At 43.8% G+C, this 144,179-nt stretch overlaps 2 protein-coding genes, 1 long non-coding RNA gene and 1 pseudogene across 5 annotated transcripts; 2 read left to right on the forward strand and 2 right to left on the reverse strand.

Moving 5' to 3' along the window:
- The first annotated feature begins 1,266 nt into the window (after positions 1-1,266).
- LOC106577666 (nephrin-like) lies at positions 1,267-57,214 on the forward strand (annotated as a pseudogene).
- Positions 57,215-63,196: 5,982 nt separating this feature from the next.
- fxyd5a (FXYD domain containing ion transport regulator 5a) lies at positions 63,197-87,150 on the forward strand. The gene is made up of 12 exons (NM_001123723.1): positions 63,197-63,247; positions 65,109-65,154; positions 69,068-69,154; positions 80,160-80,432; positions 80,519-80,845; positions 81,534-81,608; positions 84,630-84,680; positions 85,189-85,245; positions 85,694-85,723; positions 85,853-85,927; positions 86,068-86,113; positions 86,783-87,150. The coding sequence occupies exons 1-12, from the start codon at positions 63,236-63,238 to the stop codon at positions 86,805-86,807; spliced, it is 1,104 nt and encodes a 367-aa protein (NP_001117195.1). The 5' UTR covers positions 63,197-63,235; the 3' UTR covers positions 86,808-87,150.
- Positions 87,151-88,117: 967 nt separating this feature from the next.
- LOC106577773 (uncharacterized) lies at positions 88,118-103,696 on the reverse strand. 3 transcript variants are annotated; one of them, XR_006760461.1, is made up of 8 exons: positions 103,501-103,696; positions 95,382-95,442; positions 94,732-94,773; positions 94,432-94,464; positions 93,654-93,749; positions 93,293-93,361; positions 92,906-92,988; positions 88,118-91,168 (listed from the first exon to the last, which is right to left on the reverse strand). XR_006760461.1 is itself a non-coding variant. In XM_014156111.2 (8 exons), the coding sequence occupies exons 2-8, from the start codon at positions 95,431-95,433 to the stop codon at positions 91,123-91,125; spliced, it is 381 nt and encodes a 126-aa protein (XP_014011586.2). In that variant the 5' UTR covers positions 95,434-95,442; positions 103,501-103,696; the 3' UTR covers positions 88,118-91,122. The 3 variants fall into 3 exon arrangements, 2 of the variants coding, with proteins under 2 accessions (XP_014011586.2, XP_014011592.2); XM_014156111.2 differs by having other exon boundaries at positions 92,906-92,948; XM_014156117.2 differs by lacking the exon at positions 103,501-103,696 and adding an exon at positions 101,298-101,521 and having other exon boundaries at positions 92,906-92,948.
- A 28,086-nt stretch (positions 103,697-131,782) lies between these two features.
- On the reverse strand, positions 131,783-133,882 carry LOC123728725 (uncharacterized). The gene is made up of 3 exons (XR_006760462.1): positions 132,771-133,882; positions 132,196-132,502; positions 131,783-132,023 (listed from the first exon to the last, which is right to left on the reverse strand). It is a non-coding gene; the product is annotated as an uncharacterized lncRNA (long non-coding RNA).
- Positions 133,883-144,179: the final 10,297 nt, after the last annotated feature.

Here is a 144,179-nt window from a genome sequence, read left to right on the forward strand (position 1 = left end):
CTCTATAGCATAATCCCAAGCCATTATCTAGTTCAAATAGACGCCAAACCCTTGGATGAGGAAAAGAAATCAATGGCCTGTGGTGTTTGCCTGTCTTACCACTTCCATCCCCAATGCACCTCTCTAGGTAGTGGCAGTAGAAGAAGAGAAGAATCCATTTTGTTCCTGTTTGTCTTTCAACTTCCTTTTACTGCTCATTGGTACACGAAATTGTTGTGTATTCATTTATGTAAACTGATATGCAAATGTGATTTGTGGCTGGTTGTTTGTATGCGACGTCTATAATGGCCAATCTTGCCCTTTACGTTTGATGTGAGGTGACTGATGTCCCCTTGATCTGAGAGTTCTCCCTCTCACTCACGTTGCCGAGGCGCAGCCGAGCATGCAGTTCGCAAACAACTTTGTGATTGGCTCAAAGAGGGTCAAGATTCAAACAACCTTCCAGAATTAGGCGCTGAAAATAGCTGCTCTCCTCTCCACTGCATAGTTTAAAAATAACATGCATGCTTAAATATTAGGGCCACTAATTAGCATAGGACTTTGCATGCAGAGCTACAATCGCATTACCTTGTGATCCTGGTCTCATTGTTCTAGCCTCCACCTCACTCACTCACTCCCAGGCTGGCTGAGTGGCTGTAAGGTTACCTTCCAGCCACCAGTGCAGTGTACCGGAGCGTTTCACTTTATACAGGGAGTGAGGGATTGCCCACCCCCACCTCCTGACACCCCCACACCACATACAGTATGACAAACGAGGGCATTAAACCAAATATCATTACTCCCATCTGTAGGAATTAGCCGAAGGGACATCGACAGTGAAGAAAAAGCAATGGGTGAACGAGGGCTCGGTCCCACCCACCCCCCTCGCCCTCTCTTCCTTTCCATTCCTTATCTCCTGGACCGAGGAGGGGTTTAATTCATAGTAATTACATTATTGACTCATTTGTAGGGCCGAACTGCTCCAATTTCCCATCAATAAAACATACAATGTGATGAATAAGGTGGCCCGACTACCGTGTTTATTTGAGCCCTCATGCCCTGCCTTCCTAACTTTCCCTTCTTCCTCTCCATCTTTTCACCCTCCTCCTCTCCCTCCATCCATTTTCCAATCCCCCTAACCCATCCCTCCCTCATTTCCCTCTTTCCTCTCCATCCTCTCACCATCTTCCCTCCTTTCCATCCCTCTCTTCTTAAGGTGTGGTGGAGGTGGGGGCCCAGCAGGCGTTCAGGACCCAGCCCAAGAACATGACGGTGCGTGCGGGGACTATGGTGATGCTGAGGTGTGAGGTGCTGAGGCCCTCAGGGTTTGTCCAGTGGGTGAAGGATGGCCTGCTTCTGGGTCCACAACAGAGCCTGCCGGGGTTCCCTCGCTACAGCCTGTTGGGGGACCCTAAGAGAGGTGAGAGCCCAGGGAGGGTTGGGGTTAGAGTTAGAGTTAGGGTTTTGGTTGATGGTTACGGCTGAACCAGGATGTGGACTTAACCTCTATGGGCTAGCTACCTACGTAACAGCCACTGGCAGCCTGTGGCGCGATTTTCAAAACGTTAAAAATCCTATTACTTCAATTTCTCAAACATATGACTATTTTACAGCTATTTAAAGACAAGACTCTCGTTAATCTAACCACACTGTCCGATTTCAAAAAGGCTTTACAACGAAAGCAAAACATTAGATTATGTCAGCAGAGTACCAAGCCAGAAATAATCAGACACCCATTTTTCAAGCCAGCATATAATGTCACCAAAACCCAGAAGACAGCTAAATGCAGCACTCACCTTTGATGATCTTCATCAGATGACAACCCTAGGACATTATGTTATACAATACATGCATGTTTTGTTCAATCAAGTTCATATTTATATCAAAAACCAGCTTTTTACATTAGCATGTGACGTTCAGAACTAGCATACCCCCCGCAAACTTCCGGGGAATTCGATAACATTTTACTAAATTACTCACGATAAACGTTCACAAAAAGCATAACAATTATTTTAAGAATTATAGATACAGACCTCCTCTATGCACTCGATATGTCCGATTTTAAAATAGCTTTTTGGTGAAAGCACATTTTGCAGTATTCTAAGTACATAGCCCAGGCATCACGGGCTCGCTATTTAGACACCCGGCAAGTTTAGCACTCACCATAATCATATTTACTATTATAAAAGTTTGATTACCTTTTGTTGTCTTCGTCAGAATGCACACCCAGGACTGCTACTTCAATAACAAATGTTGGTTTGGTCCAAAATAATCCATCGTTATATCCGAATAGCGGCGTTTTGTTCGTATGCGTTCCAGACACTATCCGAAATAGTAAAGAAGTGTCGCGCATGGCGCAATTCGTGACAATAAAATTCTAAATATTCCATTACCGTACTTCGAAGCATGTCAACCGCTGTTTAAAATCAATTTTTACGACATTTTTCTCGTAGAAAAGCGATAATATTCCGACAGGGAATCTCCTTTTCGGCAAACAGAGGAAAAAATCCCAAAGGCGGGGCGGTCGGGTCACGCGCATAAGCCCAGTGTCCCTTGATCGGCCACTTGAGAAAGGCGATAATGTGTTTCAGCCTGGGGCTGGAATGACGACATTCTGTTTTTTCCCGGGCTCTGAGCGCCTATGGACGACGTGGGAAGTGTCACGTTAGAGCAGAGATCCTTAGTAAATGATAGAGATGGAAAAGAAGTTCAAGAAATGGTCAGACAGGCCACTTCCTGTAAAGGAATCTCTCAGGTTTTGACCTGCCATTTGAGTTCTGTTATACTCACAGACACCATTCAAACAGTTTTAGAAAATTTAGGGTGTTTTCTATCCATATGTAATAAGTATATGCATATTCTAGTTACTGGGTAGGAGTGGTAACCAGATTAAATCGGGTATGTTTTTTATCCAGCCGTGTCAATACTGCCCCCTAGCCCTAACAGGTTAACGTCTATGGGCTACGTGCCACCTGCGGGACACAGCCAGTGAAATATCAGGGTGGCAAATTCAAAAACAACAAAATGTCATAATTCAACTTTCTCAAACATACAACTATTTTATACCATTTTAAAGATACACTTCTCCTTGATGTAACCACATTGTCCGATTTCAAAAAGGCTTTACAGTGAAAGCAAAACATTAGATTATGTTAGGAGAGTACATAGACAAAAATAATCACACAGCCATTTTCCAAGCAAGGACTTGTGTCAATAAAACCCAAAACACAGCTAAATGAAGCACTAACCTTTGACGATCTTCATCAGATGACACTCCTAGGACATTATGTTACACAATATATGTATGTTTTGTTCGATAAAGTTCATATTTTTATCCAAAAACAGCATTTTACATTGGTGCGTGATGTTCAGAAAATGTATTCCCACCAAAACATCCGGTGAATGTGCACATTAATTTACAAAAATACTCATCATAAACGTTGACAAAATATATAACAATTATTTAAAGAATTATAGATACACTACTCTTGGATGCAACCGCTGTGTCAGATTTAAAATAGCTTTACGGAGAAAGCACATTTTTCAATATTCTGAGTACATAGCTCAGCCATCACGGCGAGCTATACAGACACCCGCCAAGTTCGGGGCAACCTCAACTCAGAATTGGTATTAGAAATATTCTCTTACCTTTGCTGATCTTCGTCAGAATGCACTCCCAGGACTGCTACTTCCACAAGAAATGTTGTTTTTGTTCCAAATAATCCATATTTATGTCCAAATACCTCCGTTTTGTTCGTGCGTACAGATCACTTATCCAAAGGCATAATGCGCGAGCGCAGAACCAGAGACGAAAAGTCAAAATGTTCCATTACCGTACTTAAAAGCATGTCAAACGCTGTTTAAAATCAATCTTTATGGTATTTTTAACGTAAAATTGCGATAATATTCAAACCGGACAATAGCATATTCATTCAAGGAGAAAAAGAAGGAACGGCGCGCTCGCGTGACTGCGCATATCCAATCCCTTTGTTGCCAGGCAGTCCACTCAGAAACTGAGCTCCTATTATCTGCCCAGTGACAGGAGAATGCTCAAACCACTTTCGGAAGGCTTTAGACAGCCAATGGAAGCCTTAGGAAGTGCAACGTAACCCCAGGGATACTGTAGTTTCGAAAGGGACTAGAAAGAAGAACTACAATTCTCAGATCCTCCACTTCCTGGTTGACTTTTTCTCAGGTTTTTGCCTGCCATATGAGTTATGTTATACTCACAGACACCATTCAAACAGTTTAAAAAACTTCAGAGTGTTTTCTATCCAAATCTACTAATAGTATGCATATTCTAGTTTCTGGGCCAGAGTAGTAACCTTTTTAAATTGGGTACGTTTTTCATCCGGCCGTGAAAATACTGCCCCCTAGCACAGACACGTTAAAGCTAGGGTTAGAGTTATAGCCAGGGTTGAGCTGAGCTGTGGACATGAAGCTAGGGTTAGAGTTAGGGTTGTGGTTGATGGCTAGAGCTGAACCGGGATGTGGACTTGAAGCTAGGGTTAGAGTTATAGCCAGGGTTGAGCTGGGCTGTGGACATGAAGCTAGGGTTAGAGTTAGGGTTGTGGTTGATGGTTAGAGATGAACCAGGATGTGGACATGTAGCTAGGTTTAGGGTTGACGTTTGCGTTATGGTTGAATACAAAGTAGGGAAATATTAACAGTAGGGGGAAACAGGTGGGAAAAAGCAATATATCAAAATTGGGTAATAAATAATGACAGGGAAGCAGAAAATGATAACACACATGAGTAGTAGCCCAAGACAAAATGTGCGTTTACAGCTTGAGCAGACGCAGTATACAAGCTACAAAATTAAAACATTGAGAGGTAGACAACCCATAGGACAAGATGAACATGAGGAATATGTCTGCATTATGAGCACAGAGATGCAGTCGCAGAATGAAGGCCTACACAAGCCACACAAACATGTCAAAAGGGCCAAGAGTTCAAACATTGTTTTGTTGCTCTAAGAAGTGTGTGAATTTGATGGTTTTCTTTACTGTGACATATTTCAAATGACAGGTTGTTCGCTGTGTGAGGGTGAACGGTGCATCTGTCAGCTTTAATTGCATTGGCTGTAAGACAGACATAGTAGCAGTAAGCCTACACTGTATAGCCTTGATATGCATAGAGGACACAGTGATAGGCCTAAATGAAGTTACCATGGGGACCTGATGGTAGTGGCTTAACAGAGGACGTCTAAACAGAGGCCATCTGTGACTACAGAGACTATGTGAATGTGAAATAGCCTCGCGTGTACCACCATTGTCCCCCTCAGAAGTGAATTAAGGGAAAATGAAAGCGGCAAGAGAGAGTGAGAGTGATGAGATAGAGAGAGATGTCAGCAACACATTTAGACCCAACCAAATCATGAAAAAACTAAAAGATAATTACTTGACACATTGGAAAGAATTTACAAAAAACCCCAGATCAAACTAGAATGCTATTTGGCCCTAAACAGAGAGCACACAGTGGCAGAATACCTGACCACTGTGACTGACCCAAAATTAACCTCTATGGGCTAGGTGGGACGCTTTTTGAGGTATTTGAATAACGCGCCACGGGATTACACTGGCTGTTACGTAGGTGGGACGAGAGAAGTTAACCTCTATGTGCTGTGTCCCACCTACTCAACAGCCAGTGTAATCCCGTGGCGCGATATTCAAATACCTAAAAAATGCAAAAACTTCAATTTTTCAAACATATGACTATTTTACACCATTTTAAGGAAATCTTTGACTATGTACAGACTCAGTGAGTATAGCTTTGCTATTGAGAAAGGCCCCTGAAGGCACACCTGGCTCTCAGGAGAAGACAGGCTATGTGCACACTGCCCACAAAATGAGGTGGAAACTGAGCTGCACTTCCTAACCTCCTGCCAAATGTATGACCATATTGGAGACATATATTTCCCTCAGATTACACAGATCCACAAAGAATTCGAAAACAAATCCAATTTTGATAAACTCACAAATCTATTGGGTGAAATACCACAGTGTGCAATCACAGCAGCAAGATTTGTGACCTGTTGCTACAAGAAAAGGGCAACCAGTGAAGGAACAAACACCACTGCAAATACAACCTACATTTGTTAATTTATTTTCACTTTTGTGCTATAAATATTTGCACATCCCTACAAAACTGTATATAGACATAATATGACATTTGAAATGTCTTTATTCTTTTGGAACATTTGGAAGGAGAGTAATGTTTACTGTTCATTTTTATTGTCTATTTCACTGTTGTTTATTATTATTTCACTCGCTTAGGCAATGTTAACATACAGTACCAGTCAAAAGTTTGGACACACCTACTCATTCAAGGGTTTTTCTTTATTTGTATTATTTTCTACATTGTGGAATAACAGTGAAGACATCAAAAATATGACATTAACCCATATGGAATCATGAAGTAACCAAAAAAGTGTTAAACAAAATCAAAATTTACTTTGTATTTGAGATTCTTCAAAGTAGATACCCTTTGCCTTGATGACAGCTTCACACAATCTTGGCAATCTTGGCATTCTCTCAACCAGCTTCACCTGGAATGCTTTTCCAACAGTCTTGAAGGAGTTCCCACATATGCTCAGCAATTGTTGGCTGCTTTTCCTTCACTCTGCGGTCCAACTCATCCCAAACCATCTTAATTGGGTTGAGGTTGGGTGATTGTGGGGCCAGGTCATCTGTTGCAGCACTCCATCACTCTTCTTCTTTGTCAAATAGCCCTTACACAGCCTGGAGGTGTGTTGGGTCATTGTCCTGTTGAAAAACAAATGATTGTCCCACTAAGCGCAAACCAGATGGGATGGCATATTGTTGCAGAATGCTGTGGTAGCCGTGCTGCTTAAGTGTGCCTTGTATTCTAAATAAATGACTGACAGTGTCACCAGCAAATCATCCCCACACCATCACACCTCCTCTTCCATGGTTCCCGGTGGGAACTACACATGCGGAGATCATCTGTTTACCTTCTCTGCGTCTCACAAAGACACGGCGGTTGGAACCAAAAATCTCAAATTTGGACTCATCAGACCAAACAACAGATTTCCACCGGTCTATTGTCCATTGCTCGTGTTTCTTGGCCCAAGCAAGTCTCTTCTTATTGGTGAGTGGTTAGTGCTTTCTTTGCAGCAATTCAACCTTGAAGGCCTGATTCACGCAGTCTCCTCTGAACAGTTGAAATGTTTCTGTTACTTGATCTCTGTGAATAATTTATTTGGGCTGCAATTTTTGAGGCTGGAAACTCTAATTAACTTATTGTCAGCAGCAGTAACTCTGGGTCTTCCTTTCCTGTGTTGGTTCTCATGAGAGACAGTTTCATCATAGCGCTTGATGGTTTTTGTAACTGCACTTGAAGAAACTTTCAAAGTTCTTGACATTTTCCGGATTGACAGACCTTCGTGTATTCAAGTAATGATGGACTGTTGTTTCTCTTTGCTTATTTGAGCTGTTCTTGCCATAATATGGACTTGGTATTTTACCAAATAGGGCTATCTTCTGTATACCACCCCTACCTAGTCACAACACAACCGATTGGCTGAAATGCATTAAGAAGGAAAGAAATTCCACAAATGAACTTTTAACAAGTCACACCTGTTAATTGAAATGCATTCCAGGTGACTACCTAATGAAGCTGGTTGAGAGAATGCCAAGAGTGTGCAAAGCTGTCATCAAGGCAAAGGGTGGCTACTTTGAAGAATCTGAAATATAAAATATATTTTGATTTGTTTAGCCCTTTTTTGATTACTACATGATTCCACATGTGTTATTTCATAGTTTTGATGTCTTCACTATCATTCTACAATGTAGAAATTATTCTACAAAATAAAAAATAAAGAAAAACCCTTGAATGAGTAGGTGTGTCCAAACTGTATGTTTCCCATGCCAATAAAGCCCCTTGAATTGAAATGGAATTGAGAGAGAGAGAGAGAGAGAGAGAGAGAGAGAGAGAGAGAGAGAGAGAGAGAGAGAGAGAGAGAGAGAGAGAGAGAGAGAGAGAGAGAGAGAGAGAGAATAAAAGGATGTAGCAGGATCCACACATGGAGTCTATAAAAAGTAATCGCCAATTAGATGGCAATCCTAAATAAGAGCATAGCATCTGCTCATGATCAACCAGCACCGAGCCGCATGGTGCTATTCCACGGTGCCATGGCTGTCATGAGACACACAACACTAGCAGACTGGCACACGTGAGCTGACAGACATTCAGAGACACACTATACTCTAGAAATTGCACACATATTCACAGACACTGATAGGCAGACTGGCATGCACTGCACACACACACACACACACACACACACACACACACACACACACACACACACACACACACACACACACACACACACACACACACACACACACACATGCTCTGCTCTGCTCTCCACTGAAACTGGGTCAAAGGATAAAAGAACAACAACCACACACACACACACTGATGAACACACAGACACCTACATTGGCACTCACACACTTATGCATACACACACACATATTCACACAAACAAAGAGACAGATATAAATGCTTGTGGCAAACACATACTTAAATACTATATAAGCAAAAACACAAGCGTCAACACTTGACACCACTCGATAATACTTGTCTGTGATTGTCACCATCAGTGATGTCTGTTGGCGCTGAAAGAGCTCTCACACTCTCACATACGCTCACACGCACACACACACGGCAAGATGATTGCGGCATTTGTGGTGAGTAATTTCAGGAAAGAGGAAAATGAAGTCTTCCCTCTCCGCTGTATGATAGCATAGATGTGAAAATTGCTGCTGGTTGGTATTAATTATCTTGCCAACTTTGTTGATGAGTCCTTTTTTAGGACTGGGAGGTTGTCACACCAAGAGGCTATTTTATACATGTTAGTACGCTGTGAGTCAGAGAGCGACACAGAGCAGGAAAAAGCCTCCCAGACACCAACATCCTATAATACACACGTTTTATGGCATCAGTCAACATATTAACCCGTGGATGGTGAAACACTATCAGGAGAGAAATAAAGATGGAGAGGCACTTTGTCTGTCCTCCTCAATCGATACATACCATATTCCCACCAATATAAAACAACATGACAGATCTGGAGTCAGACTTCACACACCACACAGCTATCCCTCTTCGTTGGTTAGTGTGTGTCTGCTATTTTCCAAACCTACGTAACCTAATGGTAAATCAACAGGGCGTGAGATCAAGTTACAAGCAAAATGTCCCAGAATTCGGGTACACGATGCTAAAGAAAATATTTAATGAATTGGACTAAAGCCTCTTGTGTTATAAACAGATGGAATTCAGTGTGTATCTGGTGCTAAGATCCTCCTCAGTACTGTATGTGTGGAAACCAAGCTCTCTCACAGCGGTCGGTAGTCAATACCACTCTCTCTCTGTTCTTTTCAAAGGGCTTCATCTTGGTGCAGGATGGTTGGTCATATTATTCAAGACAAAGCATGACAATAATGTATGTATGAAAATCTTCAGGAGCTCAGCCACACGCTGGACCTCTTGGTCCTTGTCCATGATACAATGTGTTAAGTGTTGCTATGCAACTTGAGTCTGCTGTTTAGGCTTATTTTGGGCTCAAAATTGTAGCGATTAAACCAATTTCTTACTTTTATTTGTACATAAACAGAGTACAATAACATAGTGGTCATTTTTGTTACTTCTTGGATATTTAAGCAATAAGGTCTGAAGTGGTGTGTTACTGTATATGGCCAGTATACCACTGATAAGGGCTGTTCCTAGGCCCTACGAAAGCGGAGTAGATACACCCCTTAGCCGTGGTATATTTGCCATATACCACAAACCCCGGAAGGTTCCTTATTGCTTTAATAAACTGCTTACTAACATATTCAAATAATGAGTGACATATTTTCATTAAAAACATTATTTTGATAAGTCAATTCATATTATTTCATCCTTCCACCAGAGGAAATATTTTCCCATCACTGCTATGCAGTCGAATAATGTTTTCTATTCAGGCTGGCTAACGTTCTTGTCTTTTGTTTGCTCGCCATCGACAGAAAACAAAATCACGTCAATCTCTACAGTTGAAATGACAGCAAACTAGCCGTATTTTTCTTTAGCTTGACTTTTTTTATTGACAATTCTTTGGATTTATCTATAATAATGATGCGGATGCACGATTTCGCCTGGCTCAGTCAGAAAAGTTGCTGTATCATCAGGACACCGCTCATTCTCTATGACAGAGGACGGTCTTATTTGTAAAACGCAAAAAGTTTGCAGAGTTCAGAGAGGCAGACAGCAAGGTGAATACAGTAACCCCAACCCAACAGGTGCACAGTCCATCCACTCCTCCTATGACCATGAACTACAGGACATATCTAAGACTATGACCTTATCGCACACAATAGAGAAATATGACAATTGAGATATATGTTCTAGATTCTATGGACCACACACACACAAGCAGACACACACACTAGAAGCAGTGTGGTGAGACTCCGTCCATAACAGCCACTCATGGTGCTCTGTGTCAGTAGCTCCTGGAGAAGTAAATCATAATAGAATGGGAGTGAATGAAAAGTTTCCACACAGACGTGGGAAGGAATGGATGTAATTGTGTGAGTACACCAGGCCGCCTGTTGTCAGTTTATGATGAACAGCATACTCTCTCATTCTCTTTCTCCTCTCTCTCTCCTCTCTTTCTCCTCTTTCTCTCTCCTCTCTCTCCTATCTCTCTTGTTCTCTTTCTCCTCTCTCCTCTCTCCTCTCTTGTCTCTTCTCTCTTCTCTCTCCTTTCTTCTCTCTTCTCTCTTCTCTCTCCTCCTCTCTTCTCTCTCCTTTCTTCTCTCTTCTCTCTTCTCTCTCCTCCTCTCTTCTCTCTCCTCTCTTCTCTCTCCTCTCTCCTCTCTTCTCTCTCCTCTCTCCTCTCTTCTCTCTCCTCTCTCCTGTCTTCTCTCTTCTCTCTCTTGCTCTCTCAGCGCTGGCTTTCTCTGTCTCCTTGCTTTTGGGAGCTATGCCATATGTGGAGAGCACGGCGACTCTGAAAGAGCTTTTCTTCTCCTGCTACGGTGTATTCATTTCCTCCTTCTCCATTCATCTCTCGCTCTTTTGCTCTTTCTTTTTGGGGGCCATGGAGTGTGTATACTGGGGTGCTGGGGGGCGTTACCTTGGTGACTCTCGCTGCCTCTCTTGCTCTCCTGGGAAGGGAGCATATTTTTCTGACATCAATAGGAAAGACTGAGAGAGAAAGGAAGGAAGGGGGAGTGAACCCCAGCTCTCTCTACACTCCCCCCTGTTCCAGCCAGCTCCGTCTTTATACACCTGCAGCTACAGCAGCACTCAGTCCCACATTTATCACCGCTGTGACGTGAAGTTTGTTGTTGTTGTTGGTGTGTGTGTGTGTGTGTGTGTGTGTGTGTGTGTGTGTGTGTGTGTGTGTGTGTGTGTGTGTGTGTGTGTGTGTGTGTGTGTGTGTGTGTGTGTGTGTGTGTGTGTGTGTGTGTGTACACACTCACTCACAATATGTAAAGGCTATCCACCCAGGTGCCTATGAGGCACCAGGCCCAGATCAGAGAGGTCAAGGCCCAGATCAGAGAGGTCCAGGCCCAGATCAGAGAGGTCCAGGCCCAGATCAGAGAGCTCAGGGTGTCAGGAGACTGTAGTGTAGTAGTTTGTCTGGAGGAAACCTTCCACTCTCCTGTCTGTCAAACATGCGTAGATCCTAATGCTCCCACACTTCCCAGCTGCTATCCCTGAATATTTTCCATGAATGTTTTCCACCTGATTCCATGACAGATGGATGTATTAATACAATCAGACAGACAGACAGACAGACAGACAGACAGACAGACAGACAGACAGACAGACAGACAGACAGACAGACAGACAGACAGACAGACAGACAGACAGACAGACAGACAGACAGACAGACAGACAGACAGACAGACAGACAGACAGACAGACAGACAGACAGACAGACAGACTAATCTAAATCCTGTAACAGCAGTGGTCATCAGTCCTGGTCCTGGGGACCCAGAGGTGTGCAGATGTTTATTCCAGCACAACACTAAAAAACTTTCTTCAACTAATCACAGGCTTTAATATTAGTTGATGAGTTGAATCCGATGTGTTATTATTGTAATACTGGGTTAGAAACAAAGCCAGTACTTTACAACCTATGAGTGAAATGAGTAACACAGCTTGACAGCCTTCCAATGAGTTAAGAGTTCCTCCAGACTACCACACCTCCCATGATAACACAGACAGCCTTCACCAGTCAGCCAGCCAAAACACTATCACACTATCTCCTTTAAGAAGAGAGAGACAGAGGTAGAGATGCAGAGAGAGAGAAAGCGAACGAAAGATCATGTAAAACCAAAAGAAAAGTGAGCCTTGCTCTCTAGTCGGAGTGGTGGGTTGTGGGTATCATCACCAGCTAATTCAAGACGGATCACCACAGGCAGCGAACAGCCGAGAGGGAGGCACACAAACGTCAATAAGTCCTCTCAGCGGGCCAACAAAGAGACATTTTCGAGACATTTCTATCAGGGGCGACGTAATTCCTGTGTTTTTCCCTTCCTGCCGAGTTCAGATAGGGGATTACGGCAATAGGCAGATCAAGTGGCAGCAAGTAATCCATGACAATAACAACCTCTCCACCACCCCTGCGTCCTCCCGCCGAAATGTATACCCCCGGCCCCGCCCTTCAGAATACCAGAACACCTGACACATCCACTGTCCTTTGTTTGAAACCATTAGCGTTTCCATATAATCCTATTAATGAACAAGTCCCTCTTTCCATTTTCTCTCTCTCTCTCTCTCTCTCTCTCTCACTCTCACTCTCTCTCTCTCTCTCTCTCTCTCTCTCTCTCTCTCTCTCTCACTCTCACTCTCACTCTCACTCTCACTCTCACTCTCACTCTCACTCTCTCTTTCCCTTTATCTCTCTCTCTCCCTTTTTCTCTCTCTAAGCACAGGCCTGCCTGTATATCCGGATCCTGCAAATAATATTCTAAATGTTTTTGTTTGATGTTTCGCTGTTTTTAAGAATACGTTACTCATGCAGTTAAGCTGCAGTTAGGTATTTCTGTGGGAGTAGACGGGGATTGGGGGAAAGGGGGGTGTTTTAGCTTGTTATCAGTGTTGGTTGGGAGTTAGAGACAACAGTTAGAGGTACGACGGTACTACAGTACGGTGGTGAGGTTTTTGCAGTTGGCTAACGAGTTTAGCGCACAAAGAGTGTAATGTACAATGAGCCTTCATGTTATGGTAGTACTTTATGAATAATGTAGCAACTCATAAACGGGGGCATTTACACAAGCAGAATAGTAGGCAGAGTGACTTTGTTCAATGGGTATATCTTTGTTCTATTTGCCTGTGAAATAGGACCTCTTTTTCAGCACAGTGAGCAAACAGGTACTCGCTCCCCAAGGCTGTGGATCAAAAAAATGAGCCTTAGCTAGGTATGTGGTGTTCTGCGGATATGAGGATTTTATTAGTTATTCCTCAATAATGTCAAATATGTGGCATTCAAGGCCAGGTCAAAAAGCTAGTGAGTGTTCTGTTGTTTTGTCTATCTCTAGAATCCAGTTCTCACTCACAGGGAAGATGCTGTGTCTTTGTGACAGGGGATGGGTTGTTGAGTAAGATGTTATTTCTTATGTAATGTGGCTGAGAGATGAGGGGGAGAAGGACTGACTGAGGCCTATTTCTGTCCTGGACACCTGCTTAACTTCCTGTTCAGCACTGGGGAGAACGGAGGAGAGGAGGAGTGGGATGAGGAACGAGGGAGGATGAAGGGGGGGACCACTTCAACGGCTTTCAACCTCAGAGTCCTTAGTGTGTGTGTGTGTGTGTGTGTGTGTGTGTGTGTGTGTGTGTGTGTGTGTGTGTGTGTGTGTGTGTGTGTGTGTGTGTGTGTGTGTGTGTGTGTGTGTGTGTGTGTTTGCGTGGCGTGCATGAATGCATGCATGTCTGGTTTGATCATTCCGAAACGCTATATATCCATTTTCAAAAATGTTGCTAATTGAGCTTTTAATGTTTAAAGAAATGAGGAAATAGATTGGTGTGTTTATCTAATCATGGCATGGGTGTGCTGTAGCTTGTGTTGGGAATGAGAGCCCCGTATCCACCACAGCCACTCAGGTGGACCATGTGACCCCAATGAGCCCCACGTGAGTTTCCCCCTACTACCTCCCAAAACATGGGGTTGTTCAATGACGGACATGTATTTGTTTCAAATATAATTTGATGGTTTCATTTCAGAGAGACAAATAATCATGTTTTTTGGGGGAAAAATGCTATATATCCGCATCACTCTCATAGAAATAAGTAGTACTGCTTGGTTTTACACAGTCAAATGTAACAAACAAGTACATTTAAATGTACTGTATGTAAAACAATAAAATGTGCCATTTTACTCATTTAGCAGATTATCTTATCCAGAGCAACTTACAGTGAGTGCATCTATCTTAAGATAGCTAGGTGAGACAACCACATATCAGAGTCAAATATACAGGTTACGAACATTCCATTCCAGCTAAACTATGGTTATATACTCTTCACATGCATGTGTTCTCACAGGAGTGTCTCTGTGTGTGTGTGTGTGTGTGTGTGTGTGTGTGTGTGTGTGTGTGTGTGTGTGTGTGTGTGTGTGTGTGTGTGTGTGTGTGTGTGTGTGTGTGTGTGTGTGTGTGTGACCGTTAACAATGACAGTGATGTAAACGTAGGCTCTCTAAACTGTCTTCTTGTTTATCTGTTTCCCGTTGATCAGATGTTTTATTCAAACAGATCAGAGGAGCTTTGTTTTCTCTATGAAGTTACTGTATGGTGACCACCTGAAGCTACCTGAATCAAGATAGATCAGGGGGATTCAGTCAAGGTCTGTGTGTGCAAATGTGTTTTCAGACTTGTTGATCTGTCTGTCTGTCTGTCTGTCTGTCTGTCTGTCTGTCTGTCTGTCTGTCTGTCTGTCTGTCTGTCTGTCTGTCTGTCTGTCTGTCTGTCTGTATGCGTGTGTGTGTGTGTGTGTGTATGTGCTAATCTGCTTCTTATCTGCGTTATCCATCCATCCGTCTGTATTTGTCTAATGAATCGAATTTTGCGGCTCGTTGTCTCTCGCCTTCATGGCAGGAGCATGTCTGCGTGTTTGTCTGTGTTGAGAGTGGATGTGTGTGTGTGTGTGTGTGTGTGTGTGTATGTGTGCATGTGTGTGTGTGGGTGTGTGTGCACATGAGTGTGTGTGTGTTTATGCATGACTGTGAAAATGCATTTGTGTATGTGTGTGTGGGGGGGATATGTGTGTGTGTGTGGGGGGGTAGTAGGGGAAACTCACGTGGGGCTCATTGGGGTCACATGGTCCACCTGAGTGGCTGTGGTGGATACGGGGCTCTCATTCCCAACACAAGCTACAGCACACCCTCCACCATACTGCACCTCCCTCTGCAGATTTAACAGCAGTGATAGAGAAAGAGAGAGAGAGGGAGGAAGGGGGTTGGCTAGGGCTGGGGGAAGAGGGGGATAGGGGATGATGGAGTGAGTGAGAGATAGGAAGAGGAGGCGAGCATGAGAGTGTGAGAGAGAGGGAGCGAGAGAGAATAAATGACATACCTGCCCAGCTCGTTTGCGAACATCATTATTCTTATTTTAGGAGATTTGTTAGGTGGCGAGGCTCTCCTGGAGCACAACAAGTGATGCAGCCGTGTGAATCATGTGGGCTTGAGTAGATTGAGCGTGCAGGGGCCTGTCAATAGACACATGGCACAGTCATCGGCCCAGCATCCCGGGGAGTGGAGACTGGTGAGGGAGGGGGAAAAAACACACAAACAAATGAATCTCATTATTTCAGTGCTCGCCTCTGCAGTGCTCCGGGTAACCCATCACAGTCCACACAGATCCAATTGCTTCCTTTAAATCAGTTTGAAGCTGCAGCCAGATCTCATCTGTCTCAATAGCAGGGCTGGAGCCAATAGAAATACTCTACTGCACACAGCAACAGCTCCTCCCAGTGGCACTAGGTGAATTACCCTGAGTTGGAGGAGAGCAGAGAAACTATCTGGCTGGCTGACTGACTGACTGACTTGCTGACTAGCTCGTGTTCTGTTTATCCAGCCATAACCATTGGATTTATGTCAGCATTCAGCATTGGATGACGGAATTACCCCTTGATGAAACATATAGCTCTTCCCCTGGACTCACATGATAAACAAACAATAGCTGCTTGTTTGTCTCTTTCTTTCTTTCTTTCTTTCTTTCTTTCTTTCTTTCTTTCTTTCTTTCTTTCTTTCTTTCTTTCTTTCTTTCTTTCTTTCTTTCTTTCTTTCTTTCTTTCTTTCTTTCTTCATCCTCTCTCTTCTTCTCTATATTCCTCTCACTAAACCATGCTGTCAGTTGATATATGTTGAAAAGTAGCAATGACCTTTGTTTCTTGTGTGCTATGCTGGCTCTCACCCACTCACAGAAAGATCTCTTTCCTCTCCTCTTTCCATTTCCTTCTTTCTTTCTACTCCTTTACCCTATTCTGTGACCGTTTGTTGTGGAGTAGATGATCATATGTCCAGAGTAAATGACAGTTGTGCTGAAGCCTGTTTGTTGATTAGCAAATCTGGTGACAGTTTCCCTCTGAATTCCCATCCAAATAACTTCCACTCTCTTCAACAAAAATGTTCTTTCTCTGAATTCCCTGCATGGTCCGAAAGAAATGAAAGAGAGGGGGAAGAGAAAAGGAGTGGGTAGTGCTTTGATCTGCTGTGTAAGCACGTATTCAGCTGGGGGGTGATCTGAGAGAAGAACTGTTTGGCGCTATAACAGATTATCATCTGTCTCGTTTCATCACCAACGCATCTCTGTATGCCCATCACATTCTTATCTACTGTACACCACACTAATGATATGGACCCACTGTTTCTCCAGGAATATAACAGAACCTGCCTTATTAGCTTGGTACAACTGTCTTTCTTCAACATCTAAGGGTCTCAAATGTTTTTAATGCATTAATTACCAAAAGCTTATTTTTCTGTGATCTGTAAACATAATCAACAATTCTGGTCAAAGCCTAGTCTCTACTGTATATCTCTTAAGGTGACCCAGACCCACTTTGATAGACACCAGTCCTCTGTTCTCCCCTCAGTTCCTCCCTCTAAACCATACTTTGAGCTGGAGACCACAGAGCCATGGGTAGCAGGGAAAAGCTACACTGTCACATGCATCGCTCCGGATGCCAAACCAGAGGCAGTGATCACTCTGTTTAAATAAAGGTACAAAATGTATTAAAAAAAGATGACGCCTTCTCAGTATGGATGAGAAGTGTTATGATATGTGTTGCTTACTGCATATGTTTAACTAACCAGTAAATTCTAACTAGTATGTAGTACTATTAGTACACAGTATGTAGTTTTAGTAAGTAGTAGGCAAGACAGATTTCAGACACGGCCATAGTTTTAAAATGTCATTGTAAAAACAGGGCATTGAGTTGTAGTGTACTATAATTATAGTGTAGGTTGAAACATGTCTTTGCAAACATGTTTTTCCCTCAACTCAGTACTGATTCACATTTAACGTCTCTGCTATTCCTAATGGAAAAACCTGTATGTACTAGCATTATTTAGTTGGTGTGCAGTGGGTTGATACCGTACTTGGTGACCTACATTTAACTAGGCAATCTAATGCACAGTTGTGCTTGTTCCCTGCCATTCGTTCATTTTTGTAGAGCACGTCCCCTATTCTGATTATCAGCTGTCGTCAAACGCACGTGAGTGGGGAGCTGCCCCTCCCTACCTTCCTCCTCCCCCCCCTCCTCTCTTTCTCTCTCCGATGGAGTTGAGCTGACAGGTGTAGAGTCTTTCCCTATGTCTGGCTCTGCGGACAAGCTCCAGAACACACACGCTACAAAAGAGTGTGTTCCTGTTCTCTGTCTCCTGTGTGTGTGTGTGTGTGTGTGTGTGTGTGTGTGTGTGTGTGTGTGTGTGTGTGTGTGTGTGTGTGTGTGTGTGTGTGTGTGTGTGTGTGTGTGTGTGTGTGTGTGTGTGTGTGTGTGTGTGTGTGTGTGTGTGTGTGTGTGCGCGATTGAGGGGTGGGTGAGGAGCGTGGGGGAAAGGGGGCATGGGGAAGGATTGGACGGAAGAGAAGAATAGATGATGGATAACATTAAAGATCATGGCTTAACATAGGACACATCACCCCTTAACACTCTAATTGAGCCCTTGAGACCTCCATAAGAACAGACAGATTTATGCAATCTGTGGGGCCTGGATATCAAGAGCATCATAACCCCCCTGAACATCATAACAATGTGGGCATTACACCTCCAGACCCATGACAAACCCAAAGTCCACCATGTTATCTAGATTCATCTCCAGATTTAAAAGCTCCTATACAAAATAGTGTTGCTATTTATAATCATGATCTACGCATAGAGGATTTAGTTGGAGACCAGGCTATTCTGCTTTACAGCTGAACTTTGTCCTTAATACCCTCTACTGCGTGTTATCTTCGCAGATGACAAGGGGTTATTATCTTTGGAGCTGGATTAGGTATGTATGCACCACCAGGTGAATCAGATAGGATTGGATCTGTCCAGCAACTGAAATGTAATTCTGTGTCTATGACAAAAGCTAATTTGATTTGACACAAGGCACCGAGTGACAGTTCACCGTCGGCACCAATTCATTACACTGTACTGTGTATCTGTGGGAATACAGAAGTTCTTCAATTAGGGATAACACTCACACGCATACGCACACGCACACGCACACACACACACACACACACACACACACACACACACACACACACACACACACACACACACACACACACACACACACACACTCTCCCCACCTCCTGCAGGTTCATGTTCTTAAGCAGTTCGGACAACGGGAGGGAGCTGGTGTGTCGTGCGAAGAACCCGGCTCTTCCTCGGGCCCTGGAGACCAGCCTGGTGATGAATGTATACCGTGAGTGTGTGTTGTTCCTTACCTTATGGACTCACAGACACCTTTACCTTTCCTTATCACCTTCTCCAGCCACGTGTGGATCCTGACCCCGGGTTGGCATTGGGGCAAACATCCTCACACTGAGCAACCACTCCGAGGGGAGACTTTCAACCCCGGGCGAACTCACACCTACTGGGGACTCAATCCCAACGCTCAGCCTGGAGTGTTAGAGGTCGACATGAAAGCATCAACGTCTCTACTGCTGTCACATTCAACCCACTCAACTCTGTCAATTCTACTGGCATCAGTGCAATCCAAACTCCAACTCAAGCCCAACTGATACACTGATAATACTGATCAGAGGAGCCTGGGAACGAAACTCAAGCTCAAATTCTAAACTCTACTGATGCTAAATATAATTGTCAGGACTGTGAGACCATAACATCTCCTACAGTGTAGGACCTACAGTACACAACATAATAGGGGTGGGTGATTTTACATCTCAAAGGATCGTTTCCTTGTTTACCCTTTGTCTTGTTTGGGTAAACATGATATATTTTAAACAATATGGCAACCCAGCCTATTGTTTGCTAGTTTTAGTTGTTCCTCAACATTTTGTAGATCAATTTCAGTAATTGATTGTTCTGGAGTCCACCCACCAGGTTCTGTCCCAGGTCTAAATCAGCTGCTGATTAAATGCTACTGAAGACACTCATTGGTGAACATTCCCATTCTACTCCTTGTTTTCGTTTCACCCCCGCCATATTATCCACAGCCGTTCATATGAAATACTGTCTCTATCTATCTCCCTCTGCATTAGACACTGTCCTATTCTATCTCCTACACTTTAACCACCGCCCAGAGCTGGAAATGCTTCTACTCCTCTCTCTCTCTCTCTCTCTCTCTCTCTCTCTCTCTCCTTTCTTTCTTTCTTTCTTTCTTTCTCTCTCGTCGTCTGTCTCTCTCTCTCTGTCTCTCTCTCCATCTCTCTCTCTCTCTCTCCGTCTCTCCATCTCTCTCTCTCTCCACTCTGTATTAAACAACATCTCTCCACAGTAAGTGCTAATGTAGTCCTTACTCAGCAAGCCAGCCCATCAAAGCCTGGAGCACCGTGTCCTTTTTCAGCCAGCCAGATTGTTAGTGAGGTAGCAATTTGTCATGCCGGCCCAGGGTCCACATACAGCCAGCCGCCTGCACTGCCTGCGCTCCCAAACTCATTGCAGCAATAACAAAGGCTGGCCCTCCCCTAATTTATTTTACGCGGTATATTTTATTCAGGGAGGCTGTAATTTATTCATATTTCCAAACGTTGCTTTATTAGTGTTTAAACATCTTTTATTTTGCTTTATGGAGTCAATCTAACCGGCTGCTCCCTTAATACTTAATGCTTTCATCAGAGCTAGAGCCTTTACTCTGCAGTCAGGATAAATGTTGCCGATTTATTGGCCCTGTCTCAACAAATAGAGAGGATGCTCCCTTGCTCATAAAGCCAAGTGTCCGCTCATCCCAGTGCATATTTCTCACCCTCTCTATCCTCTCTTTCTGTCATCTTCTCTGTTTCTGGTGCTTCATCTCTCCCTCTCTCTTTCTATTGCTCCCTCTGTTCCTCTCTCCTCACTTTCTGCCATTCTTTCCCAAGATGCTGCTTCATCTCTCTCTTTCCCTCTCAACATCAGTCCCACCCCAGCATCCAGTAATCCAGGGCCTGGACAGAGAAGGCCCGGTGAAGAGGGGGACCATGTTGAAGCTGGTTTGTGTGTCCCAGGGAGGGAACCCACTGGCCACCCTACACTGGACCAAGGTACAGAGACTACACTCGGCTAAAGCTTAGAATCAGTAGTTTTTGGTGTATTCTCCATCTTCTACTTCTGTACTCTCTCTTTCAGAACTCACTCCCTTCCTACTGCAGCCAGTCAGCCACCCATTATGTTAGTGAATAACCCATAGCCCCGTCCTGTCCTCTGCTTGTTACTAACTCAGTTCTGTCCTGTGGATCAGAATGAGGAGGTGATTTCCACCGGCTGGGAGGTGGACACAGAGTTGCAACGGGCCATCAGCCACCTGACCCTGCAGGTTAAACCACAGGACAACCAGGCCGAGCTGCGCTGTGAGAGCGTCAACCAGGTGACCCCTGTGCCTCTGTCCAGCAGCCGCAAGATCACTGTCCTCTGAGTCCCCGACTGCTAAGAGATACATGCACTTGAATGCTACAACACACACACACAGACACACAAAACCGATGGAATGTTTGTGTTTATTCAAATGTTTGCTAACCCAATCATTAAAGCTATTTTCAATAACATTCATCCCAATCACAATGACATTAACATTAGTCCTAGCTCCAATACTGAAACAAATTCTGCATTAACACAAACTCTAATATCAATATCATTAGTGAAACTAATGGCAATTATGACCCGGGCCCATATTTCACACAGAAACTCATTTGAATCCCAGCTTGGTCTTTTACAGTGAGCTAATTTAACTGAATCGCTTCAATGCACAATCCAAAGGCAATAAAGCCGGCACTTTCTGTGGTAATAATGGCAGGTAATAAATGATACATTTTCACTTCACTGCATAGGAGATTTCTCTACTACCACGACTGGAAAAACAAAAAGAGAATGAAACTTCCGTCGCATCACACCGACTCTTCCTTCACACCAACACTTGCTATCTTGCTGCATCAGTCAACGGTCTAAACCGCTCTCTTCTTCCTCTCCTATCCCACGTAAAAGCCTCCTATCTATTCCTATTCACACCTCACACACATCGAAAATGAGTTGCAGACCCTTCAATGTATCTCTCTTTCTGTCGCTCTCTCTCTCCTCTTAGTTTTGTATTATGGATATGCCTGCGTCGCCCTAAGGCATGTGTGTAACCTAACACACTGTATGTCTAAGTTTAGCCCTCATGTCTGCCTGTGTCCCGTGTGTAACATACAATCATACATGATATGATGCATCCATGTCTGCCTGCTCAGTCATTAGCCTGTCTTACTACAGCCCCTCAGGGCTTACTGCTCAGCTGCACTTCCTCTGTTCCAGTTAAGATCCCTCCTGGTATAGCTGAATATAGACAGGTTTTGGTAACTAGTATGGGTTTGCAATGGATGGAAAACCTCAGGAGAGGACAAGATTTCTTAAAGTGATGTTGATGGACTAGAGATCGTTTCTTTACTTCTTCCTTTACCTTCAAATCCAGTCTTTCCATCCTTGCTATAAAATATTGATCCTGACACAGAGCACTTTATTGACTGAATTTACTGTGCGTGAGTGAGTGTGTGTTTCAGTTGAGCCAGAGAAGGTGATGGTGCTGGTGTCGTTCGAGGCGAGAGAGGGGGAGGAGGTGACCCTATGCTGTTAAACCTCCTCCAGTAACTCACCTGTACACATCCGCTGGGGGCTGGGCTTCAGGGAACTCAACACCACTGTGGTCAATGTGGAAGAAGTAGGGGGCCCCCATTTACTTCGACAGACACTTTTTACCCCCCCACACACACACAAAAAAGCACCATTCTGCACTAACTGTCATTTTTATTCAGACATTTGGAACAACACAAATAAATAAGCACAACATTTAAAACGATAAAAATATATACAAAAATAGGACTTATAAATATCAAAAAGAGGTAACAAAGACAAATAGAAACAAATGGTAGTATATAAATACAAATAGAAAGATAATCCAAATATTACACTGTTACCCTATTGCTAACAAAAAATAGAAATAGAACTAAATTGCAAAAATCCTATATCACACAAATACACAAACAGAATAACACACTTATAAAGAAGAGAACCTTATTATTACACTATTGAACTTCAAACAAGAAACACAAGTCCACAAATTTGGATACATTTCTGAGAGCTCCCTTTCGTGTATAAATATCAGCAGCTCAAGCAGGGTCATGGTCTTCGATGGCAGGTCAGGCAAGTTCTTCAGTTCCTATGCCATCCAAGTCTGAGTGTTCTTTATAGTGCAGTGTCATACTAAGGGCCTCACATTGTTCTGTCAGTTCCTCATTTGAGAGACTTTGGAAGGTTGACAGCACTCTCTGACATTTTCCAATGTGGAAAATCGTTCCTGAAGGGCTGAGGTTGCAGCATCAACAATGACATTGAAAAATGTCACCTCCAGCTTCTTCAGGGCATCACTCAAAGGCTCATCAAATGATTTGTATGAAAAGTGTCGCTTTGTGGACCTCAGACTTTTTTGTTGTAGAACGGCCTCTACATTCATACCCTCGCAAAGATCCTTGGCTGACGTTTGTGCAGTCATAAAGCCTGTTGCCCTGTAGTTGCTGAGACCTCTCTCTGTCTTTCTGAAAAGACTGACTGCAACATCCACATGCATACTGGGAGACTGTATTAGCTTGCTCACATGTTGGATCTGGCTCAAGATGTCATACCACACCACTGTACAGATGCTGAAGCGGTATGATCCCATCTCCTCTGACAAGGATTGGACCTCAATCTTTATCACAGGGTCTTTGGTTTGATCCCTCACCTGTGCCTCTCTCACTGGTGCTGCCTGATACCCGAGTGGTTCGACACTTTTAACTTTACTCTCCCACCTTATCTCAGTCCACATCTTCAAAGTGATGTCCACATGTTTTTTCAGGATAGCCCATCGCTGTGTGGAGGCTGAGAACAAGGTGTACAGTTTGTGTAAGATGCCAAAGTATCGTGTGGCATCGACAGAACTTTTAGCATCATCAGCCACAACCAGTTTCAATGTGTGAGTCCCACATGGCACAAATAGAGCTCTTGGATTCATTTCCAGGAGTCTGGCTGGGACACCTTTGTTTTTGCCTCTCATGTTGGCCCCATTATCATAATACTGTCCTCTGTAGTCCTCAAAAGGAATGTTTAGCTCCTCTAATCTTTTGAGAATCAGGGATGCCAAATGTTGGCCCCTGGACTCCACTCTCCAAAAACCCCACTAAATGTTCCTTTATGTGGGGATCCTCCTTCAGTGACACAATCCTAATCACAACTGACAACTGTTCAGTGTGGCTGACATCTGAGGTGCAATCTAGAATGATAGAGAAGAATTTTGCCAGCTTGATGTCACTCACCATTATTGAAATGACCTTGCTGCTCAACAAATCATTGAGTTCATTCTGGATTTGGTGGCCAAGGTAGCTGGTGGTGTGACTCGAGGTCCCTTTTTGGACACGGTTAAGGTGCTCTTTCATGACTGGATCAAATTGTGCCATTAGTTCAACCTCTTTTAGGAAATTTCCATTTGATGGAGAGTACAGTGTTTATGTGTGTCCCCTTAATGCCAGATTTCTAATTGCCAGAGATTGCACAATAGCAGTCAGACGTGTCAACACCTCTCTCCATCTTATCCTCTCAGCCTCCATAAGTGCCATCTCAGGCTTATCAGTCGTTTCCCCTTTTTCTACGCTCATTGCCAGTTCTTTCCATGTTTTCATGCAGGTTTGGTGTTCTGGACTGCTGTCGTGTGAAGTCAGCAAAGAACTTGCGTGTTTCCAGTCTGTCAGTCCTGAGTTTGCAAAATACATTTTCTTCTGAGAAAAGAGTTTACAGCAGAAGCAGAAGAGGCTGTTGTTGGCACTAAGACCACACTCAGTACAACAAAAAAAAAAGAAAAGAAAAAAATGCATGAAATGAAATGTATGCACTCACTACTGTAAGTCGCTCTGGATAAGAGCGTCTGCTAAATGACTAAAATGTAAAAATGTATAAGGAAATAAGCAAACAAGAAACCACTCACCCAGAGGCAGCGCTCATAGTGGCCGGAGACTTTAATGCAGGGAAACTTAAATCAGGTCTACCAAATTTCTATCAACATGTTAAATGTGCAACCAGAGGGAAAAAATTCTAGATCACCTGTACTCCACACACAGAGATGCGTACAAAGCTCTCCATCGCCCTCCATTTGGTAAATCCGACCAATTCTATCCTCATGATTCCTGCTTACAAGCAAAAATGAAAGCAGGAAGTACCAATGACTCGGTCTATAAAAAAGTGGTCAGTTGCAGTAGATGCTCAACTACAGGACTGTTTTGCTATCACAGACTGGAACATGTTCCGGGATTCTTCCGATGGCATTGAGGAGTACACCACATCAGTCACTGACTTTATCAATAAGTGCATCGAGGACGTCGTCCCCACAGTGACTGTACGTACATACCCCAACCAGAAGTCATGGAATAGAGGCAACATTCGCACTGAGCTAAAAGGTAGAGCTGCCGCTTTCAGGGTGCGGGACTCTAACCCGGAAGCTTACAAGAAATCCTGCTATGCCCTGCGACGAACCATCAAACAAGCAAAGCGTCAATACAGGGCTAAGATTGAATCGTACTACACCGGCTCCAACGCTCATGTTATGTGGCAGGGCTTGCAAACTATTACAGACTACAAAGGGAAGCACAGCCCCGAGCTGCCCAGTGACACGAGCCTACCAGATGAGCTAAATCACTTCTATGCTCACTTCGAGGCAAGCAACACTGAGGCATGCATGAGAGCATCAGCTGTTCCAGATGACTTTGTGATCATGCTCTCCGTAGCCAACGTGAGTAAGACCTTTAAACAGGTCAACGTTCACAAAGCTGTGGGGCCAGACGGATTACCAGGATGTGTGCTCCGTGCATGTGCTGACCAACTGGCAGGTGTCTTCACTGACATTTTCAACATGTCCCAGATTGAGTCTGTAATACCCACATGTTTCAAGTAGACCACCATAGTCCCTGTGCCCAAGAACACAAAGGCAACCTGCCTAAATGACTACAGACTCGTCGCACTCATGTCCATAGCCATGAAGTGCTTTGAAAGGTTGGTAATGGCTCACATCAACACAATTATCCCAGAAACCCTAGACCCACTTCAATTTGCATACCGCCCCAACAGATCCACAGATGATGCAATCTCTATTGCACTCCACACTGCCCTTTCCCACCTGGACAAATGGAACACTTATGTAAGAATGCTATTCATTGACTACAGCTCATCGTTCAACACCATTGTACCCTCAAAGCTCATCACTAAGCTAAGGATCCTGGGACTAACGACTTCCCTTTGCAACTGAATCCTGGTCTTCCTGACGGGCCGCCCACAGGTGGTGAGGGTAGGTAGCAACACATCTGCCATGCTGATCCACCACACTGGAGCTCCACAGGGGTGCGTGCTCAGTCCCCTCCTCTACTCCCTGTTCACCCATGACTGCATGGCCAGGCACGACTCCAACACCATCATTAAGTTTGCAGACGACACAACAGTGGTAGGCCTGATCACAGACAACGACGAGACAGCCTATAGGGAAAAGGTCAGACCTGGCCGGGTGGTGCCGGAATAACAACCTATCCCTCTACGTAACCAAGACTAAGGAGATGATTGTAGACTACAGGAAAAGGAGGACTGAGCACGCCCCCATTCTCATCAACGGGGCTGTAGTGGAGCAGGTTGAGAGTTTCAAGTTCCTTGGTGTCCACATCAACAACAAACTAGAATGGTCCAAACACACCAAGATAGTCATGAAGAAGACACGACAAAGCCGATTCCCCCACAGGAAAAAAAAAAAGATTTGGCATGGGTCCTGAGATCCTCAAAAGGTTCTACAGCTGCAATATCAAGAGCATCCTGACTGGTTGCATCACTGCCTGGTACGGCAATTGCTCGGCCTCTGACCGCAAGGCACTACAGAGGGTAGTGCGCACGGCCCAGTACATCACTGGGGCTAAGCTGCCTGCCATCCAGGACCTCTACACCAGGTCCTGGATGGCAGGCAACACACATTATCATGATGAAACTGTGTGAAATGATATCCAATGTTATGTAAGCTAGTTGGACAGAAAACGGAATATTGTTGCCATATGTGTAATAGCATAGCAAGCAACATAGGCTAACAAACATAAGTATTATACTAGCCTATTTCATTACATGCATAATATTATACTCATAAAGAGATGACATAGCTGCTTACCTTTATCTTTTGCGCGTTTCTCCTCTTCTTCTTTCCTCTTTTTCCTAAACTGGGCACCTGATTGCTTAGACCTTTTCTTGTCCATTTGTGTTGATTTGCCACTCAAGCATCAATACATTACCCATCCCACAACACTGTCAACCAAGAGTCAAGACTAAACCAATTCACCTTGGTGGTGTGCAGACTGGTTTTATATTATTCTTAACGATTTTGCACAAACCAGAAAAAAAAGCAACAATATGTCTGTGAAACTATATATTCACAGTATTATGAATGAATTGTGGTTTATTTGGTAGCATTTTGTGGTGTGACTGATTTTACTAATTGCATTAGTACTGTACAAAGCTAGAGGTGCGCTATTTGATAGATTCCCCCACTCTCCCTACCTCGGGCTTCCAGTAGGGAGACCTGAGGTCAACTTACCCCTGCCCCCCTCCCCATCTCGTACTTCTGAGTGGGAAACCTTCCCAGGCAGTAGCCTGCCTAGCTCACAAACTAGAGTCATGGCGCCCACTCCGACAAGGTTAATTGACCCACAGCCACACACGGTGACATGATATCATTGACGTGACGTGCAAATGAGCGATAGAAAACTGATCGCGCAAATGTCACAATTTTTTGTGCGGGCACCACGTGCCGCCCCAGGCAAGATGCCGCCCTGGGCAGCTGCCCATGTCGTCCATACCTAAATCCGCCACTGCTGCATCATACACTATAAACCTACTTACATGAAATAGCTCAGGAAATATTTGAGTGAGCTAAACAAGACAGGTTCCTGACAGGAGAGCACATGGGGCAGAAAGTAATTGCCAAGGTCAACCAGAAAGGGAAATTTCTGGACAGAAAATACACATTTCTAGATAAAGGAAGCTTCCAGAAAACACTTCCAGCAGCATTAGTGCAGCCTCACTTTGGTGTGTACTACCTGGTACAGCAGCTCCCCTAAGCTCTTCAAGAACAAGCTACAGACAGCTCAGAATAAAATGGAATGGGCCATTCTGAATCTTAGCCCTCAGGCTCATGTTGGCCCTTCTTAGCTCAGTGAACTACAGTGGCTATCAGTTGAAGATGAGATTGGCCTCAGTGTACAGTCCCCCAGCATCTAAAGAACTATCTTACTACAAATGTTGTGCCATGTCGATTCAAGAGCAGTACTGTTCAGAACGACAGTGGTAGAGTGGAACAAACTCCCGGCTGAGATAAAAACTGTTTCTGCCAGTCTTAGTTTCAAACACTACCGCAAGGCTTGGCTAATGTTGACATAGCCTCCTAGCAAAGTGTAAAGCCACTCTGCACTAGAGGAGTGATTTGGTAGATGTGCATATCAGCTTTTTTTGTAAATACGTAAATATGTGGACATTGTGTATAATGGAATGTATGGCACAGAGTGCCCATGTCACTTGTATTGCCCTGCAGCCACTTCAAATCAAATCAGTATTTTTTTTTTTATTAACAAGAAAATGACATAACAATAGCGAGGCTATACACAGGGGGTAACGGTACCGAGTCAATGTGCGGGGATACAGGTTGTCGAGGTAATTTGTAAAGTGCCTATGCATAGATAATCAACAGCGAGTAGCTGGGGGGGGGTGGGGGGGGTGTCAATGTAAATAGTCTGGGTGGCCATTGAATTTACTTGTTCAGCAGTCTTATGGCTTGGGGGTAGAAGCTGTTAGGGAGCCTTTTGGTCCTAGACTTGGCGCTCCGGTATCGATTGCCATGCGGTAGCAGAGAGAACAGTCAATGACTTAGGTGACTAGAGTCTTAGACACCGCTTAGTATATAGGTCCTGGATGTCAGAAAGCTTGGCCTCAGTGATGTACTGGGCCATACACACTACCCTCTGTAGCGTCTTACGGTCAGATACCGAGCAGTTGCCATACCAGGCGGTGATGCAACCGGTCAGGATGCTCTCGATGATGCAGCTGTAGAACTTTTTGAGGATCTGAGGACCTATGCCAAATCTTTTCAGTCTCCTGAGGGGGAAAAGGTGTTGTCGTGCCCTCTTCACAACTGTCTTGGTGGGTTTGGACCATAATAGTTTGCTGGTGATTTGGATAGCAAGGAACTTGAAACTCTCAACCCGCTCCACTTCAGCCCTGTCGATGTTAATGGGGGCCTGTTCGGCCCTACTTTTCCTATAGTCTACGATCAGCTACTTTGTCTTGTACACATTGAGGGAGAGGTAGTTGTCCTGGCACCCCACTGCCTGGTCTCTGACCTCCTCCCTATAGGCTGTCTCAGTGTTGTCAGTTATCTGGCCTACCAATCACTAAATCAATCAAATGTATTTCTAAAGCCCTTTTTACATCAGCCGATGTAAACCCCAAACAGCAAGCAATGCAGATGTAGAAGCACAGTGGCTAGGAAAAACTCCCTAGAACGGCCAGAACCTAGGAAGAAACCTAGAGAGGAACCAGGCTCTGAGGGGTGGCCAGTCCTCTTCTGGCTGTGCCGGGTGGAGATTATAACAGAACATGGCTAAGATGTTCAAACGTTCAGAGAGGACCAGCAGGGTCAGATAATAATAATCACAGTGGTTGTAGAGGGTGCAACAGGTCAGCACCTCAGGAGTAAATGTCAGTTGGCTTTTCATAGCTGATCATTCAGAGTTAGAGGCAGCAGGTGCGGTAGAGAGAGAGTCGAAAACAGCAGGTCTGGTACAAGGTAGCACATCCAGTGAACAGGTCAGGGTTCCATAGCCGCAGGCAGAACAGTTGAAACTGGAGCAGCAGCATGACCAGGTGGACTGGGCACAGCAACGAGTCATCAGGCCAGGTAGTCCTGAGGCATGGTCCTAGGGCTCAGGTCCTCCAAGAGAAAGAGAGAGAGGAAGAGAGAGAGAAAGGGAGAGAAAGAGAACGAGAGAGAGAAAAAGAGATAAAAAGAGAGAGAATTAAATACTTAAATTCACACAGGACACCAGATAAGACAGGAGAAATAATCCAGATATAACAGACTGACCCTAGCCCCCCGACATATAAACTATTGCAGCTTAAATACTGGAGGCTGAGACAGGAGGGGTCGTGAGACACTGTAGCCCTGTCCGAATACACCCCCGGACACTGTTGTGTCATCAGAAAACTTAATGATGGTGTTGGAGTTGCAATCATGGGTGAACAGGGAGTACAGGAGGGGACTAAGCACACACCCTTGAGGGACCCCAGTGTTGAGGATCAGCGTGGCAGATGTGTTGTTGCCTACCCTTACCACCTGGTGGAGGCCCGTCAGGAAGTCCAGGATCCAGTTGCAGAGGGAGGTGTTTAGTCCCAGGATCCTTAGCTTAGTGATGAGCTTTGTGGGTACTATGGTGTTGAACACTGAGCTGTAGTCAATGAACAGCATTCTCACATAGGTGTTCCTTTTTGTCCAGGTGGGAAAGGGCAGTGTGGAGTGCGATTGAGATTGCATCATCTGTGGTTCTGTTGGGGCGGTATGCAAATTAGAGTGGGTTTAGGGTTTCCGGCATGATGGTGTTGATGTGTGCCATGACCAGCCTTCTAAAGCGCTTCATGGCTACCGACGTGGGTGCCACGGGGTGGTAATCATTTAGGCAGGTTACCTTCGCTTTCTTGGGCACAGGCACTATGGTGGTCTGTTTGAAACGTAGGTATTACATACTCGGTCAGGGAGAGGTTGAAAATATTAGTGAAGACACTTGACAGTTGGTCCGCGCATGCTTTGAGTACACGTCCTGGTAATCCATCTGGCCCAGCGGGTTTGTGAATGTTGACCTGTTTAAAGGTCCTGCTCACATTGAGAGCGTGATCACACAGTCATCCGGAACAGATGGTGTTCTCATGCATGCTTCAGTGTTGCTTGCCTCGAAATGAGCATAAAAAGCATCTAGCTGTGTTCCGGCGACAATGTGGCGAGAAGCAGCAGCTAACTAAAGAGGCTGTGTTGCTCCAACTATTATTCAACGCCTAGTTACACATTTTGTTAACTAACTGTCCAAAATATCGGTTATATGGAAAAACGACTTGGAAACGCACATAAGCAGACACTTTGATGAAAAACATGAAAATGTTGTCTCTACCTGCAGCTAGCAAGGAAAATGTCGGAGAAGAACAACCTGATGACCCAGTTCTAAATGAGATTCGCAAAATGAACAAAAATCTCCAAGAAAAAATTGGGCGAAGATGTGGCTGAAATAAAACATACAGTGGGTGCACTGAAAACAAAAGTGGACACACTCGACAAACAAGTTACACACGCAGAAGAGAGGATATCAACCTTGGAGGACAAGAACAACCGCCTAAACAACACTGTTGAAAAAATGGAGACTGTGATTGGAAAACTCAAAGAATGACTTCAATACCAGGAAAATTATGGTCGGAGAAACACACTTCGGATCAGAGGAGTTCCCAAAATCCACATAAATACGGAAGATTGTGTGAAAGACAATTTATGCAACCTTTATGCAACTTTGATAACACACCGGAGGATGTTAACAACATGCCCATCGAGAGAACACATTGGACACCGGCGACACTGCGCCCAGGACCAGCCGCACGCAACCCCCGGCCTATTCTGGTGAAATTCTCACCTGACTTTTCCAAAGAGGTTCAAGACAAGAGAAATGTGTTCACGGAGGTGAGGCATTGTGCATGAAACGAGAACGGAAATACTCGTTGAAATATCCTGCCTTGTTCTGGGTTACTTTGAGAGGATTACACATCATTTCACAGACCCAAAAGAGGCAAATGAGTGTGTCATGGATGTCAATGAGGCCGAACAAATTGAGTAGCGAGGTAGGCTTTGGAAGTTCCACATGGTGGCGCAATGGTTCATCACGGATGGACTAACATTTTTCTCTAAGGCGATAGAACTTCCCAAGTTGTGAGTAACTGTCGCGTCGAGTGTTTATGCTACAAATGTTGCCTGTAATTTATCTTTCTGGTTTACAGTTGACATCATTTTAGTACTAGATTAAGCAGGACTATAGTCCAAGCATTTCATTCTGTATTATGGCTATGGTGGGGATAAACATACTATATATTATTTCAGTTTTCATTCTAATAACAGCAATAGTGGGTCAATATAGACCACAACAGGCGTGTTCGTGCCATGAGTGATAGGCACAAGCCAAAGCGTTAGTCAGCTTATTTTAATTTATCATTATGACTTTTACCGGTCTCTCTTTTGTGGCTGACCTCAGTTTACATTCCTGTCTTTTGGAGTTATACAGTTCATGTATCAGTCTACATGAGAAAGGAAATCTCTTCTCTTTGCGAGAATAAGGATCAGCCTGTCTTTATGTTCGATGTTTTGGTTGATTCATGTCATCTCTATGACATGTCATATCTGTCATTTCAAAATGTATGTGGTCATGGCTATATTTGTCGTTGGTAAAACATGCTAATTCTAGTTGGAGCTTCAGCGCTCGGAAGACCTCGGGACACTTCACACGGATGAAAGCCTGGTTTAGGGGGAGGGAGATTTTTATTTTGTACGTACATTTTTTTGTACCTTGTGGGGTTGGGGTATGTTTATGACATATTTGTTCTATGGAAAGTTTAGTGTTCTAGGTGGGGGTACTACCAGTCGTTCGCTTTCATTGATTTGCTAAGCCGTGGCTATCATAAACGCATCGATTTAAAATATTCTAACACTCATGTTGTGGTAATAATATATTTACAACCTTTCAGATATAATGACCAATGTGATTAAAGTTACATTGTGGAATGTGAACGGACTAGGTTCATATTTAAAAAGATGTAAGGTGTTGAATTATCTAAAACAAAAACACTCAGACGTGATTATGCTCCAAGAGACCCACCTACTGGAAAAGGATGCTCCTAGGGTGAGAGACAGATGGGTGGGTAGTGCTTACCATAATACATTCAACCAAAAACAACAGGTTTTTCTATTCTATTTTCCAAAGGTATACATGTTCAAGTGGAAAAGGAGTTTAAGGACAGAGGGACAAATCTTGATTTTACTTGTAAAGATTTCAGGACAAAATATAATATTGGGAAACATTTATGCCCCAAATTGTAATGAACACGAGGGGAGACAGAGAGCTGGTTTCAAGCACAGGGCGCAGCAGATGTTTATTGCAAAGGACCACAGGATGAGGCAGGTAGCTGGGTCCAGGGGCAGGCAGAAGGTCATACACAGGGGTCTGAAAGGGCAACAGTACAGGCAGGGAAAAGGCTAGTAACGTAGTCTGGGAGATCAGGCAATAGGTAGATAACAGGAAATCCCATAGGCTAAAGTACAGGTAGGGTATAGGCAAAAGGCGTCGTTATTGAGGCAGGCAAAAACTATCATACACGGGAGGAGTAAATCACAGGAGAACCAGCACTCTGAAAGACATGTGTCACAAAACAAACAATACCTCACAGTGATGGGGTGCAAAGAGTAGAACTAAATAGTGTGTGATAATGACATACAGGTGTGTGAACAGGTGATAGAATTCATGTGATTGGGATCTAGAGAGTGAGCTACATTCAGGGTATCTAAGTGTTTGAGTGTGAGCTGGAAAGTGGGCTGGAAAGTGAGCTGCGTTCAGGGGATCTACGTGTTTGAGGGTGTGAGTTGGTAGCAGACATTACAAAAATGAAGAGGACCCAGACTTCTTCCTTCAACTTAACAAAATAATACTGGATTTCTGTCATTTTCGTCTGATACTAGGGGGGATTATAATCAGGTTCCTGATGCTTATTTAAATAAATCCAAAACTGGTCTAACCAGGACCTCAAAAACTCAAGAAGCTATTAAAATACTGTGTAAAGATTTTGGTCTTTATGAAATATGGAGATTGATCAATCCAACCCTCGCGATTACACATTATTTTCAAATAGGCACACTGTTTATTCACGCATTGACTACTTTCTGATCTCACACTCTGTCAGAGATGAAGTGGGTGCTTGCAATGTGGGCACGATAGCTATAACAGATCATGCAACCATAGGAAAAGAAAGAGAAAATTGTAAATATTGGCGAATGAACACCAGCCTCTTACAGGACAAGGTGTTTTGTGAATTCCTTAAAACACACATTATGATATTATTTGAAACAAACAACAATAGTGTGAAACAGGTACATGACTGGGAAGCTTTTAAAGCTTACATACGCGGAGTAATGATACAACGATCCGCTACTATTAACAAACTAGATAAACAGAACATTTATAAACTTAAAACAGAGCTTTAAATGCTGGAGAGGGAATATTGGTCCAATCCTAACAACATTTATCTGGTAAATCTGACGAAAACCAAATACGAGCTGAATATTTTATTCAGTAAAAAAGCGGAATATTCCCTGTTCAGGCTGAAGCAGAGATGGTACGAATCTGGTGAAAAGGCAGGAAAATTGTTGGCCAGTCAATTGAAATCTAGAGAAACAGATTGGCAAGTAGGTGGAATTAGAAATAAGACAGGCAAGCTAATTACCAATCATAAAGAAATAAACAATGTATTTGGAGACTTCTATCAGGAACATTATACTTCAGACGGTCTTTTAGATATGCAGAAAGCAGAGGCATTATTTCAGAATGTGAACCTTCCTAAGCTAACAGAGGAAGACAGGAACTGGCTCGACCGCCCTATTACTTTGGAGGAATTGACCGAAAATAAAAGACAAGCACCCAGTGGTAAGACTTCAGGGTTAGATGGGATACCCAGTGATTTCTATAAAAGGTTTGCAGAGCAGCTTAGCCCAGAAATATGGAAAACATTTAACACATCGATTTACACAGGTGAGATCTCACCTTCTATGAGTGATGCAGTAATCACCCTATTCCTCAAAAAGGGAAAGGGTCCCCATGAGTGTGGGAGCTATCATCCAATTTCTTTGATAAATTGTGATGGAACGTTTTTACAAAAATTCTGGCTATGAAGGTGCATCATATCATTAAGAAAATCATAAATCCAGCTTAGGGGCGGATTTGTGAAAGGCAGAACTTCATTTTATAATCTTAGACGCCAATTGCATGTCATCTGGAAGGCAAAATATTAGGATACTTCAGTGGCAGCCTTATCCCTAGATGCAGAGAAAGCCTTTGATAGGGTGAGCGGGGACTACCTGCATTATACTATAAATACATTTGGATTTGGACAGGGCTTTCAAAATATTATTAAACTTCTGTACAATGACCCCAAATCCACAGTAGTCACTAACGGACTACGATCATCTCCATTTTCTGTAGGACGAGGCACGAAACAAGGTGACTGTCTCTTGCCCCTCCTATTTATTAGAGCGTTAAAACCATTAGCAGAAGCCATTAGGCTGCATCAGTCAATCAAAGGGATTAATATGGGAGGTAGGGAGAATAAACTACTGCTTTATGCAGACGACATATTACTAATAATATCAGACCTCCAACTGTCCATACCGCCTTTACTGGACCTTGTAAATGCATTCTCAGAGATATCACGCTATAAAGTCAACTGGACCAAATCTGAAGCAATGCCTCTATCAAAACGTTGTCTAAGAAATGACCTCCTTAGCTGGAGGTTTCAATGGGTCCCTAAAAACTTGAGGTACCTGGGGATGGTGTTAAATCCTAGTCTAGAAAACATGATTTCTGAAAATCTTGACCCACTATTGAACAAAATTCAACTCCAGTTTAAGAGCTGGGATACACTACAAATCTCATTATGTGGTAGGATACAGGTTATAAAGATGGTCTTAGCTCCTAAACTGAATTACGTCATCAGCATGTTATCACTATCCATACCTGTCTATACTTTTAAATCCATAGACAAAATTATGACTGAGTTTGTTTGGGCCGGTAAAAAGGCCAGGATGAAACTAGCGAGATTACAGGCAAAGACTGAGAAGGGAGGAATAAAGCTCCCTAACATGCAATTGTGTCAAGGAGCCTTTGTAGCTTCCCAAATAGGCTCTCTCTTTATTGAGAACTCGACTAGGCCAATCTGGATGGACATGGAAGAGGAACTTAATGCCCCATTCGGAGCATCAGATTATTTGAGTCAACAAAAGGTGGGACCCCAGAATCCAATAATGTCTCATACTAAAAATATATGGAGCCAGATTCATAAGAGAAAGATCTTCACCTTTCTTGATAAGCTATGCTTCGTTATGGAACAACCCTAAATTGAAAATAGATGGACACATGGTTTTCTGGAAAGATTGGTATAGAAAGGGGATAAAGAATATTGATTGTCTGTATCAAGAAAACACTTTTACCCCTTTTGAAGAGCTAAGGTCCAAGTAGAATTTACAGAGACAAGGCTTTTGGAGGTATCTCCAGCTTAGAGATTGTTTGTTTAAGGTTGGACAAAACAACAACAAATTCCCAGAAGGATCCTCCCTCTTATAAGGAATGATATGTGGCCTTGGCAGAAATAGCTTCATATGAAAGATTAATTTATAAAATTAATGGTAAACTCGAGATAGAAAGTGAAAACAATATGTAATGGCCTGATATACTACAGACGACTGGTAGGGGTAGGGATTTATTTTATTATTATTATTATTTAAATGTTCCTTTTGTTGTAATAGTTGTTATGGGGAGGGGGGTTTTGGGTGAAAAATCAAAAGTTTGTTTTCTTTTCTATCTTTGTGTGTGCGGTGCGTTTGGGGGGTGTTCACACCCCCTGACTTTTTCTGCATTGTTTTGCGTTGCAGCCTTGTTTTTTATTTGGTCTGTCTTGGAGTGGGGCTGTGGCATGGCGGGCTGTGGGCGGGGAGTCTGGGTGCATTGTTGTTATATCGTAAAAGGAAACAATAAAAACTACAATAAAAATAATTTTAAAAGGCATTTAGCTCATCTGGTAGGCTCGCGTCCCTGGGCGACTCGTGTCCCTGGGCAGCTCGCGGCTAGGTTTCCCTTTATAGTGCCTTTGCCTACCAATAGAGGACCACAATGGAAACAACTCTTTGACTTTTTGTGTATAACCATCTGTAATTTCGGTACATGTATTGGTTGCCTGCTGTGGCTTCTTTATGTATTTTCAATTGTATTGAAAATTACCTATGAAACTACACCTCAGAGGTCAATACACACTTAAAATACTTAATTCAGATTTCAGACAGTCCGATTTGTACATCTCGAGTGCCCAATGACATGCATCTGTGAGAGAAGCCTTTGATTCTTCCCCGTGTAGAGTTTCCACCTTGACCACGTTGAATCTGTTCTTCATTATCTCGCCACTCTGAACAAAGACCCACTATTCAGTCTATATTAGGATATGCTTAACACTCCGGCCGTCCTACAATCTAAGATAGATGCCCTCAATCTCACACAAATTATCATAGAGCCTACCAGGTACAACCCTAAATCCGTAAACACGGGCACCCTCATAGATATCATCCTGACCAACCTGCCATATAAATACACCTCTGCTGTCTTCAACCAGGATCTCAGCGACCACTGCCTCATTGCCTGCATCGGTAATGGGTACGCAGTCAAACAACCACCCCTCATCACAGTCAAACGCTCACTATAACACTTCAGCGAGCAGGCCTTTCTAATCTACCTGGCCCGGGTATCCTAGAAGGAGATGGACCTCATTCTGTCAGTAGACTCTGCCTGGTTATTCTTTAAAAGTGCTTTCCTCACCATCTTAAATAAGCATGCCCCATTCTAAAAATGTAGAACTAAGAACAGATATAGCCAATGGTTCACTCCAGACCTGACTGCCCCTGACCAGCACAAAAACATCCTGTGGCGTACTGCATTAGCATCGAATAGACCCCGCGATATGCAACTTTTCAGGAAAGTTAGGAACCAATATACACAGTCAGTTAGGAAAGCAAAGGCTAGCTTTTTCAAACAGAAATGTGCATCCTGTAGCACAAACTCCAAAAAGTTCTGGGACACTGTAAAGCCCATGGAGAATAAGAGCACCTCCTCCCAGCTGCCCACTGCACTGAGGCTAGGAAGCTCTGTCACCACCGATAAATCTGCGATAATCGAGAATTTCAATAAGCATGCTTTCCACCTGGCTACCCCTACCCCGGGCCAACAGCTCTGCACCCCCCACAGCAACTTTCCCAAGCCTCCCCCATTTCTCCTTCACCCAAATCCAGATAGCTGATGTTCTGAAAGAGCTGCAAAATCTGGACCCCTACAAATCAGCTGGGATAGACAATCCTGACCCTCTCTTTCTAAAATTATCAGCAGCAATTGTTGCAACACCTATTGCTAGCCTGTTCAACCTCTCTTTCGTAACGTCTGAGATCCCTAAAGATTTGAAAGCTGCCGCGGTCATCCCCCTCTTCAAAGGGGGAGACACTCTAGATCCAAACTGTTATAGACCTATATCTATCCTACCCTGCCTTTCTAAAGTCTTCGAAAGCCAAGTTAACAAACAGATCACCGACCATTTCGATTCCCACCGTACCTTCTCCGCTATGCAATCTGGTTTCCGAGTTGGTCATGGGAGCACCTCAGCCACGCTCAAGGTCCTAAACGACATTATAACCATGATCAATAAAAGACAATACTGTGCAGCCGTCTTCATCGACCTGGACAAGGCTTTCAACTCTGCCAATCACAGCATTCTTATTGGCAGACTCAACAGCCTTGGTTTCTCAAATGACTGCCTCGCCTGGTTCACCAACTACTTCTCAGATTGAGTTCAGTGTGTCAAATTGGAGGGCCTGTTGTCCGGACCTCTGGCAGTCTCAATGGGGGTGCCACAGGGTTCAATTCTCGGGCCGACTCTTTTCTCTGTATACATCAATGATGTCGCTCTTGCTGCTGGTGATTCTCTGATCCACCTCTATGCAGACGACTCCATTCTGTATACTTCTGGCCCTTCTTTGGACACTGTGTTAACAAACCTCCAGACGAGCTTCAATGCCATACAACACTCCTTACGTGGCCTCCAACTGCTATTAAATGCAAGTAAAACTAAATGCATGCTCTTCAACCGATCGCTACTTGCACCCGCCTGCCCGTCTAGCATCACTACTCTGGACGGTTCTGACTTAGAATATGTGGACAACTACAAATACCTAGGTGTCTGGCTAGACTGTAAACTCTCCTTCTCAACTCACATTAAGCATCTCCAATCCAAAATTAAATCTAGAATCAGCTTCCTATTTCGCAACAAAGCATCCTTCACTCATGCTGCCAAACATACCCTCGTAAAACTGACTATCCTACCGAGCTTTGACTTTGGCGATGTCATTTACAAAATAGCCTCCAACACTCTACTCAGCAAATTGGATGTAGTCTATCACAGTGCCATCCGTTTTGTCACCAAAGCCCTATGTACTACCCACCACTGCGACCTATATGCTCTCGTTGGCTGGCCCTTGCTTCATATTCATCACCAAACCCACTGGCTCCAGGTCATCTATAAGTCTTTGCTAGGTAAAGCCCCGCCTTATCTCAGCTCACTGGTCACCATATCAGCACCCACCCATAGCACGCGCTCCAGCAGGTATATTTCACTGGTCATCCCCAAAGCCAACTCCTCATTTGGCTTCCTTTCCTTCCAGTTCTTTGCTGCCAATGACTGGAACGAATTGCAAAAATCACTGAAGCTGGAGTCTTATATCTCCCTCACCAACTTTAAGCATTAGCTGTCAGAGCAGCTTAACGGTCATTGCACCTGTACATTTCCCATCTGTAAATAGCCCACCCAACTACCTCATCCCCATATTGTTATTTATTTTTTCTCCTTTGCACTCTAGTATCTCTACTTGCACATTCATCTTCTGCACATCTATCACTCCAGTGTTTAATTGCAAATTGTAATTATTTCGCCACTATGACCTATTTATTGCCTTACCTCCCTAATCTTACTACATTTGCACACACTGTATATAGACTTTTGTATTGTGTTATTGACTGTGCGTTTGTTTATCCCATGTGTAACTCTGTGTTGTTTGTGTCGCACTGCTTTGCTTTATCTTGACCAGGTCGCAGTTGTAAATGAGACTGAAAAACTGAAGTTCTCAACTGAAAAAAAAGATATAAAAAAATACTACACAAGGCTTTGCCAATGAGTGAAGCATCAAAAAGTGTTCCTGTATTCTTCTCTCTCGGCTTTTGAGTACGTTAATGAGATAAAAGTGAATAATAGCTGACATGGGAGTTGAGAGAACCATTATCCCGGCTCTTTGTTCATTATGAGAAATACTTTTCATTTGATCTAGCATTTACAGCTGCATTCTATCCAGCTTTAATGTGCCTGAATACGTCTGAGGGTTAATAAAGACTGACACATCAGTGGTGGTTCTTTGTGAACGCGTTCCTTCTTGTGTCTGTTTCTCTCTGAAAAAGGCTTTTGCACTAATCATCTCAATAAAAGCCTAAAACCCGGGGTGCAAAACAGACATGACTAGCATCATACAGGAGCAAATGGGTGTTTGATTCAATTTATTACAGGTTTTGCCAGCAGGAAGAAGCATATGAATGTGATTTATTAGTTTGTTTATTATCAAGGACCAGGCACAATGTAAGTAGAGCACAAGAGTTAGAGAGCCACAAAGCTAATTTCCATCATCAAAACATTATTATTATTGTATTTCCTGTGAGCAGCCTACTGTGTATTTATCTCCAAGGAAAATGTTCAGGGACACTAGAACTTCCTGTCTCTTCCTGACGTTGTCATGTGTCCTTTCCTGTCTCCAGGGAGACCACGGGGGGAAGACAACCATGTCTAACCTGACCCATATTGTCTCTCGGGAGGAGAACGGGCTGCCCCTCACCTGTGAGACCTTCAACAAGGGCACACGCTTCTCCAAGAGCCAGTCCACCAACCTCATTGTTTTCTGTGAGTCTCTGGATAGAACTATGACTACAACAACCCTATAACCCTGATGGTTATTGTGAATCTCTATTGAATGGCTATGACTAGTACAACCTTGAACAAACCTTGCACAACCAGAACATAACTATGCATTGTACAGTAACAATCCCAACAATAGCAATGTGTGCTTTCTATAACTATAACAATACAGACACAACCTTCTCACTCTTTCCTGCCCTCCTCTCTCTCTCTCTCTCTCTCTCCCTCCCCGGTCTCTCTCTCCCTTATACACTCCCCTCTCTCTCTCTCTCTCTCCCCCTTCTTCTCTGTCCCTCCCTCCCCTTCACCCATATCTATCTCTCCTCCTCCCCCCTCCCCTCTCAGACCCTCTTCAGAAGGTATGGATAGAAGCCTCTCCCCCAGGGGTTCCTCTGAGCTCAGGGACCATCACTATATATTTTACCTCTTGGGGATGTCATTCGAAAACATAATGTTACATTTCACTGCTATGCGGATGACACACAGCTGTACATTTCAATGAAACATGGTGAAGCCCCAAAATTGCCCTCGCTAGAAGCCTGTGTCTCAGACATAAGGAAGTGGATGGCTGCAAACTTTCTACTTTTAAACTCGGACAAAACAGAGATGCTTGTTCTAGGTCCCAAGAAACAAAGAGATCTTCTGTTGAATCTGACAATTAATCTGGATGGTTGTACAGTCGTCTCAAATAAAACTGTGAAGGACCTCGGCGTTACTCTGGACCCTGATCTCTCTTTTGAAGAACATATCAAGACTGTTTCAAGGACAGCTTTTTTTCCATCTACGTAACATTGCAAAAATCTGAAACTTTCTGTCCAAAAATGACGCCTTTGTTACTTCTAGGTTGGACTACTGCAATGCTCTACTTTCCGGCTACCCAGATAAAGCACTAAATAAACTTCAGTTAGTGCTAAATACGGCTGCTAGAATCCTGACTAGAACCAAAAAATGTGATCATATTACTCCAGTGCTAGCCTCCCTACACTGGCTTCCTGTTAAGGCAAGGGCTGATTTCAAGGTTTTACTGCTAACCTGCAAAGCATTACATGGGCTTGCTCCTACCTATCTTTCCGATTTGGTCCTGCCGTACATACCTACACGTACGCTACGGTCACAAGACGCGGGCCTCCTAATTGTTCCTAGAATTATTTCTAAGCAAACAGCTGGAGGCAGGGCTTTCTCCTATAGAGGTACATTTTTATGGAATAGTCTGCCTACCCATGTGAGAGACGCAGACTCAGTCTCAACCTTTAAGTCTTTACTGAAGACTCATCTCTTCAGTAGGTCCTATGATTAAGTGTCGTCTGGCCCAGGGGTGTGAAGGTGAACGGAAAGGCTGGAGCAACGATCCGCGCTTGCTGTCTCTGCCTGGCCGGTTTCCCCTCTTTCCACTGGGATTCTCTGCCTCTACCCCTATTACGGGTGCTGAGTCACTGGCTTACTGGTGTTCTTCCATGCCGTCCCTGGAAGGTGTGCGTCACTTGAGTGGATTGAATCACTGACGTGGTCTTCCTGTCTGGGTTGGCTATATAAATAAATTTGATTTGATTTGCTTTGATCATACGCCTCATCTGCTTCTCTAGTGGGGGAAGCCCCAAAGGAACCCTCAACTGGTGTGTACATGTGTGTGTACATGTGTGTATTGTATGACAGCATACATTTTGATCGTTTAAGTTGTAACAGGTTGTAGCAGTTAAGACTCTCTGTCTGTACAGTACCATGTCCTCCATTCTCTCCTCTCCTCTCCTCTCCACACCGCAGGATGGTAAGGTTTTATTAGACTACCCAAAACAGGTGCCCTCTGATAAAGGCATGTCCAAAGAACTGGTTGTGCGCCACCAGCCCAGTGACAACATGGCTACCTACCGCTGTAATGCCACCAATAAGGCCTAGATGGTCCTCAATGCCTCTGTCACACTCATGGTCCAGTGTGAGTCTTACAGGCCTACAGACCAGGCTCTGGGCATGAGTGGATTAATACTAGCCTTTATGGAGAGGAGGAAAGAATTAGAGGAGGAAAGCATTAGGTACATTCAAGATGATAGGTGGATTCTAGATGATAGGTACATTTAAGATGATAGGTACATTCAAGATGATATGTATTTTCAAGATGATAGGTAGATTCAAGATGATAGGTAGATTCAAGATGATAGGTTGATTCAAGATAATAGGTGGATTCAAGATTATAGGTAGATTCAAGATGATAGGTAGATTCAAGATGATAGGTACATTCAAGATGATAGGTACATTCAAGATGATAGGTACATTCAAGATATAGCCTAAAATTATGCTACAAAGACACGGAATCAGCAGCCTCAGTATGTTGACAGTGGTGTCTTGTCCCCTCTCCTCCACCCCTCCCTAGTCCCTGCAGTGAGTGTGACAATCATAGCCAAGCAGAAAGAGCTGCGTCGGGGCCAAAACCTCAGTCTGGACTGCCTGTCTGGGAGCAGCAACCCCCAGGCCAACATCTCCTAGAGCTTGGGCCCAACCAGGTGACGGGAGGGCAGGTTAAAAGGGAGCCAGTCTGTGGGCCGTGGAGGTGTCAGATGAGACCCTAGACTACAGTCTTGTGCAGGTCAATTGTTTGGAAACCGCACCCGGTCTGCACCTGCTACAATACCGCGACTGCACCGTAACCCGCCAATCAGGACAGAGAGCTGCCGCAACCCAGCCAGTAATTTGTACCAAAACCTGCCGTAAATTGCCAGATCATATCAACTGATTTCATTGTTATGACTAGTGGTAGGCCTAGGGCATATAGGCCTATAAACAGTAGTAGCCTATCCCCATGCCATAGCCTATTCAAAGAATTATGTGATTGCATGCAGCCATTTGAAAAGACAAAAGCAAGTTGTAGCCTACTCAGGCAAGCAATAGGCCTAACTGAGTTTTGAAAAGCCATGCCTACCTGCTGGATGAGGGGCCTGTTTTGGACTGCCCTCATCAACACAGACTTGCATGCTAAGTCAAAATCCATCCATGGGCTAACGTCAACGATTAAGCAACAATATCCTGTTAACATAATTGTAACTTCACTTGTGAACTGTTTTCCATGAGTTGGATTTACACTTGCATTAATTGTGTTATCAAACGCTGCCATTACATGTAGAAGTTAGTTAGCTAGCTAGCTCAGGTAAGAACGGTGAGTAGTGAGTGAAAGTCACATGAGGGGAAGAGCAAGGAGTGGGAAAGCAGGAGAGGATAATGCGTTTTACTCACAGAGACAGATAGAGGTTTAATCTTTATATCTGTGCCATTCTAGGATCTGTGACAGCGTGGGGACCGCCACTGAGGCTACAACCCATAGGAATCCCCACCCAGTTGACTACTTTGACTACTTTAAAATGGCGGAAGCATGGTGGAAGCCCTCATTGATGCTGCCCATGATAAAATGGCCATTTGGCCACTAGAGGCCTCTATCATTCTCTGACGTTTCCTCAGAGCCCACTGTGAGCATTCTGTGCAAGCAGCCTGTCTCAGTGCCGCTCTGATGGCACACACACACCACAGAATAAATTAATCAACTGTCAAAGTACAGAAGAAATTGTGAATTTGTTATTTAATTAATTAAAACGGCAACCTGGCCACGGATTTATCGAATGTTCAAAATAGACCCACCAAAGGTTCTCCTCTCATCTCTCCCTCTCCCAGGCTGAAAGGGGTGGATCAGGCTCCTAGGAAAACAACGTTTGGTGATGTGTCAGTACGCAGTACTCTGTCTCTCCCCCTGTCCTCCCAGCACCATGGCCAGAGGATCACCTGTCAGGCCTACAGCTCTCTGCTGTCTGAGGGAGTCAACACCTTCTACAAGCTCAACGTCCTCTGTGAGTGGTGAAGAGTGTGTGGGTTGTATACGTGTCTATTTCTCTCTGTTTGTTATACACAGCTTTTGAATACTTTATTTGTTTCACTGTGAATGCTTAATTTGTTTCACTGGGGGTCCAAATAAAGTATTGAAAATGTGTGTGCACAGTTATGAGTAGGAGAAAAAGAAAGTGTGTGCTGGTGGGTAATGAGGCTTGAAGCATGATGGTAATGTGACACGATAGTGTGCATGGCAGGCAGTTTTGTTTGTGTGTGTTTGTGCTGTTCTCTGTGTTTGCGGTGTGTGTGTGTGTGTGTGTGTGTGTGTGTGTGTGTGTGTGTGTGTGTGTGTGTGTGTGTGTGTGTGTGTGTGTGTATGAGTGTGTGTTACTGTATTCCTTTGTTGTGACTGTGGGTTAGTCAGGCTCTGCGGCAGTGTGTTCTAATTGTGTGTGTGCTTTGCAGCACAGCCATGTTATTCTTTGATGCTGTTTCGCAGGCTGTAGCCAGCCAGCTCTTCAAAGCCTGCTGCTCCGTGCGAGCATGAAGGAATGTCACTGTGTGTTTGTGTGCAGCTGCTGTTGGACAACACTACTGTCACTCGCTGTTTTATGCCTGTCCCTCCACCTCCCTCCCTCCCTCCCTCTCACCCCGGCCTCCTGTGTGAATTCAGTCTTTTTTTGATATTGGTGGGCGTCGCTTCTCTACAGGTTTTTCTTTCATTTGCGCTGCTGTCGCCTTTCATGGCTGACATGGTTTCTTTGTGTCTGGGTTTGTATGTTTTTCTCCCTTTGTGTGTGTGTGTGTGTGTGTGTGTGTGTGTGTGTGTGTGTGTGTGTGTGTGTGTGTGTGTGTGTGTGTGTGTGTGTGTGTGTGTGTGTGTCAGATCCCCCAGAGTTGAGCCCTGACCATCCCCAGAAGATATAGGTAGTGGAGGATGAGACAGCCATCCTTCCCTTGCTGGTCTCGGCCAATCCAGATGACATCTCCTGCAGTTGGCTCTACCACAAGGAGGAGCTGCACAAAGGTGATCCACCCTGCTCTCTTCCTCTCTCGCTGTGGTATCTCTTTATAGCCAGCCAACTAACTCTCTAGAGCTGAGCCAGCAACTGTGCTCGTATCAGCCGCCATTCAGTGAATAAAACATGGCAGGTCGGGCAGCAATGTGAACCTGCCTGATGTGATTCTCGTTCAAATCAAACCAAATTGTATTTTATTTGTCATATGCTTTGTAAACCACAGTGAAATGCTTACTTCCTTATGGGCCCTTCCCAACAATGCAGAGAGAAATAAGATAGAGAAATAATAGAAAGTAAAACACAATAATAAAAGTAATAATAAATACACAATGAGTGACGATAACTTGTCTATATACTGTACACATGGTACCAATACCGAGTTAATGTGCAGGGGTACGAGGTAGTTAAGTACATAGAACTAGGAATAAAGTGACAGATAATAAACAGTAGCAGTAGCGTATTTAAAGTTAGTGCCAAAAGGGTCAATGCAGATAGTCAGGGTAGCTATTTGGTCAACTATTTAACTAACTATTTAGCAGTCTTATGACTTGTTTAGGGTCCTGTTGGTTCCAAACTTGGTGCATCGGTACCGCTTGCCGTGCGGTAGCAGAACAGTCTATGACTTGGGTGGCTGAAGTCTTTGACAATTTTTAGGGCCGTCCTCTGACACCGCCTCGTATAGAGGTCCTGGATGGCAGGGAGCTTGGCCCCAGTGATGTACTAGGCCGTACGCATTATCCTCTATAGTGCCTTGCGGTCGGATGCCAAGCAGTTGCCATAACAAGCGGTGATGCAGCCAGGGCCCATGCCAAATCTTTTCAGCCTCCTGAGGGGGAAGAGACGTTGTCGTGCCCTCTTCACGACTGCATTGGTGTTTGTGGACCATGATAGAGCCTTAGGGTTGTGTACACCAAGAAACTTGAAGCTCTCGACCCGCTACATCCCCGTCAATGTGAATGGGGGCGTGCTTGGCCTCAGCTTTTTGTAGTCCACGATCAGCTCCTTTGTCTTGCTGACGTTAAGGGAGAATCCAGCAGAGACCTGGGAGTTTGTTGTCCTTGCACCAAACTCCCAGGTCTCTGCTTCCTCCCCTATAAGCTGTCGTCGTCGGTTGTCAGCAAACATAATTATGGTGTGAGAGTCATGCCCGGTCACGCAGTTGGGGGTAAACAGGGAGTACAGGAGGGGACTAAGCATGCACCCCTGAGGGGCCCCGTGTTGAGGGTCAGCATGGTGGATGTGTTATTGCCTACACTCCTGACCTCTGGGTGGCCTGTCAAGAAGTCCAGGATCCAGTTACAGAGGGAGACGTTCAGTCCGAGGGTCTTAGGTTAGTGATGCGCTTAGAGAGCACTATGGTTTTGAACGCTGAGCTTTAAGCAATGAACAGCCTTCTCACATAGGTGTTCCTCTTGTCCAAGTGGGAAAGGGCAGTGTGGAGTGCAATAGAGATTGCTTCATCTGTTGATCTGTTGGGGTGGTATGCAAATTGATGTGGGTTCAGGATGTCTGGGATGATGGCGTTGATGTGAACCATGACCAGTCTTTCAAAGCATTTCATGGCTACAAATGTGAGTGCTACGGCGTGATAGTCTTTTAGACAAGTTATCTTAGCGTTCTTGGGCACAAAGACTATGGTAGTCTGCTTGACTGGGTCATGGACAGGTTGAAAATGCTCTGAGTACACGTCCTGGTAATCCCTCTGGCCGTGCGGCCTTGTGAATGTTAACCTGTTTAAATTTCTTACTCACATCGGTTATGGAGAGCGTGATCACACAGTCATCTGGAATAGTTGCTGCTCTTATGCATGGTTCAGTGTTGCTTGCCTCAAAATGAGCAAAGAAGGAATTTAGCTTGTCTAGTAGGCTTGCGTAACTGGGCAGCTCGCAGCTGGGTTTCCCTTTGTAATCCGTCATAGTTTGCAAACCCTGCCATATCTGACGAAAGTCAGAGCCGGTGTAGTAGGATTCGATCTAAGTCCTGTATTGACGCTTTGACTGTTTGATTGTTCGCTGGAGGGCGTAGTGGGATTTCTTATAAACATATGGATTAGTGTCCCGGATTAGTGGCAGCTCCCAGAACATATTCCAGTCTGTGCTAGCAAAACAGTCCTGTTGCTTAGCATCTGCTTCATCGGACCACCTACGTATTGAGCGCGTCACTTGTACTTCCTGTTTAAGTTTTTGCTGGTAAGCAGGAATCAGGATGATAGAGTTATTGTCAGATTTGCCGAATGGAGGGCAAGGGAGAGCTTTGAATGTGCTTCTGTGTGTGGAGTAAAGGTAATCTAGCATCTCGCCTCTGGATGAGCATTTTCTTGTTTGCCTATGGCCCTATACAGCTGGTTGAGTGCGGTCATAGTGCCAGCATCAGTTTATGGTGGTAAATAGACAGCCACGAAAAATATAGATGGAAAATAGTATGGTCTATATCTTATCATGGGGTATTCTAACTCAGGTGAGCAGAACCTCAAGACTTCTTTAAAATATTACAGATTGCGCACCAGCTATTATTAACAAAGAGACACACTCCTCCCCACTTGAGTTTACCCAACGCTGCCGTTCTGTGCTGCCGATGCATAGAAAAACCAGCTAGATGTACACTGAGTGTACACAACATTATGAACACCTGCTCTTTCCATGACAAAGAGGGACTAGATGAATCCAGGTGAAAGCAATGATCCTTATTGATGTCAGTTGTTAAATCCACTTCAATCAGTGTAGATGAAGGGGAGGAGACGGGTTGAAGAAGGATTTTGAAGCCTGAGACAACTGAGATATGGATTGTGTATGTGTGCCATTCAGAGGTGCCAGGCGCACCAGTTTGTGTCAAGAACGTTAATGCTGCTGGGTTTTTCATGCTCAACAGTTTCCCGTGTGTATCAAGAATGGTCCACCTCCCAAAGGACATCTAGCCAGCTTGACACAACTGTGGGAAGCATTGGAATCAACATAGGCCAGCATCCCTGTGGAACGCTTTTATCACCTTGTAGAGTCCATGCCCTGACGAATTGAGGCTGTTCTTGGAGCAAAAGGGGGAGGCGGGGTGCAACGCAACATTAGGAAGTGTTCTTAATGTTCTCTACACAGTGTATATTATCCATGTCCTTGTTCAGCCACAACTCTGAGAAACATAGGATATTACAGATCTTCAGGTCTCATTGATAGGACAGTCTCAAATGGAGCTTGTCCAGTTTGTTCTCCAGTAATTGTACGTTCGCCAATAGAACGGAGGATAGAGGCGTTTTATGTACTCGCCGACGTAGTTTCCTCAGGGTGCCTGCACATCAGCCTCTCTTCTTTTCCGAGTCTCGTGGATCAGGGCCCGGTCCAGGGTGAGCACTATGTCCTGCGCCTACGACTCGTTGAAGTAGAAATCTTCATCCAAATTGAGGTTAGTGATCGCTGGTCTGATGGAAACATTACGTACAAATTACGTAAATGTGGATCGCTATTTTGCTGAATACATCACAGCCGTTCCTCTCCTGGCCTACCCTCTATTCCAAGTCATCGGGCCACAGCCACCACACTCCTGTCCTTAACCTCCCACCTCAACCTCCACCACCGCACCCACCTCCCGGAGGGGTTACCCAGCCATTAAAGGAGGGATGTTGCGGTACAGTGGTGGTCTGACACATGGGCTATTGTTTCTGTGGGAATATTGCCAGGCCAATCAATAATATAGCATTAGATGTCACTTATAAGCCATGAGTGGCTTAGGGACATGTGGTTTATAATGTGTGTGTGTGTGTGTGTGTGTGTGTGTGTGTGTGTGTGTGTGTGTGTGTGTGTGTGTGTGTGTGTGTGTGTGTGTGTGTGTGTGTGTGTGTGCGGGTGTGTGTGTGGGTGTGGTTGTGTGTGTGTGTGTGTGTGTGCGGGTGTGTGTGTGTGTGCGGGTGTGTGTGTGGGTGTGGTTGTGTGTGTGTGTTTATGAACAGAAATGGATCCTCGGTACCACTTTACTGAGAGCACAGAGTTTGAGATCTGGAATGTGACAAGGAGAGACACCGGGGTCTACACTGTGAACTGTACCAACGAGGTGGGGCTGACAATACCACCATCACTCTGGACGTACAGTGTAAGTCTGACCCACTGGCGTGAATCTGGTCTGTCTACTCACCTCAACACCGTGTTAGAACACTGAGCTCAAGTCTAGGCATTAGCTCAGGGACTGAACACAAGTCTTCAGGACTCAGGCAAGGTTTCTCAGTCCTCACGCGAATGTGGTTCATCAAGCCACTTACATTACATGCCAGTGTTGTATACCCAATACATCCCCAATCCTGTCACAACCTTGAACTAACCGACCGACACATCTCCATCCCACTGCCTCCACTCTTAATGATGTAATAATAGCACGTCTGAATGTTCCAGTAAAACCTACAGTGCAGAACAAGCCTAATGGACAGACAGCACAGCACTGTCTTGATTCGATGGAACTTGACAGTTGGAGGTATCCATAATGTATAAAGGATTGTAATAGCTTTTATGCGTGGCGCTGTAGCCCACTTAACAATGTTGTTCCTGGTTGAAATGAATGTGGTATGTGAGAAGGCCGTAAGTGTCTCTGGTGATTCCATCAGTGTGCTGTGTGTATCAACACAGACAGGGGCATTGGGGCACTAATGCCACTACTGTTATAAGTAGATGGTACCCACAGGAAGAGAAGAGCACACAGCCAGGTGGAAAGGGATTACACTGCAGTATGTTGGTGGAGTCATAGTGCTGCTGTATCCAGGACATAGTGACTGACTGAAGGAGGGATGGAATGAGGGTAAGTGGGCCATGATGACTGCACCCTCCCTGCCTCTAAAGTGGAGGACAGGCAGCATGCAATGGAGAACCTCCAGTGTGATGTGGCCCAATTTAGGGACACTGAATTGGGCAGGGGTGTCTGACAGTAAGGGGTTGGGACAGATCCAAAATATACTGGGGTTAAATTGATTGGCAAATACTTAATGTAAAGTGGTCAGAAAGGTCATTAGTTACAGTATGTATAGGGTGTCTGTAAGATCAGTGATGCATAGAATAGAATGGAATAGACTAGAATAGAATGGAATATAATACAATAGAATGGAATAGATTACAATGGAATATAATACAATATAATTAATATATTTGCAGAGAGAGTTGGGAGTCGGTGGGTGGTGAGTGACTGATTGTTCCCTAAGTTCCAAAGTAGAATTTTACTTTCCTATTGTTTCTCTCGTCCTACTTTCTTATTGTCTACTCTCCAGATGCCCCTAGTGTGAAGATGGCGGAAGGCCCAGTGTATGTGGACGTGGGGGAGACAGCAGACCTGTTTTGTGTAGCAGATGCCAACCCCATCATCAACACTGACATGTTCTCCTGGTGATGACTGGTGAGAACCCCCATATGCCCATCTCATCTCACCTCTCCTTTCTCCTGATTTGATTTCCCTTTATCTGGCCTCCTTTCTTTTATTTTACAATTTCCTACCGTTTATCACTCCCCCTCTTAAATGCAGAGACGTGCCATATTTCACCGGCTCTAACTATCCTTCCACCCCACCTCTCCCGGCTCCCGGCTCCACACTCAGCCCAAATCCAGAAAAATAGCTTTCATTACGGCGCATCGACTAAAGGGCACATTTATCAACGTACGCTCTCTATCCTGTATCTACTGCTCTCTTTTTTCTCTCTTTTACTCTTTTTCTCTCTCTTTCTCTTTCTCCGCTCCCCCTGGAGTACCTGTACTGATCTTGCACAGGAAGGGTTGGGGGTGTACGAAGGTATGCATGCTGTCCTCCTCTCGATTACCCATCTCTCTGTCTTCCTCTTGGCGAGGGGGAGATGGAGGAGATGGGGAGCAGAGCCAGGATGAGGCCACTGGGCAGCTGACCATCCAAGGGGCGACTCAGGCCCATGCCGGTCGCTACCAGTGCACTGCCGACAACAACATAGCGCCCCCTGCCAGCGTGGCAGTCCAGCTGGTGGTGCGCTGTGGGTCTAACGAGCTCTACCAAGATCTATCAATCATGTAGTGTGAATACATCATGGGTGCAACGGACTGGAAAAGGGTTGTGGGTGTCTTTGTTTGTGTGGCACCGTTAACTATTTCTATGCACATCTGTATGCATTTGCATGTATTTCATGTTTCTGTCTATCCATTTCTGTTTGTACATGTACAATATGAACATCTCTGGCTGTGTGTTTGTCCTTTCCTGTGTAGTTAAGCCAGAGCTCCAGAAGGGGGCTCAGTGGAATAAGGTGGCGAGCAGAGGGGATAGCACCAGAACAGCTGAGGTGGTGTGCCAGGGAAAGGGCATCCCGCGGCTCCACTTCTCCTGGGCTAAAAACGGCGTGCCCATAGATTTCATACACACCAGGTGAGAGCACATCCCACCCCTCACTTTCCATCTGGTTCTCACCTTCTCCCCGTGCCTGCTGCCTGCCCTATAGCCCTATAGCCATATTGTGTGTGTGTGTGTGTGTGTGTGTGTGTGTGTGTGTGTGTGTGTGTGTGTGTGTGTGTGTGTGTGTGTGTGTGTACTGCAGGTACGAGGAGAAGACCGTTAGGGAGGGCTCATTACACACCAGCACGGTAACCGTGGTGAACGTGAGTGCAGCGCTGGACTACGCAGTATTCACTTGCACTGCTCACAACGTCCAACTGCTCAGCACCAGTATGTGTGCATGCGTGTGTGTCAGCGTGTGTGTATGTGTGAATGGGTAAAAGGTCAGAGGTTAGGTCAGACATCAGGGCCCAAGGATGTTGCTATGATGTAAAACACGTACTTTACAGCCAACTGCTAGAGTCCCATTGGTCCTAATTTAGCTACGTCCTCTCATATAATACTGTTTGTGCGTTTGTGTGTTTGTGTATGTGCTGCCTTGTCCACGATTTTATTAGTGTGGTAGGACCCTCCAGCTTATGGAGAAACTCTTCAGTCTCTCTCGACGGTAGGAAGAGCAAGTCCTCAGTGTCAGACACCCTTTAGCTATGTCATTTCTATTGATATATCTCTCCTTTATCCCCTGCCTATAGCTCTAATTCCCCTCTCTGTCAGATAACGCTGCAATGATACGCTTTCCTCTCTCCGCGCACACAGGCTGAGTCGCCCTCTAGCTCACTAGCAAGCGTATTCCTACGCCGGAGATGTCAACACGGCCCCTGCTCCCAGCGAGCCCCCCGCCTCCATTGGACACATTTAATGTTTACCATAAAAAGCGTAAAATACAATCCAATATTCACTGCTGTTTTTTTCTCTCCCTCCGTTTTTTTTTACTGCCTTGAATATTCATAATTAATCTGACGCAGTGATAATAAATGTTATATGCTTCCTTAACATCTGAAGGTCGGGGAAGGAAAGAAGGCTGTATTCTCTCTCTCCCTGCCCGCCTCGCTGCCACGGTTTGGATTAAAAAAAGACAGATCCAAATAAGACTGACCCCTCTAACCTCGTATCTTATGGGCAGAACTGATAATGGAAATGATTTACTCTGCAAACAGAGCTGCCTGCATGCCTGCAAGCACAGCTTCTCTCTCTCATTCTAGTGCTGAACTCTCTTCTTCTCTTCTGCTCTCTTCCTCTGTCGTTCTCTCTTGTTTATCCTTTCTATCCTCCTATTTCAACTACCCTTCTTTCTATCCCCCCTCTCTTTATCTCACCTTCCATCTCTCTCTCTGACACACAGATCAACCACACCCTCCCTCAGAGTTCCGCCTGGTCAGCTTCACCCATGCCTCTGCAACTCTAGAATGGACCCCAGGCTTCGATGGGAGCTTGGAGCAGAGATTCCATGTCAGATGATAGAGCATTGCCTACAGTTTGACCGAACATGATGTGTCAAATATTGTGATCTCTTCTTTGCATTCATAAGCAACCAACATATCCTTGATAGGCATATTAGGAACAGGTCTGGATCAAGGGTCAATTCCATTTCACTCCTGTAAGGTTAGAGCCCATCCATGTACTGACTGAGATACTGTTGATTGACAGCTACCATTGGGCTGACTGCGTTTCCTCTACGTGGATGTGTTCCCTCCGAGAGCAAACATCTTCATTGTGACAGGCCCACTACATACAACTTTTCTGTCAACGCACTCATCTCCATGGGAGAGAGCGGCTACGCAGACAACAAATCAGTACTCACCATCACCACCGAGGGTCAGTCTAGAGCAAGTTCACAACATGACTTCTGGGTCCTAGCTAGGAGAGGGACAATGGTCGGACATTAGTTGGTTTGGACTCCTGCCCAGCTGGTATTAAGATCAGGTTGTCTCTAATGACATCCTATGCCCCATTTTGTAGAACAGAAATAATCTTGGCACCATATGGGGAATAGGATGTCATTTGACATTTGACCCAGGTTTATTTTGCAGCTGTAGAACAGCATTGATGTTTTTTCCCCTAGCACTCCATGGTTCTTCTAACCAGAGTGGGAAGGAACAGTCCAGGAAGAGGATCCCTTGGGGGAGGGTAAGTTTATTTTATTTTTGTTTGGACTGTGAAAAATGGCTATTTGCAAAGCAGCTAGCTTCATTTGGCTAAATCTTGTGTGCTCTTTGAGTAATGGTACTGTAGTTATGGCAGCCGTGGTCATAAATGCTACCTTCTTTCCTTGTGTTAGTCTTCAATCAATGAAGGAAGTGATAGACCGTCTTTCGTACTGATTATTATTATCCCTTAATACGTTTGACTCAATATGCAATAAACGTATTTACCACAAAAGAGTCAAAACTCAGAGTGAAGTTCAACTGTTTAATACCGAAGACGCAATCGCTGTAATAGGCGCGTGTCAAACGGTGCAGCCGTATACGTGCCTTTCGAGTGGCACAGCACTCTCTTATATCCAAGCAAAGCTCCCCCACCCATACAATGATATATCAGTAGTTTTCCACTCACATCACACAGCACTTTTCCACTGAGGCTTTCACCCTGATTAAGGACATGGTCTTCTGCTAACCATGACCAAGGAGTTTCAATCATTTCAACCACTGCTGGCACAACTTCCTCTTATCTTGTTGCTGTTTAGGCCATTGAGAATATCTGTGGTTTCCAGTGACCGGAGACCTGAAAGACAGTTACCTAAAACTACACACTCCCTAATATCAACTAACCCTTTTTCTCTACTTTTACTATCACCTTACAATAAAAAAAACATTCCCAGAGACTTAAGGCCTCACTCTACTTCCCCTTAATCACACAAAAGCTATTAAATCACACAAACCACAATTATTTACAATCAAACAACCTGTTCCTGGTTCTTGCTTCCTATGATGTCATCATGGTGGATCAGCTCATTCCTGTTCTTGTTTCTCTTGTAAACCAGAGACGAGAGGGTTGTCGCTGTATCAGACTGTGATCATGGCGGTGGTAGGTAGGGCTCCGCTGCTGGCTATCAACTGGCTGGGCTGCTTCCTGTGTCTGAGGTAGAAGAAGAGGTGAGGCCAGACAGGTAACCGTGGCAGTACCATGGTCAAGGTTGTGTGACTGTTTTCTTCTGCATCTCAGTCTCAGAAACCTCTGCCCAAGTCACCAAAGAGTTGAGCCTGAATCTTAATGCAACTCACATTTATTTCTCTCTCGCGCGATTTCTCTCTCTGTGTCCTCTTATCTCTTCTCTTCCTCCTTTCCCTCCAAACACACCCATCTGCCCCTCCCTCCCTCCGCAACCATCCTCCAAGGCTGTCACTTTTCCCCTCTATCTTTCCCTTTATCTCATTTATTTAATTTTTAGCCTCTCTCCCTCCATCCCTCCCTCCCTTCCTTTATCTCTCTGTCTCCCTCAGTTTCTGTTCCCTGCAACTGTCAGGTCGCCTATCTCACACACCTCGTATCTCACTCTCTCCTTTCCACCCTTCGTGTTCACCTACCATCCACTTCTCTATTTCTTCATCCATCCTTCTCTGTCAGACCTCTTTTACTTCTGCAATAGAGCCCCTATCCCATTTCTAATCCCCACTCATTCATCCCCCACCCCCTCTCTCTCTCACCCTCACCCTCACTTTCTCTCCCTCTCTCTCTCTCTCTCACTCTCCCTCTCTTCTCCAGAGAGTAAAGGCAGTGTTTTAGATGGGAAGAAGAGTGAAGGAGATGGGTGAGTCATCATCTTAGTCTGTCTCTGTGTGTCCCGTCTAATCAGCACCCAATCCAGTCCTGTGGGTACAGACAAATGACTATACGTCCAATCCCCTCTCAGAGGCCTAAACCTTGCCCTTCCGACAGACCACACCCAGGACCCACAACAGCAAAACTACAGGACCCTGTGACGGACAAAGTCTCCCGTTTTCTATGATGTAATGTAGCAACAAACGAGTAAAGCAGACGCTCCTGTCAGTCTAAATTTGCAATTAGGGGGCAAAGCAACAGTGCAAATACAGGTGTCACATCCAAAAATACTTTAAATGCAATATGCCATATTGCATTGACAGTGCTATGCTCTTGTGCACTGTAGTGTACATGTCTTTGTATGTAGCTATTTTCTCCCTGAGGATTAAGAAAGAGTGACATACGAGGTGTGGGTGGGTGATGGGATGGAGGGTGTTGATTGGATGATGTTGATATGCCTTAATTTAAAAATGGGAAAATAAATAAATAAAAGATTGAGATAGGAGGATGTGGGTGGATGGTTAGGGCGTTGGGATGTGATACTGTATTTTGTAATAAAAAAAAAGAGAAAAGAATGGAGGTTAGATGCTTTGTTCTGTCTGTCATATCCAGGTCCACTGTGTTCACTGCCAGCGGCTCCACTACGAGGTCAGAGAGCTGGTGAACCCTGCGGCCCAGCGCACCCTCCTCATCGACAGCGGATCAGAACCAGACAGCAGCGTCTATGGGAGCTATGCTGGGGTAAGAGGAGGGGGGGAGGGGTTGGCTGGGGGAGGAAAGAGAGGGGAAAAGGGGGGATACTTAATAAGTTGCACAACTGAGAAGAGGGAGTAAGGAGAGGAAAGAGGGAGTAAGGAGAGGAACTAGGAAGAAAGGGGATGACAGAGGGGGAGATAATAGAGAGAGTGAAAAACACAGTAAGGTAGAGGGGTGGATGAAGGGGAGCGAAAAGGAAGTTGACAAAATAAAGAGACAGAAAGGGAGGGGCTTAGAGAGGAATAGGAGAATAATAAAGTGAGAAAACAGGAGGGGTGAGAGGTAGGAGCATGCTAGCAGACAGAGGTGGAGAGGTGAACAGAAAAAGAAGGATTAAGGAAGAGGGAGATCGGTCAGAAGAGGGGAAGTGGAGGAGTCAGGCATAACGAGGGAAACAGAGGAGAGATAAACGAATAAACACCGTTGGCTGTTCTCAGAGTAGGAAAGGGAGATCGATAGCCCACAATTAGCATTCAAAATACACTTCGATCCTGCTGAAATTGCACATTGTAAAAGGCCAACAAGGCTTTGAACCCTGCAGAAAAGTGTTAAGTAGAATATAACAACACCGTCAGAAAGAGACTGTTAGAATAGGCTCTAATGCAAGCAAATTCTCCTCAGAGATGTTAGCTAACCTTGAGTTAAAAAACAATACATTTAGTCTAGGTTAAAAAATATACTGTTTGTCAGGTATCGCTCTACAGAGTCACCATGTACAGTACAGAATCTGTCTCTGTTTTTCACCTATGGTCTTTGTCCTCCCAGGAGAGCTCCCACTACTACTACCCCACCAGTGACTACTGCCCCTCTCTCTACCCCCACCCCGAGGGAGCACAAGGGCAAGGTGAGAGAAATCAAAACACTACCTATGAATAATATATCACAAGAGCAAAGACAGAGACATTTCTCTGTTTAACTTACCTCTTTGGCTCTCTCTTTTTTAAGATGGCCGCCACCACCCACTGGAGCCCATAGGCCGTGAGTATGAGGAGGTGAGAGGCTGGGGCATGTATCAGGACATGCTGGGGTTGTCTCTCCCACTGCCTCCTTCCCAGTTTGACCCCAGTTTACCAGAGCAGATGCAAGAGTGGAGACCACCACTACCCAGTTACCCTCAGGTCAGCACAACCCCACTGGGATAAAGTACTAGTTATTGATCCCCTGTGGGGTGATGACCCTTATAGTTCACATATTGGACTAGATGTGTTTTATCACCTTGAGTTTTTTCCAAATAACATAGAGATTGGATGGGAAGTTTTGCATTAAAATTATTTCAAATTAGGATTTGGCCTACAGTGCTATATAGTACTGTCATGTCTCTCACCTTCTTGACACAGCTTTCTTCTCCAACAGGGAAGTGGGAGGGGCATGACTGCCCTGCAGCAGCCAATCAGAAGGAAGGATCCGGTGGATGAGCGACGCCCAGAGAGAAGCGACTATGATTTACCTTTTGAGCTCAGAGGACAGTTAGTTTAGGAAGCTTAGGCCTTGATTTCAGAATGTGGACAATACCTCAGACTCAAATACAAACTCTTAGTGCTGTGCTGGTATTGAGTACTATGTGAATAGGAAGCCTTCCAACTGTTACTACCAAAAGGTACAGTATTTACAGTAGGTGATATTGTGGGACAGTCAATCAATACAAATTAGGCCTACCATCGATCCAAAGACCTCAAAGATATAAAATGTAATAGATGAAGTAACAGTTGATTATACTCTACAAATAAAATGGATAATCTAGGTCTAGGCCTAACTGATACACAATTCCAACATGCCTCCAGTGTTTTATACAGATACATGTCAAATCCAAAATATTTCTCCAACAAGAGCCTTTACTGGAAATGTCACTCCAGCAAGATGAGAGATGAAGAGGAAGAGGCAAAGTCAGAGAAGATGACAGGAAACTTCAATCAAGTTCTCAGTCATGTGGGGCCACAGGTTTCCCTCCCTCCTCCCCAGACCATCTTTCTACCCCAATGCCCCACTTCCCTCTCCTCCTCTCTCCCACCCTCCTCCCTCCCACTCCACTCTTCTCTCCCACCCTCCTCCCTCCCACTTCCCTTTAGCCCAGTCAGTACTACATCCTACAGAGCCTGCACTCAGACAGGCAGAAAGACAGACAGGTAGACAGTGACACAGACAGTCAAGGTAGACGGTCAGACATCCGCTGGCACTTTTGGGACATATGTGAAGCAGGACTCGCAGTGTCGCCCAAGCGGAAACCATCTCCATGCACCTGCTCGCCACAGGCACCTTGCCCTTTTGAACAATCTGCCTGTCTGTGACACACGTCCTTCACAGCAGCAGACGAAGCCTGGGATTATTACAAAACATGATCACTGCCCAAGCCTTCTCCATCTCCCTCCCCCTCAACCTCCCCCTTTCCCTCCCTCTCCCCCCAACCTCCTCCCCCCTCCTCTGAAACAAAGAGACCCTGAGTCCTCCCGGTGCGCCCCTCCAGTCCTGGGGTGAGCCTCTGAAGGTCGGGGATAAAGGCAGTAATTGAGCGTGGTAATGTGTTATGAGGGTAAAACCACCACACTGTATCTACATGCTGCCTCTCTCCCGCTAATCCTGTTGTCTTTCACATTTCAGTTTCAACTCATCATTCTAGAGAGACAACATGCAGGCCATTAGTCCTACTTTGCGAAGAGAGAGAGAGAGAGAGAGAGAGAGAGAGAGAGAGAGAGAGAGAGAGAGAGAGAGAGAGAGAGAGAGAGAGAGAGAGAGAGAGAGAGAGAGAGAGAGAGGAAGGAAGAGGTTAAGCGAGTGGAGAGAGAGAGTATGAGAGATAGATGTAATTTAAGATCTAGGTAGAAAGTCTACCCTCAGATAGCCCTCTAACTTGGTTTTATTGTAATTTAAGATCTAGGTAGAAAGTCTACCCTCAGATAGCCCTCTAACTTGGTTTTATTGTAATTTAAGATCTAGGTAGAAAGTCTACCCTCAGATAGCCCTCTAACTTGGTTTTATTGTAATTTAAGATCTAGGTAGAAAGTCTACCCTCAGATAGCCCTCTAACTTGGTTTTATTGTAATTTAAGATCTAGGTAGAAAGTCTACCCTCAGATAGCCCTCTAACTTGGTTTTATTGTAATTTAAGATCTAGGTAGAAAGTCTACCCTCAGATAGCCCTCTAACTTGGTTTTATTGTGCAGATCGGTAGTTAGTTCAAGGTAGTTTAAGTTCATTGCAGGATATTGCTCCCTGGTCTGTACAGATCGAACTGATATGAACATTTTGACAATGTACCTGGTTACAAAGACTTGGTGGTGTTGTTCAGGTGAGGGTTCAGATTAGGAATTTGAATCACACAACATTGTCCTGAGAGAATAGCATCTACACATGCACACACAGGGTTGTTCTTCCTCCTACTTCCCATAATATCTGTGTGTGTGTGGGGGGGTATGTGCGTGCGTGCGAGCATATGTGTGCGTGCGTGTCCCAGAACAACACTACCTCCTCATAGCCCTCTGATAATCGCATTAAACTCATATTGAACACACACTCACATACTTACACAGTCAAACACATACAATATTATACACACAGACACAACCAATCAACACCTTACTTCCTCGTTCTCCCTTCAGCTTGATTTTTCATATCAGTCACATGAGTGCACCACACACACACACACACACACACACACACACACACACACAGTCGAAAACGTAATCTTTATTTACTCATTCCAAGGGGAAAATAGAATAAGCCACTGGTTCTATTTTAATGAGGATCATTCCGCCTGCTTTAAGACCTATTCTATTTCTGGAGGAGGTCTCCCAGGAGATCTCAGATATTATTTATTATTACTACTCTGTATTGGGAACATTCTCACCAAATTGGCCTGAAAACGTAACTGTTGTGAACACAGTTGTGGAAATATTTACAGTTAGGGTCTATTTGAGATCATGCACGTGACTGATAATGATGAAGTCTGTGTTCTTCTACAGTCTATTCTACATGCGTTTCCCCCACATTGCCAGGCATCTGCGGTTGTCTCTACCCAGCTACCCAGATATGAAAGTGATTCATCCCAATGATTCACCAGACGGCTGGTGCTGTCTCTCAATTAGGTGTGTTATTTTCCATCATGGACTGTCAAGACACATTTGTCTCATTACTGAATAATTGTCTTAAGTTCCAGTCAAAGTGACAAGCAGGTATTCAAATGAAAGCCTATTCTCTCCTGCTGCCGATGCATCATGGAGGAGTGGAGAGGAACTATAATCTGCTAAATTGAAGGTTTGACAGCCTAATACAGGCACGTCAACGTCCATTTCTCTTCTCTCATGTCATGGGCGGTTTGATATATTATGTGCAGAAGAAGGTCCCAACGGTACGAGTAGGAATGGGAAACAAATTGAGAAATTAATTAGCTTAATAATACCAGATGGTTTTTCCTCTTTATACACCTCTTTTCTATACCCTTTTTCTACACAATAGAACAAAATACACCGGAATAAAAGTGAATACACATTTGTCAATCCCAGGTGGCTAATAAGGTTGCTGAACCAATGCAGTAACACAAACCATACAATCAGTAAAACCTTTCCCTACATGCTGCACCACATTTTCACTTCTTGAACTAAGTAGAGATGAAATAGAAATGACCCCAGTCCTGCTCTACAAAAACCTGAGAGTACATACAGACATCTTTAGCGTAGTTTCCTGCAGCGGGTTACGTGAGCAAAGAGAATGCAAAGTGATTTTTAGATTTGGGTGAAACTCTAAAAAAAAAATTAGAAGAGTTGTCTCATGAAAGGCAGCTTTGAAATAAAAACAGAATTAATGGTTAATATTTGATGAAGGCTGATTTGAATACATGCTAAAGCTAAAAGAGTATGGTGAACCTCTTTAACTATTGATGTTGGCTAATGGCTTTGATGGCATGGCATACACGTTCCTCCCTGTCTGGACCACGTGGTTAAAGAACACCAGAATATAATAAAACCAGTAATTCTAGCATTGCATTTAGAGTACATGGTGACTAAATGCATTTGCATGTTGGGTAGGCTATAGCAGCACAGGGCTTTTAAAAATGTGTAACAAGCATTGAGGTATGTCTTTTGCCATTTAATAGCCATAGAGGTAATAGAAAAACAATGTTTAACTGACAGTCTGTTATTGAATGTAAAGTATTATTTCAATGTCCAATGTTCACCATTGTACAATATGTTGACAGCACTGCATTACTGTAAGCTTGCTGAAGACATCTGTAGAATACAGTAGCCTATGTGCCTGTTATTCTCAGCCATGGTCAGTGGACTTCAGGAAACAGCAGAGTGAGCACCCCCTTATCCACATCAACGGGACAGCAGTGGAGAAGGTGGAAAGTTTAAGTTCCTCGGCGTACACATCACGGACAAACTGAAATGCTCCACCCACATAGACAGTATAGTGAAGAAGGCGCAACAGCGCCTCTTCAACCTCATATACTAACCATGTGTATGTGACCAATAACATTTGATTTGGATTGTATTCACCTATTAGAAGACTACCTGCTGACATCTAAAAGAGAAGAAAAGGTTAAGAAAATGTATTATATCCAGTGGTCTGATGCAGTGTGGCCAGTGGCATGTATTGTGAGGAGGAGGAGAAGGAGGAGGATGTACAGCATGTTGAGAAGTAAAGAACGTGACTGGATGGGGACAGTCCAAAAGCCACCCCAACTCCTGCAGCGAAGACTGTGTCCTCTGTTTGAGGGCCTGAATTGGCCCCTTTGTCCATTGTGACTGGCCTGGACTGGTGTCTCACTGTTGTGTAATATTGTAGTGGCTGGAGAGGCTGTGCTGACAACTCTCCAAGAGCATCGCCCCGCTGGGCTATAACTGATGGAATCATTGCTGTTTCTGCATCATTTCAACCCACAAAAACAAATGTGATGATGTTGAATCAACATGGAAAACTAATTGCATTTGGAAAAAAATTGCATAAACGTAAGGATATTTAGTAACTTTTAACCTAAATCCAAAGACACTGATATTTATTTGTTGATTTCACTTTGAATTCACGTTAGTTGACAACGTCTGTGCCCAGTGAGGGTATTTTCCTTGTTATGTTTCTCAGTACAGTACTAGGCTTTTTCAATGCACTTTCTTACTGGAAGTTCTGCACTAATTGAATCTGTGAAGGACAGTTCCCTTCCCACTAATCTTTGATGATGCTTAAATGTATGAGTACTGTGAGAATTAAGTCTTTTTTAATTTAAACTTTTTTGGTACAAGAGGATGTCACAAAGAGAGACATGCAGACACACAGACATGGAGAGAGACATTCAAAAAGAGACATGCAGACACACAGACATGGAGAGAGGCTGTCAAAAAGAGAGACGCGCAGACACAGACAAGGAGAGAGACATTCAAAAAGAGAGACGCTCAGACAGGGAGAGACAGTCAAAAAGAGAGACACGCAGACACACAGACAGGGAGAGAGACAGTCAAAAAGAGAGACACGCAGACACACAGACAGGGAGAGAGACAGTCAAAAAGAGAGACATGCAGACACAGACATGGAGAGAGGCATTCAAAAAGAGAGACATGCAGAAACACAGACATGGAGAGGCTGTCAAAAAGAGAGACACGCAGAAACACAGACATGGAGAGAGGCAGCCAAAAAGAGAGAGGCAGACAAAGACAAGCAAACACAAACACAGTAAGAAAAAGAGACAGATAGACAAACACCAGCCGCAAACACCAGCTGTCAGGCTATGAGACAGACAGACGAGAACCACTAACACAGAGACGATTGAGGCAGACTGACAGTGAGAGAGACTAGTCTGGAAGACAGAGAACACAAAAGAAAGTGGGGAGGCCCACGTGTGAGAGCCAGCAAACAGAGAGAGAAAGAGTGGGTGAAATTTAAAAAAAAGTGCAGTGAGCAAGGGATGGAACGAGGAAGTCATGAGCAGAAGGGTGTGGTTGACTAACGGTTCCTCAATGATTCCTGACTGACACACAGAGGAAAGGGACCGTGGATGCTGCTCTGGAACGAGCTCTGGAACTACACGACAACTCAGGATGGACACCAAGGTGAGCTGAATGACTTTCATTGGGGACTCAAAGAGGAGAGGAAGAAGGGAGGGACATTGGTACTCATGAGAAAGGGAGAGAGTATGATATGTGAAGTGAGAGACAGAGAGAGAGAGAACGTGTGGCGGATGTTCGAGATTGACAGACGGACGGTCAAACAGCCTAGATACACAGAAAGATAAACAGACAGTGAGTGAGTGAGTGAGTGAGTGAGTGAGTGAGTGAGTGAGTGAGATAGAGACGGCCAGACAGGGGGTTAGAGGGGTGAGAGAGAGTCTGGTAGGGAGGCTGGGACAGCCCCAGGCGAACAGGCCCTTGCCTTGACATATGCTTCAGAGGCTTCAGAGTGAAATTAGGACTGGCGTGACCCGCTAATCTGAGCTGTCAAGCCTCATGATGCCCACTGACGCTTACCTGTCATCGCCTCCCCTGCCCTGAGGACATGCTGCCATCAGAATAAGTCAGGGGAGGCATCTCAGCTAGGTACTGATACAACACCAAAACACCCCTCTGGATGTCAATCCCTCCCTCCTTCCCTGCCTTCATCCACCTTGCTCTCTGCTCTCCATCCCTCTAGAACAAATAATCATTGGGTTCCTCGTTGGTTTACTGATGATGTTATTTTTCTGTATACACTACTGCTTTTTCTCAGAACTAAAAGGTTGTCAGGGTGATTGCAATTCTCCTCAGAATGAATGTGTTTACTTGTTTGCCTGTGTTATTTTGTGTACGATTACCATATGGTGCAGATGAAGAGTGATTAGAAAAAGCTATTATGACCCTGTACAGTAGTTGTGTGTCTCAGAGAAAGCTCTGAGAGTAGCACCTGATTGCTGTAAGTGTTGTTGTTATGACAGATCCTCATTCCGCAACTAGATTTTTAATTGGCGACACAAAGGAGTTCAGAGACATGATTTACAGTGTGATGGCTGAGGGAGCGGCGGTAGCAACACAATGTACTAAGGAGCCAATGTACTAAGGAGCATGTGGGAGGATTCCCGTTATAGCCATGGACTCTCTCATCTCCACATGACCTCAACCTTCCAGTACAGCTAAATCAGGGCCATGTGCTGTGTGCTAGGTGATGATATGTGTAACTATACAGAGATCATGGCATTCAGTTGGAAAAATGGAAACAGGGCATCCGTATAATTCCATGGATTAGAAAATGAGAGTGCACTCATCTAGGTTGTATATTGTATTATACATTTCGTTTGAGATTGTCAGCCATCTTCATTGCGTGAAACATGTGCTTGACTGCACTTAGGTGTGGGGAGGGGAGTGGTAGAAACAACCGCTATGCAATTTCCTGTACAATTTCCTGTGTTTCAAAAGACATGTAGCCTCAGTAACTGACATAAAACCAGTAACATGGCTACTTCCTCTTTATACTGATATTAGTCATGGCCTACATGAACGCATCCCTTGTTCCACACAGTAGCTCGTAGTGTCTGTCTCGTTGTGTAAAGTACCTTTAGAAAACCATTAGAGAATCATTACAAAACCATTACAGCAACTGTAGAGATAGGAGCTGGTTCTGAAACCTGTTACTCAGCCCAGTAATGGGCTGAGTGTGAGTGTGTTTACGTGCAGCGGGAGCACACAAACAAGCAGGGCGTTAATGAAGGTTGATAGATGTGTGGTTGTCAATTGTCTGTTGTAATCTATTGTCGGTATAAGAGATGTGCCTGTAAGTGATCTGTATTCATTGCAGTGTCACCTGTGCTGCTTAAGGGCCTTTGCTTATCTTGCAGATTTCCAGCTGAAGTAATAGTCAGCTTAATGCTGTATTAATTACAGACCCTGCTGAGACTCTGTACCACAATCAATCTCTCACTTACATCTCTCTCACGTCTTTCAGATTCAGCTGAACTGGATGGCAGTATGTCTGTTTCTCACACTACCAGGTAAGCCATGAAAAAGAACCATTTATTTCTCTCTCACACACATACATGCGCCCATGGTCAAACACACTGTTCTCATATAAACATACTGTATATACACACTCTCTCCCTTTCTCATCTCAAACTAAAACAGGGTCTTCAACCTTTCCTTGCCCAGGGATCCCCGCCCAGGCAAACCGGTGACCCCATCATATGTTAGCAGAACATGAATGTTAATCACAAGGACAAGTAACCAACATTTCAAAATGAATAGATCTGGTAGATAGGTTTTCATTATTTTGACCTCCACACATTATAACTGGAAAAAGTGTAAACTCTAACATAGCCTATTAGTTAGAAAGGTAACTCCAAACTAGGGCTGCGACGATTATAGCATTTTGGGTAACAATTAAATGTAATGCAAATGGCCACAGTTGTCATATGTCATTTTTATAGATTTTTTTTTTGAGCTTTTATTACATCATAATGCATCTTTCAAAATGAGCTACGACATACCTAACAAATACAACACAGCTTTGGTGACACCCCTGTCTCAAAAACGAATGATTTTGACCACCTTGAACTTTTGGAAACGAAGCTTCTCCTCCCAACTGTGCCGTTCTGCTTGTAAAATGATTACTAACTTCACCCTCTCTATGTATTCATTCTCCTGAAATGAGGGTATTATGATAATTGTGATTACCTCGACTAACCGGTGCCCCCGCAAATTGACTCTGTACCGATACCCGCTGTATATAGTCTCACTATTGTTATTTTACTGCTGCTTTTTAATTACTTGTTACTTTTATTTCTTATTCTTATTCAGATTTTTTAAACTGCATTGTTGGTTAGGGGCTTGTATGTAAGACTTTCACTGTAAGGTCTACACCTGTTGTATTCGCCGCATGTGACTAATACAATTTGATTTGATTTTGACTTTATTTGATAATTATACGATATATGTGCCAGCCCTACTCCACATCCATGTTGGTTAATAGCAGCTGTTTAGCTGGTTAAAGGTTAGCAATGTGTTGGAAAAAATGTATGTCCAAGTCAAAAAAGCTTGCCAGCAGCTAGCATCATTCGCCGCGACTGGTATTCTCGGGAGCTTTTTCAAAGCCTATGTCAGATACTCCAATAAGTGTAATTAGCTCAATATTAGGAGTTGAGAAAAACAGACATAATTTAAATGTAAGATATCCCCTCTTTTCTACTGTAGGTATGTAGCACAAAATTTGTTTAGTCTGTTGCTAGAGACATTCATAAAAATATATACATTTTTTACATATATTTTTGCGGCTCACCTGCTGTACCTCCGCAGACCCCTAGGGTCCAAACAGTCCTGAGTCATTCCAACGAATGTATCTGTTTTTCAGTGACATCTCTCCTCCTCTGAACCACACTGTAAATATCTAAAATGACCTCACAGGGATTCAGCAACAGAACTGATTTCCCTGTTAGGAAATTGATTCAGTTCTAATCACATTTGCTTGTGGGAACCCAGTGGGCCCATAGTGGGCTTGTAGCGATTCATCATGGAGTGGTTAATTGGAAGGTATTGATGGGGAGTGGAGTGTGTACAAAGGCCTGCTTCTCACGTCTCTCAGGGCCAGGACAATCTACCTCTGTGTTGGCCAGAGCAGCCCCTTCATAACAATGCTGCACTGCCCGCTCTCAAGACTATTATTATCACAGACTTTGAATACATTCACAGCACTCTATCTACCCAGCTAACAATTCTAGGGAGAGAGAATGTAATGTTACCCTTAATGTTCCTTTAAGCAGCGCACACAAGCCTAAGATCACCATGCGCAACGCCAAGCGTCGGCTGGAGTGGTGTAAAGCTCGCCGCCGTCTGGATAAGTGGAAACACTTTCTTTAGAGTGATGAATTACGCTTTATCATCTGACTGTCTGACAGACGAATCTGGGTTTGGGGGATGCCAGTAAAACACAAGCTGCCCCAATTTATAGTGCCAACTGTAAAGTTTGGTGGAGGAGAAATAATGGTCTATCTTTCATGGTTCGGGCTAGGCCCCTTAGTTCCACTGAAGGGAAATCCTAACGCTACAGCATACATTGACATTCTAGATGATTCTGTGCTTGCAACTTTGTGGCAACAGTTTGGGGAAGGCCCTTTCCTGTTTAAGCATGAAAATTCCCTCATGCATAAAGCAAGGTCCATACAGAAATGGTTTGTCGAGATCGGTGTGGAAGAACTTGACTGGCCCGCACAAAGCCCTGACCTCAACTCCATCAAACACCTTTGGGATGAATTTGAACGCCGACTGCGAGCCAGGCCTAATTGCCCAACATCAGTGCCCGACCTCATTAATGCTCTGGCTGAATGGAAGAAAGTCTCCTCAGCAATATTCCAACATCTAGTGAAATGCCTTCCCAGAAGAGTGAAGGCTGTTATAGCAGCAAAGGGGGTACCAACTCCATATTAATGCGCATGATTTTGGAATAAGACACTCGACAAGCAGGTGTCCACATACTTTTGGTCATGTAGTGAATTTGTGTGAGAGTGGACAAACAAGATCAATGAGGGCCCCCCGGTCGGTAATTCAACAATGATTACTACAAGTTTAGATAGCTGCCGGTAGACTTACCAATAAAAAAAATATATGCTGACATGGGCTAATTGAGTGACATAACAAGAGAAAAACTGCTGATGCAGAACAAAATTTTGAAACGTCACCTTGTGTATTCTACTATTTTAACTCTCAATAGTAAGTTGAGACCCCAACTGAGTTCCTATCATTTACTTTTACTTTTAAATTGATCCGCGGGCATACACGTTGCCCATCCCTGCTCTAGGGCATGTGCTTATTAGTCCAGTATAGTTAGGCCCTGTCCAGAAGGAACCCTAACCCCTCCTCCTTTGGCACTTATGTAGATGAAACAACTCGATAGGTGTAAGCAATAGGTTGAGTGCACTTTGTAGTAAATCTCAGCTATGTTAAAAGTACCCTGAAGAAAAAAAAGATTTCATTGATCATAGTAATTCAGGAGTATCATTAAAACAGCTTAACATGCCCCAACAATATTAGACAACTGTACAGAAAGCTCTTAAAATACTGAAATAAGTCAATCAAATCACTGAGATCACAGTACCGTGAACCAAGACGTTCAAAATTCAAATCCCAGGTGAAGACATGTTGAATAATTATTGTGTAAATGCACATTCACAATGTAATCATCTATTTTAAAGTGTGCAAAATGTGTAAGTTAAAAACACTATGTTAAAAGCACTGTGTATGTGAGTATCCCTAACATTCACAACAGGCAAAGAGCTATCAGTGGTTCACCATTCAGGGCCTTGATTGGCTCGGCAACAGTAACAAGGCGATACACAGAAATGTTCCAGCAATGTTCCATTGAAACGTGTCTAGAACATTAATACAGTATGTTCTGAGAACATGCAACCGTGTTCTGTGTATGTTTGGTGGGACGTTGATGGAAAATTCTCATAACACAGAAAACTGGACACATGAATGTTATTGCAACGTTACCATGAAACGTGTCTAGAACATTGATATTTTAAATTCTGAGAACATGGTAACCCCGTTCTGGGTAAGTTCTATTTGACATTAAGAGAATGGTCTCTTGGAAACATTCATTGCACATTACCAGAACAGTCCTATGAAAACATTACTTAATGGCTTTATGACACTCTTAAGGGAATGTTCTCTAAAGTTGTGGAAACATTTGTTGTTAGCTGAGTAACTCCCTCCCTTTGTCCCTCCCACTGGCTGTGTGTGGACACATTCTGAACCCTGGCTGCTGCTAGGAATACATTACTCAATTGTTGTGGAGAATAATTGCAGCAGTAGCTATGTTGTGTGCTTCCGACTGTCTTGTAATGTGTTGTTTAGGTTTTACCCAACTGCTTTGTTTGTGTAATGCTTGAAAAGTCATTTGTTTTCTGTCAACAGGGTCCCTTGCTCAGAGCCCTACCACCACACACCCCAAAGTGACTCAGGTGGCGAATGTTACTGCCGCTCCCTCTCCAGCCAGAACTGGTACAGTCCCCTTTGTCATTTCTAGATGTTGTCACATGGGGCTATTTCATATTTCTCTCTAGCTTAACTCAAGAACTTCACTCTTAATAGGACCTTCTTTTAAATATTTTTCACCAGCAGGGTGAATGGAAATCAATGTCTGTATTCCATGGCAGCTAGCTCACCAATGTTTGTAATTACTTTGTAATTACTCAGTTGGTAGAGCATGGTGTTTGCAACGCCAGGGTTGTGGGTTCGATTCCCACGGGGGACCAGTACGGGGGAAAAGATGTATGTAATGTATGCATTGACTACTGTAAGTCGCTCTGGATAAGAGCGTCTGCTAAATGACTAAAATGTAAATGTAAAAAATACTTTGTCCTCCTCAGAACTAGCTTTGGTTCAGTAGCTGTAATCAATTTGAGGAATTACTGTGACTTGCGAAAGAAGTCACACTTTAAATAATGTATAACTTATTTCAGACTATTTCATTAATGGAACTTGCGACAAAAGAAATCGTACTTATTATTTAGAACACTGCTCCTCTTACACCGTTTAAGCTAGAAACGGCTTTCAACCTTTAAAAACACGCAGGCCGGTCAGGACCAGTGTGATTGAAACCCTTCATACTTTTTAACCTATTAAGCTTCTAATAAACCTCACCCACTTTAATGGGATTCTTCTACATTCTAAAGCTCCCATTGTTAAAGAGGCATTGAACACGTCGATTGGCACGTGTGTTTTTCTGTTGCTCATTTGAAAAACGATATTTCAGTCTTGGCAGTGTGTTCCTCACTGATTCCGCGCTTGGTTAATGATTTTTGTCCCCCATGAGACACTATAGATGCGGAAGACTTTTTAATTAATTTAAGATAACTATGTTTTTGCAGAGGATGTTTTAGTTGCGCAGTTTTACATCTAACTAAGGTGTTTGGTGCAGTATTTCTCAAGTAAAAAAATGTGCGACATGTCTTATGTAAACAAAGTCAGAGCTGCTGGGCAGATCTGTCTCACTGTCTATTACATTGAATAGAGAGCAATCACCGCAGCTGTTCACCCTATGTTAATGGGAAAATGGACATCATCAACTCAAAACCCACCTTTCATTTACCCGTTGTGACACCCGGAGGTTCCAAACTCTGTCGTAGACGAGACTAACTTTATGACCAAAACTTTATGACCACACTTTTGACACAAATCAGCTACTTTGACCACTTTCCCAACAAGCTAGACAAAAACCTAGAGTGTATGAAATCTTAAAATATCTTCTACCAATCAAATGATATAGCTGTTTTAGTTATCAAATCAACTTACTTTTCCTCTCAACGTTTACAAACAACTGACATTTTGACCACTTTCCCAGCAAATATGACACAAACATAGATGGTATGACAGATTGATTTCTGGCGGAGATGACCGGCTCGCTTCGCGTTCTTAGGAAACTATGCAGTATTTTGTTTTTTTTATGTATTATTTCTTACACTGTTACCCCAGGAAGTCTTAAGTCTTATTACATACAGCTGGGAGGAACTATTGGATATTAGAGCAACATCAACTTACCAACTTTATGACCAGGAATACGACTTTCCTGAAGCGGATCCTCCGTTTGGTCCACCACCCAGGACAATGGATCTGATCCCAGCAGGCGACCCAAAACAACGGCGCCGCAGAAGGGGCAGACGGAGCGGTCTTCTGGCCAGGCTCAGTAGACAGGCACATCAACCACCACTCCCGAGTATACTACTTGCCAATGTCCAGTCTCTTGACAACAAGGTAGACGGAATCGGAGCAAGTGTTGCCTTCCAGAGAGACATCAGAGATTGTAACATTCTCTGTTTCACGGAAACATGGCTCACTACGTTAACAGAGTCGGTACAGCCACCTGGTTTCTTCACGCATCGCGTCGACGGAAACAAACATCTCTCTAGTAAGAAGGGCGGGGGTGTATGCCTTATGATTAACAAGTCGTGGTGTGATCATAACAACATACAGGAACTCAAGTCCTTTTGTTCACCTGACCTAGAATTCCTTACAATCAAATGTCGACCACATTAACTACCAAGAGAATTCTCTGCAATTATAATCACAGTCGTGTATATCCCCCCCAAGCAGACACCTCGACGGCCCTGAAAGAACTTCATTGGACTCTATGTAATCTGGAAACCACATATCCTGATGCTGCATTTATTGTAGCTGGGGATTTTAACATGGCTAATCTGAAAACAAGGCTCCCTAAATCAGCATATCGAATGCGAGACCCAGGCCGGCAAAATCCTGGAACATTGTTACTCTAACTTCCGTGACGCATACAAAGCACTCCCTCGCCCTCCTTTTGGACTGGGATATGTTCCGGATAGCGTTGAACAACAACATTGATGTATACGTTGATTCGGTGAACGAGTTTATTATGCTGATGGCAGCATTCTCGCAAAACTGAAAGCGCCAACCACTGCTTTTAATTAATCAGGGTGTAAGGGCTGTCTTCAGGAATGGACCAAAATGCAGCGGAGTTAGTGTTCGTCATATTTAATAAAGCAAAAGAGAACACTATACAAAAACAAACTGAGAAAACCGACAGCCAACAGTCCTGTCAGGTGCAAACACACTAAACAAGAAACAATTACCCACAACCCCAAGGAAAAACACACACTACTATATAGGACTCCCAATCAAAGGCAACTCAACACACCTGCCTTCAATTGGGAGTCCAACCCCAATTAACTAACACATAACACAAAAACTCTGCCACGTCCTGACCAAAACTAATACAATTACGCCCTCTGCTGGTCAGGACGTGACAGTACCCCCCCTCAAGGTGCAGACCCCGGAATGCACCTTCAAAAAGAAAACACAAAAAATCCCCAATACCCCAACAAAACCAATAAACAATACCCCCTAAACAATAAGGGAGGGAAGGGAGGGTGGCTGCCGTCAACGACGGCACTGTGCTAGACCCTCCCTCCCCAACCCACCTATCCTGGAGGTGGCTCAGGTGCAGAACGTGAACCTCGCTCCACCTTCGGTGTCGCCCACTTCGGTGGCGCCGATAGCTGCGCCGGACAGACGGGCCACTCGGGCTGACCCTGGCAGACGGACCACTCCGGCTGGGCCGGGGGACAGGCGGGCCACTCGGGCTGGGCCGGGGGACAGGCGGGCCACTCGGGCTGGTCCGGGGGACAGGCGGGCCACTCGGGCTGGGCCGGGGGACAGGCGGGCCACTCGGGCTGGGCCGGGGGACAGGCGGGCCACTCGGGCTGGGCCGGGGGACAGGCGGGCCACTCGGGCTGCGCCGGGGGACAGGCGGGCCACTCGGGCTGCGCCGGGGGACAGGCGGGCCACTCGGGCTGGGCCGGAGGACAGGCGGGCCACTCGGGCTGGACCGGAGGACAGGCGGGGCACCCTGGCAGATCCGGGCAGATGGGCCGCTCTGGCTGATCTGGGCAGTCGGGCCGCTCTGGCAGCTCCGGGCAGTCGGGCCGCTCTGGCAGCTCCGGGCAGACGGCCGCTCTGGCAGCTCCGGGCAGACGGGGCGCTCTGGCAGCTCCGGGCAGACGGGCCGCTCTGGCGACTCCTGACTGGCGGGCAGCTCTGGCGACTCCTGACTGGCGGGCAGCTCTGGCGACTCCTGACTGGCGGGCAGCTCTGGCGACTCCTGACTGGCGGGCAGCTCTGGCGACTCCTGACTGGCGGGCAGCTCTGGCGACTCCTGACTGGCGGGCAGCTCTGGCGACTCCTGACTGGCGGGCAGCTCTGGCGACTCCTGACTGGCGGGCAGCTCTGGCGACTCTTGACTGGCGGGCAGCTCTGGCGGGCAGCTCTGGCGACTCCTGACTGGCGAGGCTGGGCTGACGCACTAGACGCCTGATGCGTGGGGCTGGTACTGGATGTGCCAGCCTGGAGACACGCACCTCCATGCTAGTGTGTATAGCGGGAAACACTGAACCGTAGAGGCGCACTGGCGGTCTTGAGCGCAGGGTTGGCATCACCCCTTCAGGCTCGATGCTTACTTCGCCCTGGCACATGCGGGGCGCTGGTACTGTGCCTACCGGCCTGAAAATCCCAGGCGTCACCACAGCCCCAACCCCAAAGCACGCGACCTGTCCAGTCTGTTTCAGCCTAAACATGGTACGGGGAGCTGGCCTGGAGCTCCATCCTCGCCTCGTCAAACAGCCCTTGTGCCCCCCAAAACATTTTCTTGGGGCTGCCTCTCGTGTTCCCTTATCCGCTGTGTTCCCCAGTCCTCGCCAGAATTCCTCCGCTGCTTGGTCCTGTTGTGGTGGGTAATTCTGTAAGGGCTGTCTTCAGGAATGGACCAAAATGCAGCGGAGTTAGTGTTCGTCATATTTAATAAAGCAAAAGAGAACACTATACAAAAACAAACTGAGAAAACCGACAGCCAACAGTCATGTCATGTGCAAACACACTAAACAAGAAACAATTACCCACAACCCCAAAGAAAAACACACACTACTATATAGGACTCCCAATCAAAGGCAACTCAACACACCTGCCTTCAATTGGGAGTCCAACCCCAATTAACTAACACATAACACAAAAACTCTGCCACGTCCTGACCAAAACTAATACAATTACGCCCTCTGCTGGTCAGGACGTGACACCGGGCAAGGTGACCGGAAACATGACCGAATACAAACAGTGTAGCTATTCCCTCCGCATAGCAATCAAACAAGCTAAGCGTCAGTATAGAGACAAAGTAGAGTCGCAATTCAACGGCTCAGACACAAAGGTATGTGGCAGGGACTACAGCCAATCACGGACTACAAAACGAAAACCAGCCCCGTCGCGGACCCCGATGTCTTGCTCCCAGACAAACTAAACAAATTCTTTGCTCGCTTTGAGGACAATACAGTGCCACCAACATGGCCCGCTCCCAAAACCTGTGGGCTCTCCTTCACCGCAGCCAACGTGAGTAAAACATTTAAACGTGTTAACCCTTGCAAGGCTGCCGGCCAAGACGGCATCCCTAGCTGTGTCCTCAGAGCATGCGCAGACCAGCTGGCTGGTGTGTTTACGGACATATTCAATCAATCCCTATCCCTGTCTGCTGTTCCCACATGCTTCAAGAGGGCCCCCATTGTTCCTGTTCCCAAGAAAGCTAAGGTAACTGAGCTAAATGACTATCGCCCCGTAGCACTCACTTCCATCATCATGAAGTGCTTGAGAGACTAGTCAAGGATCATATCACCTCCACCCTACCTGACACCCTAGACCCACTCCAATTTTCATACCGCCCCAATAGGTCCACAGACGACACAATCACAATCACACTGCACACTGCCCTAACCCATCTGGACAAGAGGAATACCTATGCAAGAATGCTGTTCATCGACTATAGCTCAGCATTTAACACCATAGTACCCTCCAAACTCGCCATTAAGCTCGAGACCCTGGGTCTCGACCCCGCCCTGTGCAACTGGGTCCTGGACTTTGACGGGACGCCCCCAGGTGGTGAGCGTAGGAAACACCATCTCCACCCCGCTGATGCTCAACACTGGGGCCCCAAAAGGGTGCGTTCTCAGCCCTCTCCTGTACTCCCTGTTCACCAATGACTGTGTGGCCATGCACGCCTCCAACTCAATCATCAAGTTTGCAGACGACACAACAGTGGTAGGCTTGATTCCCAACAACGACGAGACGGCCTGCAGGAAGGAGGTGAGGGCCCTTGGAGTGTGGTGTCACGAAAATAACCTCACACTCAACGTCAACAAAACAAAGGAGATGATTGTGAACTTCAGGAAACAGCAGAGGGAGCACCCCCTATCCACATCGATGGGACAGTAGGGGAAAAGGTGGAAAGTTTTAAGTTCCTCGGCGTACACATCACCGACAAACTGAATTGGTCCACCCACACAGACAGCCTGGTGAAGAAGTCAAAACAGTGCCTCTTCAACCTCAGGAGGCTGAAGAAATTGGGCTTGACACCAAAAACACTCAAACTTTTACAGATGCACAATCGAGAGCATCCTGTCGGGCTGTATCACCGCCTGGTACGGCAACTGCTCCGCCCACAACCGTAAGGCTCTCCAGAGGGTAGTGAGGTCTGCACAACGCATCACCAGGTGCAAACCACCTGCCCTCCAGGACACCTACAGCACCCGATGTCACAGGAAGGCCAAAAAGATCAAGGACAACAACCACCCGAGCCACTGCATGTTCACCCCGCTATCATCCAGAAGGCAAGGCCAGAACAGGTGCATCAAAGTGGGGACCGAGAGACTGAAAAACAGCTTCTATCTCAATGCCATCAGACTGTTAAACAGACATCACTAACATCGAGTGGCTGCTGCCAACATACTGACTCAAATCTATAGTCACTTTAATAATTAAAAATCGGATGTAATAAATGTATCACTAGTCACTTTATACAATGCCACTTTATATGTTTACAAACCCTACATTACTCATCTCATATGTATATACTGTACTCCATACCATCTACTGCATCTTGCCTATGCCGTTCGGCCATCGCTCATCCATATATCTATATGTACATATTCTTATTCATTCCTTGTTGTTGTGAAATTGTTAGATTACTTGTTAGATATTACTGCATGGTCGGAACTAGAAGCACAAGCATTTCGCTACACTTGCATTAACATCTGATAACCATGTGTGTGTGACCAATAAACTTGGAATTGATTTTATTTGATATTCGTCTACTTTTCTGCAATTCAAATCTGATATCAGAACAGAAATATCTTCTACCAATCAAACAATTTAGCTGTTTTAGTAAGAGCATCATGTACTTTTATCTCAACCTTTTGAAAGCATTGCCATTTTGACCACTTTCCCAAGTTAGACAAAAACGTAGAGCGTAGGAAATCTTAGTCTACTTCTCTGCTATTCAAATGTGGAATCAGAATAGAATATGTTCTACCAGTCAAACGATACAGCTGTTTTAGTAACAACATTGCCAACTTTCTCCCAACTTTTCAGAAGAACTGCATTTTTGCCCGCTTTTCCAACAACTTGGACAAAAACGTAGAGCGTATGAAATCTTATAGTTCTCCGTTTTTCAAATCTGAAATCAGAACATAAATATATTTTACCAATCAAATCATAGCACTGTGGGAGCAAATAAGACTGATTATGCCACACAGCTCACCCAAACTCAATAAACTAAGCCATTATAAGAAACCCCACTGACACAAACCAAACTACAATAGCGACCCCATGTACTGAAGCACCTATGTGAACTGAGCCACAATAACAATTGACCACAATAGTAGAATCGTCAGTTCACCATCAAAATAAAAGTATCGCATTGAAACTGATGCAAACAGATACAAATGGTGGATTCATGCCATATTTGGACTAAATAAGGCAAAATAAAGGTTGGAATGTTGTTGTAAATTTTACAAAATACAATAATTTGTTTATTTGACAAATCACCTACCCAGTCAGCTAATTGTGTGTATTGAACATTCATATTGCACTGTACAGTCTAACCTAGGGATTGTGCACTCATGAAATGGGGTATCAGCCCACTCAGTGACACCCACAGAAGACAATTCTGAACAGTTTACACAAATATTAGAGTCTTGTGTTTCCCATCCTTCTCCTCTGGTAAGTAATTCAGTTAATTGCAAAAAAAAGGAAAAAAAAGAAAGGGAAAAAAAAGAGTAGGCTGTGTGTTTATATTCTAATAGTCGACACGTACAGTGCCTTCGGAAAGTATTCACACAGCTTGACTTTTTCCACATTACAGCCTTATTTTAAAACAGATTAAATAAATAAAAAATACTCAGCAATCTACACACAATACCACACAATGACAAAGCAAAAACAGGTTTATAGAAATTTTAGCAAATTTATAAAAGATAAAAAAACAGAGATACCTTATTTACATAAGTATTCAGACCCTTTGCTATGAGACTCAAAATTGAGCTCAGGTGCATCCTGTTTCCATTGACCATCAATGAGATGTTTCTACAACTTGATTGGAGTCCATCTGTGGTAAATTCAATTAATTGGACATAATCGGGCCAAGAACCCGATGGTCTCTCTGACAGAGCTCCAGAGTTCCTCTGTGGAGATGGGAGAACCTTCCAAAAGGACAACCATCTCTGCAGTACTACACCAATCAAGCCTTTATGGTAGAGTGGCCAGATGGAAGCCACTGCTCAGTAAAAGGCACATGACAGCCTGCTTGGAGTTCGTCAAAAGGCACGGAAAGGCTCTCAGACCATGAGAAATAAGATCCTCTGGTCTGATGAAACCAAGATTGAACTCTTTGGCCTGAATGCCAAGCATCACATCTGGAGGAAACCTGGCACCATCCCTACGGTGAAGCATGGTGACGGCAGCATCATGCTGTGGGGATGTTTTTCATTAGCTGGGACAGGTAGACTAGTAAGGATCGAAACAAAGATGAACGGAGCAAAGTACAGAGAGATCCTTGATGAAAACTTGCTCCAGAATGCTCAGGACCTCAGACTGTGGCGAAGGTCCTTCCAACAGGACAACGACACTAACCACACAGCCAAGATGACACAGGAGTGGCTTCGGGACAAGTCTGTGAATGTCTTTTAGTGGCCCAGCCAGAGCCTGGTCTTGAATCCGATTGAACATATCTGTAGAGACCTGAAAATAGCTGTGCAGCAAAGCTCTCTATCCAACCTGACAGAGCTTGAGAGGATCTGTAGAAAAGAATGGGAGAAACTCCCCAAATACATGTGTGCCAAGCTTGTAGTGTCATACCCAAGAAGACTTTATGCTGTAATCGCGGTCAAAGTGCTTCAACAATGTACTGAGAAAAGGGTCTGAATACTTATGTAAATGTGATATTTCAGTTGTATATTTTTCATAAATTCACAAACATTTAGAAAAACTATTTTTACTTTGTCATTATGGGGTATTGTGTGTGGATTGACGAGGGGAAAAACAGTTTAATCCATTTTAGAATAAGGCTGTAACGTAACAAAGTGTGGAAAAAGTCAAAGGTCTGAATATGTCCTGAATGCACTGTATAGTGTAGAGAATTATTTTACCATCTAAACCGACGTGAAATATATTTTGCACAGCCACAAATGTTGTATTGTCAGCTGTTTGAAGCTGGTGTATAAAACTGAAAGCAAAAACTAAACTTGATAACCGGAACCATAGAAATAGTTCACACGGAAGTGATCTGTCACTTCTTAGACCTGCTTTCAATGAAGAATGACATATCAACAGTGAAAAGAAAAAGTATGTGAACCCTTTGGAATTACCTGGATTTATGCAAAGATTGGTCATAACATTTGATCTGATCTTCATCAAGTCACAACAATAGACAAACAGTCTGGCTAAACTAATAACACACTACAAATGATACGTTTTCATGTCCTTGTTGAACACACTGTGTAAACATTCACAGTGGAGGGTGGGAAAAGTATGTGAACCCTTGGATTTAATAACTGGTGGACCCTCCTTTGGCAGCAATGACCTCAACCAAATGTGTTCTGTAGTTGCGGATCAGACCTGCACAACGGCCAGGAGGAATTTTGGACCATTCCTCTTTACAAAACTGTTTCAGTTAAGCAATGTTATTGGGATGTCTGGTGTGAACCGCTCTCTTGAGGTCATGCCACAGCATCTCAATCGGTTTGAGGTCAGGACTGACTGGGCCACTCCAGAAGGCGTATTTTCTTCTGTTGAAGCCATTCTGTTGTGATTTACTTCTGTGTTTTTGGTCGTTGTCCTGTTGCATCGCCCAACTTATTTTGAGCTTCATTTGGCAGACAGATAGCCTTACATTCTCCTGCAAAATGTCTTCATAAACTTGGGAATTCATTTTTCTGTCGATGATGGCAAGCTGTCCATGCCCTGAGGCAGCAAAGCAGCCCTAAACCATGATGCTCCCTCCACCATACTTTACAGTTTGGATGAGGTTTTGATGTTGGTGTGCTGTGCATTTTATTCTCCAACCAGAGTGCTGTGTGTTCCTTCCAAACAATTCAACTTTAGTTTAATCTGTCCACAGAATATTTTGCCAGTAGCGCTGTTGAACATCCAGGTGCTCTTTTGCAAACTTCAGACGTACAGCAATGGTTTTTTTTGGACAGCAGTGTCTTCTTCTGAGGTGTTCTCCCATGAACACCATTATTGTTTAGTGTTTTACGTATCGTAGACTCGTCAACATAGATGTTAACATGTTTGAGAGATTTCTGTAAGTCTTTAGCTGACACTCTAGGATTCTTCTTAACCTCATTTAGCATTCTGCGTTGTGCTCTTGCAGTCATCTTTGCAGGACGAACACTCCTAGGGAGAGTAGCAACAGTTGAACTTTCTCCATTTATAGACAATTTGTCTTACCGTGGACTGATGAACATCAAGGTTTTTAGAGATACTTTCCAGCTTTATGCAAGTCAACAATTCTTAATCTTAGGTCTTCTGAGATCTCTTTTGTTCGAGGCATGCTTCACATCAGGCAATGCTTCTACTGAATAGCAAACAAAACTTTTGTGAGTGTTTTTTATAGGGCAAGGCAACTCTAACCAACATCTCCAATCTCGTCTCATTGATTGGACTCCATTTTAGCTGTCTCCTGACTCCAATTAGCTTTTGGAGAAGTCATTAGCCGAGTGGTTCGCATACTTTTTCCAACCTACACTGTGAATGTTTAAATTATATATTCAATATAGACAAGAAAAATACAATAATTTGTGTGTTATTAGTTTAAGCGCACTGTGTTTGTCTATTGTTGTGACTTAGATGAAGATCAGATCAAATTTTATGACCAATTTATGCAGAAATCCCAGTAATTCCAAAGTGTTCACATACTTTTTCTTTCCACTGTATAACTCACATATCCATGTGAATTTGGTCAGGTCGCCCAAAAAGTTGCATTTTGCAGCTTTAATGTTACTGATTAGAAACTGCCTTCTGAAAAAGGCCATTAATGCAACCTATTTTTTATTTGTTCTGCATTCTAGGCCTATACTTGGGATATATTTTTTGTTTAAGCTAAGTCTGCTTGAGAAAGTAAATGATATGATTATGGTCTCTGTCATGCTCTGAACTGTAGGTGCGCCTACACATCCCTCCTGTCCTGTTGAGCTCAACCCTCCCAGAGTAGTGGTGAGATATGGAGACTCAGTCTCAGTCAACTGCACATCATCCACAGACCCCGAGGGGATGGGGTGGGAGGCCACGTACGGAGATACAGGTTTGCATGGAAATGTAAACTTTGTCACCTGGACGGTGAGAAGCCTCATGGACTGGACAATAGAACCTAAATGCTACGTCAAGTCACAAAATGGAAGTCAGTGTACAGAGATTCTCTCTGTCATTCTCTATAGTAAGTTGTTTTTCTTTTTCTTATATTTGTGAGTTTTGTCAGTAAAAGCAATTATATTTCACTATATGTAACTATTTTGTCTCTAGAGACTCCAGACAGCGTGTCTATCTCTCCTCTGAGCCACTCTGGTCCAATGATGGAGGGGAAGGAGTACCAGCTGCAGTGTGACATCCAGAACATCGCTCCTCTACAGAACCTGGTTGTGAGGTGGTACAAAGGGAATGAAACTATAGAGACTCAAAGGTTTAATGACTCCACAAAGGAATCAGTGAATATGTCCTCCACTATCACCATCACCCACAGAAGATATGAGGGTGAAGTAGAGTACAGATGTGAGGCAGAGCTGGACCTGGGACCAGAGGGACCAAAACCTTCTGTCTTTTCATCAAAACCTCTTAATGTTACTGTTTACTGTAAGTCTTTTTGTTTCCTTTTTGGGGGTTGGTGGACTAAAGGGACTTGATAATGGTCCACATACTATCTTCTACCAATCAGATTATAGCACTGGGGGAGCACATAAGACTGATTATGCCACACAGCTCACCCCAACCCACTAAACAAACCCACTATAACAACTCCCACACTCACTAACCGAACTACAATAGTGACCCCACTTACTATAGCTAACCCATGGCCTACCTACCTAAAACATTCAGAATTACTACTACAATGTACTGCTACTAGTACTTCTGGGTTACTTACTACTACCTAGTCAACCTCTAAAGGGTACTTTAACATTTTTTTAAACAATTAGTGCCTCTACTATACCAGCCTCAATTTATCAACACTAACAAACTTCTGAACTTCTTCCACTAGATGCAAAATAATAGCCTAAAACTTTTCTAATTCCTTATGACTAAAAGTGTAGTAGTCTGACTGTAGTTATTTATGATTAAATATGTACTTTTGACTATGTTTCACTACTTCGCATTGAACATTTAAATGCCTCAATTTAAAGGATGTACCACTTATTTCTAACTTATTGTAGTTATTTGGAAGCTATGTTTTGTGCTTCCGACTGTCTTGTAATGTGTTGTTTAGCTTTTACCCAACTGCTTTGTTCATGTAATGCTTGAAATGTAATTTGTTTTCTGTCAACAGGGTCCCTTGCTCAGAGCCCTACCACCACACACCCCAATCGACCGGTGAAAGTGACTCCCTCTCCAGCCAGAACTGGTACAGTCCTCTTTGTCATTTCTAGATGATGTCACATGGGGCTATTTCATATTTCTCTATATCTTTCCACCTGCCACAACTCACCGTTAATCTCAAGAACTTCACTCTTAATAGGACCTTTTTTTTAAAATCTTTTTCACCAGCAGGATGAATGGAAATCAATGTCTGTATACCATGGCAGCTAGCTCACCAATGTTTGTAATTACTTTGTCCTCCTCATAACTAGCTTTGGTTCAGTAGCTGTAATCAATTTGAGGAATTACGGTGACTTGCGAAAGAAGACACACTTTAAATAATGTATAACTTATTTCGGACTATTTCATTAATGGAACTTGCGACAGAAGAAATTGTACTTATTATTTGGAACACTGCTCATCTTACACTGTTTAAGCTAGAAACGGCATTCAACCTTTAAAAACACGCAGGCCGGTCAGGACCAGTGTGATTGAAACCATTCATACTTTTTAACCTATTAAGCTTCTAATAAACCTCACCTACTTTAATGGGATTTCTTCTACATTCTAAAGATACCATTGTTAAAAAGCCACTGAACACGTTGATTGGCACGTGTGTTTTTCTGTTTCTCATTAGAAAAAACAGATTTCAGTCTTGGCGGTGTGTTTCCTGACTGATTCCGCATTTGGTTAATGATTTTTGTCCCCCATGAGACACTATAGATGCGGAAGCCTGTTTCCCTTCTTCAAAATCCCCAGAATGAATCTAAGATATACTCAAGAAATATTAAATAACTTTGAAGTCTTTGCAGAGGATGTTTTAGTTGCACAATTTCACATCTAACTAAGGCATTCTGTGCAGTATTTCTCAAGTAAAAAAATGTGCGACATGTCTTATGTAAACAAAGTCAGAGCTGCTGGGCAGATCAGTCTCACCGTCTATTACATTGAATAGAGAGCAATCACCGCAGCTGTTCACCCTATGTTAGTGGGAAAAAGGACATCATCAACTCAAAACACAACTTTCATTTACTCGTTGTGAGGCCTGGAGGTTCCAAACTCCGTTGTAGACAAGACTGACTTCATGAGCAAAATTATCCTATTTACACTAGTATAACTGTTTCTGACTCATATCGACGCCACACAGGCCATTTTCAAGGGGATTTTTATAGGCAATGACTCTTTAAAAACTCCCATTCGGTAGCTGTGACTTCTAACATTCTATTCACTGTAAACAATGTGATTTTGACACAAATCAGCTACTTTGACCACTTTCTCAACAAGCTAGACAAAAACTTAGAGGGTATGAAATCTTAGTCTACTTCTATCCTATTTAAATCTGAAATCAGAACAGAAATATCTTCTACCAATCAAACGATACAGCTGTTTTAGTAAGCAAATCAACTACTTTTCTTCTCAATTTTTACGAACAACTGAAATGTTGACCATTTTCCCAGCAAGTAAGACACAAACATAGAGGGTATGACATACTGGTCATCAAAACCTCTTAATTTTACTGTTTACTGAAAGTCTTTTTGTTTCATTTTGGGGGTTGGTGGACTAAAGTGACCTTTTAACGGACTGGGGACTATTCCTTTCCACATACTATCTTCTACCAATCAGATTATAGCACTGGGGGAGCACATAAGACTGATTATGCCACACAGCTCACCCCAACCCACTAAACTAACCACTATAACAACCCCCCACACTCATTAACTAAACTACAATATTGACTCCACTTACTATAGCTAACCCATGGCCTACCTACCTAAAACATTCAGAATTACTACTACAGTGTACTGCTACTAGTACTTCTGGGCCACTTACTACTACCTAGTCTCCCACTAAAGGCTACCATAGCTATTTATAAAACAGTCACTGCCTCTACTATACCAGCCTAACAAACTTCTAAACTTCTTCCACTAGATGCAAAATAATAGCCTACAACTTTTCTAATTCCTTATGACTAAAAGTGTAGTTATTTATGATTAAATATGTACTTTTGACATATTTCACTACTTCACTTAAGTAAAACATTTAAATGCCACAATTTAAAGGATGAATCACTTATTTCTGACTTGTAGTTATTTGGAACACCACTCCTCTTACACAGTTTAAAATAGAAATGCCATTCCATCTGGATTAAGTTTCTTTCATAAAAGTTTTTGATAAAATGTTTACTTTTTAAACTATTTGACTTTTTGTCCTCCTAAAACAACTTTATCCACTGTAATGAGATTTTTTCAACATTCTAAATCTCCCATTGTTGAAAACTCCCATGACTTCCAACATTCTATTCACTGTAAACAATGTAGCTTTTGACACAAGTCAGCTACTTTCCCAACAACTTAGACAAAACCGTGGAGGCTATGAAATCTTCGTCTATTTCTCTGCTGTATAAATCTGAAATCAGAACTTCTACCAATCAACATTTCTCCAGCAAAAAGGCAATGCAGCACTCGCTATGCTAACACATAAACAGCTAACTCTCGCCATTCCACCCATTTGCTAAAGTTACCTGACGCAAGCTAACTAGTCAGCCCAGACAGAAGCTCAAAACAAACAATAATATATTTAAAAAGTGGTCATTACTTTAGTGTCAATTTCAGTCAGGCACTGACGTTATCTACCTAAAAAAACACAGATATCCAATTGGCCAGTGAGAATTCTCAAGCTGTGAGCTATTTCATGCTGTGATGTCACAATCCCAGCCAATCACAAGTTTATACATTTGCTCACAATAATCATTGAATGTGAGCAATGTCACACTGTGGGCATTTTTACATGACACCCCACACTCCAGTAATAAGGTTGATATAGCAGTCTATCAAAGTAATCAGACCTGATATTTTAATATATTTAACTTTGACTATATTTCACTGCTTCACTTAATGAAAACGTTTCAAACTTCTTCAACTACCACACAAATCATTTTAAAGAGCTGAAGCAAGTCACACAATTTTATTTCATATAAAATTACATTTCTAGTTCAAATTGTGTGGCCTTGCCACAGACCAAGGCCACACTTCTAACTCAATGTCATCCTCTCTGCTTTTCTCCTCAGCTCACACAAACAAGTCAACAACACCCACGGCTAAGTCCTTAACCGCCACAGGTAAATAACAAACCTCTTATTCCCTCCTTGACATATAAGAATTACCTGTTCCCTGAAAAATAAACACTCCTATTGGTAGTCCCTGAAACACACTGCAACAGAGCTATAGTGAATGGATGCTTTGCTATCAAGAAAATCCCATAACCAGTTCTGTCTTTCACGTCAAGGGTGCATGCAATTTAAAATCGAATTAGCTCTGTAATTAGCGAATGTTACATTCCCCTTTCTCGTTAAGATAGACAGACAGTGGATTTTACAGCACCTGACAGGGACACCACTGATATGCTTTAAAAAATGTAATTAGACTGACCCGATTTCCTATGAGAGTCGTGCCATTTAAATATGCAGAAATTCTATTAAAAAAAAAGGGAGTGGAACATAAAAGGAATGCACCTGGAATATAATGAGATGTAATTATGTACAGGTCCATATGACAGAGATAAGGACTCAAAATGCTGACAGAGAAAATGTTAATTTTTTTTTTATCTCTCGCTCTCTCTCTCCATAGTGACACCATCTCCAACCACCTCTGAAAAAACCACCATCTTTTCTCCTGTTGCCTGGGGTAACAAAGGCATTTCCTAGCCTAACTTTGCCTTAAATCTGGAGGGGTTTGTTATTGTTATCTCACAGCAAATTTGACAGTATCACAATTCCCCGTCTCCCAAACAAAACCCTTGGAGGAGTTGTGAAACAGAAACAGAGCACCTCAGCTCACTGTCTCTAACTTGTCCTCAGATTAATGCTTGATTGTGGCTGATGTAAGAGATAAGAAGTCTCTGAGTGTGTCCCTCTGCACTGTGCAGGCTTACATAAGGGTTAGATGTGGCTTCAACAACACATCAATTGGACCAGACCGCTCTGTTGTCATCTCATTGTGTTGTTGTTCCCAAGTGACCCACTTCTCTCTTTTTTGCAAGAATATAGGCTATACCTATTATGTTCTAAAAACACACAATGCAAGTACTGTCTTTCAAACAACTAAGTGATATTGTATTTTTCTTTGGTCACAGACGCAAAGTGGGATGAACCATTCAATTATGGTAAGAGGATCTGACTTTTTGCGAAGTGAACAAATACAAGCTAAAATCCACAATACCACAATGCCTCCAAACATGGGTTACAATCACATGGTAATAGACTCATCTATGTGTCACTGTGTCTGTGCTCAGACTACTACTTCCTCCGTGTTGTTGGTCTGTCTATGGCTGCAGCGCTCTTCATCCTGGGTATTATGGTCATTAGCTGTGAGTAGAAAACATTTACCCTCCATGTCTCTTTTCTTTGTCGTATTCACGCTGTTAATACTGTACTGTTATCATAAAAACAGCTATTTATATCCCTCTTATTGTCTTCCTCTCTGTCTCTCTCGTTCTCTATCACACAGGTGGTAAAGTATGCCGGATGCCTAGGTGTCATGTGGGCACAGGGAAGTGAGTAGTCCTCTTTAGCCACTTACATCAATGTGACACACACTCACGCACACATATAGTATACACCCAACCACACACGTCACTTTCAGCTTCACATACTACAACTGACACAACTGTGGCTATGCTTTTGTGGCTGTGACCTCATTATGGAACACAGGCCCAATCATGCAAAAGTATTTGTAATGAAAGTGTTCCAGTGAAGTGACTGACTATAAAGGGACAACGTAAATAGCCAAGTGGACCAGCAGGGTTGCAATGGTTAGGGATATCATTCTGTGTTGGTATTGAATGCTACTGTATTCTATCTATACCATGAGTGAGTATCTGTGTGCCTAAATGAGTTTATGTAGATACAGTACTGTGAACATGGATAAATCACTGTATAGAGTAAGTGTTTAAAGTCAGTCTTGACATCAGTCATAATCACTGAATGGACTGCTGACTTAGATCCTATTGTTGACAAATGGCTTAAAGCATTGTTTGGCTGTAATCCATTGGTTTGTCAGCCATGTACAGTTCTGTAAATATTTTTTTTTGCATTTGATGAATTGATGTTAGAATAATCAATGTTTGATTCATTTAAATTTGATTATCTGACCTTAGATGAATTGACCCTGGATACTGTAAATGGACATTTCATTAATTGACGTCATGTGTGTTTTTTCCCAGGTCGTACCAAGTGGCCAGAGAGTAGTGAGGGGACAAACATGTTACTGAGTGGCCTCAAGACACCAAAAGAGTTCATCAGAGAGACATGGAGAAACAACACTGATACAACAGACATTATCGACCATGTGCGTGTGTACGTTTGAGTTTGAGTTTATTTTTACTGGGACAGTGCACATTATGTGTGTGTGAAAACGTTGTTGGACAAAACTCTGCGTCTGTCATTTCAGAGATGAGAACGTGATATGTGTTTCATGTGCCTTTCCCACAGACTGCAAGTGAGACTCACTCAACATTATGAAATTACCCATCCCTCACTCTTCTAAAGACTTACCTGTAGTTTTGAATGCAAGTTTTATTATACTTTGGCACTCATGTTTCTATGTATATTTTCAAATGCTTACCAAATGTTACAGAATACATACTGTAGATGTTACGTAGCTCAGAGGCGCCCCCAAGAGCACTGGAAGAGGTACTGATCCTTTTTTCTCTCTGATATCCCAGAGACGGCAATTTCATGCCTAGCTTTTAACAGATCATTGTGTAGATTTTATCTGTAGATTTGTCATCAACTTTGATGATATTTTCTCTAATAAATCACATACATGTCCGCTTCATGGTCTCATTTCCACAGCTATTGTGGAGGTCCATCATGCCTCTGACAGCCTCATCTAACCGAGCAGCCCCTCTGGTTCCGGGTAGGCAATTGCCAATACTACATGCCACAGGGACAATACTGACATAGGTGTCTGAGAAGCTTCCCTGTTCTACCTTTAAAGGGAAAATGTACTATATTTTGTCCAAAATGTTTTGCATGTCAGCAGTCAAGTTTTCAAGATATTGGACTTTCAAGAAGCATAGTGTTACTGGCCACACCATGATTGTCCTTAGAACAGAGAGGTGAAGAGAAAATTTAAAAAAAACTCCAGAATAAACAATGGAAAAATGAGTCACACTGACAAGTGAAGAATAGGGACATTATTTTCCTGTTACTCTATGTTAAATGTTACTTCCATACCGAATTCAACTTTGAAATGAAAATGAATTTTGCGTATGGCTGGATAATGACAAGATGAGTCACGTTTGATATTAGGTTTGTTTCCACCTCTATCGAACAGCCTGCTCAACTCTAGCCAAGCTGTTTCTATGAACATTTTAAAAATCACCTCAGAAACGGCCGAGCCTCATACAAGCCAGTGAATAAAATGGTCCTAAAAAAACATTCCATTATCTGTTAATCTTCAAAATACCCCTAAAGCTATCAGGATGTAAAAATAAAACATGTTTGCTTCCCTTTCCTGTATTGTATAACTCACAGAGAAAACAGATGGACAGTAGTTCCAGCATGTTCTTTACTCAGAAAACAGACTGACAAAATGTTTTAGTAGAAAGTTATTTTAAGCTTCTTAGTGGCTTTTCATTGTACAATTTACAATTTAAATGAGCAAAACTCTGGATTATGCCACATAGTGTACCAGCTCTGTGTCCATATGGCATATTGTGAAGCATTCACGCCGAGACAAAGCATAGCAGAACACATGTAAAAATAGTCATAATCCATAATATAGAAGAGCCATATACAGAACATGAGTAATGCTAGTCCAAATTGAATGATTGGAGAATGTGTGGGCTGTGGAAACCTACAGTACAAGTAGAACAGCAAGATTACACCTTTAGTGCAGGTCTAGTTATTCTAAAACACACTCAGATTCATAGACATAGGAATGGATGAGATATAGAGTATTGTATAAACACATCGCTGCTGTACGTTACAAACAGTTAATGATCCTGAGCAAACATCAGAATGTACAGGGTTTATCAGCATTGATTATGAGTACTGATGAAAACGTGTGCTTAAAAATTAAGACTAAATTATCATTTGAATATTGACTTTACAATAGGACATCTCATAAAAACAATATAATAATACACAAAGCTAAAATATTTTTTTTGTATACATTTGCATTACGTATTGCTGTGCAGAGGACGCATCATTTTCCTATTTTCATCAAAAGACAGAATGCACAATCCTGAAACATTGTTGTAAAAATGACAAATCTAAACCCTAACCAGATTGTTTTTTTTGGAGAGGGGGTGGTGTAAGGACTTTTGTGTAATAGGTAAGGGCTCTTGGAGATCCCTGTCTGACAGTGTCAGGGATTGGCTGAACTCGGTAATGCTTTCTCTTGACAATTTTTTTTTTAAGGATTAGATGAAAAATGGGCCTTGAGAAACTTTTGCACAGCTGAAAAAGCCCATGGAGCTCTTTTGAAAATACAATATTCTTTCCAATATTTGACCTTTTCATACCCTTTTCAACATAAGGCCTGGAAGAAATAAATGGAGGACAATCAGTTTTGATGCATTCACAATAGCAATGCAACAGATGAAGTGGCTTTGAAGGAGCATAATGCCATGGAGATGTGCGAGTGTAGCTGAATGTACAGAGCATTACACAGGTCAAACCAATTATTTTTGGATTTTTGCACTTTGTTTGGTTCATGGCTTATTCAACATGCTTGCTTGAATTGTTCTTAGATGTACTTTGTATCGCAAACAAGAAAAACTGTTCTATGCAAACCTCATCTTATAGTGAGACTAGTCGCTGACTGGTAACCACAACGTCTACTTTGTAGGTGAAGGGTATTTCTGAGGGTATTTCTGAGTACGGGAAAAAGGCTTTCTTGAATGTGACTGTGGTCAGTAAACAAACAGAAAGTGAAAGTTGTTTTGTTCTTTTACTGTATGCCAAATTATACTCCATTTGAAATGCTGTCAGAGCTAGATGACATCTCAGGCTTACTGGGCTAGTTGTGATGCTTCAATCAAACCCCACATACACAATCTCCCCAAACACAAACCCCACATACACAATCTCCCCAAACACAAACCCCACATACACAATCTCCCCAAACGCAAACACCTGCAGAGTGCAGACACACACATACCACACTGTATGCATTTAGAATCGGTTTACTATTTGAATTTCATCAACTTAAACAGATTGGGACAATTCTGATTGAGTGATCCAGAGAAAACAAAATGTGATGGAGACACTAATAACACAGGTGTTTCTGTACAGTCTGGAACCCAGCCAAGCCCATCCCCAGCTGATGACATCACAGCGGTAAGGTTGAGTGGAGAAAGACAGTGCGCACGCTGTTTTGACAGACCCAGTGATTTCAACACTACTTGATCTTGGGTGTAATTCGCACACACTCACAACAACCCTTGTTCCCTCATGATAACGCAACAAATGAATAGCCCTGTCATGCCAAAGCACATCATGTCCAACTCCCCCTCTCCTCTGACCACTGCCAAAAAAAGTCCTTTCTCTGTAATGCAGAGTAAGAAATAAGCCAGCCAGCACCTCGGCCCTAAAGCTTTTGTTCACGGGGCACGATTGATTTCCATTTAAATGAAAAGAGAGCCAGGGAGCAATGGTGGAGTGGCCTTATACTCAGTATGAATGAAACATGGGCATCGTGGGTATTTCCCCACTCACCCCACTACCCCTGCACTATCCTCTCAATTTCTCCCCACCATACCCCCATCCCAGCACTATAAACCATTAAAATCAGACATTCCTCAGCCATCCAAGAGCTATCTACAATCAGTGATGTGGTTGACGTTTTGAAAGGAAGCATTTCAAAAAGGAAAAGAGAAGGGAGATGTTGAAAAGAAAACATCATCATTCACAAAGGTTGATTAATTCCATCTCAGACCTCTGGCTTTTTCCACCCATTTCTTTTCCTTTTTTTCCCTTCATAGGTTGAGAAGATAGGAGAACAAGCTTTATCTTTCAACTGTATTGGCTGTTGTCACTAATAGGCCAAGGACAGGATATGTCACAGAGCTGAACAGGGAAATTTAGTGAGGACTGGACTGGTTTAGGGTGGATTAAACTCGCTTTTATCATTCAAAAAAGCCTGTTCTGAATGCACCAAATCATCTCTGAATACAGTTTAGTTTCACGACGGAGCGGAGAAACCTGTCGGAACAATTGCAAATGACTTCTAGCGGGATATTTGTTTTTCTTGTAAAATATAACATTGGACAAAAGCAGCAACTGCAGAATGCCCTTTTAAATATACACACATACTTTGGGATATGTGGGACAGAAACAAACAAGAGACCAAATAAAGGAAACTAAGTTTCCTTTGGAGGGGACCCATGACACAGTAACAGATGGTCTCAGAGAGGAGAGCAGTAGGGAATGGTTCAGTAAGAGCAGGCTGGGGTGGAAAGTGTACCCTTCCTGGGTCAAAGGGCAGTATGTTGTAGAGCTCAGTTCATTGGTCCTCCCCTGCAGGTGTCCAATGGGACTGGAGCTCATCCTGTGGTTAGACCGTTCCTTTCATTCCCTGTTCTGCGGGCACTGTGTAGATCCTAAAGAAAGGACAGGAGAGAAGAGAAGAGGGGGAAATGCATTATACCAATCCAAAAAACTCTGTGGGACTTTACACATCTGAAATATGATTAATTCACTACTATAAAATATTTAAAAAAGTATACGTCAGTGATATTTATTTCCTTGTTATAAGTTTACGGGGATACATCATTTTACAGAAACATTGGATGTCCAGACTACAGTATATAAACATTACACGTTTTGGAGAATTGGGGATTACAATTTTTTAGATCCTTCCCATAAGACAGCCTGTTCGAGTTTGCACATGGAAAGCAGGTAGCTACAACCCCTGTTTGTCGGAATCCAGGAAATGCATGTCGGTTTATAGCGCGCTGCAGGGGTTTGGTGTGCTACATGGCGACTGCATTACCTCCACACATCCTCTCCCCAGGTGGGACTTATGGCCCTGGCAAGCCTCCCTGTTGATCCAACAAGCCGGGGGTTGCTGTGCGAATAAGCCTCTTTTCAGCACACCTATCACTCAACACACAACACAGCCAGAGCTGACTGCAGCCCTAGGAGCCCAGCATTAATCCTGCAGAGGAATTTAACCCCTTTCTCTTTCTAAGCCTGCATCATCAGATCTATAGTGCCGAGGTGGCTACGTGCTAGGTAAACTCTCTAACCTCTATCGTTGGCTAGGTCACATAGCAGCTAGCATGGGACAAAGGAAACTGATTACTTTGCAGAACACCAGCCCACAGCCCACAGCACTCAGCACAGTTACACAACCCCAAAGACAGACTCAGAGAAAGAAAGAAAAAAAGAGAAAGAGACCGGTAGAGCTCTCAGCTAGAACCGCCCCCCCCTTCCTCCCTCAGAGGCCCCAGGAGAATGACTAACAGAATGACTATCTCTCACTGTCTGTTCAACTGGTTCAGGCTGTTCTCTGTGCTCTGAATGTTGTCAGATAATGTCGTCATACCATAGAGACAGAGCTGGGATTTACTGCTCACTGTGCAATGTGCTTTATACTCTAGATTTCTATGGACATGTTATTCCTGTTCTGGGCTCTGGGAGCAGGCTGGGTCTTGCCCTGTAGGGGTCATGAAGGGCCGACCGTTCTCTCTGGGTTATTGTTAACAGTTGACAGGGTGGGGCGAGGTAGAGCAGTAGAGTGTGCTGGATGGTTTCAGGCTGTGCAGGTAATTGCAGCACAAGTCCAGACGGGCTCGACGGCTCAGCGGCTGGGTGGATCTGCCCCTCCTGATTGAGTTTCGCAACCTCAGCAAGAGTTTGTCTGGTTTTACATGATGCTGGCATGATGCCGTAGCGGAGCGTGTTGCCAAGCCAGCGGTGCGGTGGATGGACTGACTGTTACTCACTCGACTGGTTCTGTCGCTCCCTTCCAGCCAGGCAGGCAGGTAGCGGGGGACTAAGTGGAACATCTCTCTGAGAGACACTGATTTCTATTATCTCTATTATCGCAAGGCCCACTCAAGGCCTGTTCCTCTTAGGGAAAGTAAACACTCCAAGAGGAATAACACGGAGAGACAAACTTACAGTTCAACGTGCTTTAAAAATGATAATTTAACTAAATTTCCATAACTGCTCAATGGAATCCCCCATGGACAGAAATTGCAGCCCTGATGGTTTTATCAGGACGATGGTGTCAACGGAGGAATTAGGGGTACTAGGTTACACTGAGATCTGATATGCACAACATATTGTAAGACTTTCAGTCAAACAGAGTGAATGGAGAAGTGTGGCCTTACCCTTGTGGTCGGTTGTGCATGCGGCGCCGGACCAGCACTATGGCTGAAACCAAACAGAAAAGGTCACCATTTCCTCCTTGCCGCTGGAGAATAGTTCACATTTGCTTAGTATTAGAGCTTACATGACACCCTGGAACTGGAGTAAATCATGTCAAGTACCTGACTCAAGGGCCTAACAGCCAAAGGCCTGCAAACTCAATGACTTCAACAAACCACTTTTCTAAAGGTTGCTACATCTGGTCCCTGATCAAACCATCAGTAATAATGTGCCAGATACAGGCCCTGTAATGTGTTGTGTTGTGAGGTGTGAAAAGAGGTCTGCCAGTCACGTAGCCTGTATATCTGGTCTGATATTGTCTCAGTCTTATCTTGACTTTTCATCCTTACCTACTATCACTGCGATTGATAGTGCCACCACACTCACGGCTACGATGATGACAATGGTAGTAAATCCATCTGAGAGCAGATAACACACGACAAAAGGAGTTGATGGTTGCAACACACTGAGACAAAATGAACGTACAAACTTAATTAACACAATTATTTTTGCATGACGTGGCTAATGTTCATACATACCAAGAAGTATGAATTTGCGAAAATATTTACTTATAAATGGATTTATAGCACATTTCAATTACAGTTCATCAAGTAAGAAGGTACCTATGGGCCTACTGATATGCAGAAATAAGGTTACTTAAATTCTACGTAATGTAAAAGTAGAACAATTTGGAAACAAAGTTTTTCCTACCTTCCGCTTCTTTTTCTCCTGTTGCCTTGTTTGTGTCCACAGTATCATCAGTTTCAGGTTTGACAAGCGTGGAATCTTGCCTGCGATTTGGGCTCACTAAAACAGGCAACAACACACCAAATTATTCTCCGACCTCCATTTCCATTCAGAAGGATATCACCGGTACAGACACATACAAACAAACATTCATTCATCTGCTCACTGACTTCGTGGACTAATTCTATCACTGTCTGATCAACGTGGCAGAGGAGGAACAGAACTGGCAGATTTAACAGATCATCATTTCGATTGGATCGATTTCACTCCCAGCCAATCATTAGTCATTCAACATTCACTCCTTGGTTCTGATGAGAGGGAGAAAGGAGGGCTTCAGCAGTGCAGCTCCACTCCTGGCCTGGCTGAGAGAAGGTGTTTCTGCAGAAGATGTGGCTTGCCTGCCTGCCTGTGGGACAGCCCTCCCTGTCCTAAACAGCACTGTAATTATATCAAAGCAACATCATGGGGAAGATGAAGAGTGGCAGCGAGCGACGCCGAGAGAAAATTAGAATGCCAATGTGGATTAGCGCCCTGACAGGGCGGAGGGGGGGATCTCTACGTGTCTGTCTAGTCTAACTTCTGCTTGATGGATACATGGGGGGTTCTCCCAACAGATAATTGATTCCATTCTGGGGGTAATGATGAGGGGAACGGTGGTGTAACAGAGGTGTGCTCTCACTCTGCTGACGGCTGCTTGCCCATCACATTTCTAACAGGGGGCAAGTTAAAGGGTTAAACTCACAGTTTTGCTTGATTAGGTCTTCATCATCTACTTCTGTGGGACATTCAGAACAGAGGAAGAGGGAAAAGCCAAGTCAGCATCAATATAAAGTAGCTTGTATTACATTTAAAAATTACCAGAAGTTATATCGCTGTGCTTCATTTGAAGGTTCACTCATGGAACATTATCGGATCATCACGGTACTCCTAAACATAATCATCACTTTTGTAACATTTTAAAAAACACTTTTCATATACTCCTGATTTCATGCTACTTGTGATTTTGTCCCCTTTGGTTTCCAGATGAAGATGTATTCCATACCTGCTGCGTCTGCTGATCCTTCACTCTCCTCCTCTGAGGAAGCTGTATGGGAATAGAGATGGGGAGGATGGGACCAGATTAACTCACAGCAGCATCTTACTGTACATCACGAAGGTCATTTGTTACATCTCTGCACTGTACTGGAGCAGAGCTACTCTCCTATGATCTACTGCTGTGGGATATACAGAATGATTGAGGTGCCATCCACTCAATGGTATACTCACTCATGAACTCTATACCTCTGTGGCTAGGGCATTTAGCTCATGGTAAAGGTATCCATCGTAATATTACCAGTTTCAGAGTTTTGTGGGAATAACTAACTATACCTTTAGATAGATGGTAAAACACTACTGTAGCATACACAGGTTCATATCTTCTTTATGTTGAACTGTGGTTTATGTAATACGTATGTATTCTTTCTTCAAAATATACTTAAGTATCAGCCTAGGTTCTTCTAAGGAGTTTTCCACTTAATATTCTGCTATCTCTGGAAGCTATAGGACTCAGAGAGAGACATTGTATATTTGTCGTGTGGAACACATACAGGGCATAAAAACAAATGAAAGCTGATCTGTGTGATTAGATCTTCATCGGTGTCTCAGTGTCTGCTGCCAGAGCATTGTGGGAAGGTGAGAACATGCGATACGTACCAGCAGCTCCTCGCAGAGTCACAATCAGACACAGAAACAGAAATCGCAACATCTTCCAATGCTGGAGGGGAGAGAAGAGAAGAAACCAAGATATAAACACCGGTCATTAATATTCTGCTATTGATGTGTGTAAAAAATGAAAATCTTCCCATTTGAAAAAGCGAAAGTGAGATGGCGTGAAAGAGTCATCTATAGTCTGTTGTTGAGGCTGTCTGTTGTTTCCTCAAACATTTAGGTTTACCTCAGAACCACAGGTAGTCAATGGAAAATTACAGGTATTGGGAACACTATCTTCTGCAATAACGACACGGACTACCATGATGACAACTCCATCCAGGTGGCACAAGCACTGCCCTGATGTTAGAGGACGATGTACATCTTGTCTCAGGGGTAGGGGTGGATGTAAACTGTGTTTCCCAGCGCTCAGCAGAAAGTAACCCTGTCCCTCTCTGAACACTCAGTCACAGCCAGCTGGCATGAATTGCCTTTCCAACACTTTCCCCTCCCACCTGGGTAACGGTGTGGGACTGTGTGGGACCGTGTGTGACTCGGTGTACTTTTACATTTTGTATTGTGTATTGTGTGTACTGTGTGTGTAATGGTTTGAATGGTGTGTAAGGCCACAGTGCTTTGTTCTAACCAGCCATTATAAATCATTAGGATTGGTAAAGGTAATTCATTTACATCATGTCAGCCATTAAACTCTGTCACTCTCTGTTTAGACACTGAAAAGTTATTTGTAACTAAACAAATATTTACGTTTCTGACAGCTCCACTTTGGAAGATGGCCCAACAGTTACATTCATTTTGTTTGGCTGCGAGTGGGAGTTTTTTCCTGCCGCCTTCTTGAGAAACCTCACACTACTTCCTGGTGGCAGCGGGCCCAGAACAGAGTCTGTTCTCTTCCTCTATTCGCTCATCTCTCCAACACGCAGATGTGGAACACAGCTGTTCCTAGCTAAACAAAGCCTCGACAACCAGCTGGCCAGCCGCAGTACAATTGGCTGTATTTTTAAAACGGGCCCAGGCTTGGGAATGACCTCTTCCCCAGTCGATGTCCGAATGGGCGGATGACGCCTTGGTGCTCAAATATAACACGGCTCCCTGGCACGGGCCCAGAAGCCTCTGCTCTACCAGGGAACCAGGGGTAGAGTGGTGGGAGAATTCCCCCTTAGAGAACTGGAGCAAATGCTGCTGCAACTGCCCTCCCCCTCATTGTCAGCGATGCCCATTGTGTACAGGGACCCTGCTTCCTCTAGCTAATGACTACACTACTATGTGAGGGCTCTGGGAAGTGAACGGAGGTGAACTGCATTGTTGGGCCATTGGACAGTCTGTACACCAGGGCTTCGAGAGGCTGCCTGGGGAGTTTCCACCAACCTCCTACCCCCTATCCTCACTGCCCTCTACCCCCAATAATATGTTACGGAATTCCAGTTGAACTTCCAGTTGGGACAGTGTTGCCGTACATTTGTTTACCATGGCAGTGCGAAGACATCAAGAGTCAAGGCAACAGGTACAAATGAGATTATGGCCCATAGACTCCCGAACCATAATGGTGAGGTGAAGTCAGTAAAAAGAAAGAGGGAGAGGTGGACTATAGTGGTGGCGGGGGAGGGAGTGGAGAGTAACAGTCTCCTCCATCTCAGTTCACTAGTTCAGCAGGGGATTTGATGCTTGAGAAAGGCCTGAGGATCGGGAGTCTATGGCCTATAATCTCATTTGAATGTGTTGCCTTGGCTCCAGATGTCTTCACACTGCCATGGTAAACAAATCACCATTCTGGAGGGCCGCAGAGGGAGACGGGGAGAGATATGTGGACAGGGCTCCTAAATTGCCAGGCTTGAATAAGCGTGTCATGGAGGGAGACATATGTTAGTTTAAGGTGTTAATCAGATGACAGGAGAGAGACTGATTTCAGAGGGAGACCAGTGTGCTGCAGTGTACTGTGTTCTGCTCAGGCCTCACAGAGAGCTGCAGTAAATCTCTCAACAACCAAAGCAGCAGCCCCAAATAAAATCCCCCTCTGTATCCAATCTAGTTTAGTAAGATATGGTTTGGGTGAAATAATAAGCTGATCCAATTTGGAAACATTTATCAACACAGTCCATTGCCTCAGAATCAAAACGCCTCCTGCGCAATGGTTTTATTTCTCTAAATTGGGTAATATATTGTTGTATATTTGAATGGTGACTGAATTTGCATTGGTATCCATGCAGGATTTTACTAGGCCCCAATTTGCATCTTATCATAAGCAGTGGCCTCCCAATAAAGGAGAGAGAAGAGGCCTGCCCATAAGCCACAGAGCTACAAAGATCATAGACTATCATAAATCTATGCATCCTAAATCAAGAGTGCAACACTAAGTGGAAGCTGCTTCTGCAACCTACAATTAGTGTACAGAACATTAGGAACACCTTCCTGATATTGACTTGCACCCCCTTTTTCTCTCAGAACAGTCTCAATTCATCGGGGCATGGATTTTACAAGGAGTCAAAAGCATTCCACAGGGATGTTGGCCCATGTGGACTCCAATGCTTCCCTTTGGGTGGTGACCCATTCTTGATACACACAGGTAACTGTTGAGCATGAAAAACCCAGCAGCACTGCAGTCCTTGACACACAAACAAACCGGTAAGCCTGGTACCTACTACCACACCCATTCAAAAGCACTTCAATCTTTTGTCTTGCCCATTCACCATCTGAATGGCACACATACACAATCTATGTCTCAATTGTATCAAAGCTTAAAAATCCTTATGTAACCTGTCTCTTCCCCTTCATTTATATGGATTGATATTGATTTTACAAGGTACATCAATAAGGGATCATAGCTTTCACCTGGATTCGTCTGGTCAGTCTGTCATGGAAAGGTGTTTTGTAAACTGGCTTTGTTTTTCTGCCATTTGTATCCCTTATGTTTTTTTTCCCAGCACACGCATTTTGAGCAGAGCAGCATACCTCACTGGCTAAGCTCGTCCCAGAGAACATCTTGATCTTATTTACAGGGTTTAATTCTGAATGATAACACCCCCCCACATAAACCAACACACACACACAAATACAAAAAAATGCACACAAACATACAATTTTTCCCATACAGGCAGCTAGATGAATAAACGCCACTATTTCTGTCTCTCACGAACACACACTGCTGTCATGCTGACATGAGTGAAAAAAAAACACTGATGTGGCAAGATAGCTGAGAAATGAGGGGAGAGCGATACAGTGAGAGAGAGAGAAAAGCTAGATTAAGCTTTTATCATACAGCACAGTAAGAACAGATATAAATATAAAAAGAGAGCAAAAGAATAACAGACAGAACGAACCAAGTGAGCAAGAGAGGGGGAAAGGGAGAGGGAGAGAAAGAGTGAACGCTACCTGATGATTTGTTATTCATTGCCATTCAATTTCAAAATGTGGTAGCTCTGCTTTCTATTGTTCAGTGAGAAAATATTCATATTGAAATGTTTAGTCAACTGCCCCCTCCACAGAAGCTGTTTATCTAGGTGAGTTAAATGCAAATAGCCTCTTTCTATAACTCATAAACAACAAATGTCCCTTATGCTATGGCAACAGGCCACAAACAGCAATTATGGAGCAGGTAAATACGCACATAAACACAAACAATACAGTCAGAGCACATTACCTGCTATTGAGAGCATGCACACAGGTTGCCATGAAGCAATTCAGCATCAGGCAACATAAGAGGGTGGCATTGGGTTGCTCTCTGTGTGAACCAAATTAAGAAATGGGTCGTTTCAGCATGAAACCCACAGTGGCAAAGTACACAGAGAGGATGTCTGCAAAAGGATTGTCACATGCCCTCATCATCGTCATCCCAGAACCAAATGGAACATTTTTAACAAGGCCCCAGATTTTGCTATCTGTCTGCCTGAGTGTCTGTCTGAGCATCTGTATGTCTGTCTGTCTGACCAACAAAAGGAACTACAGACAACAGAGACAGTCACAAGACTAAGGAAGTGATTCTAACATGATGATGACCACTGTGCTGACTGCCTCTACCACCATTACTGAAGTACAGTACTTTGTACATGTGATGTGATTGGCCTATGGCACACTGACTTGCATAACAGTGTTAAACAGGATTATACTGTGTCTTTTTCAGGGGAACTTTAATGCTATTCAATTAGACAAAACATCTCTAACAGCCATCTGATGGAGAGATGCCACTGCTATTCTTTGTTTTGTTAATGCAACAGCACTATCACCATGAGCAGACTAATCCCTACACCTAGACCAGACCAGTGTTTTCCATATACCTGTAAAGGTGTGGCGGGCTCCTCAACCTAGCTCTGATCCCTAAGAGAAGAAGTCTTCAAGTGATTTCAATTGAAACTTTTAGAAGCCCTGTATATTTATGTATGGGCCTTTGCATCCTGCCTGGAAAATTATCTAGTCTAACACTGACATAGACAGTGAGCTTGAAATCCTTCAGTGAGCTTGAAACCTGAGGTTTCAAGCCCACTGAAGCATTTCAGTATTCCATGTTCATCCGAGCCTCTTTATAATCTAGACCTTCATAGCTGGGTCTCACATGCCTCTCAGAAATACAGTCGATTCAAACAAATGTTCAAAATCCTCTGCCTTGGCTGCTCTGTGTACAGACTTCTCCCACCAAGTTTAAACCATTTGATGTCAATGTGGGCTTCCACCACTCTTTGGGAGGAAACTTGAGTTAGTATAGTAGAACTAAAGGTCTCTAAAAACTGAATTGTTTGATCTGAGAAAAATTTCAGGTAAGGCTGACACACACATGCAAACACAAAAACACATTGCAGACACACAGGCACAACATACACACACGTGTACAAGACAGGAAGTGAGAGAATGACTGCCTTGTCTGTGTTTCATGCTAAGTCATGAAGCCTGACTGTGATCGCTCCTTATCTGTCTGAAGCAACAGCCCTTTTCAACACAACTGGTTAAAGGCAAAAACCTGCTTCCTTATGGGTCTTCACATTTGAATTGCAAATGTAGCTTACTGTAACTATTTACTGTAACTATTTGGAGTGCATCATATAAAGGGCAGTGAGGCAGGAAGCAGCCTATAGGTCCAATGTTAATGACTGCTAATAAACAAACTTCAAAAAACACTAGCATCACCTCAACTATGTGGTTGAGAATAAATACCCCAAAACTGAAGAACTGCTTCAGAGTTTCAATCCAGCCACTATTTGAATGAGAAAACTTTCTGTGATTCATTATAATTACACAGTTAAGACAGCTTACAAACAGAACGTTTAGGTTCAGTAGCTTGCCTGGTGGTTGGAAAAAATATTTCCAATCTTAGTCATAAATTGGCTGAGAAGATAGTTATAAAGGCAAAATCGTTCCGCTTTGGCAGCAATGCAGAATAACAGAATAACAGCACTGCAGTGCACAGACAGGGTGGTTTCTGTTCCTACTGAGAGCAATATTGGCAAGACAACAAAACACATACCAATAAGCTTATTTAGCCTTGGTAGAAATCCATAATACCCTTTTCTTCAACTTTCGCCAATGTTTTTGCTCTCATATGAAAATGATCATAAAAGATGCAAAAAGATGTTCACCTTGTTCAGGTAGCCAACACATTACAGAATCTGTGCAAAGGTTTCCTGGTCGCCTATGTAGGCAAGACTGAGGCTACTGTAGACTAATTGATCATGTTTGTATTAATATATCAGCCCCAGACAACCAACAGAACATGAGCTGACATTTACTCAACTTGTGTAGAGGCATTGCAAGACCATTTAAACTATACTTTTCAATAACACCAAAAGATTTTAAATAAAGCATTTTGATATAGTAAACTTCCATACTCTCCTCTATAAGATCATTGTCTATAAATGATAGGGTTGTATTAATATTATAGATTTGGGTCTGTCTGTCACCCACTCAAAAGGTACTCACCTACACTGACTTTCTGCACCGTGCGACTGGCTGTGTTTCACAATAGGCTATTATGAGACTAAAATGAACCTGCAAGATGTTCACGCGCCGGTGGCAGGAAGCACTGTGATGCTGCAAGGGCCAAGTTCAGAGGAACTTGTTCGAAGCAAAAAGGGAATTCATTGGCGGTGTATCACATCGTTAAGTAGAAAGAAATACCCTAAATACGTCGTTGACATGCTTGTGCGGATGTTTTGCAGGGAAGATATGAAAAATTCCCTTATGTTACAGTACCCCTAGGCCTACACAATAAACAGACACATATGCAGCTCGGCAGTTGTCTGAAAGTTAGAATTTTCCATTGCAATGTTCTGAAATGAAACTCTATCATTTGGTTGTAACATTGAAGTCAATTTTACAGCCCTTCTTCCCCATATTGAGGTATTTCAGTGTGACGTGATCATGTTGTTCCCTCCATGAGCTCAAACTCATCTGTCAATCTGAGCAAATTAGGGCCAGCTGTCAACACCTTGCCGGTGTTTGAGAGAATCAGATCCGTGATGCATTGTGGGCAAAGTGTCACTGTCTGACTGATCTATAAATAATAATGAATAGTTATTTATAATGCAAGGTGATTTGTAGATCAGTCACCAACTGCAATTCAGTCCATGGCTGCGTTTAGACAGGCAGACCAATTTCTTTTCTTCACTAATTGGTATATTGAAAGTTAAAAGATCTGATGTGATTGGTCAAAATACAAATTAGTGGAATAACTATCAGAATTGGGCTTCCTGTGCAAATGCTTCAATTTTCAATAATGATGATCATGTGTGTGAATTTGGGGTTAGCATCGTATTTCCTCAACAAAAAATACGACAATTTAAATTTCATCCAACTAAATAACTGTTTTTGTTCCCAACAATGAAGTTTAATTGCTGTTCCAGGTGTACTACATTCTTATTATGGTTTTGCAAGCCTTTGCCTGTTGTAAATTTCCATATATTGTGTATGTGACTTCTGTGTGCAGAAGACCCAAGTGAAATACCCCTGTTTGTTTGATTATGCAAGACAAAGGTTGTAGGTCTTGGCCCAAGCCTTGGATTGACATGCAGGCCAATTACGCCAATACTGAGTTGTATAAGCCTTCTCTTAATAAGTTATACCATAGCTATTTGAGATGTATTGTTAGATAGTCTTGTAGCATAGGGGCCCTAACAATTATTTGATTATTTAATAACAAAAAGTCCCTATATCTATATACCTTATCTAAAAGGTATTACTTGAATGGATTTAAAATGGGACTGCACAGAATCGGGTAAGGGCAGGTATGTGTGGTGTGAATCATCACTCAGGGTAGACCATTTACATGAAATATCTCATGTAATCCACACATGCAACATACTGCTATGGTGCCTCTCCCTTAAGCCACTCAAAATTCAACAGTTGAGTAACTATTTGTATAGTTTCGTGTTGTTAGTGGGGTGGGGCTACCTGTGTCTCAGTTCTTGAGATAATGAAGACATTGACCTCCCTGGATATCGTGCCAGCCTCCCCTGGTTAGTGGATATTCTATCCCTTAGCATAGTGCCATTTAACGTCATGGTAATGCTGGGGACACCTTCGTAGACTCCTAATTAGGCCCCTCTCTCCCATTGTTAGTCAGGTGGTCATGTGTCCTCCAATAGAAGCTTGCAACCATCTGACAAGCAATGCCAGATTAGTGCCTTGTCTGGCAGTTTATAATGGCTTTTGACATGCAAAATGTAAAGTGTTGAAGCTACAGTTTAGATAGTCACCTCCCTGTCTTAGTCACATTAGTCTTGATTAAAACTAAGCTATGTAGGATTGTTGACAGCGCAGTAACTGAGGTTTGGGTTTAAATTGAACATACTGCTAATAGAGCACCTTTGTCTGTAAGCTATGCTTTAGGGAATGTCCATATTAAAACAAAGCTTTTCTGTAGTGGTTATCCCTCTAAGCATTATACTGTAACCCCCTTGTTGACTGTCAACCATCAACTAGTCTAGCTCCGGACCTGTGTATTACAGAGTTTTGTTTGCTCATGCAAAAAATACTAAAGCCGTTTCATCACAGTCCCACCTCCTAAATTATACAAGACAGTGCTGAAAGTGGATAGTTTTAATGTAATTTTAGCCTTACATCTGACATCTTTTAATCAAGGCTCTTGCTATATTCTAAGTTTATACTGGAAAGCACCACTCACCTCAAGTCGGGTTGACACTTCTAGCTGTGCTGAGTTGATTCTAGACCACTGCTATGTTTTGTTCCACTGTTGTGATCCCTGGCAACATGGGAGCTTCCTGAGAATGTGCGCACAGGTGCACATCAGACAGAGGTCAGGAACTAGGATCTGTGCTCTGAATTCTCTCATTGGCTGCTGAGCCAGGTGAAATCTGACACATGCCCTGATAGTGTTATCTGTTTTCCAGTACTTGCTCAGTGCTCTTAGCTTGGTGTGAAACATATACAGTAGGTTTTACTTACAGGTGATCAGTGTGAGCTGTGAAAGTAATCACCTTTCTGCAAATGCAACTTTCCAACAATTAGTTTCATAACATTTTAATTTGCTCTCCTCAACTAGTGTTTGTACAATTTATAACTTTTTCAGATTGAAGACATCTCATTAGCCCCATTTTAGTTTTAACATGGGAATGTCCTATAGCCTGATCCTCCACATAGGCGCTGGAGAGGGTTCAGCTCCAGAGTAACGCCACCCTGTCTAGGACAGGGATTCACTCTCAGAAGGCTGTAGGTGTCGCAACAGGTTACACATGCTCTAAACAGGACATTGACAACTGCACTTACGGCTTTGCTGACCTAAAGCCAGTTTCTAACTTGGAGTCTGACTTTGTTTTCCCTCCCCTGACTAACGCTAACATGAACTATCCAGCCATGTGTGAAAAACAAGATATGTACTACAACTAGAGACGCGATCATGGCTCCGTAGACGATTTTACTTTTCAACCTTTTTAATTAAGAAAGTAAAATGTGGTTTCTTCAGGTAGGTACACGCAACATAACCACTGACTACTTTGTTTTTGTATCTGCAGATCCCTGTGAGGAGATGCACTGTGGACCTCACAGGCTGTGTGTAAAGAAGGACGGAAAGCCTGTCTTCTCTTCAGAGTCTAAGATCTGCTCTGCATGGGGGGATTCTTACTACCGCACCTTCGTCGATAGTAACACTTTGCCGTGATTGTGGCTAGTACGTGTCCATACCGTCTTGTTGCTTTTGCAGATCAATAGTCAGAAGAGGAACCTGCCCCTAGCCCTGGCCGCCGGCTCTCTGCCTTTATACCCTAGCAGCTCCACCGTTGTCTTGGAAACAGACTTTGGCCTGATGCTGCAGTATGACTGGCATCACAACCTTGAATTGGAAGTGGCACCAGAGCTGTCTGGTTCACTGTGTGGTCTCTGTGGAAACTACAACCACAATGCAACTACTGACTTTGCCACCCCTGATGGAACCGTGGCAGCTGTGGGCTTTGCTGGAAAGTGAACACTGACGGAGCCTTATGCACAGAGGACTGCAGCACCTCATGTCCTGTGTGCAGTACAGGCCAAGTGAACTCTAAACCTGCATTGGTTTCGGTTTCAGGGTGCTGCAGAGCCACGGCCATGTTGATCCTGACCCGGACGTCCGCAGCTGCAAGGCTGACCAGTGTGCTGCCGATGGCGCTCCTTCTGCTGTCTGTAGGTTGATGCAGGCCTACTCTGACATATGTTAGAGGCTGGGGCTCAGAGTCTTTCAAGGCCGGCTACCTCGCAGTGCTAGGCTGGCTACCTGCTCAGTGGCAGCCACCGTGTCCCATACAGGAGGTGTGAATGCAGACATCAGCGTCTCTACTACCTCCCCAAGGAGATGGTCTGGACGGACCGCCAGTGTCGGAAGCAGTGCACCTGCCAGCCTTCCTCCAAGAATGTCACCTGTGTCCAGGCCCAGTGTCAGGAGGACGAGAAGTGCAAGATTCTGGCTGGGCTACCATAAGGAAGGGCTAAGGGTGTGCACAGCTCAAGGGGATCGGCATCGCACCACTTTTGACAGGAACAGGTATGACTTCCAAGGTACCTGTGTGTACCAGCTGGTGAGGCACTTCCCTAGCTTGGGAGACCTGACTGGTTTCAGTGTGGCGACGCGGAACAAGAGGGGCCAACACGTCTTACTCCAGAAGGGTCAATATTTTGGTCCATGGTTACTCTATTGAGATCTCTCATTACTGGGATGAAGTAGTTGTGGTGAGTTGGCCTGATTTGGATACATATTGAATAGAGTTCCTGTCTTCACTATTGTCTAAAAATATCAGTGTCAGAAGATTTGTAATACCACCTCATCTTGGACATGCCCTTTTGACTACTTCTCAATCTTGTTTCAGGTGAATGGGATTATTTTGAGCCTTCCCTCAGCGTTGAGCCAAGGCAAAGTGAAGATCTACATGACTGGGCTCTCCAAGTGTATTGAGACCAACTTCGGTGTCCTGGTCACATACAACCAGGATCTCCTGACTGTCCAAGTGCCCAGGGTCTTCTCTGGCTCCCTCTGTGGCAACTTCAACATGGACCCAGAGGACTATCTAACAGACGACGGGGACATCAATGCCTGTGAGGCACTGTGAACAACCCCCAGTGCCCCATCAGGAGCAGGCTCTCTATTTAGGCAGGGACTACTGAGGGAGCGTTCCAGAACTGCCATGGGTTGGTCAACCCAAACGCTGCCTTTGACAACTGTCTACGACCTCTGTTACAACAATGGCAAGCAGACTGCCCTGTGTCAGATTCTCTCAAGTTACACTGCTGCTTGCCAGGAGGAAGGGGCAAACATAGATGAATGGAGGGCTGCAGAATTTTGTGGTAAGTAGCTTGAATTGATAAATCCTTTTGCGCTGTATTGATGACTATTTCATCTAAGTCTGTGATGTGAAACTCTGCATGATCTATACATGGACATGTTTTGGTAAATTTCCCTTCCTGTGTCCTGTACAGGTCTGTACTGTCCAGCCAACATTGAATACAGCCTGTGCTCCATCCCTGTGCCCAATAATTGTGTGGCATCTTGTGTAAACCTGAGTTCTCCATTGCGGTGGGAAGTGTCCCCCCAACACTGAGTGCGGCTGCCTCTGACGGGTTGTACCACAAGATCAAGGAGGGGTTTTACCCCCATGACCACTGCCAGGTTGCTGCACTTGTCGGTCATGGCCAGCTAAGACCACCTTTACCAGTTGAACAGAGTGTAGGATCCAAAATGGCACCCGTGACTGCTATCCAGCGACAGTTTCAGGGAAGTGCAAAGTGGTGGGAGGCAGGCACTTGAGGACCAGATGATGTGCAAGTAGAGATACTGGTGTGCAAAAGAGCAGAAAAGTAAATAAAAACAATATGGGGATGAGGTAGGTAGATTGGGTGGGCTATTTACAGATGGACTATGTACAGCTGCATCGATCGGTTCGCTGCTCAGATAGCTGATATTTAAAGTTAGTGAAAAGTTAGTGAAATTCATGATCACTGCGCCAAGCCTGAGCAGTGTGGCTGCTTCCAGAATGGATGCTACTATGAGGTGTGTGTGTGCGTGGAACTGTCATTAGCGACAGTTTTATGGTTCAGTCAGACTGACTGTACTCCCAAATTATTCGAACTATACTGAACAAAAATATAAATGCAACATACAAGAATTTCTAAGATTTTACTGAGTTACAGTTCAACCTAAATAAAAATCAATAGGCCCTAATCTATGAATTTCACATGACTGGGCAGAGGCGCAGCCAACCCTACTGGGGAGCCAGGCCCAGCCAATCAGAATGAGTTTTTCCTCACAAAAGCCCTTTATTACAGACAGAAATTATCCCCAGTTTCATCAGCTGTCTGGGTGGCTGGTCTCAGACGGATGTGGACGTCCTGGGCTGGCATGGTTACATGTGGTCTGCGGTTGTGAGGCCGATACTGGCCGATACTGACATACTGACACATTTTCTAAAACGAAGTTGGAGGCAGCTTATGATAGAGACATGAACATTACATTCTCTGGCAACAGCTCTGGTGGACATTCCTGCAGTCAGCATGCCAAATCCATGCTCCCTCAACTTGAAACATCTGTGGCATTGTGTTGTGACAAAACTGCACGTTTTAGAGTGGCATTTTATTGTCCCCAGCACAAGGTGCACCTGTGCAATGATCATGCTGTTTAATCAGCTTCTTGATATGCCACACCTGTCAGGTGAACAGATTATCTTGGCAAAGGAGAAATGCTCACTAACAGGGATGTAAACAAATTTGTGCACAAAATTTGAGAGAAACAAGCTTTTTGTGCATATAGAACATTTCTGGGATCTTTATTTCAGCTCATGAAACGTGGGACACTTGTTGCATTTATATTGTTGCATTTATATTTTTGTTCAGTATGCATTTTCTTTCTTCAACCAATGAGTTGTAGTCATTGGTGCACACCTTTGCATCAGAAAATAATTGTTTGTATATAGTAGTCCTGTTTGGTTCCAAAGGAATACATTTCTGTTGTACATGCTCTGACCAGAACATTTGACTGTTTTATCATGTTCCAAGACTAGAGGTTTGATTACTCTGAGGGCGTAGTCAGTAATGACACATTATCACATTTATTATGACATTATTTATCATCAATTCCCAAACCTGAATTTATGCAGCTGTAATCCCTGACATGTTGCCACAACTACACCACAGACCAAAATGTGCCATGCTTCATTTAGCCCAGGCTGTCACAAACAGCCCTATGATTAATGTCTTAACTGTATGTGAGTCACTACACCTCTGTACAGGACTTGACTAATCCCAAAACCTTTGTGGGGTGTCAGTTGGAGGGTTGTGTAACGAACACACACTGACTCATTGTGTTTCTGCAGAAGGGGGAGGTTTCCTGGTTGGATGGGTGCTCTGAGGTACACATGTCCCGCCCCTGGCTCCCTGCACTGAGAGGCTGACTCTGCCCTAAGGGTCGAGCTACACCCTTCTTGAAGGTTCCTTGGGCTGTGTTGGGAAAGGTAATCACTACCCCGCTGGGTCAGCTGGATTCGCTGACACACACAGAAGCTTGAAAGTTACCAAACTTGGAGGGCTTGTTTGTTTAGTTGCACTAAACCACTTCTCTGATTAGCTTTTTTTGAGTTGTGGTGTTGTACCACTGAAGAAAAATATAAAAGCAACATGTAAAGTGTTGGTTCCATGTTTCCTGCACTGAAATAAAAGATCCCAGAAATGTTCCATACACACACATTTTGTGACATTTGTTTACATCCCTGTTAGTGAGCATTTTCCCTTTGCCAAGATATGCCATACCTGTCAGGTGGATGGATTATCAAGAAGCTGATTAAACAGCATGATCATTACATAGGTGCCCCTTGTGTTGGGGACAATAAAAGGCCACTCTAAAATGTGTAGTTTCGTCACACAACACAATGCCACAGACGTGGGAGTGTGCAATTGGCATTTTGACTGCAGGAATGTTCACCAGAGCTGTCGCCAGATCATTTAATGTTAATTTCTCTATCATAAGCCACCTCCAAAGTTGTTTTAGAGAATTTGGCAGTACGTCCAACTGGCCTCACAACCACAGACCATGTGTATGACGTTGTGTAAGCGAGCGGTTTGCTGATGTCCATGTTGTGAACAGAGTGCCCCATATTGGGGTTATGGTATGGGCAGGCATAAGCTATGGACAACAAACACAATTGCATTTTACCGATGGCAATTTGAATGCACAGAAATACCATGATCAGATCCTGAGGGCCATTTATTTTTTTAAGGTATCTTTGACCAACTGATGCATATCTGTATTCCAAGTTATGTGATATTCATAGATTAGGGCCTAATGAACCTATTTGAATTGACTGATTTCCTCATGAACTATAACTCAGTAAAAGCTTTATTGTTTCATGTTGCGTTTATATTTTTGTTCCGTATGCATTGGATGTATTCAGCCTGACGTATTTACAAGGATTTATATTATACCTATGATTCATACTTCCTCAATGCTTTCATTCTCCCTGAGTTGGCAATGACCTTATTTATTTCACCATTTTGCACACACTTTACACCAAATCTTGAATGCTAGCCTACAGGGGCTAGTGGAATTGTTATTGTCAATCAAAAACTTCAGAATGAATTCGCTTCTGAACAATTGACAGGTTAACGGCATGCATGTCAGTCTATCACACTGCTGGTTGAATATACATCAACTTTAGAAAGATTCCAACAGCGTAGTTTTTTCCTCTGTGCAGGTTAGAATGCCTGTTCGGAATATTTGATGCCACTCAATAGTCAACAAATGTATAATCATCTAGTTTAAACGAAACAGACTGTAATAATCACAAGAATAACGGACAATTTTGACATGCTTTGAAATTTGATATATTCAATTAGGAACACGGTCAACTGCAGTAGTCGTCAAATCTGTATGAATTCTCTCAAGAGCCTAATTCTTTCCAGTACAAACCCTTGATCTGTTGACCTGGCCCAGAAAGCTGATTGCTGGGTGCTCGGAGGCCACCACTACTACACCTTTGATGGCCTGGTGTTTACCTACCATGGAAACTACTCTGGTCCAGAAATGCACCCACGCCAGTACTGCAGAACCCTTCTCGGTCATGGTGCAAAACGACCATGCTCAGAACCACTTTCCATCTATTAAAGCGCTACAGCTCACTGTGTACAAGGACCACACTGTTATTAAGAGAGGCTATTCTTGGGTACGTTACAAATACACACATGCACTTTACGTTCAATATAAAGTTACAACAGACTCGGTCAGGCTATAGACCATGCAGTGATTTTCCTCTGGGCATGTCTATTTGTCAACCGTTCTGTAATTGTTTTCCATCGAGTGATTGTTTAACATCCCTTTTGTGATAAGTGTTCACTGGGTCATTCTCTGGATGACTGATGGGCTGTGTTTGAATAGTAATTTGTGTCAAGTTCAAGTCTGTATGGCATTTTAGCCAGACTGGGTGAAAAGTGGAGTTACAGAATTGTACAAAGCCTTTCAGGGAAGACATTTTTAATAAGATAAAAATAAGTTATGTTTCAGTGGAATGACTTTGAAGTGGAATGATTACTCGGGTTGATTGCACAATTTGAGAGCTGCCAATCACATGTTCCAATGCCATTTTAGTTAATCATTACCTATTGACACATTTGATTATATTAATTATTCCACACAAGTAAATGTTAACATGAAATACATCAACCCTCTACTCTGAAATTACCCTTTGTCTCCTTTCTCTCTTTGAAGGTGAATGGCCAGAGAAGGCTCCTGCCTGTGACTCTCCATTCTGGCTCAGTGAAGGTCCATCAGAGCAGTCTGTTCTCGGTCGTTGACACCAGCTTCGGCCTCCATGTCAAATACGACTGGTTCTACTACATCCTGGTAAGCCTGCCCAAGAGCTGCTCTGACATGTGTGGCAACAACCATGGCAACAAGGACGATGACCTTCGCATACCAGAGGGTGCTACTGCTGTGGATGAGGCGGCCTTCGGCTGGAGCTGGAGGAGGGTCCTGGACTAGGAGGGTCAGTTCTGCCATGCGGACTGTGGAGGCCCCTGCTCCGACACGGATCTATAGTACAGTAAGGAAAGCTCCAGGACGTCTGGGATCTGGTCGCAGCAAAACCCTCTCAGTTGGTGCCATGATGTGGTGGACCCTAGGGTCTAATGTCATCAGTAAGGGCAAGAACCAGGAAGTCCTGTGTCAGGCTCTGCAGGCCTACCAGGCCTCCTCCCAGGTTCCCATCAAGCCATGGAGGAGCAGCACCTTCTGTGGTAAGCATTCAGACTGGTGTTACATTCAGACATGTAAATGTATTTGACGTGGCTCTGCAGTGTCATTTGTCTTTTATGTAGTTTTAATGTCACATGCACAAGTACAGTGAAATGCCTTTCTTGCCAGCTCCAAACCCAACAATGCCGTAATCAATGTAGCACCAAAAAAAAATGAGGGTCAGTGGTGGAAAAAGTATCCTATTGTCATACTTCAGTAATAGTAAAGATACTGTAGATTAATAGAAAATTAGAGTAAAAGTGAGTCATCCAGTAAAAGTCTGAAAGTATTTGGTTTAAAATATACCTAAGTATAAAAAGTATAAATAATTTCACATTCCTTATTAAGCAAACCAGACAGCACAATATACTATTTTATTTTATGTTTATGGCTAACCAGTGGCACACTCCAACACTTACGCAATCATTTACAAAAAAAGCATTTGTGTTTAGTGAGTCCGCCAGATCAGAAGCAGTAGGGATGACCAGGGCTGTTCTCTTGATAAGTGCGTGAATCTGACCATTTTCCTGTCCTGCTAAGCAGTCAAAATGTAACGAGTACTTTTGGGTGTCAGGGAAAATGTATAAAGTACATTATTTTATTTAGGAATGTAGTGAAGTAAAAGTTGTCATATATAAATATTAAAGTACAGATACCCAAAAACACTACTTAAGCAAAAATACTTTTCAGTACTACTTAAGTACCTTACACCACTGCGTAATGTAGAACAAAAACACACAATAAATAACATCCAATACCATATTTACAATGTGCAGGGTTACTGGAGTGATAGAGGTTGATAATGTATGTATGGGGTAAGGGGACTCGGCATCAGGATATGATAAACAGAGTAGCAGCAGCATACATGATTGTGTGTAGAGTCAGTATAAATGTGTGCATGTTATATGGTAATGTTTTTGAGTGTGCATAGAGAGTGCAGAAATAAAATACAAGGGTCAACTTGGTCCGTGTAGCCATTATGTTAGCTATTTAGCAGTCTAATGGCTTGGGGATAGAAGCTGATCAGGAGCCTGTTGGTGTCAGACTTATCACTTGCATCGGTACCGCTTGCCGTGAGGAAGCAGAGAGAACAGTCTATGGCTTGGGTGGCTGGAGTCTAACAATTTTCTTACCTTCCTTTCACACGCCTGCTATAGAGTTCCTGAATGGAAGGGAAGTCGGCCCCAGTGACGCACTGGGCTGTCTGCACCACCCTCTGTAGCGCCATGCGATCGAAGGCAGTGCTGTTGCCATACCAAGCAGTGATACAGCCAGACAAGATGCTCTAAATGGTGCAGCTGTAGAACTTTGAGGATTTGAGGGACCATGCAAAAACTGGCTTTTTTTTAATGTATGTATGTATGTATGTATGTATGTATGTATGTATGTATGTATGTATGTATGTATGTATGTATGTATGTATGTATGTATGTATGTAGTGCATTAGGAAGTATTCATACCCCTTCCCTTTTTCCACATTTTCTTATGTTACATACTTGTTCTGAAATGTATTAAAAAAAAAAAATCCTCAATCTACACACAATACCCCATAATGACAAAGCAAAAACAGGTTTTTAGAAAGGTTTGCACATTTATATATAAAAAAATAAATACCTTGTTTACATAAGTATTCAGACCCCTTGTTTTGAGATTCGAAATTAAGCTCAGGTGCATCCTGATTCTAATGATCATCCTTGATGTTTCTACAACTTGATTGGAGCCCACGTGTGGTAAATTCAATTGCTTGGACATAATTTAGAAAGGCACAGACGTGTCTGTATAAGGTCCCACAGCTGACAGTGCATGTCAGAGCAAAAACCAAGCCATGAGGTCAAAGGAATTGTCCATAGAGCTCAGACAGCATTGTGTTGAAGCACAGATCTGGAGACGGGTACCAAAACATTTCTGCAGCATTGAAAGTCCCCAAGAACACAGTGGCCTCCGTCATTCTGAAATGGAAGTTTGGAACCAGCAAGACTCTTCCTAGAGCTGGCCGCCGGGCCAAACTGAGCAATAGGGGGAGAAGGAACTTGGTCAGGGAGGTGACCAAGAACCCGATGGTCACTCTGAATGAGCTCCAGATCCACCGTGGAGATGGGAGAACCTTCCAGAAGGACAACCATCTCTGCAGCACTCCACCAATCAGGCCTTTATGGTAGAGTGGCCAGATGGATGCCACATGACAGCACGCTTGGAGTTTGCCAAAAGGCACCAAAAGGACTCTCAGACCATGAGAAACAAGATTCTCTGGTCTGATGAAACCAAGATTAAACTATTTGGCCTGAAGGCCTAGCATCACATCTGAAGGAAACCTGGCACCATCCCATTCTACAATGTTGAAAATTGTAAAAATATAAAAGTAAATTTGAATGAGTAGGTGTGTCCAAACTTTTGACTGTTACTATAGATACACATACAGTGCAATTTCAAAATTGGGTAGTGCATCAGTTCCTTGTTATGTTAGTCATTGCATACCTTAGATTTATTTATAACTTGTCAGAAATATCCAGATCAACTAGCCATGTCAGCTAACGGTTTTTATTTAGGTTTTTTAGCCATTGACATTGTTGTAATTTGTCACTCAAATATTACATGACTACAGATTAGACATGACAAAATGTAAAGAATTGCAAGAAATGTTTCTTTAAACAGCAACATCTAAATTTCACCCCATTACAAAATGTATAGAACTGCAGGAAATTAGCTTTAAATCTACTAAATTATCTCCACCAACAAGAGGGGTGTTCGCCAATGTTGGAAGGGGGGCCCCGAGAGAAAAACTTTGAGAACCTCTGGTCTAGATGGTGTCATGGCGGCAGTTTGTGATCATGTAGTTCTCTCCCTCCCCTCCATCATTCTCTCTTCCCTCTCTCAGGGAAGAGAGAATTGTCCAGTAAGTACACAGCCACTTTGAGCTGTGTGGCTCAGCCTGCACTGCCACCTGTGAGGAACCCCTAAGCTCCAGCCCGTGTTCCCTGGCTTGAGTGTAGATCTGCCAGTGTGACCAGGGCTTTGTCCTAGAGGGGTACGTCTATGTTCCTGTGTCCCAGTGGGCTGCACACACAATGGCTTCCTCTACCATGCCAATGACACCATCTGGTCCCATGACAACTGCGCTGAGCACTGCATCTGTAAGCCACACACCCACAGGGTTCTGTGCCATCCGGCCTCCTGTGGCAACTAGTTCCGTGGTATCAGTGAGGATGGTGTCAGGGACTGCATGGCTTACCTCTGGCAGATGTGCTGGCAGAGCAGCAACCACCTGTCCAACTTTGACCAGGTTGTGTATGACTTCCAGGGGTTTTGTTGGTACCAGCTGGTGGAAATGTGTGGGGACAGGGATAGCCTGACTCCAATTGAAGTGCATTTCCAGACTGACAGGCATCAAGACTGTTCTATGAATTTACTGGTCAAGGTGAACGGCACCATCGTGGAGATTACCATAAAAAAATGATGAAACTGTACAGGTAGGTTTTCACATTGCTAATAATTAAATTAAACATTGCCAGTATAGCCTACATCTATTCAAGACACAGTAACAACATGCTGATTTATTTGTGGCGGCTTTGAACAAACAGTTTTTCAGTCATTGTATGTTTATATACTGCTCAAAAAAATAAAGGGAACACTTAAACAACACAATGTAACTCCAAGTCAATCACACTTCTGTAAAGGAGTGGTTCTGCAGGTGGTAACCACAGACAACTTCTCAGTTCCTATGCTTCCTGGCTGATGTTTTGGTCACTTCTGAATGCTGGCGGTGCTCTCACTCTTGTGGTAGCATGAGACGGAGTCTACAACCCACACAAGTGGCTCAGGTAGTGCAGCTCATCCAGGATGGCACATCAATGCGAGCTGTGGCAGAAAGGTTTGCTGTGTCTGTCAGCGTAGTGTCCAGAGCATGGAGGCGCTACCAGGAGACAGGCCAGTACATCAGGAGATGTGGAGGAGGCCGTAGGAGGGCAACAACCCAGCAGCAGGACCGCTACCTCCACCTTTGTGCAAGGAGGAGCAGGAGGAGCACTGCCAGAGCCCTGCAAAATGACCTCCAGCAGGCCACAAAAGTGCATGTGTCTGCTCAAACGGTCAGAAACAGACTCCATGAGGGTGGTATGAGGGCCCGACGTCCACAGGTGGGGGTTGTGCTTACAGCCCAACACCGTGCAGGACGTTTGGCATTTGCCAGAGAACACCAAGATTGGCAAATTCGCCACTGGCGCCCTGTGCTCTTGACAGATGAAAGCAGGTTCACACTGAGCATGTGACAGACGTGACAGAGTCTGGAGACGCCGTGGAGAACGTTATGCTGCCTGCAACATCCTCCAGAATGACCGGTTTGGCGGTGGGTCAGTCATGGTGTGGGGTGGCATTTCTTTGGGGGGCCACACAGCCCTCCATGTGCTCGCCAGAGGTAGCCTGACTGCCATTAGGTACCGAGATGAGATCCTCAGACCCCTTGTGAGACCATATGCTGGTGCAGTTGGCCCTGGGTTCCTCCTAATGCAAGACAATGCTAGACCTCATGTGGCTGGAGTGTGTCAGCAGTTCCTGCAAGAGGAAGGCATTGATGCTATGGACTGGCCCGCCCGTTCCCCAGACCTGAATCCAATTGAGCACATCTGGGACATCATGTCTCGCTCCATCCACCAACACCACGTTGCACCACAGACTGTCCAGGAGTTGGCGGATGCTTTAGTCCAGGTCTGGGAGGAGATCCCTCAGGAGACCATCTGCCACCTCGTCAGGAGCATGCACAGGCGTTGTAGGGAGGTCATACAGGCACGTGGAGGCCACACACACTACTGAGCCTCATTTTGACTTGTTTTAAGGACATTACATCAAAGTTGGATCAGCCTGTAGTGTGGTTTTCCACTTTCATTTTGAGTGTGACTCCAAATCCAGGCCTCCATGGGTTGATAAATTGGATTTCCATTGATTCTTTTTGTGTGATTTCGTTGTCAGCACATTCAACTATGTAAAGAAAAAAGTATTTAATAAGATTATTTAATTCATTCAGATCTAGGATGTGTTATTTTAGTGTTCCCTTTATTTTTTTGAGCAGTGTATATAAAAAAGGGTATATTCGATTCGACACTTCAGGCAGAAATTCCAGGCCTAATCTGTGAATGGGCCTGTTACAGTCATCATTCTGAAACACTTGAGTGCAGGGTTTCCTCCCCCTACAGGTGAATGGAATCCAGAAGAACATGCCCTTCCTCTTCAGTCCCTCCACAGTGGTTCATGCTGTTGGTCTGATCATCTACATCCACACAGACTGGGGGTTCTTCATCAGCTTGAGAGTAAAGGCAAATATCGCCATCATCCTCTCTGGAAAATACTCCAACCCCACCTGCGGCCTGTGTGGCAACTGTCCCTGCTGATGAGCTAACAGGGCGGGTTTCCACAGAGTTCTTGAAGTTGTGGAAGAGACTACCCATGGTGTGTGGACCCCGGGTTTGGAAACTGTCAAAATTGTTCCCCAGAGCAGCTGACCCTCTACTCCAGCTCAAGGGTGTGTGGGAAGATTTTGTGCTGTAATTATGCACCTCTATCAGCTTGTCCACAAGCAAAAACAAATGAACATTCTCTGGAATTGCAACACTGCGCTGTTTGGCGTTAAGCATTGCTGTGTACCAAATGAAATATGGACGGCCTGTAGATTCTTCTGAAAGTGCGGTATTAACATTTCATTGTGTTTGGTTAGTTGATATTGATCACACGTTGTTGGGACACACATTGTAGGGAAATGCCAGAGCAGTGGTATTATTTGCATTCACACATACTTGCCTTGTAGTTTTGCACCATGGATTTTTTTACGGGCAATTTATTCTCCAGCTAAGATGTTGATGGGTTTTATAAGGCTGAAAATTACTAGCAGGTGCTTGTTTAGAAAACAGTTACTATTATTAAGGCCAGTGCCTCTGCTACCTCTTTACCACTAGATGGCAGTAACATCATTGATTTACCCAGTGGAGCCAAAATGACTCATGCCTATTCACTGTATAACAACTAAACAATGTCATTCTCCCTTCACAGACAGAGCCTGTCCAAAAGGCACAAGCTACACCTAACACTTCTCTGGTCCTACTCTCATCTGTGAAGGTTGGCTCAACAAAACTGTGACCCTGCCTGCAGACTACTGGGAGAACTGCGTCTTTGAACCAGGCCTGGTGCTCAGTGGTTCCCTCTGTGTCCAGCCCGAGGACTGTGGCTACTTCCACCATGGCGAGTACCTGGTGCTGTCCTGTGAGAAGAGATGTGTGTGCCGTGCAGGTGGACACGTCCTGCCATAAAATGTCTCGTTGGGAGGGTGAGGAGTGTGGGGTTCAGAAGGGAGTACATGGCAGCTACCCAAGGCCCAGAGTGGCACACTGCCTAGTGGATGGCAGATCCCACTACAACACATTTGACGGGCAGGCGTTTGAGTTCCATGGGACGTGACTACATCCTGCTCCATACCTGCCAGCTGCACACTAAAACTGCGGAGGAGTTTATGGTGGCTGTGCGTCATGGCAGTGAGAATGCGTCCCGGGAAATACACATGGTCATCAATAGGATGAAGATGGTTCTCTGACCATCTTGGAGAAGTTCAGGTAAAGGATGGGTTTCACCATCAGCATTAATGTTTTATGTAGTTTGATGCAGATCATGCCTTTTTTTATTGTATTATTTTACAAATTAACTTTTCGTAGTTAAGACTGTACAATATGTAATCAATAGTGATCTCAACTTTCCCTTTTCCCCCAGGTCAATGGAGTCCTTGAGAACCTGCTCTTCTCCCACAGTGATGTGAGTCTGCATCAGAATGGTCATCTGGTAACCATCCAGGCCATGGGGTCAGTCCAGGTCATCTCCAGTCTACACAACCTGCTCCTAGTAAATACCTCAGACTCATCCTACCAGAGCATGGCCTGTGGCCTGTGTGGGAGCTACAACAATGACCCCATGGATGACCTACAGCTGCCCAACGGAACCCTGACCTCTAACCCCGATGGGTTTTGTGTCATCTGTTGAGATGGGTCATGCGCAGGCCTGCATCCCCCTGCAGTGATGGGTTTGGGGCTAACTGCCCCCTCTGTCAGTGCCCCTGCATGGTTGTGAGCTCTACTGTGGCCTACTCACACTGCCTGGTGGCCCCTTCACCTCCTATCACTAAGTAGTCCAGCCACAGACCCACTACTCCCACTGCATGGCTGATCTGTGTGTGGCAGGGAACCAGACCCAGCAGCCGCTGTGTGAGCAGCTGCAGGCCTATCATGTGGAGTGTCAGGAGGCATGGGGTCAAGGTGGGCCCATGGAGGAAACACACTGGCTGTGGTAAGTTTCCCCTCTGACAGAAAATGGCATCATATTGCTCAAATGTGGCCCTCACAATGCATTCAATCTATAAAACTCTGCTGATTGCCCTTTAATAATTAGAATACGGAAACTTAAGCTAAATACATATTCTCACTAATGAAGGCAAACAAAATGCCATGAATGTCTAATTAGTCATCTAGGTCTTCACTGGAGATCTGTTTAACATTAATCTGGGCCTATTTACAAATGCATGTATTAATCATGAATATTCTATTCCTCAGTTCATTGCCCCCAGTTCAGCCACTACAGCTTGTGTGCCAACGCCTGTTCCTCTCTGTGCCCTGGAGCCGTGGGGTCTGTGCCATGCCCAGATGGCTGTGAGGAGTGGTGCCAATGTGACCAATGGTCAGGCCTGCATACCAGCATGGCAGTGTGGCTGCTGTCAGGACAGGAGGAGGTTTTAGGAACATTTATAGAAAAGCCTATTGATGGAATAAGCAGAGCTGATTATTCATCAAATAAAAGCGAATGTTGAAATGTCAATCTCAATATACTTCCCTTTAAAAACTCACCCAAACAGCACATCATGCATATCAAAGTCATAAGTCTATGCTATGGTTGATCTGGTAATGTTTAATTACTGGGTATAGTTTGTTTATTCAAACCGGTGTCTTTATACTTGGCCTCAGAGAGCAGGCCTCTTCAGAATTGCACTATCTGGACCTGTGGGGCTTCCCTGGTCTGTGAACCACTTGCTTCTCCCGACCAGCATGTCTGCACTGTCTCAAACGAAGTCCTCGGCTGCCACATCACAGGTACAGAAGCTAACATTACTGTCCCTGCACCAGCTTAGTCATCTACTGTAGTCAGCAATATGGACTGTCAGGCTGAGTTAACATTGGGGGATTGGAAATATGGACAACCCTGTACTACATTCACTTCCCTTGTTGGAGTACATATACTAGGATATCTTGCTTATTTCCAGAATAAAACGTCTCAAATTGATTTCTCTCCCCATATGTGATCTGTCCAGTGATCAGCTACTATGATGACTGTGGCTCAGCCTATCCACACAACTCCAAAATGTACATCCAGATCTGTGTGCAGGGCTGCTTTTGTAATGCCGGCTTCAACCTGTGGCTCCAGTCTGCTGTGGTACAGCGAAGAACAGGACCACAAAGAGCTGTTTGAGACCAGTGATTATCTATGAGGTGCTGCTCAATGATCTGGGCCTGTTTGGAGAGTGTGCCGCAGTGTTGAACCCTTAGCCTTACTTCCACAGCTGTGACGACCAGCGTGACGTATCCCCTGAGGCCATGTGACGTGATGATGGCCAGGAACAGTGTGTTTGGAGGCTGCTGGAGCAGGGTGGAGACCCAGCCTTACAGGGACGAGTATGTGAGGGCAGTGCGGCCACATGCCTCAGCCTGACGTTACAGAAAGGTAACTCGAATAGCTACAGTAGTGTAATGAATGGGTGAATTGATATTTGGTGTTGGGTGAATTGACATTTAAAATGTATAAATTCTATGTGATATCTATTGCATTTTGTGTTCCAGTCAATTTAATGTGGCTCATGTGTCACTGTCCTCTCAGGATGAGGAGCATCTCTACACGATGGGCTGTGCTGAGAAGTGATGGCGTCATCCCCTGGGATGGGTGGTGTGGGAGATGACGGCCTGCAGTCCCGGGCAGCAGTGTAGCCTCTGGGCTTGGGGGTGCCGCTGCGAGGCCTGAGTCTGTTCCCTCCAGGATGGTTTCAAGCTGACCACCCTGAGTGGGCTGCAGCAGACCCTGGAGCCCCAGGCCCCCTACCTGCTGGTGTCCCTGTGTGACATAGCTAGTGACGTGTAGTTCAGAATGTTGTCCTACCGTGGGGCCTGTGGAAACTCCAAGCCTGTCAACATGCTGCATGTCCGGCTGAATGGCAACAACTTTGTGACCCAGGATGGCCATGTGGAGTTGTGTAGAGGGAAGACTTTTTTTAAGTTGTAATGTTTATGGTCACTCTGGACAGTTTTAATAAAATAAAGCTTAAAGTATCCAATAATACCTCTCACCACTAGGTGAACAGACCTTGTCCCACCCCTACTCTGTCCTCCTCGTCCCTGTCCCTCAGTGTGACCCGGGAGAGGTCAGCGGTCAAGGTGGTCCTGAGGGATCCTTGGAAGGACACTAAGCTGGAGGTTGAAGTGGGCGTCTCTGTGGTGACGGTGAAGCTGTCGCAGTGGTCTGCCGGGGAGCTGTGCGGTCTCTGTGGAAACCACAACACACTGCTGTCTGAGTAAGACCAGGCCACTATCCTCGCAGACTTCCCTGGCTGGTACGCATTTAAGTCCATCTAGTATTCATCCCTATAATCCTTATTTGTCAGTACTGCAAGTCAGTTATGTTTCTAAAAACCGTTCTCTCTACCTCTCTCCTCACAGTGGCTTCAATAGATAAAAGGATGACGAATGACTAATGTATGCAAATCTGTTGTAAAAACATATGTGTGTGGTTGTTAACTTCTATGGGCTACGTGGGACGCTAGCGTCCCACCTGCGGGACACAGCCAGTGAAATATCAGGGCGGCAAATTAAAAAACAACAAAATGTCATAATTCAACTTTCTAAAACATACACTTCTCCTTGATGTAACCACATTGCCCGATTTCAAAAAGGCTTTACAGCGAAAGCAAAACATTAGATTATGTTAGGAGAGTACATAGACCAAAATAATCACACAGCCATTTTCCAAGCAAGGACGTGTCAATAAAACCCGAAACAGAAGCTAAATTATGCACTAACCTTTGACGATCTTCATCAGATGACACTCCTAGGACATTATGTTACACAATACATGTATGTTTTGTTCGATAAAGTTCATATTTATATCCAAAAACAGCATTTTACATTGGCGTGTGATGTTCAGAAAATGTATTCCCACCAAAACGTCCGGTGAATGTGCACATCAATTTACAAAAATACCATCATAAATGTTGACGAAATATATAACAATTATTTTAAGAATTATAGATAGACTACCCCTGGATGCAACCGCTGTGCCAAATTTTAAAATAGCTTTACGGAGAAAGCACATTTTTCAATATTCTGAGTACATAGCTCAGCCATCACGGTGAGCTATTCAGACACCCGCCAAGTTCGGGGCAACCTAAACTCAGAATTAGTATTAGAAATATTCTCTTACCTTTGCTGATCTTCGTCAGAATGCTCTCCCAGGACTGCTACTTCCACAAGAAATGTTGTTTTTGTTCCAAATAATCCATATTTAAATGTACAAATACCTCCGTTTTGTTAAAGCGTACAGATCACTTATCCAAAAGGCATAACGCGCAAGTGCGGAACGAGAGACGAAAAGTCAAAATGTTCCATTACCGTACTTAGAAGCATGTCAAATGCTGTTTAACATCAATCTTTATGGTATTTTTAACATAAAATTGCGATAATATTCCAACCGGACAATAGCATATTCATTCAAGAAGAAAAAGAAGGAACGGCGTGACTGTGCATATCCAATCCCTTTGTTGCCAGGCAGACCACTCAGTGAATGAGCTCCTATACTCTGCCCAGTGACAGTAGAATGCTCAAACCACTTTCTGAAGGCTTTAGACAGCCAATGGAAGCCTTAGGAAGTGCAATGTCACCCCACAGACACTGTAGCTTCAGGTTTTTGCCTGCCATATGAGTTCTGTTATACACAGACACCATTCAAACAGTTTTAGAAACTTCAGAGTGTTTTCTATCCAAATCTACTAATAATATGCATATTCTAGTTTCTGGGCCAGAGTAGTAACCTGTTTAAATTGGGTACGTTTTTCATCCGGCCGTGAAAATACTGCCCCCTAGCCCAGACAGGTTAATTCATACATACTTGAATTTCACATGAGTGCCATGCTTATGGGACTGTCACATTCAATATGAATGAGTGTAGGCTGGTTGTTGGTTTCAGTGGTAGCCATCCTACTGAATCTTGACACAATGGTCTTCACCGCTGATCTAGTTGCTTACATTACCGGAATGGAAGGAAATTTCACACACACTAGTTCCACTGAGTTAAGCTCCCCAGAAGCCCACATTACAGTGCATTCTGAAAGTATTGAGAACCCTTGACTTTTCCACATTTTGTTACAGCCTTACTCTAAAATGTATTGAATAAAAAATGTTCCTCAATCTACACACGATACCACATAATTACAAAGCTCTGAGACAGGATTGTGTCGAGGTACAGATCTGGGGAAGGGTACCAAAACAATATCTGCAGCATTGAAGGTCCCCAATAACACAGTGGCCTCCATCATTCTTAGAAGAAGTTTGGAACCACCAAAATTCTTCCCAGAGCTGGCCACTCGGCCAAACTGAGCAATCGGGGGAGAAGGGCCTTGGTCAAGGAAGTGACAAGAACTCAATAGTCACTCTGACAGAGCTCCAGAGTTCCTTTGCAGTGATGTGAGAACCTTCTAGAAGGACAACCATCTCTGCAGCACTCCAGTCAGGCCTTTGTGGTAGAGGGGCCAGACGGAAGACACTCAGTAAAAGGCACGACAGCTCGTTTGGAGTTTTAAAAAAAGGCACCTAAAGGACTCTGACCATGAGAAATAAGATTCTCTGGTCTGAATGCCAAGCGTCACGTCTGGAGGAAACCTGGCACCATCCCTACAGTGAAGCATGGTGGTGGCAGCATCATGCTGTGGGGATGTTTTTCAGCAGCAGGGACTGGGAGACTAATCAGGTTTGAGGGAGATATGAACAGAGAAAGGTACAGAGAGAGATCCTTGATGAAAACCTGCTCCAGAGTGCTCAAGACCTCAGACTGGGGTGAAGGTTCACCTTCCAACAGGACAACGACCCTAAGCACACAGCCAAGACAACGCAGGAACGGCTTTGGGACAACTCTGGATGCCCTTGAGTGGCCCAGCCAGAACCCGGACTTGAACCCAGTTGAACATCCTCTGGAGAGACCTGAAAATAGCTGTCCAGTGAGGCTCACCATCCAATCTGACAGAGCTTGAGAGGATCTGCAGAGAAGAATGGGAGAAACTCCACAAATACAGGTGTGCCAAGCCCAAGAAGACTCCAGGCTAATCACTGCCAATGGTGCTTCAGCAAAGTACTCAGTAAAGGGTCTGAATACTTATGTAAATGTTATATTTCCATTTTATACAATTTGCAACAATTTTTTAAATCCATTTTAGAATAAGGCCGTAACAAAATGTGGAAGAAGTCAAGGGGTCTGAAAACTTACCGAATGCACTGTATGTACACAGTGGAGTTGGTTTCATAAGCTTTTTCTTGGGAATATTCCATAGAATCACTCACCGGCCTACATTTATCCAACCCCACTACCTGCCAACCAACTTCACAAGAAGTAAATTAGACTTTGTCATGTTTTATTTGATCAAGCCAAAGAGGGTTTGCCTTCCCTCGATTTGCAATAATTGGTTGCCCCAGACACTCTGCCTCCCTGGACTGCTCAATGTGTCAGCTACTTCCACCCTTTACACCGGGACTTCTCAATTCCGCTCCTGGAGGGCCGAAACACTTTGTTTCTACCTGGTAGTTCATTGCGCTCACCTGGTGTCCCAGGTCTGAATTAGTCCCTTATTAGAAGAGGATGAAAACCAAAAATGTTTCGGCCCTCCAGGACTGACATTGAACAGCCCTACTTTACACCAACATTGATCAAGAGGCCAGAGAGTTATCAGGGTTGTGTAGAAAGCCTAAAATCACAGCTGCTATCAACTAGGTTACTGTTCCCTCTCCCCCTCATACCAGGTTTTCAAATCATTGATTTGGGATCAATAGAGGCACAGTATTTGGAGACCACAACTGGGACTTTCCCTGTCTAATTCATACTCCTTCCTTCACACAACCATTCAAAATCGATTTAAAACGCCTTCAGTAGACTTAGTTTCAGCTCAACACCTACACAACATGAGGTCTACTTTCATGCATAGTCAGTGTTGGAGTTTCCCAGGTTCATTGTATTGATAATCTATGTGAACCACAGGATTGCTCCTTGTTTATAAAAAAATTCACCTTAGTAGTGAACTATTGCTTAGATTTCTCTTATAATGGTCTTATCAAATAATGCTCTAAAGAGGTACCCCTGACAGAGTTACATTAGGCACAAGGGAGCATGGAAAAGGTTTCAATTATTTCCCTAGTAAGTGTGATTATACATGGCTTATAAAATGGGCATTCAAACATTGGTTAAATAAAGATAAATATGACTAATGAATACTGAAAAGCAGTGGTCCGTAATGGTCAAATTCTACCTGTGGTGAATTGTGCAAAATGCCAATGACTCACTTTAATGTCTGTTTTATTTAGTTACACCTGATATTTTGCAAGTGTAGCCTACATTCTGGTTGGTTTAACCAGAATCTCACTGGTGTTCCACAAATGTTGAAGGTTGTAATTGTGGCTGTAGGTGTGATGGCAGTTGGTGTACTCGTGTAAATCATGGGGCATTGAATCAGCTCAGAATCATCTGGAGCAAGTGTAATCAAGGTGTCAACATTGCTTAATAGTAAATCTAATGGTCTTTTTACATAAATATGCCAAATGCTTAGCAAGCATCTCTTGGCCGCTAGTTTTTGTAAACGTTGTTAGTGGCACTAAACATTTAGTTGTTATTTTTAATTGGGCCAAAGCAACAGGTTGGTAGCAATCATCCCGTTGGTAAGACCCTCAAACTTTTACAGATGCACCATCGAGAGCATCACCTTCTGGTGCGGCAACTGCACCGTCCGCAATCACAGGGCTCTCCAGAGGGTGGTGCGCTCTGCCCAACACATCACTGGGGGCACACTGCCTGCTTTCCAGGACATCTACAGCACCCAATGTCAGAGGAAGGCCAAAAAGATCATCAAGGACCTCCACCACCCGAGCCACTGCCTGTTCACCCCACTATCATCCAGAAGGCGAGTTCAGTACAGGTGCATCAAAGCTGGGACTGAGAGACTAAAAACAGCTTCTATCTGAAGGCCATCAGACTGCTAAATAGCCATCACTAGCCAGCCTCCACCCAGTACTCTGCCCTGAAGTTAGTCACTGTCACTAGCCGGCTACCACCCGGTTATTCAACCTTGCACATTGGAGGCTGCTGCCCTTTGTACATAGACATTGAACACTAATAATGTTTACAGAATTTGTGGAACAGAATTTATATTTTCCCCAAACGAACTGCGACCTATATAGTGATCCACAGTGACAATAACATATGTTCTTCCATTACTGTTAATTCATTTGAAATTGTGTACGAATGTCAAGTTTCACCCCATGACAGGAAATTACATATACAGTGAAGGAGTTAAACCAAGGCCTCATACCTTTTTAAAGGGTTGATAAACTGTAAGTGTGTGTGTGAGTGTGTGTGTGTGTGTGTTAATTAACACCTGTTTTGAGTGTTGTGCCCTTCAGACACTATCAGAAGGCGGAAACCGCCTATGCTCAGATTCCTCCTGTCTGGGCCCCACCTGTCTGTCTATCTGAGGTTCTGATAATACGACTGGTTTTCTAAGAACACAAGGCTGCCACAGGCCTGATGAAAACAGCCACCTGTCAGAAGATGCTTAGACTCGTTCACCTTGTTATGACCCTATACTTGTGATGAAAGATCAAGTTTCGGTCAAACCCACTTCTGAGCTTTTAATTGCTGACAAGATGGTTGCTGCTGCCAGGGGGAGGTTAGATTTATTAAAATGTTGTTGCCAGGGAAACTCACGCAAGGAGGACTGGGGAGGCTATATGAGTTACAGGATGTCTTAGACATTTCGCAGAACCTGGGGAGAGACACATACTGTACTCTGTACCAACTTCTGCCTACAATTGTATTACTAAAGGATAATTTTAATACTTAAACAAAGAGTCTGTGTTTCCTTTCCATTACTAATATATGTATGATAATTATAGACCTGATCGTCTGTTGAAGAAATTGACCAACAACAGTATCTATGAGAATTACTCACAGGTTGGAGCTGATTTTCTCACACACTAAATATTGCTCATGTATTCCATTTAATGTTGCACGTCTTCCCTGTGGCTCAGTTGGTAGAGCATGGTGTTTGCCACGCCAGCATGGTGTGTGCAACGCCAGGGTTGTGGGTTCGATTCCCATGGGGGGCCAGTACAAAAAAATAAAAATGCATGAAATGTATCTATTCACTACTGTAAGTCGCTCTGGATAAGAGCGTCTGCTAAATGACTAAAATGTGATCTGTGGATGTCGGGCCTATGTCAATACAGGATCCCAATGGCATAAAGTTGACTTTCATGCCCTTATTGAGGCAGAGAGAATGTATTAATTTGATTAGTGGGTCAAATGCTCACCTCTAAGCTTGTAAGGGCTCTGATTAGTAATTAGCTTGGGATCATATTAGTATTTAAGGATGGCATCCTTTTGATTTCCTCATGCCAAAGTCCCCTCTCAGGTAAGATCTTTTGACAATATTTTAAAAAAAAATTCTCATTATAATACGTTTCATAATTTAAGAAATAAGTGAGTGACGTGGTGCAAATAAAATTATGAGAATTGTATTGTCTGTATTTCTTTGGTTTCAGCCATGGGGACCAATCTACTGGAATGATTTGTGGTAAGTGGGTTTAATTAGTTGTTGACTAATTATCTGAATTATGTGACAATTAATTATTATGAATATGGAATGTTGACAAATAATTCCTCCATGAGAATATGAAATTACAGTAATTATTATTTTGCATTCTATTAATCTTAGTGCCAATTTGCTTAAAATGAATGACTACTCAATTTATAATACAAATTAAGTATCAGAACCATTTGTGATGCCACAATAATCATACTGAAACACAACAACTACTACTAAGCAATATATCTGGGTCTAAGGAGATTCACTAGGTAGTGTTTGACATATTTTTAGTTTAGGACCAGTCCAGGATGCAAATTCAGGAATAGTAAAATGTAAAGTTCAATTTTTGCATCCATGGGTCTCACAGGGTTAACCATCTCTGATGCCTAGTTCATGACCTTTTAATCCATTTCTGTCTAATAATTTAACATTTCCCCCTTTAAATTAATGTAGTTGATTATTGAACCTGCCTCATGAAGCTGGTTCGGTTCACTTGGTCAAAGTTAGTGCTTTGGGCTAAGTGGGTGAATACTTCCCAAGCTCTGCCAGAGCCAGAGGGGTTTTCAATTACGCTCTGGTTTTTAGAGCACATGGAGTATAATAATTAACACTGAATAGCAGCTCAAATGTCACTCTGAACAAAAGCAAATCTCAATTTAGATGCTCATCCTTTACATGCCCCTCACTCAGATTCTTCCCCCCAATTAATATTCCAGTCCACTCACCTCAATATTTATATTCCTTGTTCTTCCAGGTGGACAATGAGTTGGTCAACTTGCCTATGTACCTGAACAGCACTCAGGTGTCTGTCTACAGGAGTGGCTGGTACTCTGTGGTCACCACCAGCTTTGGCCTTAAGGTCTCCTTCGACTGGAACAGTGCAATGTTTGTCACCCTGCCCTCCACCTACAAGGGCGCTGTCTGTGGCCTGTGTGGCAACTACGATACCAGTCCAAAGATGACCTTGTACCTAGGAACGAGGCCACCCATGCCCGGCCAGAGGACTTTGGGGCCAGTTGGCGCTTTGAGCAGATCCCTAACTGTAAGACGGCCTGAAGAGGCGGTTTGAGACGGGGGAGTTCTGTGGGTTCCTGAGGGACCCCAAGGGGCCTTTCCGGGACCACCTAACCGCAGTGGACCTGGCGGGATACTTTGAGGACTGTGTGCATGATGCGTGTCTGACGTGTGTCTGTATAAGGGTGGGCTCTGTCAGGCCATCACAGCCTATGCATCCGTCTGTCAGGTAGCCAGGGTTAAGGTGTACAGCTGGAGGACTGCCCAGTTCTGTGGTGAGTAGTCCACACACTGTTACATTATAAAATATCTGATTTCTGCTGTGAGTGTTGGAAGCGGTTGACACACTGGTGAAATAAGGTTTCTGTGGAAAGTGCTGAGACATTTTTACACCCATTAAATTGCTTACATGTCACAGTTAGATGTTTTTTTGTTAGTAAACTCCTTCCTGTGTCTCCAGCGGTGAAGTGTCCAGCCCACAGCCACCATGTGTGTGGTTCTGGCTGTCCTGACACTTGCTAGAGCCTGTCCTCTCCTCAGGCTGCCTGGCCCAGTGTAAGAAGGGCTGCTCCTGTAACGAGGGACACATCCTCAGCAGCTACCACTGCGTCCCCGTCACCCAGTGTGGCTTTGTCCATGGCGACTGCTACTACAACACAGACCAGGTTTTCTACCCCAACAGGAAGTGTGACGAGGAGTGCAAGTGCACCCAGGATGGAGAAGTATAAATAACTGGTCCTCAGGAAAAACATTATGGGAGCCCTGGGAAGCAGGAGAAGGCATGTTTTACTTTTAATTAATAGTCTTCACATAAGCCATTTTCTGTGATCACTTGAGCAAATCGTAATAGAGCATTTTATTCTTTAGCACTGCTTTAACAAGGTTTGACCATGTTCACCAGTTGTCCATGTTTAACTGTCTATCCTCTGCCCTAGGTGAATGGTGTGTTCAACCACCTGCCCCTGAGTGGCGGGCTGTGAAGGTCTTCCAGGGGGCTTCCACTATGCCATCAATACAGACTTCGACCTGCACGTCACCTACGACCTCGTCTACCACGTTACAGTCACCGTGCCTGGAAACTACCGGGGCAAGACCAGCTACCTCTGTGGCAATTTCAAATTGCAATGGTAACCATGGCTGTGACATCCTCCAGTCATTGACAGTTGAGACTTGGCAAGCTGACAAAAGACATCAACACCGTCGGGAAGTGGCAATCCCAGGTAAGGTGTGATGGTGGTTGCGCCTAGAATTCCTGTCCCATGGCAAATAAGTGCCGACGGATAAGGCTGTCGTGCTTCGAGCTCTTAGGAAACTTTGCAGTATTTTTTTATTTTTGTTTGTTATTTCTAACATTATTATCCCAGCAAAGTGTTTGTGTTATTACATACAGCCGGGAAGAACTTTTGGATATCAGAACGGCGGTAACTCCTCCGGCATTACGACCAATAATGCAACTAGATCCTAGATCCTTTGTTCGTATACCCCTAGATCCTTTGTTCGTATACCCCTAGATCCTTTGTTCGTATACCCCAGGGCAATTGAACCGATCCCAGAGGCAGTTCAAAAACTCAGGCGGCGGAAAGATGCACTCAGGAGGCGCGCACACAACCCACCACTTCCAAGGATATTACTTGCAAATGTTCAGTCTCTGGATAATAAAGTTCACAAGCTAAGGGCAAGGATTTCCTTCCAGAGAGACTTAAGGGATTGTAACATACTCTGTTCTACGGAAACATGGCTCTCTGAGTCCGTTCAGACAGTTGGTTTCTCAGTTCATTGCACAGACAGGAATAAATATCTCTCTGGGAAGAAGGGCGGGGTGTATGTTTCATGATTAACTACTCATGGTGTGATTGTGATAACATACAGGATCTAAAGTCCTTTTAATCACCTAACCTAGAATACCTCACAATCAAATGTCGACCGTATTACCTCAAAAGATAATTATCTTCGGTTATAGTCACAGCCGTGTATATTCCCCCTCAAGCCGGTACCACAACAGCCCTCATGTAAACTGGGAACCACATATCCTGAGGCTGCATTTATTGTAGTTGGGGATTTTAACAAAGCAAATGAGGAAAACATTACAGAAGTTAACACATCAAGTGTTTTCAAATCGATAAGAAGATTGTGGGAGCTGTACTGTTAAATCAGTGCAGCCTTTGATATTATTTACCATAACCGGTTGTTGAAAAAAATATACGTGCTATGGCTTTTCAACCTCAGCTCTGAATCCACATAATGTCAATCTAATAGAACTCAAAAGTGTTTTCTTTAATGGAAACTTGTCTATTGTCAAACATGTTAAGTGTGGTGTACCGCATGGCAGCTCTCTAGGCCCTCTACCCTTTTCTAATTTTACCAATGACCTGCCACTGGCATTAAACAAAGCATGTGTCCATGTATGCTAATGATTCAACCATATACGCATCAGCAACCACAGCTAATGAAGTCACTGAAACCCTTAAAGAGTTGCAGTCTGTTTTGGAATGGGGGGCCACTAATAAACTGGTCCTGAATGGATCTAAAACTAAGAGCATTGTATTTGGTACAAATAATTTCCTGAGTTCTAGACCTCCGCTGGATCTGGTAATGAATGGTGTGGCTGTTGAACAAGTTGAGGAGACTAAATTACTTGGCGTTACCTTAGATTGTAAACTGTCATGGTCAAAACGTACAGACTCAATGGTTGTAAAGATAGGGAGAGGTCTGTCCATAATAAAGAGATGCTCTGCTTTTTTGAAATGTCATTCCAAAGGCAAGTCCTGCAGGCTCTAGTTTTGTCTTATCTTGATTATTGTCCAGTCGTGTGGTTGATTGCTGCATGGAAAGATCAAGTTAAGCTGCAGCTGGCCCAGAACAGAGCAGCACGTCTTGCTCTTCATTGTAAGGGGGCCATGCATGCCAGTCTCTCTTGGCTAAGAGCTGAGACTATCACTTCTTTTCATAAGAAACAATGTGTTAAATCCCAAATCGTTTGCATAGTCAACTTACACACACACCAGACATGCCACCAGGAGTCTTTTCATAGTCCAAATCCAGAACAAATTCAGGAAAACGTACAGTATTATATAGAGCCCTTATTGCATGGAACTCCGTTCCATCTCATATTGCTCAAATGAACAGCAAACCTGGTTTCAAAAAACAGATAAAGTAACACCTCACGGCACAACGCCTCTCCCCTATTTGACCTAGATAGTTTGTGTGTATGTATTGGTATGGATATGTAGGCTACGTGTGCCTTTTGTTGGTGATCTGGTTCTGTCTATTGATATTCTGTATTATGTCATCGGTCATGTTTTGTGTGGATCCCAGGAAGAGTAGTTGCTGCTTTTGCAACAGCTAATGGGGATCATAATGAAATGCCAAAAGTCTCACCTGTTTTTTAATCAGTAATTACCGCAAGGGATTCTGACATTTCTTAATTAAAATGGTTCAAATGCAATTTAAAACCACACTTTCCTTCCCTTAAAAGGACTTGTACAGGCTCCTTGTTTGGTACTGATCTGTGCGCTTATTGCAGCGGATAAATAACGTTTGCACTTAGCATAAAATGGAGTTCAAGATAAATAATTTAAAGAGGGAATGAGGATAAGTAGAGTCTCTCCGCAAGTAGTTTACAGTATTGTAGAGAAAGAGAAATCACTTCTACTAGGCATAGGATTAAAGCAAATATTATGACTGGACACTGAAGGAATACTGTAGTGATGTTCTATGTACATTCCCTCGTAATACTACTGCTCTATAAGAATAGTTACATTATACTCTACAGGTCAACCACTCACCAGCTAGAGAAGTCCCCAACGATCACAGTCACATCTGTGGAGGATTGCCTGTTGGCTGTTATGTCTTCCTTGACAATACCGTTGTAGTTGCCGCAGCACCGCACACCTTGCCCGCCAGGTGGTTGTCAATAGTAACCAAGAGCTCCTGGGAGATGGAGTAGGGGACACCCTCTCGATGACCACTGTCCTGTCGGCGACGCTGATTGTCTGGAGTGCTGGGGATGGACATTCTGGCCGTTGATCTGGGAGATACAGGAAGAGGACAAAGACAGTCATATCCATTACAGAATGGTGTTATCAAAAATATATTTTGTGGATGGTCATATGTCCATTTCTTTGCCCTAACAGCTGCTACAGTAAATGTGCAATATGTCTCATCCACTCCCTCATCACTCGTTCCTCAGCCTTACTCACCCAGGTGTTGTGCTGGCTGTTGACAGTGACATCCATGGAGAACACTTAGACTGTAGCCACATTGGGATAGGCTCCCTTACTAGACGCGTGCATCCACCACCACAATGAACCACTGGCCAAAGGTCTGGTCACACAGAGGCCACCTCGAACACCCCTATCCCCATGGCCTCCTCATGCCATTGAAGGAGGTGAAGTGGATACCATGGTGGACCATGCAGTGCCCCTGCTTGCATTGGCATCCTCTGACAGTCCTTCAGCCCACTGAACTCTCCTCTGGCACAGATCAGCTTCTCACACCTCACCAGCCCTGAGAGACCAAGCAAACACACTTGGAGTCACAGACTTTTGTTAACACCACTTGGCCAACCTGGAAATATAGAACATATTTGCTGAACCAAGGGATCATCCATCTACTGTGGTATGGGAAACTTGAGTGTAAATTCTCAGGTATACTGGTTGAATTGGCAATTTAAATGAATCCTGGTACTTCAGTGCCATTAATGTAGAATACAATAAAACATTCTGTAGGGTGACCTAGCATTAATAATGGTGTTAAATAAAAGGTAGAGACTCACCATCAGATAGTGGCCTTCGTAGACGTATCCGCACGTATCCATGGAGTCACACTTGTCGCCGTCAGAGACGAAGCTCACGTTGCACTAGCAGCCCTCGAAGCAGCTAGCAGAGTAGGTGAAGGAGTCCACCAGGCTGGCACAGCTAGTACCACAGGTGTCGGTACACAGTTCGTAGTGGGATACCGCAAAGGAATAGGGTTGACAGTGGATTTAAATTTGCAAAACTACTACAGTATATAACTTCTACATCACAATTTATGCAAAGGGTACATTAAAGGAGAAGTTTGCTTTTTAAAAAAAATCTACATTTCTTATGTAAATGGCATGTTCTAGAAGGGCGCAGACAATTTATTTTTTGTGTGATTTCACTTGTGTTTAAGAAACTTCCCCAACTAGATATTAACTTCCTCATCCTTGTTGTGCAGTAAGGGAGCTCTGTAAAAACATGATCAAATGCTCCAAAAACACCCAAATACATCCTTTTAGAAACAGAAACGCTCTCAGTATAGCTTTTGCAGGTCTTTAGATGTGGTACATTCTCCATGTAGCCTGCTGCTAGAACAGAGAAGAATTGCTTGAGTCGCAACAAAATGGAATATACTGTACAGTTGCAGGTAAAGTTTGGAATGACAATTTCATGTGTAGAACACCTAAAATCCTACATTACTATACTGAGAGCGTTTCCGTTGGGTGTCACAGGGGCTTCCAGGAGGTCCACTTTTTCTTTGTTAAGTTTAGCCAAAGTGCCCTTTCTCCAAGCACCGGGCTCACGGTACGACCACAGCCTTGGATGGGATTACGGGAGACCCGGAAGTTATCCATAACCTCGCCCAGACCCTGACATTTTATGAGACTCCCGTTTACACAAGATAGTATCACCAATATCAGGTCAGTTGAAACATCTCTGGTGACATTTTGTATAGCCACACCTGTAACTACCAGTATAATGGTCCTATTTTTGGGGGTTAATAAATCCTGTTAAGGTATAGGGGGCAGTATTTTCACGCCCGGATGAAAAACGTACCCAAATTAAACTGCCTACTCCTCGGGCCCAGAAACTACAATATGCATATTATTAGTAGACTTGGATAGAAAACACTCTGAAGATTCCAAAACTGTTTGAATGATGTCTGTGAGTATAACAGAACTCATATGGCAGGCAAAAACCTGAGAAAAATCCAACCAAGTGGGAAATCTGAGAATTGTAGTTCTTTTGAATCCCTATCGAAACTACAGTGTCTGTGGGGTCACGTTGCACTTCCTAAGGCTTCCATTGGCTAACAGCCTTCAGAAAGTTCTTTCAGCCTTCTGTTACTGGGCAGAAAATAGTAGCTCAGTCAATGAGTGGACTGCCTATGGACAAAGGGATTGGTGCGAGCCCGCCGTTCCTTCTTTTTCTCCTGGAATGAATACGCTATTGTCCGGTTGGAATATTATTGCATTTTTACGTTAAAAATACCCTAAAGATTGATTGTAAACAACGTTTGACATGTTTCTACAAATGGTAATAGAACATTTTGACTTTTTGTGTCTCGAATTACGCTCGCGCATTATGCCTTTGGATAGTGATCTCAACGCACAAACAAAACGGAGGTATTTGGACATAAATATGGAGTATTTCGAACAAAAATAACATTTCTTGTGGAAGTAGGAGTCCTTGGAGTGCATTCCTCCGAAGATCAGCAAAGGTAAGGAATGATTTATAACACTAATTCAGAGTTTTGTTGATGCCAGAACTTGGCGGGTAACTGAATAGCTTGCATTGATGGTTGAGCTATGTACTCAGAATATTGAACAATGTGCTTTCTCCGTAAAGTTATTTTGAAATCTGACACAGCGGTTGCACCAAGGAGTACTGTATCTATAATTCTTTAAATAATTGTTATATGTTTTGTCAACGTTTATGATGAGTACTTTTGTAAATTGATGTGCTCATTCACCGGGAGTTTTGGTGGGAATACATTTCCTGAACATCACGCGCCAATTTAAAATGCTGTTTTTGGATATAAATATGAACTTTGTATTGTGTAACATGATGTCCTAGGAGTGTCATCTGATGAAGATCGTCAAAGGTTAGTGCTTCATTTTAGCTGTATTTTGGGTTTCTGTGACATCTCCTTGCTTGGAAAATGGCTGTGTGGTTATTGTTTGTCTATGTACTGTCCTAACATAATCTAATGTTTTGCTTTCGCTGTAAAGCTTTTTGAAAATGAGACAATGTGGTTACATCAAGGAGAAGTGTATCTTTAAAATGGTGTAAAATAGTCGTATGTTTGAGAAATTGAAATTATTAGATTTTATGTTTTGTATTTCGCGCCCTGCTATTCCATTGGATGTTGTAGCTAGAGTGAACACAGAAACACCCTTAAGGATCCCAATCTATTTCAATAGTTTTCCAATGACCTTGCAAGGTGTGCTGCACAAAAGGCTAAAAGGGGTTGAGTAGTCTAATAGGTCTACTTACCAATACCAAGGAGTAAGTACATGTGGAGCAGCAACAGAAGCTTTAATGCTGGTGACCGAAATACAACTTGATGTAGGTTGTCATATTGTTTGTTGTAGACATACTTGTGTGGACAATGGGACGTTGCTGGCCATTAGCTTATTTGCCCTGCAGTGGCGCAAGCTAAGAGCAAAAGATGTTCCAACAATACAACCAGAACATGAACTGTGCTTATGATGGACTCGCTCACTCCATGATATCATTGTGATCCACAAACAATCGCTTAATTAACCTCTTTCATCGAGACGTTCCGCTAGTGGAACACCTGCTCCAATATCCAATGATGGGCGTGGCGTGAAATACAAAGTCCTCGAAAATCCGAAAACTTCAATTTTTCAAACATATGACTATTTTACACCATTTTAAAGACAAGACTCTCCTTTATCTAACCACACTGTCCGATTTCAAAAAGGCTTTACAGCGAAAGCAAAACATTAGATTATGTCAGCAGAGTACCCAGACAGAAATAATCAGACCCCCATTTTTCAAGCTAGCATATAATGTCACAAAAAACAAAACCACAGCTAAATGCAGCACTAACCTTTGATGATCTTCATCAGATGACACTCCTAGGACATTATGTTATACAATACATGCATGTTTTGTTCAATCAAGTTCATATTTATATCAAAAACCAGCTTTTTACATTAGCATGTGACGTTCAGAACTAGCATTCCCACCGAACACTTCCGGTGAATTTACTAAATTACTCACGATAAACGTTCACAAAAAACATAACAATTATTTTAAGAATTATAGATACAGAACTCCTTTATGCAATCGCGGTGTCCGATTTTAAAATAGCTTTTCGGTGAAAGCACATTTTGCAATATTCTGAGTAGATAGCCCGGCCATCATGGCTAGCTATTTTGACACCCACCAAGTTTGGTACTCACCAAACTCAGATTTACTATAAGAAAAATTGGATTACCTTTGCTGTTCTTCGTCAGAATGCACTCCCAGGACTTCTACTTCAATAACAAATGTTGGTTTGGTTCAAAATAATCCATAGTTATATCCAAATAGCGGCGTTTTGTTGTGCGTTCAAGACACTATCCGAAGGGTAACGAAGGGTGACGCACCCGGCGCGTTTCGTGACAAAAAATTCAAAATATTCCATTACCGTACTTCGAAGGTCTACACTTGTTGTATTCGGCGCATGTGACAAAGTTTGATAAGACGGAAATGGAGATGGGACAAATTCTCTGACATTGAAACTAATGAATCTAATCTGTACTTTCCCAGGCATGACTTTCTCAAACGTATACAGCACTGATAGGCTTTCACTTCTTTGACCCGCTTTCCTACTGATCAACCTTTTGGCCTCAATCACTCTTCCTCCCTTCACATTTTCTTTAATATAGTCTATGGACATCCATATTGGGACCCCATTGACGACTCCCCTCAATCTAGCATTAGTACCAGGAACATGTCTTTTAATCTTCAGAATCTTCTCTTGCTGAGCTTGGTTACCACAAAATATTAACAATCTACCACTTCCAATGAACCGAGCTAATTTGACTGAAATCCTAATTGCTTGGCCCATGTGGAGCTACTGTAAACTTAAAGGTCTTCACAGATCCACTTGAGCGGATCCAAAATTCTAAATAATATCACAGTTCTGGGTTGGATATGATTGTCATGCTTGATCAAATTAGTATGTTTTGATATGGTTACCTAAGGCAAATTTGAATCATCATGGACAATTTTAGCTACTTTGCACCTCTTTTCTGGCTACATTACAACTACTTAGCATAGTAGCTAATGTTAGTCACCTATTCACAAGAAATTGCAACTTGTAACTTATTGTATGAAATGGCTGATGGACATCCCCAACTTGTTACACAACTTAGCACACTAATTGGAGTAGCTCGGCTTTACAAGGTTACGTTTCCCACGGAGTCCAGGTTGGTTCTTTAAATAGACCAAGTTCTATTTTAACGCTTGGCTCCGCAGGCCAGCCTTCACAAGAGCAAGTAGTGTGTGTGATAAATTATTGCCTAATGTGTGTGTGCACATTTCTTTTGTACTGTGCGCACGCAATGTTGCCGGTGAGGTTTGTATGTTACGAGCCAGACGATTTGTCAAAGCAGCCGATTTTTCTTTTTATATATTATTTTTGTAAATGTAATTTACAACAATGACCTGGGGACTAGTAACGGGGGAAAAGGGACAATTGGCATCTGGACAGGGGCTGTGTGTACAGAACTTTCAGGGACAGGTGCTTAAAAATGGCAAAGGGCACCCCCACATGAGAATTTGCTTAATTCATAATGTACAAATGCCTCAGTGAAAATTGTAAGCTTAGGTGTATTTCTTTCTGCAACACTCACTCATTGCAAACTAGTTAGTGCCTCAGATGGTGGTCCAATGCCTTAACGTGAAGTTGCTCTATACCCATCGAGCAGATTTATGTTTTTGTGTATACAACAGTAAAACATTCTGACTAATTGTTCCAACACTTGGCAGTTCTGGGAAATGTGCCAATTTATTAAACATGGAACCAATCAGAACTCTTGTGCATTGTGATGAAGGCAGCCAATGGCCTGCTTCAATGTAAACACAGCCTCTTGTGTAATTGCAAGCAGGAACATTACCTGAACACAAGGCAAAATCTACACTGGAGATGGTGGCTGAGTTTTGACTTAACCCATTTGCAGGTTTTGTCATAGGTTTTTATAGCAATGCTCAAACTAATTTGACAGAAGTTGGAAGAATTTATACTGAACAACTATAAACGCACTGATTTTACTGAGTTACAGTTAATATAAAGAAATTAGTCATTTTAAATTAATTGGTGCCCTAATCTATAGATTTCACATGCATCTGTTTGGATTCCTTTTTGTAGGGGTGTGGATCAGAACCAGTCAGTATTTGGTGTTACCATATGCCTCATGCGACATCTCCTTCTGCATTGAGATGATCAGGCTGATTGTGGATATACTCAATGGGTGACATTTCTGGTGAGTATGAAGACAGCTTGGCTGTCGAAACATTGGATATTACATTTTTGTATCTGAGCTCCTAGAGTGTGTGGTGCTCTCCCTTATTTTTTGAAGTTTTATACTACCCAGCACCTCGCCTTAATAGGTGTGCGTTTCTTTTTCTTCTAGATGGTGAGTATGCAGACCATGGAGGAACTGGGACATCTTCTAGGGATTGTGTACAGATCCTTGCAAAATGATGTTATAGCGAGGGATAAATGGAATGCCGATGTGCCTCAGGTTCTCGTCACAGTATATATGTGCGTTCAAATTGCTATTCGATTAAAATACAATTGTGTTCTTTGTCGACGCTTATGCCTGCCCATACTATAACCCCACCGCCACCATGGGGCACTGCTCACAATGTTGAGATCTGCAAACCGCTCGCCCACACGTTGTGAGGCCGGTTGGACCTACTGCCAAATTCTCTTAAATGATGATGGTTTATGGTAGAGAAATGAACATTCAGTTCTCTGGCAACAGCTCTGGTGGACATTCCTGCAGTCAGCATGCCAATTTCACACTCCCTGAACTTGTGTTGTGTGACAACTGCATTTTAGTGGCCTTTTATTGTCCCATCACAAGGTGCACCTGTGTCATGATCATGCTTCTTGATATGCCACCTGTCAGGTGGCTGGATTATCTGGGTGACGGGGAAAATGCTCACTAACATGGATGTAGACAACTTGAGAAATAAGCTTTTTGTGCGTCTAATATCTCTGGTATCTTTTATTTCAGGTCATGAAACATGAGGCCAACACTTTAAATTGTATATTTCATTTGGCTAAGTTCCCTATGTATGAACTAACTCTTGACATATTTTGTATACTCCTTACAATACAAGCATCATGAAACCATAACACTAATTCATTTCACTTAGTGAATCAGGTTTTTTCCTTATCAGATTCCATGAAATGATTACCTCTTCCTAAATATTTTTGTCCATGATTGTTTTAGTTAACTAGAAACAAGATGGCTCAACTAACCATTTGGCAAGACTTACCCCCTATTGAGCAAACTACTGTGTGCACACACTGAAGCGTTGTGTGTGGTGCTGAATGATGTACTCACTAATTCCATTTCTCCAGATGGGCCTGTTGCTGCTACCTTCAGCAGTATCACCTGCAGCCCACACGAAATGGGTCAGTATCCCACCTGCATCAAGAGACCAGTCCCGACCAAGACTGGTAAGTGCTGGGCCATTGATGAACGAGGCAGCCTCAGGGTGTCCTACATTGGCCTGGTAACAGTGAAGGTGTAGGGCGTCACCATCACGGCGGTGCGCTCAGAGATTGGGCGAGTTGATTTCACAGAAGTGTGATTGACTTGGAGTTACATTGTGTTGTTTAAGTGTTCCCTTTATTTTTTTGAGCAGTGTATAAACAACACAATGTAATTCCAAGTCAATCACACTTCTGTGAAATCAAACTGTCCACTTAGGAAGCAACACTGATTGACAATACATTTGACATGCTGTTGTGCAAATGGAATAGACAACAGGTGGAAATTATAGGCAATTAGCAAGACACCCCCAATAAAGGAGTGGTTCTGCAGGTGGGGACCACAGACCACTTCTCAGTTCCTATGCTTCCTGGTTGATGTTTTGGTCACTTTTGAATGCTGGCGGTGCTTTCACTCTAGTGGTAGCATGAGATGGAGTCTACAACCCACACAAGTGGCTCAGGTAGTGCAGCTCATCCAGGATGGCACATCAATGCGAGCTGTGGCAAGAAGGTTTGCTGTCTCTGTCAGCGTAGTGTCCAGAGCATGGAGGCGCTACCAGGAGACAGGCCAGTACATCAGGAGATGTGGAGGAGGCTGTAGGAGGGCAACAACCCAGCAGCAGGACCGCTACCTCCGCCTTTGTGCAAGGAGGAGCAGGAGAAGCACTGCCAGAGCCCTGCAAAATGACCTCCAGCAGGCCACAAATGTGCATGTGTCTGCTCAAACGGTCAGAAACAGACTCCATGAGGGTGGTATGAGGGCCTGACGTCCACAGGTGGGGGTTGTGCTTACGCCCAACACCGTGCAGGACGTTTGGCATTTGCCAGAGAACACCAAGATTGGCAAATTCGCCACTGGCGCCCTGTGCTCTTCACAGATGAAAGCAGGTTCACACTGAGCACATGTGACAGACGTGACAGAGTCTGGAGACGCCGTGGAGAACGTTCTGCTGCCTGCAACATCCTCCAGCATGACCGGTTTGGCGGTGGGTCAGTCATGGTGTGGGGTGGCATTTCTTTGGGGGGCCGCACAGCCTTCCATGTGCTCTCCAGAGGTAGCCTGACTGCCATTAGGTACCGAGATGAGATCCTCAGACCCCTTGTGAGACCATATGCTGGTGCAGTTGGCCCTGGGTTCCTCCTAATGCAAGGCAATGCTAGACCTCATGTGGCTGGAGTGTGTCAGCAGTTCCTGCAAGAGCAAGGCATTGATGCTATGGACTGGCCCGCCCGTTACCCAGACCTGAATCCAATTGTGCACATCTGTGACATCATGTCTTGCTCCATCCACCAACGCCACGTTGTACCACAGACTGTCCAGGAGTTGGCGGATGCTTTAGTCCAGGTCTGGGAGGAGATCCCTCAGGAGACCATCCGCCACCTCATCAGGAGCATGCCCAGGCGTTGTAGGGAGGTCATACAGGCACGTGGAGGCCACACACACTACTGAGCCTCATTTTGACTTGTTTTAAGGACATTACATCAAAGTTGGATCAGCCTGTAGTGTGGTTTTCCACTTTAATTTTGAGTGTGACTCCAAATACAGACCTCCATGGGTTGATAAATTGGATTTCCATTGATTATTTTTGTGTGATTTTGTTGTCAGCACATTCAACTATGTAAAGAAAAAAGTATTTAATAAGATTATTTATTTCATTCAGATCTAGGATGTGTTGTTTAAGTGTTCCCTTTATTTTTGTTGAGCAGTATATATATATATATATAAAGCAATAGGCTAGTATGATTAGCTATGACTTAACTTTTTTTTTAATCCTACCTAATTGGAGTGAACTAATGGACAATGACACTTAGGCTTATACATACTATATATTTTACAATTTAGTGCAGTCCTATCCTCCAGCTACCATCAACCCCTCCCATCTGTCTCTGAAGACCATCCAGTTTAGATTTTCTATTTGCCATGTATTTTTCAGCTGTGATGTTTCACAAGTTCTGAACCTTTCTATTTTTGTAGTTTCTACATATTTTAAACATTGAGTATTATTGACTTGCTTTTCAAATCAAGAGTTGTCTCCAAGTAAATGTTGCAATTCTTCAGCCATTCCTGAACCTGTGTGGAAAAACAAGTTACATATGCACAGTACCATATCTATAGCATTCTATTGGTTGCAAGAATGTTGAGTAATTTAAATAGAAAAACTAAGTTTTGAATCTGGCCTCGTCTTGTGTATTAGTTCATGTGCCATGGAATCGGTACATCTCAAATCTCTTCTTGTAATGACTATGAATCCTTTACTCTTGCAGATTGACTGTGGTATGTGCCCTGTGGTCCTGAACGAGGGGAAGGTGACTCTGGTCCAGAGCGGTGACTCTGGTCATCCAGACAGACTTTGGTCTGACCGTGCAGTACGACTGGGAGCACCAACTCGTGGTCCGCCTCTGACGGCTTCGCCGGCGAGACCTGCGGCCTATGCGGCAACTTCAATGGTAACCCTAAGGACGACTTCTCCAGCTGGAAGGTTCCGGGCCTGGGGAAGTATGCTCTGTGTGGACCATTATGTGGGTGGGAGTGTACGCTGTGAACACAACCTGTTGGTGCTTTGTTCTGTGGGCTGATCACCTGTGTGCTGGATGGACTGTTCAAGCAATGACACGCTGTCATCAACCCCCAGGCCTACTTTGACATCTGTAAATATGATATGTGTGTATATGGGAGGAGGCCTCAGACAATTCCTCTGCTGGCCCTGGAGGCCTACACTGAAGCCTACCAGAGAGGGCATCCAGATACACGACTAGCGGAAACTGGCACAATGCTCTGAGTAACCTGTGTTTGTATGACATGCTTCTATCCAGTAAATCATTTTACAAGCTATTGAGTCTTTACTCTAACCCCTTCTATAGTTGCCAGATGTCCAACCAACAGCCACTATGAGCTGTGTGGCTCTGCCTGTCCTGCCACCTGCTCTGACCCCAGTGCCCTCTCCAAATGTGAAATCCCCTGTGTGGAAACCTGCACCTGTAACCCTGGCTTCGTCCTTAGTGGGAGCCAGTGTGTTCCCACCGCCAGCTGCAGCTACCAGGGCTGCTACGTTCCAGTCGGTGACTCCTTCTGGGCTGATCAGGTCTGCCGATGACGCCGCTCCTGTGTCCCTGAGCGGCAAGGTTGACTGCCAGGATGTATGTTGCCGGGCGGGGCAGGCGTGCCAGGTGGTGGATGGCATCAGGGACTGCCACACTGTGTCCCACAGCACCTGCCATGCCACGGGCAATTCTACTACCTGACCTTTGATGGGCAGAGGTTTAACTTCCAGGGCACCTGTGTTTACCAGCTGGCAGGCCTGTGCTCCACAGACCCGGGCCTGGTGCCCTTCGAGGTGCGGGTGCAAAATGACTTCTGGGGCAGCAGGGTGGTTTCCTATACCAAGCTGGTGGTCAGGGTCTTCAGCCGGAATATTGTCATCAGTAAGGAGAACAAGGGCCAGATCACGGTGAGGAGATTTTTCTGGTTTATATGACGCGATTGCATATCACAATGGACAGAGGTGATGACTGCATTGTTCATCGATTGAAATGATGTGCAACTGTAGGATGACTTTGTTTTCACCCTGAAAGACTGATGGCATGTTGTTGTAGCTCATTGTACAATGCAACAGTCTTTTCTAACTGCATTTGAATCATTAGTCCATTATTTATATTGTGTTCTTCCAGGTGGACAATGAGTTGGTCAACCTGCCTATGTACCTGAACAACGGTCAGGTGTCTGTCTACAGGAGTGGCTGGTACGCTGTGGTCACCACCAGCTTTGGCCTCAATGTCTCCTTTGACTGGAACAGCGCAGTGTTTGTCACCCTGCCCTCCACCTACAGGGCGCTGTCTGGCCTGTGTGGCAACTACAACACCTGGCCTCAAGATGACCTTGTACCCAGGAACGAGATAACCCCTGCCAGGCCAAAGGACTTCGGGGACCAGTTAGCGCGTGGAGCAGATCCATGGCTGTAAGGGGGCCTGTCCCAACTGTGAAGTCAACCAGAAGAGGCGGTTCTGTGGGACCCCAAGGGGCCTTTCCAGGACTGCTTTGCCAGAGTGGACCTGGTGGGATACTTTGAGGACTGCGTGTATGACGTATGTTTGTATAAAGGCAGGAGGGATGTGCTCTGTCAGGCCATCACAGCCTACACATCAGCCTGTCAGGTAACCAGGGTTAAGGTGTACAGCTGGAGGTCTGCCCAGTTTTGTGGTGAGTAGTCCACACTGTTGCATTATAAAATGTCTGCTTTCTGCTGTGATTGACACAGTGGTGGAGTAAGGGTTCTGTGGAAAGTGCTGAGACATTTGTACAACCATTGAATTGTCTACATGTCACCGTAATCGTGTTCTTGGCAATAAATTATACATTAGTATGTAGACTCATGACCATGAGTAGATCTATTTTTGTTAACTCCTTCCTGTGTCTTCAGCAGTGAAGTGTCCAGTCCACAGCCACTATGAGGTGTGTGTGTGTGTGTGTATCTGGCTGTCCTTCCACTTGCCAAAGCCTGTCCCCTCCCTCAGGCTGCCTCGCCCAGTGTAACAAGGGCTTCTCTTGTAACGAAGGACACATCCTCAGTGTTGACCACTGTGTCCCCTTCGCCCAGTGTGGCTGTGTTCATGGTGGCCCCTACTACAACACCGACCAGATGTTCTACCCAACAAGTGTGAGGAGTGGTGCAAGTGCACCCAGGATGGAGAAGTATAAATA

Source organism: Salmo salar, chromosome ssa02, assembly GCF_905237065.1.
Source record: "Salmo salar chromosome ssa02, Ssal_v3.1, whole genome shotgun sequence".
Lineage (NCBI taxonomy): Eukaryota > Metazoa > Chordata > Actinopteri > Salmoniformes > Salmonidae > Salmo > Salmo salar.

Excerpts from the sequence above, each read along its gene's own strand:
- fxyd5a (NM_001123723.1), top strand. Across the intron at positions 69,155-80,159 it reads TCCCTCTCCAGCCAGAACTG|GTGCGCCTACACATCCCTCC; the intron begins GTACAGTCCCCT and ends TCTGAACTGTAG. Across the intron at positions 85,246-85,693 it reads CTTTTCTCCTGTTGCCTGGG|ACGCAAAGTGGGATGAACCA; the intron begins GTAACAAAGGCA and ends CTTTGGTCACAG.
- LOC106577773 (XM_014156111.2), bottom strand. The coding sequence starts at position 95,433 with ATGTTGCGATTTCTGTTTCTGTGTCTGATTGTGACTCTGCGAGGAGCT. Across the intron at positions 93,750-94,431 it reads AGACCTAATCAAGCAAAACT|TGAGCCCAAATCGCAGGCAA; the intron begins GTGAGTTTAACC and ends TGCCTGTTTTAG. Across the intron at positions 93,362-93,653 it reads AGGAGAAAAAGAAGCGGAAG|ATGGATTTACTACCATTGTC; the intron begins GTAGGAAAAACT and ends ATCTGCTCTCAG.